General features: G+C 41.5%; 3 protein-coding genes across 6 annotated transcripts; 1 reads left to right on the forward strand and 2 right to left on the reverse strand.

Annotated features, from left to right (window-relative positions):
* Positions 1-1,210: 1,210 nt before the first annotated feature.
* On the reverse strand, positions 1,211-76,060 carry dlc1 (DLC1 Rho GTPase activating protein). Of its 4 annotated transcripts, XM_076091232.1 has the most exons (17): positions 74,105-76,060; positions 69,497-69,631; positions 69,083-69,196; positions 56,619-56,652; positions 18,096-18,167; positions 16,281-16,362; positions 15,050-15,113; positions 11,360-13,020; positions 10,340-10,519; positions 8,436-8,595; positions 7,187-7,394; positions 6,399-6,615; positions 5,811-5,925; positions 4,533-4,748; positions 3,399-3,616; positions 3,107-3,280; positions 1,211-2,989 (listed from the first exon to the last, which is right to left on the reverse strand). In XM_076091232.1, the coding sequence occupies exons 1-17, from the start codon at positions 76,058-76,060 to the stop codon at positions 2,890-2,892; spliced, it is 5,706 nt and encodes a 1,901-aa protein (XP_075947347.1). In that variant the 3' UTR covers positions 1,211-2,889. The 4 variants fall into 4 exon arrangements, with proteins under 4 accessions (XP_075947347.1, XP_075947350.1, XP_075947349.1 ...); XM_076091235.1 differs by lacking the exons at positions 56,619-56,652; positions 69,083-69,196; positions 69,497-69,631; positions 74,105-76,060 and adding an exon at positions 24,653-24,973 and having other exon boundaries at positions 1,213-2,989; XM_076091234.1 differs by lacking the exons at positions 56,619-56,652; positions 69,083-69,196; positions 69,497-69,631; positions 74,105-76,060 and adding an exon at positions 24,653-24,973 and having other exon boundaries at positions 1,213-2,989; positions 16,281-16,377.
* A 10,749-nt stretch (positions 76,061-86,809) lies between these two features.
* Positions 86,810-94,855, forward strand: slc44a1a (solute carrier family 44 member 1a). The gene is made up of 16 exons (XM_076091237.1): positions 86,810-87,047; positions 87,315-87,401; positions 87,887-88,029; positions 89,068-89,204; positions 89,406-89,499; positions 89,788-89,957; positions 90,470-90,559; positions 90,691-90,833; positions 91,021-91,207; positions 92,078-92,246; positions 92,404-92,560; positions 92,685-92,768; positions 92,874-93,011; positions 93,126-93,362; positions 93,999-94,073; positions 94,330-94,855. Exons 1-16 carry the CDS (start codon positions 87,024-87,026, stop codon positions 94,351-94,353), a joined length of 1,959 nt encoding a protein of 652 aa, XP_075947352.1. The 5' UTR covers positions 86,810-87,023; the 3' UTR covers positions 94,354-94,855.
* A 4,012-nt stretch (positions 94,856-98,867) lies between these two features.
* Positions 98,868-114,129, reverse strand: spock3 (SPARC (osteonectin), cwcv and kazal like domains proteoglycan 3). The gene is made up of 11 exons (XM_076091238.1): positions 113,977-114,129; positions 113,692-113,814; positions 106,695-106,734; positions 104,755-104,863; positions 103,937-104,045; positions 103,696-103,804; positions 103,308-103,421; positions 102,969-103,190; positions 101,996-102,058; positions 101,764-101,901; positions 98,868-101,108 (listed from the first exon to the last, which is right to left on the reverse strand). Exons 2-11 carry the CDS (start codon positions 113,812-113,814, stop codon positions 100,951-100,953), a joined length of 1,185 nt encoding a protein of 394 aa, XP_075947353.1. The 5' UTR covers positions 113,977-114,129; the 3' UTR covers positions 98,868-100,950.
* Between the last annotated feature and the right edge of the window lie 3,554 nt (positions 114,130-117,683).

Consider the following 117,683-nt stretch of genomic DNA (forward strand, 5'->3'; position numbering starts at 1 on the left):
AGAATATTGTCCTAACCTTGCAGTTGGTTGAAGCCGGCTGTCAGCTTTCATTCTCACAGCGTCCTTTACATATTTTCAAACACACTAGCTGTGCTGATAATCTCTGGTTCAGGAGGAAAAACGAGTGGGAGATCCTAAAAACAATATGTAAAATAAGTTTTCAAAAATCACACCTGGTATGGATCCAGCACTAACCTTCACACTGTTATGTTGCTAAATGAGTACAGCATTTTTGATAAATGCATGACAAACTGGAAGAAGAAACACACACACACACACACACACACACACACACACACACACACACACACACACACAGAAGCATGCACTTGCACGTTTGTATTCATTTATCAATGTGGGAAACCTTCTGCGTCTGATTATTAAATAACTGGGCAGAAATGCAGCCCTGGGGCTGACTCTTGGTCAGCCTTATCTTGCCCTGCATAATCTCTCAGAGGTGTTTGTGTTCCCAGCAAAATACATACACATGTGCATGCAGGAACATACCAGCATTCGTAGTGAGTGTGCGCAGACACTAACAGAAGAAGAGATAGAAAAAGAGAGAGAGATAAACAGATTTAGCCTGTAAAGGTTTATTTTTCATCTGCTGTTCAAACTTAAATAAACATAAATCTGTTGCAGGCACATTTCAAGTTCAAAGACAAGAAGATGTACACATCTGTGGTTTCATGTGTGAGCCTTGTTAGGCTTTGGTTAATCTCTAGTTCCCGAGTACATGAAGGGTTCACGGTCCACAGAAAAAGAGTATTGAGATCATAAAAACGTTCATACAGTATTTGCATGGAAAAGATGTTTTTTTGCGCCTACATGTGGCTACTTCTCATTTTGTCAAGTGATTAGAAACATAAAGCGGTACATTAGCCTCCACTCTGATCCGTTGGACCTCTTCTTTGCTGCAGGACTGTGCCCTTCATTGTTGAGTCTGCCGGGTCCAGACCAGGCCAGCTGTGGTACAACAGACTCTATTGTCTTCTGTTATATGAAACTGTTGTGTGTAAGAAACAAGACAACAAGTGAGATCACCATCTACGAAGCCAGTTGGTACCCCCCATGCACGCATCAATCCTGGATTTACTGGTGTGGAATGAAGGTTCGACTCGGAAAGAGGTGGATATGATGGTGAGGAAAAAAAAGAAGTTTGTCTGGATCTGAGAATGTGTTAGCACGCAGAAATATCTGCAGTGTAAACAAATGACAAATGAATCATTTCTTATTTTAATACATTTAATAGTGCATTTTGATTAACCTGTACAGAAATAATATTAATAAAAAAGATAAAACATTTTTTCATTTCTGTAACACAAAGCTTAACATTTACAATAAATGATACAAAACAAACATATATCTGAGGTATAAATATATTTGTTTTAAATTAACTAATTGTCATGCGTTATTATTTGGCAGAGACACAGTTAAAGGTACGAACATTTACGATATGAACAATGGCTTAGCGAATTAATCATACAACTCAACACGAAATATGCGCGCCCTCAGATTGAAGCACGAGTGTTATGAATGAAGAAGGTTATGAGGACCTAAATCTCTTACTTCTTTTTAAACACTGACACAACACTACAGAGAAAGAAGCTTACACAAAATCGTTTTCCTTCACACAAACATTCAATCTGCCCGCTATTTTACAGTAAAACCTGTAAAATCTCCACCTTTATAAAAGGACCATTTTTCCTCTGTTTACTTCTCATCTTTATAAGCCAAGCCGGAGGTTTCTGTTGCAAGTGAGAACAGTGCATTGTTTTGTTTCTGTTCTCATGTAAATCCAAATTATTGTGAAATCACAATTTTTCTGATGTCCGCCTTTAAACAATACAAAAGTGAATTGACTGTGGTCTTCACAACACTAACTCTGAACCTTGTAATAATGAGGAAAAGCTCAATATCGGAAAGCTACTTTTTTTTTTTTGCTATTTCAAATTTGGTCCATTAATGTAGATCTGTTGGTATTACATTTCTAGCTCGGTTTTCCTTATGAGCTCTGACTGTCTCCCGGCTTTTTGCACTATGCCTGGTTGCTAGCATAGTAACACTCGGGGCATGCCCTTGTATCCTCAAGAACAAAATGAGGAGACATCTATTCGTATGTTAGTAAATGAGGCTGTTTCTTTAATCAGTCCCTCTCTTTTTGGTGTGCCAGCCACCGATTCTCATCCGTCTTTGCCTTCCTCTCCTGAAACACTTAAACCCTGCTATCAGCCACCTGCCATCTCACTATATCCCACCTATTGTCTCTATACTCACTCTGCATATTACCAGCAAATTCATTCTTTCTTCACCCATGGATTCATCAATCAACTGACCATAATATTGTCTACCTTTCCTCCTGTGCCATGCTGTAACAGAAAAAAGGGACAGAGGTAACACAAGACAGACACATACCACTACTGTGAACAGAATACTGTATGTACACACTATGCTGCCACTGGAAAACCAGTACGAGGAATATGTATCTATTAACCGTTTGTTACTTTGAACACTCATGCACACATACACACACACACATACACCCTTGCTTCTCAGAAGCTATAGCACCCTTTGGATCACATCCTGTATCAGTGACATCATGTCTTTTGGCCCAGATAAGTGTTTGTGTGTCACAAGTCCTCTAGGCAACACACTGAGCGTCCAAACAGAACAGTTTTAAACGATAACAACAGTCTGTTCTAACAAAATCAAAGCAAAAAAATCCTTCAATCCAGGATCCAGGATTTGTCCTTAAAATTTGACCGTTAAGAAGCTTGGACCCCATCTTGCTCTCTGGTGGAATGAGTCATCTTGAGTCCTCTGTAGGATCCAAATTACGTTTCAAAGGCGCCGTTGAGTCCGTTGTTATCCAAATTGCACACTGCTTATTCATTTGTCCACGGGCACGGTGAATGAGTCACGTATCCGCGCCACCTCAGCAGCGCACAAGTGTCCATATAGTTTATTGTACCACTCTGGGAAACGACCCCTGAGAAAAAACACAGAAAAAGATTGTTAGCACCAACTGAAAAACATTGAATGACCAAAAAACTAGGACTAAATCTAATCCACAAATTGTCCTTGCTCCTGTCAGTCATTCACTCACCTGCAGTCGTTCCTGGAAATATGTGTGAGTCTGGATTTGTTGGTTCCACAGGGCTCGATGAAGTAGCGAGAGGTGAGGACATTGGTCCGAACGCCTACAACACGAGCTCCTTCATGGTCCACAGATGTACACACCAGTGCACACGCTCCCTTCGGCAGGTCTGTTACCCATGTTCTGAAAGGGAGAGTAATGAGAGGTTTGGATTAAAAACAACAACATCAAACAAGATGAAGACAAATGAGAGAAGTGAGACAGATAGGGAGGAAGAGGAGGACAATGGGCTAATGTCTACCTGAGCACCAGGTGGTCTCTAGTGGGATGTGGAGCCATGGTATTCCTGACATACTGGTAGACCTCTGTCCTCTCATCCAGAGTCTCCACCACCCGGCTTTCGAGCAGGTCCTCATCCCAGTAGCCCTGCTCCCGCAGCACTCGTGTGAGAACCTCCTCAGGACTCGCAGGCACCTCCACGGTCACCTTCCACAGCCGCAGTGGAAAGCAATCATGCACCTGGAGAAACGCGTGCAAAGACCCAACAACTTAACAAGCGTTCTTTTTTTAAAGACAATTATTCTGCTGCATTTGATGTCTTTATTTGATAGGCGAGAGCAGAGAGATGACAGGAAATGAGGGGAGAGAGAAATTGGAAAATGACACAAACTGGGGTTGGATGTCTGAAGGTAACAATTAAGTTCACATGGATAATTGAATGGTACGATAAACTGTTATCAAAATCTGTAACAGCGTGAGATGTTAAATACTTGAAATCACTTTATTTTTTTATATAAACTTCAAGTGTCTTACGCAACTGTTTGGAAGCTTTCTTTAAAATATCTAATCTTATCAGTCATGTTTACAGAAATTGGAATTGGTATTCCAGCCATCACTTTACGCACAACAGTCAGGCTGTGTTTCAAAGCCTCCTAATGCCCGTTAGCCAAGTCAGCTGCTTCGTTCTGCTATCAGATGATAAAGAACACTCTGCCCCTTGTGACTCTCGAACTGGAGAAACGATAACCTCATTCAGGGCCCTTGCACACTAGACACCGGAAATGTAAGCTTGAGATAATGCCGAGGTTGTGTATGTTTGTGTGTCTCTGTCAAGCTGATGTCATTCTGGGATAGAGTCCAACACTGTGATGGGAATGAGAAGCTCAGGGCCAGGCCGGGCCAGTTTCACACGGATGTGTTTTTTATACAGGAAACACTAACTGTTGGTTTTCCACTCGATATTTAGAGAAGCAGAAGAAAGGGAAAGTCAGAAACAAAGAGGAAAGGAGAAGACAGGAAACACAGATAGCTGTTCTCTCTCATCAAATAATCTTGCACGAATCCTTCTATTTTCATCCTCAAACAAACTAAAAAGACGTGTGAAAAAAGACTAAAATGAACTATAGAGAGTTGATGAATATACAAGTGGGCTTACCTTCCTACAGGCAAGTTCAGCGTGCTCAGGTGTGGAGCAGCTGTCGTAACCTTTAAACTTGTCCTTGGCGTCTTTGAGGAGGGCGTCTAGGCTGTCCTGCAGGTAGGCACTGCAACCTCCCTGCCTGGCCTCCTCACCTGCGAGGTCCTCCAAGCGTCGCGGCAGCAACGCTTGCTCCACATAGGAGTTCCTGCAGGGATTCATCTCCTCTGGGATCTGTGTGAAAGGAGGAGAAGGAGTACTATGAGAGCCAGGCCTTACCTTCCCATTGGTTTCTGAAAGGCCGTGTGCCGCTAGGGTGCAATGACGGTTAAATGTGCTTGATTTGACAATTTGATTTGTTTTTTTTTCAACAACGGAGTAGATGAGATTCAATTTTAAGACTTTTCAAGAGTATTTGTATATGTCTTAAAACATGTCTGGAGGGGATCTTTAAGTTATAAATGTCCTATGATGAGAGTAATCAGCAACTAAGACTCTACTTAATGTTGTGTTTTGTCCAAGTATCTCCACCCTGATTGCATCATTTCCCCCTTAATTAATGGGAAACTGTATGAAGGATGGAAACACATCACATCCTATTTTCATATCCTAGTTGGCCTTGCTCAATTTCATTTGTTTTCTCTCTCTCTGTCTGTTTGTGTGCGTCATCTTTCAGGTTTGATTTAATACTGACGATATTGAAGTCTAAGAAAAGGATTTTCATAAGATAAGAAAAGGTTTGTTGAAATGGAACGCAAATTACAGTCAAATTCTTTCATAGGTCATCCTGTTATGAACCATCACTGTCAAGTACAGATCTAATTAAAAGAAAATAATTTGGGAGGTAATCAAGTTCATTTGTTGTGTGATGTGACCATAACAGGAAGCCCGGAGGCAATCTAATTAAACTAATACTAATGACCCACCATATGCTGCCTCTTAGCATTTACTGTAGCATGTCAGAGAAGACTGCACTGGGCAGAGCAAACGGTTAAGGCTGAATGGGATTAAAATTGGATTAGTAATAGTGTAGTTTACTGATTATTTCCTGTTTATCCATTCAAGTGTTCTCCTTGTGGACACACAGAACCAAACTGAATGGGGTGGATTCATTTGTTTGTGGTCATTGCCACTATTCTGCAATTTAAATCCTTTCACAAATGCTTGAATTTGGTTTAACTTGACAGAGACATGAAGTTAAGTCCAGTTCGGCAAAACAGAGGCATTTAAAACAGAATGATGGCCGGCACATTCACTTTATGTAACATAATAATATAATAACACACTACTACTGACCCGGAAGAGTTTGCTGCACTCCTGGATCATGTGTGCCAGGCCGTGAGTGGCAGCCAGGTTCTCATTCAGGTCTCTCTGGTCCGGCTTTCCCAGTGTCTGCTTCCTGTTCATCACCCTTTGACCAAGGAAGAGAGGAAAAGAGGACGACGAGATTAGTAACAGCATCTATCATCGTGATAGTGGGCGTAAGAGAGGGCAGAGAATGCGGCAGGGGTTGAGGTTGAAAAAAAAAAAAAGAACACGTTTTGGAGGTTACATCTGATGAACCCTCTTCTAGCTAAACGTGGAACAAAGTACGTGTTTTTTAAAATTAGGTACAGATGTTTATGTAACCTTGCTATTTCTTCTGTCTCTCTCCCCTACTCCCCTTTCAAACTTAACTATCTCCCCTTCTCTTTTCTACCCCACAGTATCTTGCTCTTTTGTTTCTTTTGATCGACCCTTTCCTGTTTTCAGAATGTACAGCATATTACATGTTATATAATCTGCGAATACAATAACTGCGTCAGTGATGGCCGTCAAAATAAAGGTTTCCTATACAATTAAAATGAGCTAATTACAGTGGTGTGGGGGCACACACACACACACCTTGGCGAGGAGCTCTCCTTGCGGCGCAGGGTGTTGAGGTGGAAGAGGGACGGGGCCAGACAAACAGCCAGGTTGGTGGGAGTCATCTGGTTCTCAGACACGCTGGCCGTCACGTCGCTCAGCAGACACAGCAGCGTCCGCAGCGCCTCGCGGTTCTCATCGGGCAGCAGCAGCACGGCAGCACGCGCTGCCTGCAGACGCAGCTCTTTAGGCATGTCTGGAGAGGAAGAGGGAGGATATCATGGCTCGTTTTTTTACATTATCACGACTAATAACCACCATCATGATTCACGATGTCATATTTTTTTGTGTCCGGTGGGTAACTTGGGAAGGAGTTTGGGTTTGCCTGCCAGGATTGAGCTATAATGGGATCTGTGTAGGCCTGAGTGTGTTATATAAGCCCACATGTGTGTGTACTCTATATGCTTCATACTTCATCCACTGGACTGTTTTTTCCCCCTTGTATAAACGTTCTTAACGCAGCTATGACAATCATAGAACTTGAGGGGATGTCATGTAACAGTGACACAGAGAAGGATGAACCAATCCCATATATCACCTCATTCCACAGGTATTTCCTGCACTCATCTTGTTTGTTTTCTTTTTACAGTTTCACAATTTCTTGCTCCCTGGCAGGCAAGCATCTTCATCTCTAAAACAATACCATCTTGTGAATTCCAGCATGCAATCTGCTCACAGATGTGTGTGGCTGTGTATATGAAGTAAAGGCATGTAATGTCTTGACAAGATCTTGTTTATACTTCGACTAAACGCGTCTGTTTTCTTACACTGATAAATCTGGAGGAAGGTCTCAGACAGCTTGCTAGTGAGCAGGGGTTCTGGTAAATCTCTGAAGTACTGCTTCAGCATGTCTGCAACGTCATATGCCGATTGGCCCTCGTAGTTGACGCCTCCCCCATCCACGCCGCTGGCCTCATTCATCTGACGAAGAGCTTGGATACGAGATTTAACGCCTGATTTCCTGAAAAGTCCCACCTGAACAAAAAGTGGGGGACAAAGGGAGAAAGAGTTACACCATGCATACATACATAGAAACCTGAGAAGTCAGCTTTGAACTGTTATTCCCTTATTAGCCTCAGTATGAGACCATGAGTACAGTGTTTGTTCCTATCATTAAGGCGTATCAAAAATGATTGATGTGCCCGAAGCACATACGAAGCTGCAGGCTGTTATCATTGAAAAATAATATTCTTGACTTATCCCCAAATCCAGAGCTTACAGCCGATACGGTTACATCACAGCAGATCCTGTTGACTGTATTTAAAAGAAGCTCCCATGAAACCCAGTTGGCATTTTTGTGCTGAATGTTGTGTAGGACTTCATCAGTGGCCTTTTAAGGCTGCATGAAATGGCAATGTTCGGGAGTGGAACAGAAAAAGGCCGTCGGCTGGTTCAGCCTGAATATTTTCCATGAGTTTCACCATTTCCAATCAGAGGCGCCTTGTCCTGCTTTGAAAAGAACTCCACTCTGTTTTCTGTTTTGCCCTTTGTTATTAGCTATTTTCTCCTCACTCCCTCTTTCTTTCCTTTATGAATGTACATGTACACGCAGACACACACACACACACACACACTCACACACACACACACACACGCTGAGATAAACGTCATTGGATTAAACAGACAGACACAGGTTACTTAAAAGCTGCACACTTTGACTCTCTCCAGACCTCCACGCCACGAGAAAGAAACTAGTTACACACACTGATTAAGTGTGTATCAGCCTTTTTCCGATTCACTACTCCATCTTACGTAACATCCGGTGAAAAAAATCATGGATGCATTTTGGACTGATTGGAGATGTCCTGAAATTAAAATATATTGTAACTTCAACACCTTCAAGAAAAAGCTGTTTCTTTCTCTAAGCTGTCTAAACTGAAAATAGCACTTAAAGCTAAATAACAGACCGGCAAGGAACTTTGACATTATATGTACACTGCAATTACAGTATATGCACAAGCTCATATACATCTGTCCATACACAGTATGTGTGTTTATTTATTTACTTAATGTTACCTGGTCAAGGCACTGGTTGCGTAAATAGCGCATGGCCTGCTGAATTCCCTGAGGGAGGGGCTGGCCTGTTCGCTGGACGATGACTTGTAGTGGCACACCGAACACATTCCTGTCTTTGTAGTCCCGAACCTTGATGCGCTTCATAAACTTTGGCACAGCCCTGCAACATACACACACAAGAAAAGAAAGCTCATCAATATCTGCTACATATTTAATATTGACATGACTTCAGCAATGCAGCTGTAAAAGGATTTCTCAATGTCAGGACATGCATTCATTTTTACTAGGTCTTAGATGGAGAACCTACTTTGTAATTAACACATCTTAAAAAAAACCTGCAAGACTGAAAAACATCACGACAGAATAAGCTTGGCTACTAAAATATGTGTGTGTTTTATGTGTATGCAATGAGGAAACCAAGCGGCTGTAGCAACCTGTCTGCAGGTTTATGAGAGGGGTGGATAAACAGGGTGAGGAGAGAATAGAGAGGGGAGTAGGATGTACAGACGGGTGTCAAAAGGGGAGGATCCCACCGTTTTAGACATCCCCACAAAGTGGCTGTCTCACTGTTTGTTACTGTGTGTGTGTGTGTGTGTGTGTGTGTGTGTGTGTGTGTGTGTGTGTGTGTGTGTGTGTGTGTGTGTGTGGAGCAAGTGAACACTAAGTCTATAACCACAAACCCCAGAGTTGAAACATGCAACTCCGACCGTTTCACAAGAATGCACCCACAGATGTATGGCTGCGTGTCCAACTGCATGGGTATGAGTGTGTTTAGTAGAGAGACACTAGCGTGACTCAGGACAAGCTCGTCTTTGTAAAAGCAGCCACTCACAAGACTCAGAACCACAGTTTGGGGAAAAATGGAAAAGGAGCACATTATGATCCCGGCACGGAATTCTGAATATGTGTGGGCCTTCAGCGGGCAACAAGTGGCCTCTGTCTTCCAGTGAGCCCCAACTTGTCATAAGACTTCTATTCCTGTCCAAGGAAGGCCTCGGGTAGAAGAAACCCAGAAAGTGGAAAAACACAAGTAAATCATGCGATTGTTCACTTTCCTCATTGGACCTTTGAAAGTAAAGTAAAGTAATTCTCGTTAATTGCTAATGTGTGTGTGTTTCTCAACAACATCATTTCACAATCTCCTGTATCATGTGTTTTGACTGGAAAAAATGTCCAGTAATGTATATTCTGGTCAACAAAGTCACGTCTTTGTATATTGCACTTCTTTTCATTCAGGGCGTCCCTATGAAATTACCTATCGAATTGACTTTCCCCCAGTATTTGGCTTCAGAAATAATGAACAAAAACGCAGACATACAGATGGAAAGAGAAGGTAAAAGTAAAATCAAGGAACTGTCAAATCTGTAAAGCAGATACATTAACAGGGAGGATATTAGGTGCCACTGGATAATCAAGAGCAGCATATAAAGTGACCTCAGACCAACGTCTACAAGTGATAGAGAAGGTAGTTGAGGAGGAATAAGTGTCAAGGATATAGCTTTCCAGCCTCCAGCTCCTGTAACACCAAGCGTGCAAACTGCCATGATTGCCCCGTTGAGAAAAAGACAATGTACGCCCCTTCCCAGCAATTACGGGCCTGGGAAAAGAATGTGAAACCCAACCTCTGTGGACAGCCGTCGCCACACTATACAACAACCTGCAGATAGAAGGGACTGGGAGACGGGTGGGACGGAGGGCTAGCAGTTGGATGGATGGATGGATGGATGGCTGAATGGATAAATTTGTGGGCATCACTTACAAAGAACAATTAGCCTGACTCAGAAGGAAAAACAAGCTTTAAAATATCAGTGTGTATGTTGAACAATCACAATATGAAATTGCCTTCTGCTCCATACTCCCTGTGTCCCTTAAACAAGCATTTAATTTCCCCCCAGTCTACTCACCAGCTGAAGCCATGTTTGTTTGTAGGGGTGTGTCTCTCCAGCAGAGCAGTGAGCTGCAGCAGGGAGAGCTTCTGGAGCAGATTCATCTGTAGCACAGACTGGCAGCTAATCTGGAGCTGGGCTGAGGCCAAGCTGGGCCGATGGGAGTTCTGGAAGCTCGGCCAGCGGAGTTTCTGTGGTCTGGAGTAGGTACAAGGAAAGAGAAGGAGAGAGCACAAATTGAGATGCGATTGAAAAAAGAGCACTTTAACTCTCGGGATATGCGTCATGCTTTTGTGTACACATAAACTGAGAAAATGTCACAAAGCCACACACAGTCTTGGTGGTTTTATGTGCCAAGTGATCAGTTCAGGGATTACAGGGATTTATGTACACATCAATCAAGAAACTGTCTTAAAGACTAAAAACTCGTACGCCCCCCAAATGTAATTCGGCCTGTGGATTCCTGAAGGGACAGCAGCAGTCCCCATGGAGACCAAACAGCATTCCAGAGTATCCAGCAGCATTACGTAAGGAGAGAAGTCTCAGCGTGTCCCCCTGTTTCTCCATTGCTGTCACTTTCTATGGAAAACTCTTTTTTGTTGGAGCCTCGTGTTAGTCTTTCTATCGTTTTGTTTTGTTGTCCTTGAGCTTTCCAGCATTTAAGCTCCTGTAAAGCATGTTTGACAGGAGCTTTACACAAGACTAAAAGCTTGAGCCTGTTTGTTGGAATTATAGTTGTCTCTGGGACGATCAGTTCACCCAAACAGCAACGAGTAGAATAGAAATACATATAAAAGTAGGTTTTCATTGCAACAGAACAAATAGTCAAATTGAAAAGAAGAGAGTAAATATTGTAATGCTGTGAGCACCATAAGCTAATTTGATTCACCTCCTCTATATTGGGATCGAGGCAGAAAGCTCAGAGAGTGATATCTCAAAAGTGGTATGAGATTTTTACATTTTTTTACTTGAGTGAACTGACCCTTTAATGTTTATACTGTGTCAGAAAGAAGACAGCATTACTGCAGCTTTACTAACCTGCTGGTTCTAGTTAGAGATGCCCCGACACCAGAATCTCTTCTCTCTCTCATCCCTTCCTCTCCCTCTCCCAGCGGGTTTCCTGTGCTGTCTTGGTCACTTCCATTCTCTGTCTCCTCCAGCCGGTTCTGCAGAGGAGAGGACGGGCACGGGGAGGCTGAGTCCAGTGCTGAATCTGAGTCTCCTTCCTCCTCTTCGTCCTCCTCCTCTTCCTCCTCTTCGCCGGCCACAGCCCCTGACCAAGCATTAACAAACTGAAAACCGCTGACTTGTTGCAGCACTTGCCCCAGTTTACGATCATCCCCCTCTTCCTCCTCCTCTCTCTCAGTGTAGGGGACGTTGTCATAAAAGCTGAGCCGACTGTCGACGGAGCCAGAAGAGCAATGATGCTGGCGTCTACCTTGCCGCCCCCTGAGGGTCACTGAGTGCCTGTTATCATTCCCATTGTTATTGCGTGAACTCCCGTCCTGCAGGGCTTTTGGGAAGGTTCCAGGCTTGTGACCTTCTGGTAAGAAGAAGAAGATCATGCCGTCCTCTCCCTCCTCTTCTTCTTCCGCTTGTCTGCTGTTGTCTCGAACACTGCAGTTGTTCCTGTGGTTCTGCTCATCAACTGTCATCCCTTTACTAGCTTGGCAGGGGAGGGTGGGTGGGGCAGATTTGGGTGGGGGTGTCGGCTGTCGATCTGAAGCTTGTTGGGGAATGCTGAAAGGATCAAAACCCTCCAAATACATTCCTCCCCTCTTACTAGAGCCTGCCACTATGCTGTGGCTGCGAGCGCGAGTCACTGGGCTCGGTGTGCTCACTGCACTTCCACTGCTAGCTTCTGACTGGCTGCTCCCAGTACTTCCAGTGCTGCCGTTGCTGGTCTGAGTGGAGTAGGACACAGAGCGATTCCGGTTAAGTGTCATTGTCTGAGTGGGATTGCAGTGGTGATTGATGTTCTGGTTGAGGTTGATACTGGAGATGTCCACACAGTTGAGCCTCTGCAGCTTGTCATCATCCAGACCCTCTTTGATGACAGGGCCACTGATTTCTATCTTCCCTCCACTGGCACACCCCTTCTTCTTTCTCTTGGAGGAGGTGCCGCTGCGCAGCCGTAGACTCTCCATCCTCTTGAGGAAGCTCTTAGCTCTTGAGCGTGTGCTTTTGCCGCTGCCACCTCCTCTGTCCAGACTTCCTCCCAGCCCTCCCATCCCTGTTTTCATATCAAAGGTGAACTGTTCGAGTGTCTCCAGGGGCGATGGAGGCATCCCATCAGACAGAGAGTCCTCATTAACGCATCCCGACCCACCTGTGCCCGAGGACGAACACATGCTAGCTACAGAGCTGGCACGAGTGGCACCGGCGGGTACAGCTTCATTTGTCAGAGCAGCGCCATGGCTCTTCTCTTCTCTTCTCCCTCTACTCCCGCTGCTGTGGATGGAGCCCACTTCAGGCTGCTCACTGAGGTCGGTCAGCACACTCTCTGAACTATTGCCTTCACACAGGGCGAGCTTGCCTTTCTGGGATACGTGGTCCTTGGGGAATGGGGGTGGGGCAGTATCTGTGGGCAGTGTGGAAAAAACCTCCAGCTCCTCCATACGGGACCAGCGCTTGCTGTCCCTCTGGAAGGTCCAGCGACCACTGATGGCACAAGGCTCGTCCTCATCGGAGTCCTCGCTCTGTATTAAGGAGAAGGAGGGATAAGGGATAGGGAGAAAGAAATAGCAAGAAGAGGAGGAAAATAGAGAGGGAGGGAGAGGAGCCGTTAAGAGGACATTATGTACAGCTACGTTTTCCATTTCTTTTCGAACATTCCTCACCTTGGTCCAGGAAACGTTTTGGAGTCATGGAATTTATTTTATAATTGTTGCACTTGCACATTGCCTTGTGTGCATTCACGTTCTGATCCCATTTATCTATCTATCTTATTGTGAACTATATGAAATGCACTGATATATGAAATGCATTGGTCAGCCAGTAAACGGGATTTGGTCACTTCCTTTGGACAATATATATTGAGTTGCATAGAGTGTACCTTTTCTATAAAATGCCCACACCTCCCCCAGCTTGGTTAATCTATCTCAGGGCCTGGAGGGAGTTCAGGAAATTCCATCATGACCCCCATAGCTCACAATGCAGCCGACCAGACTGGAGTCGTTCCCCCCTACAGTCTTTATCTCCTCTGTCTGTGCATATGCACAGACAGCATCACTGATACGCTGCTACTGTCAATCCTTATTCTTTCTCCATGACAGAGAATCCACCCTCTTTCAAACACACACCATCGTACACTCAAACTAAGCTGGGAGTTTCCAAAGGAGACATCTTCACAGTTCCCAATCACAGTAAAACCAAACCACACGTCACAATTTGACCTCCTTCTCCTTACCTTTCTAAAGCCATATCTACAATCTGAACAACAACACAAAAAAGGTTCTAAGAGTAATTGAGTTGAAAGGTTTTTAAGCAAAAATGAAAAACCCCTTTACAAAGATGTCAGGAAATTAGCAGTTTAGCATAAAATATTCCAGTTAAAAAATTGTAAAGTGCACAATATCCATGTTCCACTAGTTGAGTGCCAGTGTTCCATTTTCACTGCTAACTTCCAGAAATCATTAATTATATGTTTTTCATTAGACGTTTTTATTAAAGTTAATGATTTATCGAGGACAATAGAGACTTTCATGACATTTTCATTCCATTGTGGCTTTCTTTCTCAAGTTATGTTAGTTGGAATGTGAGATTACTACATAGATTGCGGTGATTGGCCAATAGTGCGTCGACCATTTATCAACATTCTGGAGATATCTTATCCTCAAACCACCAAAGCGTTCATTGCAACGGTTGGTGCTTTGAACATCACAAGGAATCTGCAGGAATCTGAAAACTATTTATTATTACAATTCAACTGATAGAAAGAACAAAACCAGAAAGGACGACAAACAGAGATGGAGATTTAAGAGAGAGGGAATGTTTGGACACGAGGAGATCAGTGCATTCCTAAGCTGTCTAGGGGGGGGGAGGGGGGGGGGACACCTCTACTCTTGTTGACTACTGAAATGAAAGGTGACACAGAAAGGGCCATCCTAATGAATACCACCACACACAGAACAAGGATGTTACTATGTACCATCCTTGTTGTTGTTTGGGAATTCAGGTTGATTTGTATAAAAAGGAGCAGTGTAAAGTGTAAGTCAGTCTAGACTGTTTCCTCGAAAGCGAAATCTAAGAATGTGGTGTTTGAGGGAGTTAAATGGATCTTAAAAGCTACTTGAAAACATAACATATTGCGCTTATTGAAAGACCCTTAAGAGTGGGATCACAGACAAGAGATGTATTCTAGTTTGTTCTGCAAGGGTGCCACAAAAGCAGCATACAAACTCCTTTTATGGTGAGCCAGAAGTACGAGGAAGTGTTTGAGGAAGAAGGGGAGCATGCCTTGAGTAGGGGAGGTTCAGGTGAATTCGACCCCTTCATTTAGACATTAAAGCCATCCTCCTTCCCCCGAGGGTCCTCACAGCCCACTTGATATAGAAATAAACCCAACAGGTGCCTTCTCATTAAACAAGACGAGAGAAAAACACAGCTTCACCCTGAGGCCAAGAGTGAACTGATGGTTGAGGTGAGGGAATGCAGTTGTGGTTGAGGAGACTTGCAAAGGGGCTTTTCAGAAATGAGTGGAGTTAATGTGTGTGCATATTCACTTACTCTTTTTCTTTGCGGTGAGATCTCCAGTCTCATTAGAGCACACTTGTTGAGGGTGTTCAGTCTCCTGCAAAAACACACACACACACACATGCAACATTGGCTACATTTAAAATTGGCTTTAAAATGTTCTAGCTGTTGGATTTTTCATAAAACACAAACCTCTCACCAACAAGAGGATGTGTGATGGAAGAACTGATGAAACACAATGAAAAACAAAAGAGGGGAAGAGAAAGACAGATGGGGATTTTGGGTGCACCCAGGCTGGCTAATGAGCTGCTGAAGGATAATCTCCACATGAGCGGGAAGAGAAAGAGAGCGAGACAGAAAAGTAGAGAGCAAAGAGAAAGAAATCTGCTAGAGTGGTGACGAAAACTTGGGGAGGGGACAGAAAGCTTATCCCCCTAGCCACCTGGAGAAGAGGAGCGAGAGGGTGGTGGTGGGTTCCACCCTCTAGAGAGCTCTTAGAGCAGATCATGTAACAATGGAGAGATGAAGGTATGGGAACTGGGGGATAGTTGGGGTTGTGGGGAGGGGGTGAAAGGCTGCCAAGAGAGGAGACATTGAGAGGATAGCTTCCAGATGCACCACACCTGCTGTGGTTTATTACTTAGAGTCGGAATTTGATGAAGGAGTTGACTCCGTTAAAGAGCTATTAACTTCCTCCTCATATGCTAATTAATATCGCAGGGGCACCAACTAGAATGCAAACCCAGTATTCTCCAAGGATACTCAGTCATTTAGCCCTTTCTCACACACACTAAGATGTCTGAAACTTCATACAAACAAAGCTTTGAAAGCATTTACCCCCCAGTTGTGGGTAGCAAATGAAGCAGATTGTCATATGTTTCTTACAGCATGAAAAGACTGAATGTAGAGAGCATTGCGTGACCGTAGCATCTAGAGATATGCGCTTGCCAGGACGATACAAAAAGACTGAGGGAAATAAACACGGTCGGAGAAAAAAGATAACAACGTGAGAATGAGATCTGGACATAGAAACCTAAATGGAGGGAGGAAAATGTGCAGTGCATGGCTCCAAAGTGCTTATCATGTCATTCTTTCATCTCATCTGCAACTTTCCAAAGCATGCCTCCTTTTGAAGTCATGCCCCCATGGTTTAATTTGGGGGGAAAACAAGAGCTTGAAGAAGAGGAAGAATAAGAAGAGTGGCGCATAACATCAAAAGAAAGAGAAAAGATGCCTGGAAGGTTCAGTATGACTTGTATCTCACCTGCAGAGAGCCTCAATAGCGTCCCGGTCGAGGAAGTCATGGTCTCTGGTGACTGAAGAGATGTCGATGGGAAACTGGGCATCTAAACAGAGAGGGTCTGATTAGTGTGGGCATCTTCCTGCCGCTGATTGGATCAATGAGTTCACATAAAGCTAAAGATACAACCCCTGGCGTCAAAAAACACCCACCCACTCAAACACCCACCAGGGCCTTCCGTCCCACCTTCTACCCCCATACAGCCTTGATGAAAAGCAAAAAAGAGGAAGTAGCGTCTTAGCCGACCAAACAAACACAGCTGCAGCTTTCAGACCCGACAGGCAGGGGGGATGTGGAGCACAGAGGGAGAGAACAGGGGATTGATTGAAGAATGACAATAGGTACTCCACTGCTGCTCAGAGGTCCCGCTTCCTTTTCTCCTTCTCCCTCTTCCTCCCAAGTCTACCTCATTAACAGGATCACTTACACACTGAGTCACAGCATTAGTAATGGTTAACAGTTAAGGCGTGCCTTAAATCATAAAGAATATTTCAGCAGTCTGGCACAAGGATGGATGGACGGATTTTGAGACATTGTCTGGAATGCCTAGACCCAACCCTAAGTGGGAATCTTGCATCTAAACCCCCGGGCCGATGATGATAAGAAAATGCTGTTCAAGGGAGGCCAGCACCTTTAGCCTACTGTACTGACTAAGGCCTATCAGTCTGCTTATCTTTAGTGGGGCAATAGTCCTGACAGCACAGACAATTGAGATTTTCCCACGGATACAAGGGAAGGAAAAATGTGTCATGCATTGGCACAAATTCCTACGGGTGTTGAGACGGCCGCAAGCGTAAATTCTGCACAGTGTGGTTTGCACTTTTGTGTTGCTCTTCGTCTATGTATAAAAACAGTCTCATCACCTGTGCAGAAACACAACAAGCCTTCCGTTCAAATAGGAAACATTTCACGGTTAAGTGGCAACAAGCAATGATCCGTTGACAATGGGACCTTGGTCCTGCTGTCATCGTCCTGTAGTTACATAAGGGCAGCTGGTATGTCCACGGCCATGATATAGTTGGAGTTGCTATATGGAGTGTAAAGAATGTTTGATGTATTTCAGTGAGTGTGTATTTAAAACTCAAGGGTCAGGCAAAGCATTCTTTCTCAACCACACGTCATTGTATGAATAACTTTCGAGGGTATAGAAAACATGTTTTTGGTTCATTTTTACAAGGTAAGAAAGATCTTTGGTCCTCAAATGTAGATTACATCATAGTTAATGTTTAGAATATAGTGTGCTGTGGTTCCTGCATAAGAACAGCAAAGCACTGGTGCTAAAGAAAAACACCCCATATTCCTCAGGAATGCTGTGCTGTGTGAGGTATGTATGCATGCACAGGCGCAAGTTGGTGTTTTGTGTGCTTGACATGGAGACGTCTTCTATATGAGCTAAAAACCACGAGTTGAACTTTACCAAAGAGGTTTGTGCTCACAACTTAGAAGTATGACTACTACTCTTATTTACGTGAAAAAAATGAAAAAGGTTCAACATTCATGTGATCTTTATTTAATCAAAATTCAAGAAAATATGTTTTATCAACTACCTGTAGATCTGCCTCACTGATTTCAACTAAGATTTTTTCAGCCTGCATTGCTGTGGTAAAACAACAGTCTTTCAGAAAACTCACATGTCACCAAAGTAACATAATTTAGACAATCTGTCTGATTATGCCACGATTCCCAGCATAACTGTGGATTCTTCATCTCAGCACCAGCACGTATCTTCATTATTGCCACATGGGGTGACAGTGGGCGGTGTCTCTGAGAGCTCCTTACCTTCATAAAGCTGGGCATACTGTGGGAACCCTGCTGCTCGGAGCCAGGTACAGGCCTCTTTGGCTTCGATCTCTGCAGACGAGAAAGAAGTGGAAGAAAACAAAAGCATGTTAGGTGTTGTGGGAGACACTTCAATTCACCTAAACAGAAAATATACTCAATGTTATTAATGAAATCCTCTGATGCATTTATCATTGCTAAATGTCAAAACTCTGGAACTGAGCATGCCAACATGTTAGCAGCTTACCAAGTGTGAACCCATTGACCTTATTAGCTATCTCACACTCGGTCACTCTCTCGCACATGCTTCTAAGGCTTGAGCTCAAAGCATCATTCGTGCAAATTGTGTTAACCCCCTCACACGCCAAGTGTGTGCCACTTCAGCTCCTTATCCGGGTAAAGCAGTGGTATTTGCTGTTCACACAGAGATCTTCAACAGACAACGTCTTTTAGGATTCTTTCCCAATATGACAAATGCTTTTGTTTGTTTTCTGGGTTTGATTTTACATACAACATCTTTTTAATGCAGTGCTGCCCTTCAGCTTCTGTAACCTCATGATGCCAATGAGGAAAATTTCAAGAACCTTTGTTGATTAAGATGTATGCAGGAGAGGTTTTACATACATATCAGATGCATGTTTCTCAAGTGTCCATCGATGCCATTACTAAAGTCGAACATGTTCACAACGCTTCTCCAACACTGCCAGACACACTCTTCCATAACTCCCTTTAAACACAAGGTGTAACATTTGGGCTTGATGTGCTAAATACCAACTGAATGTTGAGGTCCACTGTGTTAGATGAGCCATGGGGATGTCCCCCACTTATCTGTGAAAGCCCTTTAGTTGACGTATGCCAAATGGCTGGCCAAACTCCAGCCTCCTCAATAGCTCCATCACCCCCACAGCCAGCAGTTTGTAGAAGAAAGACAGACAGAAACATGTCTCCAGGCCTTAAGGATCTGGCTTTACAATGTCCTCTTTAGTGGAATGACAGCAAGTACAAATGTAGCACAACCTTGAGAAAAACCTGTAAACAAAACCAGCGGAACAAAGGCAGGAAAAGACACGGGTAAACCATGGATGAAAGTGATAACATAGGGAATGACTGCAAAACATGAAAGCTAAATACTTATTAATCCGGTTACAAATGAGAGAAGTGTGTGTGAAGTCTGACATTCAGGCAGGATAATTCATTTCTCATTCTACAATCCTTGCATTTAAACATTATAGTGATGTCCTTTACACTTGAAGAAGGGGTAATATACTTAGATGAGCGTGACTGAGCTAAAAGTAACCACCAGTAGAAAGATGCAGAGCAGTTTATTTTATCTTTGAAACACCAGCAGTTCCACCTCATTTCAAGGCTAAATTACACTAAAACATGAACAGGAGCATAAAAGGAGAACAGATTGTGTAAAGGTTTTTCAGTATTAGTTAGAGAACTACAGAGATAATACAAAGATACGTATATGTGTAATAAATAATGTCACTCAAGTGAGACATTGACACGTGGGAATTAACTCGATGTGGACAAAAGAACGGCAGCCATAAAGTACTGTCAGACAGACAGACAGACAGGTCAGACGAAGACTGTTGCGGCAAAGGGTCTGGTCTCAACCATATACGATCATTTACATACCAACAACAAGCCTAGACGGCAGACAAACCCACTAACAAGGTGTGACACGGCCAAAACAGGGTCTCCCCTCTGCCACTGCAGGGGCCAACACTCCTGAAGCAACCACTGTGACACCGGCATGCACCCCAGTGTCAATTAACACATTAACAACCATGTTTTAACACTAATTTATTTGACAAATGAGCTCTAATTTTCCTTGTGGATGTGAAATTCTCCAAAGCTGTGTGTTTGGTGCCTCGTATTTTTGGAGTGTAGTGAACCCAGAAGAGCGCAGAAACCAAGGGGTAATTATACCAACATTCTTGAAAGCAAGCACTGCACAGAGCCAGATAGTCTTCTGTTTGCTTGTGCATCTATATGTGTGTGACTGTGTGCACATGCAAGCCTGTGTGTGTTTGCAAAGACAGACCTCATGTTTAAAGACAAACCTCTCAAAAGACAGTAAAGCTATTGAAATGCAAATCAGACATACAAACACGTGGTTAGCTTTCCACCCCCAACCCCAAATAAGAAGGCTATGGGATCCATTAAGTATCTTTGGGGAGAAGCTATCCAGTGACACACCCCATTGGGCTAGAATGTGTGTCAAATCTACTTTACAGTGACATAATGTGGACTTAGTTTTGCCTTGGAAACTAAATAAAGACAACCGTATTCACCGCGCGGATGGATAAAACTGAATAATATTTGTCACTGCACCGCATTGTGTCTCCATTCATTCACGGAGTGAAGTAAGAATATTTTTCTATCTTTTGTTTGGCTGCAGGAAGTGGACAGGGGCATGGGGCATCTGGCACAAACAACCTAACAATAGAGCCGCACACACATACAGTCTTGTGTATATGGATTTAAAAAAAAAACAAAATCTTGGATCAACAAAGCCATGAAAGAGTTTTACAAGAATGTCCAAGGCTCATAAAAATGTCACCTTACAACACCAACCCTACTCTTTTACATTCCTCTTTGATTCCACAACTTGAGTTTAACGGGTGTGTTTTATTTTTTTTTCTTCTCTCACTGTCCTTCCCAATTCCCTAGCCCTTGCCGGGGAACTACCTCACTTCCTCTTCCTGCTTCCTTACAGGAAGAGAGCCGCGCGGCGCTGCAGTGGCTGCCGACCACCCGGCTGTAAGGCCCTGCCTTGGTTTGTTCCTGGCCAGATAATAGGCGGGGAGGCAGCCAAGACAAACACTTGCTCCGGGGATTGTGTGTGCTTACCAAACGTCCTCATGGCTAACGACAGCTACAAAGCCACACTGGACAAATGTGTGTCTTACAGTAAGCACTTAACATCACACATCACTGAGTTATCCTCAAATAGAAGACCGAAGTACACTACCTTGATAATGATGGGGATATTTGGGCCAAGTGGGCTGAAGTACAACAGATTACAAATGTGAAAGGAGTCAGACCAGCGTCAAAATTTAGAAGCCATACGGTTCCGAAAAAGCAGTGCTGCTGGCTGGCTGAGGGCTACCAAACGGAATTTCGTAATATCACTACAATGACAATAAAAATCTCTTTATCTTTATCTTATCTTTATAATCTATATCTTTGCAAACTAATTATGCTATGCAGTGTAATTTCTAGAGCAGCACATTCATGAAACATTTCTTTGCATGTTTAGATATACTTTTCCCCCCCATGTAGTAACAGCTGTATGGGATTAAAGTTAGTGCAGATAAAAGTAGTTATTCCCCAATACATGTGGCAGTCCGTGAGAACTTTGAGCCTTTTGTCATTCTGACTCCAGTGACTTCAGGCTATAGGAGCTATAGGAGCAACATAAGGTATCAGCAACATGCCACTTCCTGACTGCAAAAGTTAACCTTCTTCGAAACCAAATCTTTCTCCTGTTTGGTCATCTAATCACCATCTCTAGTTGCGGCTTGGTTGGCTTGCAGACAGACAGACAAACAAACCAAACAGCTGGATTGGTTAATATGTGAATCACAGACCAGAACTTTTGGGGCTGCTGAGGGAGGCCACACAGGATGTCTGAAACATGTCCGTCAGGTGGGACAGAGAGACAGATGGATATGTGGCTTGAACTAAACTGGTCTCATATGAACAAGTTACATGGAATAATTGTTACAATCTCTCATAATTTGGACACATTTTAACTCTGTGGACTTAAATGCAGATGAATCCCCTCAGTTGGGGTGAAAAAGAGCCACGCACAAGTTCTGGCTGCTGTGATTGAGTGAAAACAACACAGTGAGACACACTCCTTCTCAGTGGGAAACAAAGAGCGATTATCAGCAGATAACATGAAATGGATAAGAGCGAAACCCATGCAAATAGAGATTTCATATGGGTCACAAGTGGCTTTTCTTCTGGTATTTGACCAAGGCCGGACTGATGAGCTGCCAGTCGGGGTTAAGCTTCACTCACTGCCAAGCTGTATCTACTTCTAAAATTATCCATCATCGTCTTTGCTTTCCTTTCTCCCTGCTCGCACCCTCATCTCCTCTGCACTCCCTGCTTATTTCAATTCTGCTCGCCACTTCTCTTCTCTCCTTTCCTGTTGCAGGAAATTCTCACAATTGGCGGCCAAAGTTTCCCTCCATTGCAGGAGGCAGTGGGGTCTTGTTTGGCCGAGCCTGAACTCTCAGCTCCAGTGGGACTTTGTCAGTAGCTAGCAAGCAAAGGATGCTGCTCCCCACCTCAAAGGCTATGCTACTGAAATGTCAAACTGGAGGTCAAGAGTCTGAATACAGTTATCACTGCTGGGGCTTTGAAGTTGGCAGATTAAGAAGAATCCACGACTAACAACTGTTGAGAATTGAGGTGGCTTATCTGGAATTACCCGATCATCGCTGGGTCTCAAAGGGCCGACTGTAAACCAAACCAAAAGGCAGGCAGAGGGTTCTTATCAACTCCAGGTCTGTGTGGCTCATTTCTGAGGGAGCTGCAAAGTGGGTCTAGACAGGTGATGTGATAAACTAGGCTAGACTCTTTGGCTCAACTGTAATCTACAACAAGCAAAGCCAGGAGCCTGGATGCTGCCAATGTTTGTCTTTTACCTCAACAGGGACAAGGATGTGTCCATGAACTTGAAGAACATCTTTCTGATTGATTCATGATCTCACACTTTGTCGGACTATTTCGTGTACGATCGCAATGTCCTTAACAGCTTGAATTTGTATAATAGCACAAGGACAACTGGAGACAACAGCTTTTTATAACGTGACCAATGTAAAATCCCTCCAGTACTGGAATGCAAAGATGGGCAATAACAGATTTTCTTTCTGATGGGTATCATGTTTTGTGATTCCACGGTTGAGACAGCTGGTGTTCGCTGAGAAGGTCTGGGCTGTTAGCTAAGTGAGACGATGCCAGGACTATCGCCATCTGGCTGGCCTCAAGCTATGTCCCGCTGACACACACACACACACACACACACACACACACACACACACACACACACACACACACACACACACACACACAAAAGAATAATGAGGTTACCACCAATAGTCCATTCCAGTTACGGGGACAGGCACGGATGCATGGACACATATGCATGCAAACACACAGCTGGCCCAGATGGATCATCGCAGAGCTAACCCCACAGTCCGCTGTGCACCCCGATGACAGATTTATGCTCACACAGAGGGCCCTAGCTGTGGATCAGATGACCAGCCTCAAAACATTTCCACAACCAGATGACAGCCTACCTGCCTTCCCCCCGTTGATGGCTATCCATTCACAATCAGATCCCAGGACAGCCTGGTACCCTCAGCAGACGGACGGTTACAGCAGAAATGAACATATGTGTCTTCTCACAGGACACGAAGAAACAGTGCGCCAGCTGGATGTAAATCTTTCAGATAAGGCCCCAGCTCACTTCCTGTTTCACATAGAGTGCAGTGAAGTGTGTTTCCTTCGTTTGCTCTCCCCCAACAAAACCTACCAAAACTATCGACTTAACCCATAGTCCCATCCCTGATTGACAGAAATAAACAGATATGAAAAAAGTGGCTCCTATTTCTGTAACTGGAGTACTCCATCTGTTGCATCTATAAGTATTGTGTCAGTGTTATACAGTCTCTACATTAGCAGTTCCTGAAGGTAGTGTTCATCCACCTCTCATCATCATGGCTGGGTGTATGAGTGTCTTTGAGCACGTTCCTAAGTTAATGGTTATATGGCTCAACTGTGCTCATATCTGTTCCAGGCCTCAGAAAGTTGATAAGGAGCCATGTGTTGGAACACAGTTAAAAACAACTGAGAGGAAGCGCCAAAGCCCACAAATCAAGTCAATCATGCCAGCACAGGGCCGAAAACGGGATTTTACACAACACATCCACCTCAGATGTGTCTATTAGCAAAAGGTCGGCAGTCAGGCAAAAGGCACGGGCAGACACCAACTGGAGGCACTGACATGGCAGAAGTGTCGCGGACTGGTACCATCACTTTTGATAATCTTTAGAGACACATTCCAGTTCACAACCCTGTTTGCCCACACGGATCAAGGTTTCATTGCGTCAAACCGACCAGTTGTCCCCTGCGCTGTGTGCGTAAGAAGGGAAATATTTTCGACAAATATTTTTTCTTAAAGAAAGGAACCTCTCAGGGTCGTGGGTTGCACTGGAAAAGATGTAGTGAGGACATTGGAGACGCGGAGTTATGCGCAAAGCGGGGAGATTTCTTATCTGACAGCCCGCAGCGCTGCGCCGTAAAGACGACTTACATACTGTTTTACTTGAGGATTAAATTCAAGCAAACCTTCAGTGGCTTGAACACTAAAAGTAACTAAAAATAAGCAAACTGTAGACTCATGATTACCAAAACCAGTGCGCTATAGTCTACATATCCTGGATAAAACAGGAACCCGTTTGAATGTGGCTTTGACTTTAAATAGAAAACAATAACAAATAATTAATTTCAGGTAAATCATGGAATTGACTTACGTGTTAGTATCATTTTGTAATGTCTAGGTCGCGACCAGCTTTCAGCGTAAAACCGAACTCCCGGCTGCGCCCCGACAGGCTCCGACTGTCCACAGTCAGCTCTGCTCCACTGTTAGGACGAAGCCCGCATGATAGATCCAGCGCAAAGCCAACTCAAACTATACAGTCGGGTGCAAATGTCCTCTGACTGCGGGACAGTAAATCCATGGTTGTAATTTGATTTGGCTGCAATATACACAGACTTCCACAATTCTTCCAAAACCTTCCAACACGGCGAGTCCCTGAATGAAGCTGTCCCCGTCCGGAATGTGAATGGAGAGTAGTGTGATTCAAGCTTTGGGAATGGGCAACTCCGCCGTGGCTCCACCCCCACCCGCTCCCCGCGGCTGTCCACCTGATAAGGAGCTGGAGACACACGGATCCACTCGGGACAACCCCAGCAGATCATCATGTGTAGGGGAATTAGTTTATAGCGATGACAATATCATGTCATAACAGTGTGACAAAGCGCACTTTATCATGACACCATGTCGTCTCTTTTGGCCTGCACTTCATCCATTAGCTTCTGTCGATCTTCTTCTCATTATTTTGTATGTTACTAATCTAATGAACTGATTTGACTAGTTCTTAAATAAATATGCCAACCAAACGTTACCCATCTTAAATCGAAAGTGCTCCACAGGACTCCCCTCTTTCAGCTTCTGTCTCGACTGAGCCTCAACCACCTCCCCTAATAGGCAGCAATTGACACGGAGGTTGGTGCCCAGTTTGCATTTCATTAGAAAGTACTGGAGACAACTGAGAGACGCTCTTTTGTGACGCAAGATTAAGTCTGAAAAGCGCAAGTGTCCCAGTGAAAAGGGAACTGTTGCAGGTATGGTAATGCCCGTGGTCCTGCCCCTCTCCATGGAAGCGCCGGACGCACGCACACCACGCACAGGTTGACTAAACAATAGCAACACATTCAGTCCTGGCTCCAGGTTTTAGGAGGCCTTGATGATGTAAACTCTGATAGCACTACACTTGATAAGCATTTACAAAGGAAGTCGATACAATCACTATAATTAGTATATATTATAAGTCTAAATTTGCCCTGAGTACATGGCTAGTTTATATAAACTGTTTTTCTATCTGAAATTTTTTTTTTTCGCACCAGAATAAAAATCGTGGTTTTAAGCAACTGTATAATTTGCAATCCATGCCTCATTTGGAAAAGTGTCAAAACCTTGCAGATTTTTTTTCCAGATTTAAATGTGGTGTGCCTATACGTGTGGATAACATATTACTCATTTATAATTGGTCTATTTGAAACAGCCAGTCCAGTTTTCCTGTGTCCCCCTCTCCTCTATCCTCAGGAACCATTCACCACAGTTTTCCAAGAACTCAACGACGTCAGCGTTTGAAATCAGTCAACTCTGTGTTATTGCCATGGTAACACCCAGGCTCTGAGGTGGTTCAAAAAGGGAAAGCCAGACGTGTCACCATGTTGCAGGGAAATGCATGTAATCTAACGCTTGGGCTGTGAGGGGGGAGAGGATGATGCAGAAAATCCTGGCTAACTGTGAAGTCTGTTGTTGGCTGGCGCACCGGTCCCAGCTGACTGAGGAGTCACAAGTGATTCACCCAAAAGAGATCCTTCCAGCTAGTGAGCAAAATCACAAGTCTTTATAGCATAGGCTTTTATAAAAATGTCCCCCCTGGTGGGAATCATTTGAAATGTTTGCCCAGAGGCCCCAACTGTAAAAGCTAGTTCAATACAATGGGGTTTCATATGCTTTATATCTGTCATTGGTGTTGACAGTCCTTTTTATTCAGCACCACACCTCACAAATTCCAAGTAAGTCTATTTGGATTTCTGTTATTGGAATAACAATGCTTCATGGTGATTTCAGCATTTTGTCAACTCCATATTTGAAGGGAAAAAATGGGTTGATTTTGCACGATTTGCAGTTATTATTTCTACACACACAGCATTGGGGTCCATGGGAACCCAAACAGAAGTTAAGCCAATGTCAACCGAACACAAGGGTTAACACAAGCAGCTTCACAAAAACGTATGGCAGTCTAAAAAATAACTTTTCTGATTAAAATGAGGAAACATGAAAGAGAAAGTAAACAATACAATGAATCTGAAAATTCAATATCAACTTTCGATACTCGACAGTTGATCATGTCAAGTATTAAAGATGTGATACCGTGGACACATTGGCCAGTACTCAAAATGTATTGAGGTTCACTTCCCATCAGTATATCCATCTAAAGCATAAGCATTATGTTATATATCAAATAATACGTCAATGGAAAACGTGATCTTAGAGCTCATAAACTGAGGGGGTTTATCCTAAATCTGTAACCTGAAGAGAGGGAGAAAGATAATTATGGTCTGTTAGTGTGTGTGAGAAACAGAGAGAGGGATAGGGGAAGGATAGGGAGTGAGAGAGAAAGCAAAGAGAGGAAGGAGAGATGAAGAGAGATTACCAAACAAGGCCAAATCCCTGAGTCACAAAACCCGACCACCCAGAGGCTCACACCGAAAACCCCAACCCAAAGCTACCCTCGACTGAGATGGGTCAAAAAAACAGAGGGTTTGAGAGGGTTTGCTCGCTCAAGTTGTTTTGTGGTGATAAATACACAATAATGCCAGCGATTGTTGTGTGTGGCAAAGTGTGAGAGATCAGACAAGTAGACTGCCGCTGCTGCCAGTTGCTCTGGGGCAAATAAGTGCGTCTCTTTAGTGTCTACAATTTTCATTCATCAAAGCTCGTCAGAGTCAGGCCCTTGTTTGGCTTATGATTCAGATACAGATCAAATACACAAGGGCATAATGAGGGCTTTGGACAAAAGAGCGGAAATGAGGAGATGCATCAGTGTTACAGCAGGCAGACACAAGGGATTAAGTCTGCATTAAACGCAACTTTTCCCTGTAAAGAGAATAAAAACAGTGGATTATCTCAAGATTCATATTACATTACATTTTAATCATGTCTCAAATTGTTTGACTTTTGCTTTGAAACAAAAAAAACGAAACGAAAAAATTTGATTTCACTAAAATTGACCTTGTATAGCCCATCAACTTGTTGCTGCTGGGTTGTTGGGTGAAGCTACTGTTTTGGGTTGTAAACATTACAGTGTCACCTCTGACCCTGAGACGCACAGGGAGGGGCTGGAAGAGGAAAATAGAGGACGTGAGCATGAAAACAAAAATCTAAGACTTAAATGAGACAGAGACATAGCAGTAACATTTAAAAAAAGACAAAGAAACAGAAAAGTGTTAGAAAGATGAAAGATCCCCCCGCCCGCCTTACGAAGAGCCCTCCACTGGGCTTGCCTTGGGGTTTACGCTCCCCTGTTCTACCATTCCCAAAGCCAAACAGCGGGGCCAGGTGAGGGTCAGCGGATCGACGTGTCAGTCCAACACACTCAAACACCCAAGGCCGTGTCAACAAAGACTCACAAAAGAGATAACCAAATTATGGGTCTGCAAAGGTCATAGCGGCCATCCTGAAATAGGGATGGCCATGTTAGGTGTGTGTGTGTGTGTAAGCGTTTGAATGGCTATAATCTCATTTTCTTTTTGGGGTTGAGAATTTCAGATAACAAGGCCATACAGATGCTTTCCATAACAGATAAAGTGATCAAAAACAGGGAAGAAAGAGGCATTTAGTATGTGTTTATTACAATGCTACTCTATCAATTTAATGTGTGAGTAATTGTGTTTTATTCAGAGGCAAGGTACTGCTACAGTCCCTGAAATTTGGATTGAAATGCCAACACTGACAGGCGTGTGTCCTCTGCCTTTCACTGATGCCGTTTGAGATAATAATTGACTGTCTCTGTGTGTGCGTGTGAGAGAGAGAGATAGAGAGAGAGAGAGAGAGAGAGAGAGAGAGAGAGAGAGAGAGAGAGAGAGAGAGACAGAGGAGGGAGGGTAATCTTTTCACAACAGCAATCTCCAGAAATAGCTCATCCATGGTCTTGGGGATCAGCCCAATAAGACACTGATTAGAGAGAGAGAGAGAGAGAGAGAGAGAGAGAGAGAGAGAGAGAGAGAGAGAGAGAGAGAGAGAGAGAGAGAGAGAGAGAGAGAGAGAGAGCATATGCTTCCATACACACAATGGCAAAGAGGAAGTGCAGGGAGACAGAGGCTTGGACCAGCACACACACAAACACACACACAAACAAAGGAAGTGTGAAGCAGACATGGGACCAAATGCCTCGCCGACACCCACTCCGGGCTTTGATGGACTGACCACGATCACAATAGAGGCAGGAGGCTGACACACACACTTACAGCAACAATGGACCGGTGTTATACACTATGTTTTTTTCATCCAGGTGGTGGGGTTAAAAAAGAAGAAAAAAAACATTTAACTTTTACTTGTCGACCCCAGCAGTACAAGTTTATTTAGATTATGGTAGAAAACATGAACCATTGCTGAATATTTGCAATATGCAGGGAAAAAAGGGGCTTTTAGGTTCTAGGTTCTTCTGTGTGTCTGCACAAGATTTCACGATTTAAACAAAGTCAACTGTATCTAGTTTCACATTCAGTGAAGCTAAACTAGGTGCTAGGTTTAAGGAATAGTTATAAAACACCAAAGAACATCATTAAAAGTATCAGTCTTTATGTCTGAAAGAGAAATTATGAGAATACAAATACAGACGCAATGCAGACAAGTGCACACTGGCAAGTTGGTCTTTTACTACATGATCAGAGTGCCAAATGCAAAATATATTCCTGCGTGTCCAGTTCTCTAGCTTAAGGTTTCTCCTGAACGTTTATTGTTCCATGTTTATTTTGATCCCGATTAGCTGTTACCTTGGCAACTAATAATCTTCCTCAAATCCAGTTTAGAGGTCTTTACAGGTCCATTCAGTACCTTGTATCTAAACCTAAATCCAGGACCTGCAGCAGACCAGATCCAATCTACAGTCAGTCTAATAGAGTTGAGTAGTGTGCAATTGCATTCCCACAGGTCTTGGGCCTGTTTGTCAATATGTATGACACCGCATGGATCCCAGTGTAATCGCTATCAGCTCTGATCATGTGGTGCGTGATAATCTTTATTAAAGGAGAAAATCTGTTTTTTAAGGTCAGTGAGAACTGTAAAGACGATGACATATTCTCTTTGAATGCGGCTGCTCATGAATTGGTGGCAAATCATGCTGGTGCCAGTCCACTATTAGGGTCTGGTAGGGTTGAATATGTTTTTGATTATGACCAATTATTCTGGAGTTTACTCCGATCAGTCTCCTCAGTTGTCCTGTCTGAGGCACCGGTCTGAGCTTTAAGTCAGCTGGAGTGTGGAGATTCATCTCTACACGGATCAGGTTTGACTGTATACCATTGCATTTCGGATACACAATAAAACACATATGAAACAGCAAGTTCACATATAGTTGTAAACTAGAACTTTTAACAGCTCTAACAATGGGAAAACTAATTAGTGGCCAGAATCTGCAATAAATGTGCATTTATTTTACACAGACTGTAAATCCTCGAGCCTGACTGAGATATTAAAAGAGTTCAATCACTGTTTCCTTGTAAAGCACTACCATATGTGGCTTCTGCTCAACCTTGGCTTTCATTCAATGGCAGGGAGAATTATTGGCTAACACTAAAATATGTAAAGGCTAAAGCAAACACTGTGTAAGTTAACATACACACGCACACACACACACACACACACACACACACACACATATGTGTGCAAGGACAGGCACTTTTAGTGACTCTACGCTACACATTGACTGGGGTATTCTGTACCTGATATAATGTACGTCAACCACAAACAGTTTGTTGCATACAGAGTAAAAAGAGAACATTACAATGATACTCACTGTTCATTTTAACATCAGTGAGCAAACAGGAAGCCGAGAGCCCTCTATGCCACTATCTATATACATAAAATATCTAGTGGTAGACATAACATAGTTGATTACATTAATATTGTATATTAGAATAGCTATGTTTGTTCTTTTATATTTAAAGTTTGTCAAAATAGGCTTTTATAAAACAAAGCCACTCGTATCTTGAAGACATTGTTCACAAAGTAAGCTCTGGATCTCCAGGAAATCCACTGATCAGCAGCTCTCTCATGTCCTGATCGAGATAAAGAAGCACGGAAAAAGAACACACGGCTCCAAATTATTGCTCATATTTTTCTTATTAGTCATGCATGGGGAAAGCAGATTAGTGATGCTTTGCTTTTGGGGGAGAGAGGGATGGCAGAGCAAGAGCAGAACCAGAGGGCAATTGTTGGAAAAAGACAGAGAAGTATGAGGGAAAGAAAAAGTTGATGTTTAAAGTCACAATCAAGGGATACACACAGTAAATGTCCAATAAAGCTGATGAGATGGCATTGCAGGAAATTGCACAAAGATTGAGAGGCCACACAACTAACAATAGAAGCTGATATTTACCATTCAGTGTGTTACACGTAACTTGTCAGGTAAGTAGAAAACTTTATTCCAACTGGTGCTGTAACTAATGATTATTTAGATTTTTTATTAATTTGTTGATTATTTTCTTGATTAATCGATTAGCTGTTTGGTCTATAAAATGTCGAAAAAGGTCCAACAGTGTTGTCCCAAAGCCCGAGATGACGTCCTCAAATGTCTTATTTTGTCCTCAACTCAAAGATATTCAGTTTACTGTCACAGAGGGCTAAAGAAACCAGAAAATATTCACATTTTAGACGCTGGAATCAAAGAATTACTCAAACCAATTATCAAAATAGTTGCCTATTAATGTGATAGTTGCCAATTAATCAATTCATCGCTGCAGCTCTAATTCCAACTCAAGCATTTTTTAACAACTGCAGTGTTTTTTTCTGCAAATGCTGGCTGATCATTTCCATTAACCCCACTGCTCAGACTCCAAAACAACATTTTATGGTGAAGTGCAGTTGTTACTGGCCTAAAGTGAATGAACCAAGCTGGTTTGATTTATTCTCTACAAGCTTTAACACTGGAGCAATCCCATTTCAACACATAAAGAGTTACTGTGTGTGTGACCACATTTTCTAAGAATTACAAGAGGTACTTGGGGAGTGGTTAATGATGCCAACCATATGGCTGTGAAATGAGCACAGAGCAACATTTGAAACTGTGTTGGAAATTTACAGAATTCCTGTTCTAAACCAAGTGAGGTTAAATAATCACTGTTTGGAATACCTTTGTGCTCCACAGTTTCCAATTTTCCAGACACATTGGTTCATCAACTACATTAAATTACTCAAACAAGATCTTTTTTTGTTGCTCCTGTATGACTTTAAATTATCATTTAAATAAGACTAAATTGTTCCTTGTAAAATATGGTTGTAGTTGTTATGCCCACCAAACCTCCACAGACCAAAGTGCTGATGGCCACAACATATCCCAATGGGCTCCAAGTGCAGATTTTGCCTGATTAAAGTGACACCAGGTTTAAAACAGTCATTCTTGGACAAAAATGTAATGACAGTGGTCCTTAAGATGGTTTTAACTGTTGATATCATCTGACATCATGATGCATTGTTCAATGTTATATACGTATAATACTTCACCCCCAAAATAACCATTTGTATATCAATTACTCACCCTTTGTAACCATGATTTCTTGAAGAAAACTTTCTTTTTCTCTCATGCCTCCAAGGTGAACAAAGAATAAAAAAAATTAGAAAAGTCTTGATGAATTGAAGTAAATGGAGGCCGAGTTTAACAACAGCAAAACTATATCAAAACATCCGTTTACAAAATCTCATACAGTCGTGTAGTACAATCCAAGTCAGATTTATTCAATCGTACGCTCAGTACTTCCCCAAACACATGTATTTACATTAAAACAGGCTTAAACAGGCAGGTGGCTGCGCAAGTGTGAAATTGTTTATGCAGAAGTGTTTTAAATAAGTAAGTAAGATTTTATGATACAGTTTTGACGTTATTAAAAGCGCCCCCCCATTTATTCAAATTCATCAAGTCATTTGTCCGTTATTGGTTTCTTCGTTCACAGGGAGGCATGAGAGAAAAACATCAAGAAATCATGGTAACACGGGTTGAGTAATTGATATAAAAATGGTCATTTTGGAAGGTGAAGTATTCTTCCAAGACAGACTTGGCATACAGCTGGAAGAGTTGGCATTGGTGTCAAACTCATGCCAGCTTCCTTTCAGCAGTAATGCATCATGGGGCCCTGGGTGCTAGATTTAAGTTGCAATGAGATGACGAGCCCTGGAGCAATATTGTGGAAGGTTAACCACGTATGCATGAGTTACAAGGTGGGAGTGGCTGGGTCAGGGTGAAATAATTGAAGCACGAGTATATTTGTGGTTGCATGTCTGTTTTGTATCCGTTTGTGTGAGGGGTATCTTGCTATCTTAGAAATATATGCCTGTGTGTTCTGCATATGCACGTCCATACTGAGGTGTCCAATAACTTTGTTGACAATAGAAAGTGTAGAATTATCTCTCCTTTTCTATTTTCTTTCCTGTTTTTGACTTTTGTCATGGAGTCCTAGACATGTGGAATGAAGACCAAATTCCAAAGTACCATATGTCCGTTCTTCCTCTTTGCAGAATCAGCCAGAGTAAGGCAGGAAGCTTTAGTCTTCCCTGCCCTGACCCATGACACCCTTTGAACCCTGACCTCTAGCGAGCCACGTGACAAACCATGCAGACATCTAGACTGTCATGACAAACACAAACCAGGTTCAGTTGGGAGATTATCACTGATCCAGACGCTCCTTTGCAATAGTGCATTGAGCAGGTTTGAATTTGTGATTTCTTCCAGCTCCTGTGTCTCCTGTCGTTTTTTCAGAAGATAAGATAAGAGATAGTGCTACTGCAGATCAAAGAGAGATGAGATAGAGAAAAGATAAACCATGTATGGAAACCAAAAATATGACAAGAGCATAAAATCAATTGCATATTGACAAAAACACCTAGTGCTGGTGTACTTCCAATGATTGCTGGTCTCCTCTTCCTATAAGTAAAACACTTGTCTGCAAGCACTTTTCCGTCCTCCAGCTCAGGGCCAACAAATTGCAGTCGGAAGACAGACATCAGACAGTGGACATTCCTCATGTGACAACCTTGACCTACTTAACTAGAGATTGATGTGACACTCAAAAGACAAATGCCTCGCATATGCAGGAATTAAGATGATTCAGGGAAAGGTAGTTCTTTGTGTGTGTGTCTGAGCTGACCTATATATGTAAATGCGTTTAATTGCATGCTTGACACATGTTTAAGGCAGCTGACCAACAAGGAAGGTTTTTGATATGATTATGAAGGGCTTTACTTCAGTTGGAAAATGTAAATGTTTATCTTTATGCATAGCTGACCCAAATCCACTGCGCAGGAATCTAAGGAATCTGGTGTATTTAGCCAAATAAAAATAAACAGAAGGAAGTTCAGTGTATGTATTTAGCTGTGAAAGGAGAAGGCAGCATCCCTGTAGGTATGCAGTGGACAGAAACTTGTTATGAATGGGCTGTGACTCGTTGATGATAACTAGTACTCAGGGTCAAGCACTTTAATGGCCAGACAAAATGACTCTGTTTGAGGTATTTATTAGTTATGTGAATTTTTATTCAATTTCAGTTTTATTCCTTAGGTTTCCTTCGTAGCATCAATAGTAATTGTATATAACCTTAAATGTCTGCATCTAATTTACTCCTGTCGCTTAAACACACTTTAACACTTTTGGGACGAGCCCTGATGCCCTGATCCCTCATTCACCCACTCTTTCACCAATGTCCTACACATAGACACAGTTCGTTTATTTACTTTTGGAGCTAATGGACAGCACTGATGTGTTTGAGGGTGGAGACTTTGGGTAACGAACAGGAGCCGCAGTCAGTACTGTGACTCCCCCCCCCCCCCCTCATCCCTCCTCTCCTCATCGGCCCCTGGGGGATGATAGCTCAACTCCTGAGAAACGAGGGGGACTAATACTGTCCAGCTGCAGGTTGGCAGCAGTGACAGAACCTCCATATGCCCAACAGATTGGATTCTGGCTCTCATGCTGACCCTTCTCTTTTTACCCAGTCTTCCCAACTTCCCAAGACCGAAGGAATAGGAGTGGATAGGAAACTTAAAACAGGAGAAACATGAGCATAAATGCAGGAAAACACTATGGGTAACGTTACTATCAAGGTTGTATGGTCCAAATCAACATACATGATAATACAATATTATGTTAGGTAGTAGATATGATGAACAGCAATAGACCAGACCACTATCACGTTAAAGTGCCCTAGTTGTCACGATCAGGCTTTGCCCTGTGTGTTCTGTGTCTTTGTTTCTTTCTGTAGCTCCTCACTCACCTAATCAGTTCATTCAGTGCACATGCCAGTCACACTCACCTCATCAGCTCATTACTCTCACCTGTTCACTCTGCCTAGTCACTATTTAAACCCCTGTCTTTCACTCACTCACTGCCAGATCATTTTGTTTGTTTCCTACCTACCCGCCCGTTTTGCTCATCCTGTTCCCGGTTTCCCAGTCTGTCTGCCCTGCCTTGTCCTGCCGGATTTTCCCCCTCGTCTTTTGTCTTGTCCTTGGATTACCTGTTTTTGTTTGTGAGCTATTAAAGACCTTTTTTCCCCTACTCTGACTGTCTGCGCTTGAGTCCTCATCATGCCCCGTGACACTAGTAGCAGATGTGATATTTTGAGGCATTTGAGGGATCAGTGTTGGCAGTCAGACATTTGTGTCTACAGACAACAAGGCATCATTTATTCTCAAGTCTTTAGTCAACAAGACTTAAAGACTCTACGTCTAGTCTAGCAGCTCTGTGAGGTTGTAATTAGGCACAATGATGCTTTGAGCTAAATGCTAACATCATCATGCTAACAGTATGCTCACAATAACAATGTTGACATTGACATTGACATTGATATAATGAATCAGATATACATTTTACAATGTTAATCATATATTTTCAGTGTGTTGGCGTGTTAACACTTCCTACCTGGCACTAAACACTTAGTACAACTGAGGTTAATGGGAATGTCTTCAGTATAGCAGGTATTTTGTAACAATCCAAGTAGATGTTGAAATATTTTAGAGGATAAGTTGTACACAAATTCATAGCCATCCATCCAATTAATATTGAGATATTTCAGTCTGGACCAAAGTGCTGGATGAACCTACTGACCAACATTGCCATACTAGGAGCTACACCGCTAGCGTGGCTAAAAATTAGTTTGAATTATATAAACGTTGGACTGAAGTAAGTAGGAAAAGCTGACACTCCTTCATTTAAATTGCAAAAATGTCACATTCATATCAAAATCACATAATGCTATTGTGAGTTAACTTTTTTATTTTAATTTTTTACAAACAATGATTTCTTTTCTCAGAGTCCTTCTTATACTTGTGTTGTGACGGTATGACCACCATGAGATCAAACCATATCATTCTCTGAAGAAAGAAAATGTTTCAGGCCTTAAGAACCATAAAAAACAAGACAAAACCTCCCTTTGCTTCCTGGATTTTAGTACTAATGGCTACAAGGCAATGGGGCAAGCACGGGAAAAGCAATTAAAGAGAAGAAGCTGCTGGGTTACTGTGGACTGTGTCCTGGCTTTATTCACCCGCAGGTTATGAACTCGACCCTCAGAACTGTCGTGCTCATGAGACTTCAGACAGCCAGAATTGTTAGCTCACATTTCAGTACGTGCATATTGGTAAGAGCCACTCAAGTGGTTCACATGACAGCTATATTGACCGTGATGAAATACAGGCAAAGAGAAAAAAACAACATGTTTACCATTGATTCATTTTCAAATGAAAGCTATTTTTAAAAGGGACAGACACACATGAATCTCTGTTAGAAAAAACTGGAGGTTGGACGTCACCTTAGGCAAAATCAAACAAACCTTCATTTTCATAACATTCCCAAAATGCCTTGTTCAGAACATTACGAAACTGCTGCTTTGTTTTAAAACCGGTGACTGAAAAATATTGTTAGCAGATGGCAACTTTGTGGCCTGTCAGGGTATTTAGTCTAAGAAATGCTGAACAAGTTCACTGACCCTCACCTCAACCACACACACATAAAGACATTAAGTTGTCAAAGTGCCACTTATCCAACATGCTAATGCTAAGCGCTCCAGTGCTTGTATTATTACCAGCTGGAGGGTGTTAAAGTGGAGGTTGGCCTGGACACGGAGGGTGACAACACTCAGCCAGTGGCCTTGTGTTCATCCATTCATGGTGGCAAAGGGGTTACGATCCCTAAGTGACTACAAGGTGAAAGGTCACAGGCAACACCCCTCGATCAGAGGGAGAAAGGGACATTAAGTGGGCGCTCAGTCTAAAGAGAGAGTATGTTTAAGCTCCTTGGAGGTCTCAGTGGTGATGAGCAGGGAACAACACACAAAAGGAAGTTTGGGCATGTCAGCACCAGACCAGCATCTCATCTTATGACTCTATGAAATAGTAAATACACATCTCAAATTGCTCAAAAGTTGTGAACAGATTTTATGAAGTTGATATAGCACTGGATGAACTTCATGCCATGTGATCGAAGTCATTGATCAAAATGTTGACCTGACACAAACTTTTCCTTTGAGAAAAGGCTTTCAAAAGGCTCAGCAGGGGCCTGGAGCCAGCCATAACTCCTTCATCTGAAGCTCACCAGAACAGTAGAAGCATTTTTCTTGGTGGTGATCACAGCTTCAGACCTCTAACCAAATTCTTATTTACTGATGATCAGACTATCCTCAGAATGGCTCACATTTCGGTAACTATGTCATTTAATTGACAATGACGATTTCGTCAAAGTACCACAATTATATTTTGAGAAAAAAGCCGCAAACCAAAACCATAACATTTACAACATTCTATATCAGATCTAACAAATGCCTGGAGGACAGTGTAGGTTAAGGGGGTCACTCTGGAAATGGTCCACTTAGCAGTGCTGCTTTTGTCTGTGACATAGTCTCAACTGTCAGAGATCTTCAAGTACACCCTAACACAATGACAAATGTAGAATGGAAAGTAGAAAGAGATGGAAAAAGTCAACCTCCTCATAAATAAAAATACCAGTCACTTTCCAGTATGGAGAAAATAAGAGCCCTGTCAGACATGAGGTGGAGGTGGTATGTTAGCTAAATGCCATTGTGGAAATCCATCTGTTATCACTTCCCTTCCCAATTGGCACATCTGCTTACTCTTCATATCTCACCTTACTTCAGTCCCTTTTCCATTTTGATACAGCCAGTGTTTATCATAGTTAGCCAGGCTATCATAGTTAGCCAGGCTAGTGGCAAAGCTCTATGGATCACAACTACAGTCTGTCCCCTAGTTGTCCAATGCTTGATCTAGACCAAATATCTCAACAACTATTGAGATACACACACACAAACACACACACACACACACACACACACCCTCCTGGATGCCTATGGTATCGTGATTATGTTATTTTAACCCCAAAAGACACTCAACAATTAAGAAAAACTTCAGATTACACCAAATACAGAAAGAAAGTATGTTCTGAGTTTTCTTTTATCAGTTTCTGACTCTGGAAAAGGAGAAAGAACTCCCCAAAACTACTGTGTCTCTTTTTGCCTCTTCCCGGTGATCAGTGCATATGGGTGATGCCCTCTATGTGCGTTAGCATGTTGGATGTGAGTTTAAGATCAGCGTCATTCCCATGAATTATTAGTCAGTGAACAGCCAAAGCAGAAGACTCCATCATGACTCATTGCTACAAAACTGTAAGAAAGTGCCCCCCAATCAACGGCATTGGAAGGGTCAAAAATACCAACAAGAACAACAGGATTAGCTGAAAATCCCCTGCAGATTGACTGAGTAAATTAAAGATAGCTCACCCACTGAGACCTGCTAGAGCCACAAAAAGCAGCAGACACACAGGAAATGAAGGCCCACTGGAGAGTAAACAAACAACATACCATGCGATCAGGCACCCCAAGAGGCAGTTAAGTCACCAGAGATGAGACCATTTTAATGGGACACTAAAACATGTAGTAAGAACCCATCTGGAAGAGATTCTTCTGGAATGTACCTGATTCACAACTAATGACCAGTGAAGAGTTGTCACGCCATCATCTTCCTCTCACATCACAAGTCTTCAACCCCTCATCTTCCGTCATACCTCACAGGTGAGGATAGATGGATGTGCATGGAGGATGGTCACACACTCATAGGGTTTTACATTGTCGTTAATTCCTCATCTTGGAATTCCAAGTGTATATTCGCCATATTCCATTTTTTGTTCTTAGCATTTTCAGTTAAGGTCCGGATACACATGAATGCATGCCGATTGTGTGCACACAATTTTTTATCAGAACACCAAATCTTTTTTGAGGCAAATCCTTCGCTGTTTTTTGTAATTTCCATGTTTTTTCCCTCCCTCCCTATATCTCATATTTGTTCAGACTCAAGCAATTGTCAAACAACAAAGAGCTACACACCATCAAACCATCATCTGTCTAAACTAACAATATGCTGGTGACGAAATCCCTGTATTTGTAGAGTAAAGACACAATTGTACTTTTACATCCTTTTATTGTGAAAAAGCACTTATTGTTTGTAGATGTTTCTAAATCATGCATGAGCAGTTGATCCTTTTGACACAGCACCACCAATCAGTAGTACTGATTAAAGCTGGGAAGGCCAACCACACACAGTGACTCGAGGATATAAAGTCTCTGCCAACAAAGCAGCTCTGCTCACTACAGCCCTGACACCATGTCTGCTGACGGAGGTGTAGGAGTGGATGGCCCTGAAAGACTGCGGTGTGAAATCAGACATTCTCGAGGGCCGAGGCAGGAGCGAATTCCACAATGTGTGCAAATATTTGTGCACACTACTTTTGGAATTCAACGCCTTGCCAAGTCAGGAGTTCTGTGAGTGTCGGCTCTACGAGGACCTGCTCCTGATCTCTGTACAATGTCAATGGGCACTTGAAATAGCAGTGTCGTTGTTCCTGCTCAGTTATATCTGGATGATTCTGTGAGGGAAGGGAAGTTCTGTGCTGAATAACCCCATTACCTTCCAGCTGCAGAGTAAAAGCATGGGCAGCAAATGGATCAATGAGAAGTCAAGAGCGTGCATCAAGTGGGCTACTTGTGGTCTTGCTGAAAAGTGGTAGACGTCCCACTTGAGCAATGATAGGGCAAAGACACTCAGAAATCAAAGAATAGGCTGATTAGGATTGTGCTCACGAATCATCTGCAGCTACATGCACATAACGCTGAAGGCTCAGATCTGGCTTTTCTATGCTCTCTCTATAACCAGTAAAGTAAAAAATACATCAAAATAATTATGAAGAAAAGCAAATTATCGTTATTTGCTGTGTCATGCCAAAAGATGGATGACATGGCAATTATATAGCAAGCTCCTGAGCTGCTCACTGGATCTAACATCTCTTCAAGGTTCAGACTTTTACTAAAGACAGAACAAATCAGAGATTGTAGGATGATCGATAAAACAGAGAGGGGTCTCATGATTAGAGAGTCAAAAGATGCATTCAGTGAGTTCATGAAAGAGGAAGTGAGAAAATACTGAAGGAGAGGGAGCGTGGTAGAGCAAGCAAAGTAAACAAGTTTGGCGTGAGCTTGCTGGAGTCACTGGGTTTAGCAAAACATTCCAAAGTCTTCGAAACAAGCAGCCTTGTGAGTGCACAGGGGCAGAAACAAGAGGGCTTTAAATCACTGAACAGGAACAGTGTTGGAGGACTCTAATTCAATCATAAATATCTTGAGTGTGAGTACCAGTCACCTATATGACAGCAGAACAGTCAGTCAGAATAAGCTCGCCAAATTGAATAAACTGGAAAATTACAATATGGTTCACTAACACAAACTTACTGGAGCAGAAATGATACACGGTCTATATCCATACTGTGGTTTCTGCAATAAATGATATAGACACAAAACAATAATGTGATAATTTATTACACTGATAAATTTGACCTTACAAACAATGAGATGTATTATGTTTATCATTCATCAAAAGGTCATCCAGCCTTATTTGTCATGTTGATATAGGCTGTGGTTAATGTAACATCTAATTACATTTCTGCTGAAGATGAAACAGACTAAAGCTCATCTAAATCACTCATCCACTGGCTGAGCTAAACTTCATTCTCACAAACTGTGAGTCTTCACATGTTGGCGTTACAAAATAAAACAAAACAAATTATGGCATTCTGGTGAAAACATATTTGCTGAAGTATAAACCAGTTTAAAAAAAGATGAATTCAACAATAAAAGTGCCGAACATGTTTTGACAAACACAACGCTCAAAAGACTGCTCACAATACTTTTCATCTATACTGACCCAAATCGCATGTTACTAAAAAGACAGAAGAAAGATTTGGAGTGCAAAAATCTCAAGAAATAGCTGATGTATTTATGGGATTAAGATATTCATTGTTTTTTTCAACCCTTAGGGATTAAATTGATAGAAGAGATATCCGCACACCTAGATCCATGCAGAGTACACAGTTTGAACTCTTTGATACTTCCAGCACCTTAGACAAGATCAAGCCAGGCGGAGCAGTGGTTATCCTGCACAAAGCCCTAGGGATTACAAACATGCATAACATACTAAACCTTGTGGAATTTATTTTTATTCAATAACAAATAATTATGCAAACACCTACTGTAGAATTGTAATCCTTAAAACTGAATGCCTTGCAGCCGGGCCCTGCCGGAGGGAAGTTTCATAATGCGCGGAGACATCTGCCTCAGAGCAGCAACGTTTAAGGTTACGGTCAAAATCAAGATCTACAGTGAACTGGAAAATAGAAATGAGTTCCAGAGACGGTGAAAGACGTCTATTTAAAAGAGAATGCTTCTCGATATACACCCTTAAAACTTTACACCCAAAAGAAGAATACAACTCAGTGGTCTTTCTGTAATTCAATGTTTTGTCTTCTGTAAATAAAGTGACTTATGGTCATTGAGTGCGACCCTCTTCTGTCATCTTAAGTCAACATAATGAGGATAACCAACAATTCTTCGGAGCACTTTGGGAACTCCGTGTGAAAGTTAAAAAGTAAAGTAAAGTAAAAAATGAGAGATTTCAAACATACATATTGGAAAAACTATGTACTACATTTAGTCTACAATGTATAATAAACACATATATAATAGATACAAGCTCAGGAAAAAAAAGTTATTTGGTGGACCTTGAGTTGGGATTGTTTTGTCAAAGAATTAACTTCAACTGTAAACCAAATGGACGGATGAACATGATGAACCCGTTCTGCTCTTGCATGTCAAGAGATGACAACAGAGTGGCCAAAAAACGGCTATTAGAAAGAATGCAAGTTTAAGGCACTTTCACATTGGCTTCCCTTTTGAGACCTGGAGGATGCCTGTGCTGAACTCGAGGCTTCAAAACCATAGTCCACAAACCAATGGTGACGTCACGGTGACTACATCCACTACTAACATACAGTCTATGGCTGGTACAGTCATTTAAAATACTTGGCCCAAGGTCAAGAATTAACTTCCATGCTTTATAGAGTGCCTTTGATTTTTTTGTAAATATACGCTATGTATTCATAAGGTCTTGAACTTCTTCCTTCCTGAGGGAACCACAAGACAAACCTTTGACTGACATGTTTTTGAAGTCAAGTGCTGGATAAAAAATGCAAAGCAAATATAAAAGCATACAGAGATAGGAAAAGACAGATGATGAGGTAGTCAATGAAAACACAGAATGTCCCTGGCACATCGCCAATAGTCATGTCTAGTCGAGCTTGACTGTAATCTTAGTGCACACATACATGCGTACACAGTATAAGAGTATGTGCATGCTTTTCGGTATGCTCTGAATCATTCACACTCACACTCACACACATCCACAAACACTTTTCACGACTCTTTAAGTAGCTAAAGTGTAGCACGCTTCACTCGTGAGATGCACATCGGCTTGAATAAAATCTCAGGCAAAAACAAAGATGACAGGAAACAGTGTTCTTGGCCTACTTTTTCACATCCTCGTGGCTGGGATGGGATGCTAGCACAGAAATAGAGAGTGGAGCAGTTCATCTCCCTTGATAAAATAATAAGGAGGTGCTATTTATAGACACACAAATAGAGCAGCTTGACGTTGAGGCATTCAGAAGGCACACTGAAACGTGAGCTGGCAACAAGAGAATTGGTGACAAGCTGTTCTACAGAACGAGTGACTTAAGATGGTCAAATTCGGCCAATGGAAGGACCACATTATTAAAATATCCTAAACAGATCTGATGGGGAAAATTAAAGACGCCTCGAAAAGATTCAATGATTTCTGGAGTGTTGTGGTCTCACCTTCTCACTTTGACATCATGATGTAGATGTTTTTAAGGGACATCGATGTGCTGTGAGAACTTAGAACGATCTAACCAGGATTAAAAAATATGTTGGGAGCAAAAACCACAAACACTAAATTGTTGCAAACGCCACAAATGTCTAATGCCACAACCCAACAAACAGCTCATTAGCAAAGCAAGCCAGCCATGGCGGTTTAAAGTGGAGGTAACACAAAAAGAGCCGAGTCTTATACTATGTAGTTTGATCCCAAAAGTTTAAATGATTGTTCACGTTAAATATGCAGAACTAATTCAACCAAAGATGTAAACATTTCATATTTGTGTTGATCTGCAGTTGCTCCTCATGTTTTCCAGCTAAATCCCTGATTAAACTTTAATAGCTTGCTTCATTCTTGGGGTGAAAGTATCTTGTTGAAGCTAATTTGTTACATGGTTGCTTGTTGCGTTTTCATTCAAAGAGATCTCCACTGATGTCACAGTGGTGCGCCCGTTCTGGCTTCCTCTTTGGCCATCCTTGAGGCGTGAAATGGCCCCACTGGGTCCCTGTAGAGTCCTGTAGGGCCACAATAGGCCCAAGACATCTGTGTGGTTTAACAGAAGGCAGGGCTTGAGTAGACCGGAACATGTCTATGGACCTCCCACCGGTCTACACTTAAACCCCACTACAAAAGCCTGGTTGCCACTTAACAATAACACAGTCATGCACAAGTGGGGACACACTCGCACTCAAACACTGGCACCTAAGTAAGTGCCAAAAAAAAAGCAAATATATTTTCGTAAATCAATGCAGAGACCTGTTTCTTTAGTTATTGTACTTAAAGGGTAACCGTTGTTTTTCAACCTGTGCCTAACTGACACAATTTCAGAAAATTGTCTATTATTGAGGAAGAATGCTGTAGACGGCAGCCACTAATGGGATGCTAAGTAATCCTACGGGGGCCAGCTGGCACCGTCATTTACGTTCACAAAAAGCGCTTGTTTTGGAAAAAAGGGTCCAGGTTGAAAAAAAAAACAAAGTTACAATTTAAGTGTGTTTGGGAAAAGAGTATTTTATGACCTTTTTTAAGCTGCAGTAAAGGTTTGATAGTGATGTCTTACCATATGCTGAAAAACCTTGACCAAACCAGTCCATGAACTTATCTATATTCTGGGTACAGAAGGCTCTATGGATGTCAGGTGGTTGTGGGTCATTTCCGTCCAAACCACTTTGGCCTAATTCCATCTGGTATAAGGCAGGTTTTTGTCTACATGTGCTTGTGTTGTCATTTTGTGCTTTAAAAGGTACCGACCTGTGTTTGCCAAGCTGAATGGAGTGGCATAGCTGGGGGTGTGGTAATGCAGATATGGTAGTGAAGTGCCATTTCAGTTTTAATTGTGAGTCCACTAAGACTTAGCACATATGTCTTCAACTTTCTTACAAATTGCTCAACAAGTACGCATTTTTGTTTTGCGCTTTTGCAACAAATACCTGCAAAAACTTCATAAGTGCATTGAGAAACTCATGTTGCTGAATTTCACAAACAACCAAGGCAGACAATGCCTTGTTTCCTGTCAGTAGAGGCCAACCAGACTTACAGCCCTTTATAGAACTGTTAGGATGTCTGCAGGTACAGAAAGTGAACTGCTTGAGGTTTGTGCCCACTGCTCAGGTTCACAAAAAAATTGCATAAAGTTTAGTTTTTCTAAATATTAGGTGATGGGAGTCGGGACAAAAGTGATTTTATTAACAGCTGATATCAAGCGAAAATCCTCTTATCAATGTTAATGGAAGACTCAGTAACTGAATGCATGTAATAGACTTGCATTTCTAAAGCGCCTTTTTGGTCTTCCGACCAAAGTGCTGTACACTACATGTTATCATTCACCCATTCACACACACACACATTTAAACACAGATGGCAGAGGTGATGCAGCAGCTGTATGCATGTTCCCACTCATCTGACATTCCTCAAGAGCAAAACAGCAAGACAGAGTAAAGCACAAATCCTTAAGCCAATGAACATTTCCTTATTTTATGTAACTACGGCTTTTGTCATTGAATGAGACTGTGGAAACAAAAAGAATACATTCATGTGTGTCTTCATTGAGCAAAAGCTTACACAATCTTTTGCAATATCTAGATATTTGCTGAAACCTTTTTAAGCCAAAATGAAATTAACCAACCTAATAGGCCTATTACTTCCATTCACATGACCTTGGAAAATGGATTGATTGACAAATCTCTGGGTGTTATGCAATGGCATTAGCCAGTAGCATTATGGTAAACTAATTAGGCCTCTCAGGTAACAGGGAGCAGGAATAACTTTCACCTTGATGCAATTCATCATTACCGGTACATCACACTAAAATCCTTCAGAAGTGGCCCTCCATTATACATGACATTTAGAGAGACTGTTACACAATATCCTGGTCACGTAAAACCTTTTAGTGCAAGGGCCGGATGGTGAGCACAAACGTACGTGTCAACTGGGAAAAGTGACAAGGAAGATAAAAAACAATTCATGTTCTGAGTGTTGAAATAAGGAATTAAGCATTAAACTTCTTAGTGCTGTGACTCTGACTGTTCATTGGTGTTTTCCTACAGATTATCCTTTTCGGTTAACTATTGCTGACCCTTTTGCATTCATTAAAAACCTAATCATCTTATATCATGGAAATGAGTACCTGCCTGAAGAGTGTCATTCATTTCAGGGTTTGGGGTCTTATAATTGATTCTTTGTTCAATCTTTGTCATTTTGGATTACTCTGCTAATCTGTGCAACTACAATCTACAGCTCAGTTCAAACGTCCTAATCTGAAATCTATTCGACAGAGAACGTTGAGTCCTTAATGACTGGACTCTGGGAAATGTTTTGCAGGCAGGTATGATGACAGATTCGTTTGTTGTCCTCTTTCTGTCTAGCTATCTGCCCTGATTCCAGATGCCCTCTGACCTACCAAAAAGGCATGCCACTCATTCCAGACTCTGTCCGCTTCTTCTTAGTCTTCACTGAGTCAAAATGTCCATACCTCCTAAATTAATAGGCAATTGTATTCATCATTTTTAAGGTCGTGAAACATTGAATCTAGAAGCATGAGATGAATCACCGAACAAGACAAGTCTAAAGGTTTTACTGTTTGCAGCAAGAGAGAAACTTTTTCTTTGGTAAACTGGAATCCTCAGAGCTGTCAATCATGAGCAGATGAAAAGGCTGGAAGTCCACACTTCTGTGCAGTCTCAATGGTGCAGTATCTGTTACTGTCTTGTTGGCATTTCATACCTTTGGCCTAAAGGAAGGGATCAGAAAAAGATGGCCGCTCGAAGCTTCGGCCCCTTAAAAGTTCCATTCATACACCTTCACTGCCTCAAGAAGATCGGTCTTAAAAATAGGGAAGGGGGGGGGGGGGGTAATTATAGGGGGTTCTGGAGGACAACAACCTGACAAAGCAGTGATCTTTTTGATGACGTCTCCAATAGAAAGTGTGCACAAAGACTGTGAGTGATAGCTGGGTTTTCTCAGTGGATACTCAGAGTTTTCCCCTCCAGCTGTAAACATGCTTAAATATGTCATGTGATCATAGGGATGACATGGGTGGGAAATGTCAACAAGGCTATTGGGTTTCAGGATGCGTGATGCTGCACAGAGCTGACATACAGTCCTTGAGAGCCTGCCCTGAGTGTTATTAGCTAATGCATATGCGTCATCATATTATGAGGCAAATAAAGTGAACGTCATGTGCTATAGTAAATAGAACATTAAATCCTAGTTGGTTTTTGCAAGGCAGCTTAAGACCACTTCACCACCAGAAAGCTCTGGAATAGTTTGCATCGGGTCCCAAACTACTACTACTATATCAAATATGTCAAAAATTGATTGGTGTGTTCTCAAATGGCACAGAATATTGTTACGGCCATATATGAAATACAGTATAAAACATTATGTAGTCAAGATCATTTGTTCAAAATATATAATTTAATATATATTATATATTAAATATAATATACACTAGAAGCTTTTTCATGATTTAGTTTAATTAACGGTTAATGGCATGTGGACACAAACACGCTGACTAAGAACACCTACAGCTCACTGCGTTCCTGCCCTTTATGGCCAGTAACACACATGCATGAATTCACACACAGTCATAATGGTTTACAGATGCATTTCCTGTTAAAGCCACAACATTCTTCCTACATTGTGAAGAAAGAGATCAAATGAAAAGAGGTGAAATTAGTGACAGGAGAGCTGTAATTAGATCCTGTTTTAATTATTTGACACACTTTTCTTTCCTTTTTCATGTGACAGTGGGCTATGTAGCAACAGCCTGAAACATCCTGTTAGATATTTATCACCTGGTGCTCTCTACTTCAATAGAGAGCTCAGGCCACAGGGCACTGACCTCTGGGCTCTGTGGGAAAACTCGCTTACCTCTTTTGAAAAGAAGCACACCAACACCTGTCCTGAGTTTAAAATCGCAGATATTTTAAACATGATGCGGCCCAATGTCATGTCACTCGTCACCCTTAAAGATGATCACACCTCTCTTAAAAACACTTTGAAGCATCCTGAACCTGAAGATGATATTAGGCTTCTGAGGCCAACAGTCCTCAAGGGCAGCTCGGTTAGTCAATTTTCTTTGCTGCTGCTCTTATGTGATAGAGGCCTATCTGTATTATTTAAAAGCCAGCTTGCTAGGGAGTTGGAAGTCTATTCTAATGCACTCAGTCCTGCATGTGCGTACAAGCAGCTCATCAGTTATAAATGGGCAAAACCCAGTTTTCAAGCCACTGTGGTGGATGCAGGTAAGAGTCCGACACAGAAATGTATCCACGTACATGCACCGACTCAAAAACACTTGCTGTCACATAAAGCACAAGAAACACCTAAATGTGACACAAACCTGAAAATGATCATCTTAAAAATACCACAAGAAACATCTGAACTAGTCAGAGTCTGTTTCTCTGAGCTGCAGCATCCCCACACATCCAAGAGATGCTGTCCATTGATCTGTTAATCTGAAAAACGGTTCACTTTGCAGAAGCCTAGCAGCCTATCCCGTCTTTTCTCTGAGATAATGACAATGCACCCTTTCCCCACCCTGTTGTGTATCTTGTTAAAGAATGAGAAACTGTATGTTCTGGAACAAATCATATGCATATGCACGCAATCACATACAAAACAGAGGCAAATAAACACGTGCATGTCAGTCGCTGCCTTCGTCTCTCACCTGCTTGTCGACTCTCTCGAGCGGGCTTGCTCAGCCTATCGAGGGCTTTGGAGGTAGAGGACCTGATGTGGTCACTGAAGGACCTCTGCAGCAGCTGCAGCCTCATAGAGCGAGACATGCCGTTTAGCATCCACCGAAATGTATCTAAGTCAGACCTTGTTCCTACACCTATTCCTGTCACTGATCAGATGGATTGAGCTTTTGTGCCATCTTAATCCCACCTCTTTCCACTGATCTTATTTATCTATGTTTCAGCATTCAATCGTGACTGGTTTCTCCGTCCAACTGGCTCTGTTCTGTCCTCTGTACTGGTCTGGGTTCTGCCTCCTTCTCTCTCCCACTCTGTTCTGTTCTAGTCTGAACTGTACACTCCCGTCTGCTGCAGTGAGCATCAGTGCAGTTACTGCTGGGACACATCCAGCCAGTGCTGCAATGTTCTCATATTCTATTCTACCAGTGTGTGTGTGTGTGTGTGTGTGTGTGTGTGTGTGTGTATATATGTGTGTAAGTGTGAGTAAGTGCTTTCCGACACAAGCTCCAGCACTCTATGTGGATATCTGAGTGATTTAGAGTCACGACAGCCATCTTCATATCCCCTCCCTATCTTTTTTTGTCTCCACATCTTTTTTTTTTACCTCTCTTCTCTGTCACCTTCCTTCTCTCATCCACTCTGTTTACACCCGCGCTACCCTGTCTAGACACAGAGAGCATCAATGCCAGTTATATAACCAATTGCCCAGGCAGCCTGCTTGTTATGAAGATCCACCTGTCCTTGTTCACAAACAGCTAAAGACATCAAAAAACTGAAACCAAAAGACAGAAAGTGAGATGATGAAGGGGTCACTCAGACAAAGGATACAGATATGTCAAGAGTGGAAAAATGCTGGGGTTTAAAAAATTGTGCTCTTGCTGGTTTCTGCTGCACATCAGGAACCTCTCAGTTACTGCCCACAGTCAGTAATTACTCTCCTGAGCCATGGGAAATGGTCTAACACATGACATGACTTGACTGTAAATACATTGTGGTAGAAATAGGGTATGCAGTGCACACATACAAACACACACTCACAAACACAAGTACATTCGATATTGAGAAACAGATATGTACTGCAAACCTTATGTAACAAACTTAAGGTACTGAAATGGACAAAAACACTTAGACTGCTGCTGAGTTGATCGGATAATGCTGATTTAGCTTCTATTAGCCAAGTGCAACTCTCTGGGGTCTGTGGAGAAGCTCAGTCATTGGCTACGTACCGGCTGAAAAACAGCAACTTCAGGATCTGCTGTATGGCTGATGGGGCTTTTTACACTGTGGCTTTTTAGAAGATTCATTAATTTGCTCTTGAAAACGGAAATACATATTACATTAGTATTATTCTTCATACAATTTAATACAATCATTACATCATTAATGTGTTTATATGGCAAGTTGAGTGTATGAGTTCATATGTGTGTGTTGTTCTGAGTACTATGAGCTACTCTTCCGATAACCCTCCATTACATTCCACACTAAGCTCACACTTGGGAAAGTCAGCCAATCGTGCTGATTGCTCCAGCAAGTGAAGGTAATGTACCCAGCATTGGCTTATTGCAGCCCGCTGATAGCATTGTGCTCATCGCGGCCAATTGACTTCATGGTCTTCCGAGGTTTGCCGAGACTGATAAGGCTTAGATTCCCGCATCTGTGCTTTTTCACAGCCGTTTAGCCTGCACTTCTGCAATTTTGGAATGACCTTGTTAACAATGTTGTAAATTAGGATTAGGATGGGATACAGAAAAAACAAACATCCTATAAAAGTATCACTACTTTAGTATCCTCGCTCACACACCTAACGACTAACATGAATCACATTACAATCTGGGTTAGTAGTCGTATCACAACAGCATATCGGCGTACTTTCCCTCTCTGTCTCTCTGGTATACCTGTGATAAGGGGGCAATACACAGACAGTAACCTGGATATGAGGGAAAATGTCCTGAAGGGTGGAGTTCTCATACCTCAGGAAGCAAAATCTTGCCAAATGCCCCCTCTGTCAAACATGTGTGCAGCATGCCAGGAGTGTGTACCTACATCTAACTCCATAGAACAGAGGCAAGAGAGGGTTACCTGCCAACATTCTGGCCTAGAAATGAATACAGGGGAGGTGAAACACGAGGGTGGGGGGGGGGGGGGATTTCTGGGTGGACTTCAAACAGTGTATATAAACAGTATGTGAGAGCCTATTATCAAAATGTCTGTGAAAAACAATGCACCATGCTCTTTACGGCATGGCCAAAAATGTATGCTGAAGCACGTATGTGTGGGTGTGCCTGAGTGTGACTGTAATTGTGTGTGAGTCCCTTTGATGTGACCATCTGCTTGAGGTGTTACTCTGCTATCAAACATACACTCCCTCACCCTTACTGTCTGCCCTTCTTTTAAAGACTCTGTTCTGACTATCTGATACCTTTGCACCTTGTGTATGTGTGTGCACCAGTTAATTCAAGAACTAAAAAGAATGCTTCCAGTAAGATATCAGACAAACAGACACCTCAAGATCAAATCAAAACACAAATATCCCAACATTTAGTGTATCCAAACAATTCACATCTCCTGCGTGTTCACTAGACAATCTCTCACCCAAACGAGGCGAATAAACCAGCCAGGGAGTGACAGAGCCTGCTGAGCCAAGACTGCTTCATTAGCCTGGGGACAGTGTGGGCATCTCCCAACATCCACTCTGGGAGATTTAAGCTTTCTTCATACTCGTACTTGGCACCGTAGCACAAGCTTCCACGGACGGTGCACAAGCTCCGAGCATGAACGGAGGCGTTTATGGGCATATCTATGGGTTACACTTTGTTGTATTTTTGATTGCTCACAGTTCAGAGAATAATGCAGTGCATAGAGTATAGACTGTAGGTGTAACCGGCAAAACACCATAAACCGACCTCCGCAATGCCGAGGAGGGATTTTAATTTTCTGTAAAGTCATATCTCACAGTCATGGACTACTGTATTGCCTTTGTGCAAGCCCTGTAAAGAAACAAGTTAAGTATTAAATGCATTATAAAGAAACAAAGGTTTAATATCCTGTAAACAATTTGATTTGGCTGTTATCAGTGAACTATTTGTGACAGTCACGTGATCGCGTGCAACATGTACAAAAATTCAGAAGTGCATAACCAAGCGTCGCAACAACTTGCACCACACGCCGGCTGAAAAATAAAGCTGAGGTAAGAATGACTCAAGCCCTCTTAAGACTTCTTTCTTTGGAATAGGGGATACTTTTGTTGTAACTGGGAGGTCAGCAAGCTAACTTCCTGTTGTAAATTCCCCTTCATGCAGTGGTTTCCCGTTCAGTGCACCATAGCTAGAGAGATGGATTCCCAAAGAAAGAAGTCTCAAAACTCACAAAGGAGATAAGAGGGTTCTGAGCTTTCACTCAAGAAAATCGGTGATACGACGGAGATGAGACATACGTTTTGTTTTTTTCAAAATTATTCTTTTCCAGTCTGAGGAAATGTATCTTTTGAGCAAGAGAGACACATATTGTCAAGATATGTTAACATTAAGTCTGAATGCACAGAGGCCCACAACAAAACAATGTCTAAAACATCAAACTTTTTCCCAACTTTTTGAAACTTCAAAATATCAAGTATACACCAACCATAAATACATAGAATGATTTGCTTCCAAGGGGAACAGTTCAATTACACCTGTACATGTATTCACAGCTGAGTTGGAAGTGTGAAATATAAAAGGAATGAACTCCAACATGTTACAGTACTGTACCAGTCTCTACACAGGAAGTGTGTCAAATGGGAGGGGAAAGGAGCGGCTGATTGGGGGGAGGTGTTGAGGCTGGCGTAGACTGACGGGGAGGCCAGGAATGTGACCTTGCACAAGCACAGCAGCTCCTGTACCGTGTATGGAGGGCAAAAAGTGGGCTAAGACAACAATCAAAGAGCAGGACCAAGTAACAAAAAAAAAGGAGAAAGTTGGACGGGTCAGAAAAGAGGAAAGCAAGTCATTCAGTATGAACGCTGAAATTGATTTCACTGTGACGTTATCTGAATTAAGTAGGAATTGGTGTTGAAATTAGTTGAGGACTGTTCGAGTCATAAAGGTCAATCACAAGATCTGTGGATGAAAAGGCATCATGTATTGAAAGGACTTTGTTAGTTGTTTACCCTGGTAACCAAGTTAGTCAATTATAGCAGATATTCCTCACAATCACATCTCTGTATCAGTTTTTATTAATCTTTTCATATTAAATATTGAATGGATAAAAATACTTTCTTTTAGACAAAAGTCAGATGAGAAGATTATTACCGCTCTCATCTATGCCACATAACTATGAAGCTAGAGCAAATAGATGGTTGTCTTAGCTTAGCATAAGGACTGGAAGCAAGGGGAAACAGCTAGCTTGACTAGCACCATATCTTCTACATTTCTTTTTGTTTACGGATTTAACATTAAAGATGTGTTCATTAGGTCAAATGAACAGGTGCTGGTAGGTATTTCTTCTTTGCTTTTGACAGAGCAGGCTAGTCGTTTACCCGTTTCCAGTTTTTATGCTACGCTAAGCTAATCAAATGCTGGCTCTACCTCCATTGTTAGTGATATTCAACTCCTCATCAAGCTCTCAATAAAAATAAAAAAAAAGAATATGAATATGAGTATTTCCCAAAATGAACTTTAATAAAAGTGAAGTGACTTCTAAAGAAACTATTTACTTTAGGTACACAGAATGGTGTTGTTTTTATATTCTTGAAAGGTGAGCAACAGTCAAGCTGATGCACCAACAGAGGGGACTTTTCAAAGTGCGTAATAATATGATGATAAATACTGGAATCCTCACAGGTCAACACTCAGGCAAAGGCGTCATTTTGTGTATTGGAACAATAAAAACACAGCTGCATTTAGAATCAACTTTAAATACCAGTAACATGTATTTGTCACTGGATTTCCAAGAAGGGAAGGATGGTGACTAGAATGGAAACGAGGGATGAAAAGAGAGAAGGAAACCAAAAGGAGAGGCAGACAGACAGACAGAAATGATGACGCAAATTATTCACAGGAACCACCAACTCCCGAGTGTCCTTCCCTAAAGAACTCCACTGAGGGTGCTAAACCACTTCCTCTTTCCTTAGTTATCCTTTCCTACACCTACAACCAAGGCAAGTGCTGACTATGAGGCTATGAGTCCAGGTCAAAGGTTATGCTTAACGCTGCTGCTGGTTGGAAGCTCATCATCGTGTTCTGTTGATGTATTCCCACTGGTTTATATTTAGATCAGGAAGGCAAAGCACGGTGCCTCTAACCTCCGCAGCTATAATCAAGGAGAACAAATATAAACTGTTCTAGTGGCGATCTCCCTCCAGCCAGCTGCCACCTCATTTAGGCTTTTGTTGTGAAATGAGTAGGAATTGTATCAATAACTCATCATTTCTACTCCACCCATCAGCTGTTCATTGTCCATTGCGGTGCTTTCAACGGTGACCGTCAGGAATAGAAACTGACGGCTCAAAACGACGTGTCGCGCTGTGCAGTGTTGCATTGTTTGTGGCCAGTTAGGACACGTGCCATGGACATAATGCGCAAAATTTTAATAGTTCGAAACGATATGTTTTTTTTAAAAGGGAATATTTAAATGTCATTTTGGCCAATTTTGACAGCCCTACTATATACCTTCAAGGTTTTTTTCCTGTTTGCATTTCCATCGCTAATAGGAACGCTGAAGTGACGTAAGCCAGCCGGCGTCGCTCGCACAAATATCTAGCTGGAAGGACAACAAGCAGCGAGTTTGCTGCATTCGCTACAAGCACTTTTAGCTTTTTTTGCAATATCAGAATAAATAAGCAACTCGGTTATATGCCACAAACATAAAAAAAAAAGAAGCCAAATAGCCATCTGGAAAGTACCTGCTGCAACTTTAGCTTGAATGGCCCTCTTCGGCTTAGTGGATGTGCTTTGTGCTACACTGAATGTTTGTTTTTACATTTGTTTAGTGTTGTTTGTTGCAGACGACAAGAGCACTGTGAAATAAACTCAACCAATACTAAATAGATAGTAGGTCTAAAGTCAACCCTGTATTTTATCCACCACATAGGAGATGATTTCAATATGATATTAATCCCTTTCCTCTCTTGCCTCTTAATCTGTCCTTCTCTGTCCTTCACTGATACAAGGTAAACCTGTTAACTTCCTGGATCAGAGGATGTGAGGTCACAGAGCTAAGCAAGCTGCCTCTGAAGATAAGCACTGGATGAATTGAAGTCCTGTGCTTTCTGTAAAACACAAATTACCTCTATATAAATCAGCCTAGATACTACTAAAGTATATGTGCATACTAAAGAGACACAGAACTGAATAATGAATGTATTATGTTGTCTTCTTTGTCTTTCTCAAACCTTTTTTGGTTAGTTCCCACTTTTGCCTGATGGATTTCTCCATTGTCCATCTGTTTCCTCAATATGAACAGCCATGAGTTTGCCACAATAGACTCGAGGAGGGAGATATTGAGATGCCTAGCTAGCGAAAAATGTATAAAATATCAAATGTAAAAAAAAAAGACAATACCATTCATCATTTAACACTACTATACAAAAAAAACCTTCAGTAAGTCATATGATGAAAGTTTAGATAAAACGATTAGAATAGGGTTCACCCCAAAATCTATTCATTGTGATGCTTTAACATAGTGGTAACCAAGAGGCAGACAGCACTAAGTAGATTTCTTTCGGGCTTTGGCGTCATGCAAACACTTTGCATGACGGTCCTAATCATCTCCAGATGGTAGGTAGTATGGTATAAGTTATGTCATTGCCATTCCAGTGCAGTTGCACTCTGCATGCCCCGTGGAGCACAAGGCTCAGACTATACAGCATCACAGGAGCCCCATAAAAAACACATCTAAACAACAGGTTGTCAGTTGTAACATGCACATCCTCTTTGTACACAGGAAAGCCGTGACACTGACCGCTCACCAAGGTACACCCTGCGCCGCAGGGAGGTCATCAACTGAGCCATTACAAAGCCTGAGCTGTGGAAACTTCTTGTTGATCACTGGTGTGCTGCTGTTGTCACAGAGATAGTAAAATTAACCATGAATGAGGTTTCTTTCATGGCAGTGCAGCAGAAGCCTTGAGGGCATGGTGTGTGATGTAACACTGTCACAAATGTGTCATTCCCAGGGGCTTAAATGGTGGCGATACAGAGGGGGCTTTGAAGTGTCACAATGAACACTGGCCTTTGTGCTCCATCAAGTCCCCCAAAACTTCGCCAATTCCAAAATCGTAGCCCCACCCCCCTCCAGCGTCCTGGGTTCCATCACACGGAACCAGAGATGGAGGTTACATAACTTGCCTATAGGAAGTCAGACTGATTTAAATTAAGAAAAATTACCAAAGACATTTGACCCTTTTGAAGTTGGCACTGTGCGATTTTGCAAGCTTAAGCCTCCTTGTAAAAAAGTTTAGAGTGGGCCTTTTCGCCAAAATGTAGTGCTCACATATGCACACACACACACACACACACACACACACACAAGAACAAACATACTGACAGCTTCTGCACATTTCCCATGAAAGGTTTTCAGCAAAGGGCCGGTAATTAGAGTGAGAGACAGAACGAGAGTGAGTGAGGACTCCCAGCAAGCTTTGAGACAGCGGGGGGGGGGGGGATATGAAAGCCTCGTACCCACGTCCAGCCACCTCTCTGGTATTGTTTACCAGTGGACTGACAACACAGGGGGGTGTTTAATGAACACCTCTCCCCTGCCGGCTGTCTGAAAGTAGGTCTGTCCATCCAAAGTTTCCTGATGACCCTGTGCATTACCGGCAGACTGCTGACACAGAGGTCGGAGCCAGGATGGCTTTTCATCAGGAAGAAGTCAGATGAGGATTGATAATTGTAGGCCAACAAATACTACACAAGTCCAGTCACAAAATAAGCATGTTTGCAAGGGTGTGTATTTGGATGGATTTACATATTTTTGCTGTCTATTCTTAGTTGCTTTCTATACCAGAATATCTTTTTGATCACAGAAACATCTTATCAGGAAGGAAAGTATGACATGAGGGCAAAAGGGAAATAAATACAGGTCTAAAGTTCTTGGCATCGTTCACGACATCCAGTCTGGCTCTTATCTTAGAAAGGCGACTGGCTTGATGATTTTGTAGATGAGTTGACAATCTTATCTACATTCACATCCAGTGTCTCATAGAGAAACAGAGCCTGTCCTCCTCCACTCAATCCCTCCCTCCTTCCTCTTGTGAACACCGGACGAGATTATCAATCAGAAAGTGTGCCTTAGAATCTCTTCACATGACGCCAGACCAGACCTGGACCGGATCAAACACTTTTTCCAAATACGTGACAAAATAGTGAAAAAGAAATCTAACAAAACACAACCTATTATTTTGAGTTTCAAGGTCTGTGAGTTAACTGAACACATGAGAATGAAATAAAAAAAACAGCGAGGACTCACCGGCTTTTTGTGTCTCAGGAACGGTAGAGGTGCTCTGGGAAAGAGAGTAGAAAAAAGATTATAGTTCAAAAGTAGCTGCATCATTCTTCAAACTCAGTCAGTAAAATCCCTTGATCTGCCGCCATTTAACAATGTGTTTTGTGACACAAATGAATGAAAAGCATAGTGAAGCATAGGAAAACATCAAATAATAGTATTCATGCAGTGCTATGATGCTGTGTTAGCTATAATTATTTTGCATGTTCTCCCTCCCAATCGATGGATATCTTCTGATCTATTTGTCTTGTCTGTGTGTATTTCGAGTCTAATTGTGTATATTAATCCTTGACGATTATTGCACGACGATAATAAAACTATTTTAAGAATATTGTTTTCAATCAAAAGGAGTGTGCAGCTACAGTATTATGGTGCTACACACACCAAAATGACAAATACAAATTGGCCACATACACAAACACACCAAGGACAAACTCTGAATGCATAGTTTAACAAAGTGCAAACTTAGTAATAAATGGTCACAGCCGACAACAAACCCACCCGAGACTTGTGAACTAATGTAACATCATTAAAAGTCAGAGCACAGAGTGCACTCTCCTCTGATTCAATGTTGATCCAACCCATATGTAGGTAGTCTGGAGAGACATTACTGATAAAATTGCAACACATTTTGTAGCCAAAGTAGATTCTCATCATTCACGTAATATTTCCTTCTTTGATGTTCTTGTGGGTTTTAAAAAATGCAACTGATTTGAAACAAGGTTTCTGGTAAAAAATAGAGCATTTAATCAAGCAGTCATTTCTTTGGAAAAGTGTGTGTGTGTGTGTGTGTGTGTGTGTGTGTGTGTGTGTGTGTGTGTGCGCGCGTGTGTGTGTGTAGGACAGCAGTCAATTGGAATGCGGAGGTCTTTCTTGCCTCTGACTTTTGACCTCAGGTTCCTTGGCTGACCTCCACACCCTGACCTGTTTTAATCCACACTCCACTGGAACAGATCAGACAGGAAAAGGAGGATAGGGCACATACTCAATACAATTCATCCACTTTGTCCAAATAACCTTTGGTGTGCAAGATGTGTAAATATCAAATTTTTCTCCTGATATTTCTATTCAGATAAATGCCTCTTCCTTTGTGATTATTTCTTTCTCTTTAGGCCTAATTAAAGTGATTTAGCTGTGTCCTGCTGTGACTACTTTAAAGCCTGTTTACCCTTTAGCACCTACTTACACAACAGATTGAGAACAGCCAAAGCCACACTGATTATCATCTTAAAGGAACAGTTTAACATTTTGGAAAATATGCCAAAGGTAACCTCTGTTATAAGGTTACAAAATACACCTACCAGCAACTCTAAAGCTCACAAATTATTTATTATGACTATGATTATTAAATTATTCTTTAATTGCACTGGATATGGGATATGTGCCCGATTTATCGACTGGGAGAAGTAATTACTGGAGTCTCCTCTGGTTGCCTGACAACCTCACAGTGACGAAAGATCTCAGTGAGATCTCCCGACCAAGAAATAGTCCGACAGCTGGTAACGGCGCCATCTGTCTATCCGTCAGCGGAAGGTGTGCTTATGATCAATACTATAATTTTAACAGTTACAGTAAGTGTATTTTTCACAATCTTCCCCCAAAAAAGTCCACTGTGACTACACACTAAACTTTAGAAATCTGATTAACGTGAAGTTCTGTAGCTTTTGGGAATTGCTCCTGTGATTCACCGTCTGTGGCTGATAAACATACGAATTTAAGATTAGAGTGTTAGTTTCATTATTATTCATTCTGACTTCACACAATCAGACTGTAGAGTTATAATAGGAGAAAGAAACTGAATCATTCTGAAACATGTGACTATAGGCCATTCCCCTTACAAATATCAAGAGAGCTATTATATTTATTGATGCACCACCACAGACGTGACACAGTCTGGTGATAATACAATGCCCGCTCTCACACGTCTTTTTGCTGACATGTTGGCCGATTAACTCGGGATAAAGTGTTGTCTTGGTCCCAATCTGTCTCACTCAGATTTTGCAGAAGCCAGTGGGTGAGCTGTCGGCGCATACAAACTTGATCTAAAATCACTAGTGTGTATGTCTGCCGAGTTGTGTCTGTATGTGTGTGCGTGCGTATACAAGTGTGTGAACATGTATTTGTGCACAATGTGTGGGCAAAAACAGCATTTAATCACTTTATGGGTCAAGTTTCAGAGACAGAGTGGGTACAATTGTGGACAAATAGCTTTACAATTTATTGCGGATTAATGACCTAAAAAGAAACCGGGGAGAAGCCACAGCCAAAGCCTCCTATACTCACTCCTCTGTCATTAAATCACCAGCACAAACAGAACAACAACAGGGAGGTGAAATCAGAGATAGATTTATATTCAGTGCTGTTTCAGCTGTTGGACTTCGGAGTTAGCTCTGCTCTTTCAGCTACAGAAGTGTCCTCGCTGCATTCCCTTGTGTGCAGAACACTGTAGATAGTGTCAACCTGTTTAGTTTTTGCCTATTTATCTATTGGATATAAACTGCCTCCGTTGGCAAACAGGTTAGATAAAGTGCATTTCCCCTACTTTCTTTTCTTTTCTAACCTTGTGTATTTTTCTCAATGCCACATGCACCCTCTTGCCGCTGTAAATACTCATTTGCTCACCAAATGTGTCTTAATCCGCTGATGAAAATAGTCCATTAAAATGCCATTTTCCATTCTGTATGAGTAACATTTGCTGAAAACTGCCCAGCTTTTTTAAGAAGTTATTGAGTCTTTTCTAAAAGTTAAACTAAATATTTTTGACCTGTTTTTAAGACTAACATTTTAAGTGGGAATGAATGGGCTTTGGGTTGAGTTGTGGCGGGGTTGGTAAGTATCAAGACAGATGGAGAAACACTGTTTGATTCAGACTGTATGGGGATTAGATGCATACAATAATAGAGAATAGCAACAGCCTTATCCTTCAATTCAACTGTTACATTTAGAAAACAGTTACAACTCATGTGTTGATTTATTCGAAAGGTTTACCATGGTATATTGTAGCACAGTGTTGTTAAAATGAGAAAACAAAATCAATAACTTTCTGTATATTTAATAATTAGCTACAACTTGCAGAACAAATGGCCTTAAATAATTGAATCAATATGGGAGGTCTGTGTGGCTTCTCTGCTTAGCACTAACAAGACATTTCAGTTCACCAGTGTGCGCCCTTCCTATTGTGTAAACACCACACCACGGGTTCCTGTCAATGACCCATGAAGTCACTTACACACAGTGTAAATCTCACCTTCACACAATGCTATGTTTTCCCTCATAATAGCAATTACAGTTGAATAAAGGTGAGTGAGAGACCACCGAGCCTAACAAGAATGTGAATGAATGGGTACCAGCAAGTGTCAGTGTTTTCATAGTACCACGGTTGCATATTTTCCCCATGTTTGCCTGCGTTCCCCCCTGGCATGCCACGGTGCAGGTTGTCCGGGCTGTGTCAGGTGTCCACTGGGGAGCTGTAGGCTGCAGAGCACACAAGCGTCAGCTGCCTCATTTACTGCCACTAATTTACTGGAAGTGGGTTGTGTGGGGGGCACAGGGAGTATGGTATGTGTTTGCTTTACACGTCTGTCGGTGTGTGTGTGTGTGTGTGTGTGTGTGTAGTGGCTTGCAAGCATGTGTGCCTGCATGATTAACCACGGTAGGGTCATTATAGTCATTACTGTAGCAGGAAGCAAGCAAGTTTTACAACAAATCATTTTAGTTTTAGTAATGATTTTACAATTACCAACAGAATAAGTTAGCTAGTTAGTTGTTTCAGAAATCTTGAAAGAAAAACGTTGACTGTGTTGAAACTAATAAGTAGAGCTGGGAATTTATTAGGTTTTTTATTTACTGATGTTTAACAGTCTAAACACAAGTAGCGACACAAAAAAACAATACTTTGATTTACAACATTTTGAATAAAACCAGTTAACATCCAGTTTTCCCTTTTTTAATGTAAGGTTGTTAAAACCATCTCTGTCTGACAGCATCAAATATATTGTATATCATGTTGTTCCATTTCTTTGTTGAAGCCACATGATGTCTACACTGGCTAACATGTTCAAAACCAAGACTCCTTGTTGCCGTTGACAACAAATCAAATATAAATGGTCTTGCTCCTCATTTTAGACACATTTTCCCAAAATTCAGGGATCCCCTCTGGAATTTGAAATAATGTTCTGAGGGTTTGAACAAAGTTTGACCGCACAGCATGATTTTGTCCTCGCTCATTCACTGAAGTTTTAAATCAGGAAGTATTTGATCAAAGAATAAATAAAGAAGAGTAAAGCTGACCAAATATTTAGAGTCAGCTTTTGGTACTTGACAAATGTTGATATTCACTAATATTTCGGTTGGTACCAAATAAAAAGCTTTGAGGTCAGTTACAGACCCATTGTGTACAGCTGAGTTCACATGCTTTTCTGTGTGAGTGAGTTAGTCAGAGATGTTAAGCAAACCATTGGCATGTGGCTCTTGCACAACAAATCCAAGCAGTCCACCATGCCTCTCTCAACCCAACAGCCACCCTCTCATCCCCAGCCCCCCTCCTGCACTGCAAACTGCAGTATGTGTGGTGTGTGTGTGTGTGTGTGTGTGTGTGTGTGTGTGTGTGTGTGTGTGTGTGTGTGTGACCACCCATGGTCTGTGCTGGCTAAGGATTAGGGGGCTCAGGCTAACCCAAACCTTTTTCTCCACCACTTAACGCAAATGGCTAAATTGGTGCAGATGGCTTATGGTCAGGTAAGCTAGCGGCTCCGGCACTGAGTATATAAGGTAACTGTGTGTGATAGAGGGAACAGAGACATTATGTGTGTGTGTGTGTGTGTGTGTGTGTCTGTGAGTGCATGCACACGTCTGTCGAGGACCATGGGAGATGTTATCTGAGGCTCATTGGCTGGTTTTTGAGTGGCGTGAATGTGCTCTTTCTGCCCTGCACTTATGAAAGAATATATTCTCCATGCTCCGTCAACCGCCGAGTGCACGTGTGCTGGGAAACGTGGGAAACAATTCCATTTTTGCCTTCTACTTGAGGAAAAGACAAATGCCCCAAACCCACTCCACATACTTTCTCCCCCGCGTCCCCTTTCCACATTAAATAGTTTCCATATGTCACACTTGAAGTGTGTCAACAGGAAGTGATGCGATGAGTTGGTGTAATGATGCGTTGGAACGTTTCCCGCAGAATATGTATATTAGCGTCCAGATGTTGGATTTAGCTATTTCAAAAGAAAACAACTCCAGATGAAATCTGGTGGCATTTGAAAAGCATTTCAGTAACGTCTACTGACTTGTATGACGCTAAAAGCCCAGGTGAAATCACTTTCAGTCTTTAGTTGGACTTGGTACTTAGGAAGTTAATGATTTTACCATACACACTGTGTACTCAATCACACACACACACACACACACACACACACACACACACACACACACACACACACACACACACACACACACACACACACACACACACACACACACACACACACACACACACACACAAACTCAGACCGCCAGCTGAGGCCTCGTTCTCTCACTCAACCTTAAGTCGTGAGACATGTTCTGTGTGGGGTGATGATGGTTGAAAGACAATGAGAAAAGTGGATCTGCGCGCACACACACAGACAGATACATACACACATTTGCCTTTGTTTACAAGAGTAAACCAAAGCAACAGGCTTCTGGTTTCAGGCAGTGTCTGGTGGGATTTGGTGCTGGGCCCCTGGAGCATAAACTGTGGACTGTTGACTGGCCCTTGGAATCCATCACCGGACAACAGAATAACACTTAATTAGTCTAAGCATAAGACTCTTCCTCCAAAACAGCAAACAGGTCATCACCAAACTTCTTGTCCATTACATTACATTACATTTACATTACATTACAAGCAGACGCTTTTATCCAAAGCGACTTATAATTCAGATTCTATCACACCGTAGGCACAGCTACGGGAGCAATTTTAGGGGTTAAGTGTCTCGCTCAAAACTGTTCATCTTTATTATATATAACTTCAGGTGCAACTTCAATAAACATGAGCTGTATCTGCATGTGTGTATGCAGACCATAACTCTTTTTTTCAAGACAAAGTCCTAAATGAGATTATATGTAGCCATTAAAAATTGGGTGGTATTTTGAAGGTATATTTGTGAATCATGCATGAAAATGCTTCACCTGCAATTAATTTATAAAAAAAAATCACTTTATGATTTCAATGGAAATCATAAAGTGATCTGAAAGGTCGATATAGTAAAAAAAATGTTCAATTTATTGACATGATATAACACCGAACATGTTGCAAAGTACAGTATAAGTCACTATAAGGTCAAACTCTTCAAAGGGTCTTCTGATTTATTATAGGCAAAAAACGAACGAAGCCATTGTCAACATCTAGGAAGGGCTTTGTCCCAGGGAGTGTCCCACTCGAACACATTGAAAACCTACCAACATCACTGCATTATTCTACTCCTGTTTTATTACATTGATTATGAGACTAGATGTGTCACCTGTTCCCGCTCACCATGTTGAATTTGGGGCTTAAGGAGTTAAAAGGGATAAGTCTTATGATCCCAACTGCACCAACAATGCTAGCCCGTGGATTAGTCGCTTTTATTTTTGGGAGAAAGCAGAGAGTGGGTTAACAACACAGAGGGATTAGACTGTCCTCTGTAGAAGACTCTGGTGGCCCCATAGTAGTTTGATGGCAGACATCCAGCTTATTGACTTACCAGAAGGACCAGCGGGCGAGACTTTGCTGGGTCACAGAAAGTTTTGTGACATTTACTAAAGAATGCACACTCTTGACTGTCTGCTGCAGAGGGCACTGCATTCAGCTGGTCAGCAAAGATGATTAATTGGACAAAACCCTGCAGGTGTTTATTGGCTGACGTAATATTACTTCAAGGTAAACATGAATGAAAACACATCTTCAAAACAAAAATGTGAACACATGTTCAAAAGAATGTTACAAATAAAAGCCTCAATCATAAGCCTGAATCAGTGTTGCCTAAATCACACCTGGTTTTACAATGAATTTCTGTGTACATGTTTCAGCATCTTTGGATGTGTGTGTGCCTCTGCGAGTGCAGTTTGTTTGAGCGCTGTGTGATTTATGGCGGTTCATTATCAGCGGGCTGCAGGGGTGTTTCCAGATGCCTGCATTATCCAGCCATCCTTAACATTTACTGTCAACAAGTACATCATCCTGCTACTATTCCCTGCACATTTACTGTCTCCTTTATGTAATAGATGTAGGTTACGCTCCATTGACTCAGTGCGTGCCTTTGTTAGCAACAAACACAGCAAAGTGATGTTTTCATGGTGGATGAAAAACTATGATTCGTTTAAGTTTTAAAAATGTACCACAAAACACATGAAGCCAATGAATGTGGTAACTGGTGATTAAGCATATGTGATTTAGGCGATTTGGGAGTATGTTGTCATAAAAACAAACAGAGAGAGTGGTCATTCCACAAAGATACTAAAAAAGAAAACGTTCTGCATTTTGTGAAACAATTAAGGATATCATAGCTCAAAGCCATTTTGAGAAAATGTTCAGTATGCAAATTGAGGCTGATACACGTGGACAAATTTAATGACGCCAAAAAAACGAGAACTCTATTCATTATATTGTTGTCTATAATGTTCTTGGAGTGCTTTATGCAATACTGTAGCCTTGAATCGACAGGAAAAACAAGATGTTCTTGTGGGGGTTATGGAGAAGTTCACTTTCCACATCCTGTTCCAAACACAAGCCTTTTCTTTTTTCTTTCCCTCTTTTTGTTAAACCACAGCAGGTCTATGTCTGTCTCCTTCTTACAGCTGTGCTCAGCAGAGGGGACAATGACAGCACACAAAGCGACAAGCGTGGCCATGACCGGAGCCACCACTGGCACCCCTTGTTAGACTGAATGGCGGTTGGTTTCATAGTTAACTGACTCATTATGGCCTACTACAGTCTTTATGCCAAATACGTGGGTGGAATGTAGGCAAACATAATTATCACTGCTGCACATGGTGTGGACTATTGACTGAGGACTGCAATAAGAGAGAGAGTGGGCGCAAATGTAGAGATAAATAAAAGGCAGTGAGAGTAGCAAAATATTGAGTCTGTGTTGTGTGGGACGAGAGAAGGTGTGGTTTGGATAAAGGATGTTTGGGGACTATGAGGCTGCCAAACCGGAACATGGAGGAAGCACAGAGCAGAGATCTGCTAGTGACCTTAGCACGCAAACCACAGCACTTCTATTGTCCACCGAACTACAGACAGATAAAAAGCTATATACATACATAACCAACTGATAGGGAATAAAGTTATTCCGTCACTCTGAAATAAAAATATCTCTCAATCAATCATGTCCTCAAAAAAAAAACCTTGAGTCCAGAAACAACAATTCCAGAGATAGGAAATCTGGTACTCTCAGATCTCTCTGTCAATTAGTGGCAAAACCACCTAAGGAGATGACAAAAGTCGTGGAGATAGACTACAGATCCAAACAAAGGGTCAAAGGTTGCCCTGTTATGGAATGTATACCAAAGACGATGAGGGCTGGGTTAGGGCAGCGCCTTCGCTGTCACCATACAGTGTATGCATGAAATATAAAACACCCCTGTGATGATTTTAACAGACAGCCATGGTCTGTGCCTTCTTCAGTAGCTGAGGTCTGCAGGGGATTCTGAGTATGTCTCGCTGGTGGGAACGCTCCACGCTGAGGGTGACTGATATGTTGTTTCCGACTGCAACATTCAGAGGAAGGTGGTCAGGGGTCAGCAGCCTCCGCCCGCCTCTGTGGTTTGGCACATCCTCTACAGCCACAGAGCTCTAAAAATAGAGTCACATAACAAATGGCTCTCACGCCACGCATAACTTAAGTTTGTTACGACAGATTGCACATATAAATCCAAATTAATGACCGCTAATGGTGCTATACATTATTTGTCTTTACACACTTATTCATTACTGATGATTAGTTGGTCCAAAATAAACAATAATCGTCATAATAATAGTCATTTTAAATAATCATTGGTTTTAGATTCTTGTGTGAATATTTTCTACTTTCCTTGGTTTTATGTGTTTGTAAACTGACTCTTAGTTGGACAAAACAAGACAATTGACGACCTCATCTGGAGCTTTAGCAATCTTCTCTATTTTTTTGACATTTCATAGACCAATTAAAAATAATAAAGTAATCAGCAGATTTACCAATAATGAAAATTATCAATAGTTGCAGCCCTAAATATAAGATAGAGCCAAATCAATCGTAAAGCACAGTCTGTAAAGCACATTAAAGCCACCTGTTGCAACACAACAATGCGCGTCAAATACCAATTGCAGGACACCTGCTACACTAAGCAAGTAATAGAAACATGCCAACAAAAACACTCAGGGGCAAAGAATAGCAGTGCAACCATGAGAAAAAAACACCTGCTGTGGCACAACATCCGTTAGATATTAGCCCCACATTCGATGCAAGAATAACAGCCACCTGCTGAAGGCTAACAATAGCCATCAGCTACGTTAGCTAAGGAGCCAAGAATCTATTCACTTGAACCCAGTGCTTTATCCACAACAGAATGACAATGTACATGCCAAGTGAATGTCCACTCATCACCAAAGTACACAGCCACATACCACCACCTCACATTTATCAGTGTTGCATAAAAGCCAGAATAGCAGGACCATGTGCTCGGTACAATCACACCAAAGTGATACACTGAGTTCCAGGAGGTGTCAGGGGGACAGGAAGAACACAAATACCAGTTACCTCTTGCATAATCCAACGGAAGATGGAGGGAATGCAAATGCACAATAATAAACACTTAACGAATCACACTGCCTCTACAAACATACATAACAAAATACACAGACACACCAGCCACTCCTCTGCACAGACACTGATGGCCATGATGGTGGTTCAAAGCCTTGTGAACTGCTAGCATGGCTTGGCGAGGCTAATACTAAAAGTACTAATATCAAAAGCTTTCTTAAACCAAAGTATTTGCTTTGGTCCAGAGGAAAGAATTACTAGGTTTACTTTTCACTGGAAAAGGGAAGGGAAGGTCCTGGCCCAGGATCAATTGATAGCGTAATTAAGTGACTGTACACACCTCCTGAAAAAAGTTAATTCAGTCTTTAGTTGCTCTTTAACACAAACAAAGACACACACCGAAACTCCTTTGATCTCGCTGTCAGTTGGTCTTACATGAGCTTCCTGCCAGAATTTCAAATTTTAACCTTTCACCGACCTTCTGCCTGGAGACATTCATCTTGATACTTTATATACAGTATCAAAGTTGTGTTGTAATAGGTCGACGTACTACTCCCTTTATTTTGACTTCTTGGATCTCTGCTAATATATCACAGGTGTGTAGAGTAGCAATTTCTGTGTTGACTTTAAAACGGGTTGCGCTTACCGTTGCCTTGCCAAAAAGATATATGTTGTTTGCTGTCCTGTGTTAACTTGCAAATACTTTCTTGTTGGGATTGATGTCAAGACACGTTCAAGGCAACACATAAAATGCAAATTCAAATGCTATGTAGCAGAGTCAGTGATTTATCATCTGGCATTTTTTTAAAGTTTCATATGTTTTCATAGGCCTGGATTTTTTTTTTTTTTTTTTGAGCATACAGTATACAGCACAAAGTTGGTTTCAGTGTAGGATTTATTTGCTTAGAAGCATGTATTCACTGTGTAGTGAACAAGTAAGAAGAGTAAAAGGGACTTGTAATGTTAAGCCTTTCTCAACAGTGTCAGAGAGGTATTGATTAAACCATATCAAAAGTGTGGATGATGAAGTTTGAGGTGGTGTATTTGTTGTATTGTGAGCAGCTCTGGTTATTCAGTCCACCCATGTATAATATATAAAAGTGGCCAGAGAATGGTCAACACGTGGAGAAAGGATGAGATTATTTCCATTATAACATTAGATGACACTCATATAAAAGGGAAACAAATGTTACTGAAACTTTTACAGTAAAATAATGACTCTACATACTATCATCCCTATTAAAACTGAGTTGTATTTGTATATAACAACAGATGATAATTATTCTGTGCTTGAAAAATATATTACATTATGTATTTCTTCTTGTAAAACACAACTATAATGTCTGGTTGAATTAAAACCTCAATGATGGTTCTTCCTCACATCTGCCTTGTGTTTACATCATTTAAAGGATTTGTATTGTCTAGCTTAAAAGATTAAGTTGCCGTCCCAACACTTAAGTTTGAAAGGCCCTTCAACTATTAACCACTGAGAATCCCCTTCATGAAGTCATCATCTCTTTGGCCTCCATCAATCACCCCGCAGGGCCTCCACTGTAAAAAAGCGTCCTATTAGGCGCAGTGAAAGCACTGTTTACCCAAGCTTAGTAAATTACCTTGGGTTACTGCAGGAATGGAGGTTGTGGAAACAGTTGGCAGCAGACATTACACATCATAGAGCATGTTGCTCTGTATCCCTTAAAGTAACCGTCATGCACACACGAGGGAAATCTTGCGTTCCTTTAAGACAGCATAAGAGTTGTGACGCGCAACAAGACAAAGCAATGTCAATAAGGAACCGCGAAAGATAATTCAAGAATGCGAGACGTCCTTTGCACCTTGTGATAAAATGTCTCAAAGCAGTTATAATCTTTTTTTAAATATATTTCCAGTGCTCAGTCCCCTGGCTACCGGCCTTGTTCACTTTGCCCTGACAGCATTTGCAAAGCAAGGCTGACAAAGTCATTAAATGAGCAAGCAAGAGGTTTGAAGACGCCTGTCTCACTTGAAGCGTGTCCCTCCTCGTTCCCCCCCTGCCCTGGCTTTTCACCCCCAGACCCCCCTTCTGACCCCTTTGTTGGGGAAAAGGGGTCTGGATCTATGGAACCAGCTAATTATAGCGTTTTAACGTCTGCTTGGCTAAGCCCTAAGTGCTGGGGGGCATTCCTACAACTGGGGGATTCACTAGGAGTGTGTGTGTGTGTGTGTGTGTGTGTGTGTGTGTGTGTGTGCCCTGTGTTTGCCGTTTTAATTTAAACTTTTGTACCACTATGTCCCAAGAAGAAAAGTTTGTTTAATTTGAGACATAAAAGTTGTTTAACAGTAGCTCTGCATCAACTAAAAAACTATGCACATGAGAGACACCAGAAACTAAAACAGCCACAACAATGGACAAGTGATGTTTCGCAGTTTTGAAATCTTGAAAAACTGCAAAAACAACAACATTCATACTTTAAACAAGCCGACGCACAAACCTGGCCAGCATTTTAAATAAAATGCAAAAATGTAAAGGGAGGAAAGCCAAGAAGAAAATAAAGAACATTGGTGATGCATGATAGTGATATATGTTGTGTGTGTGTGTGTGTGTGTGTGTGTGTGTGTGTGTGTGTATAATCTCTAAGCAATCTACTGATTATGGTTTAGATGTATGATATCGAGCTCCTGACTTACCCCACTCTTAGGTTTTGCTCCAAGGGCTGATGTAGGGCCTGAGGTGGAGGCAGCAGGAACATGTGGATGAGGAGGATTTTGTGATGCTGCTGGTAAAGATCCTAAATCTAGCTCCTGCACAGGTAAAAGACAAAGATGACAATGTAGGCATTATATTGTTATGCAAGGATGATCTAGTTGTATCACTACAAAGTTCATCAGCAGATGAATGATACCGTGTTTATAGACATTGCTATGCCTCATAATGGCCACTAAGGGACAGATAGGATTATTCTAGGCAAGGAAGAAATGAAAGAACGAATGAAGGTAATTTCTGGATCCATTGGGTACAATATTTTCATATAAAGAAAAGCATTTTTCCAAATGAAGTAGAAACTGCAGCCAAATCCAGCAGGATAACATGCATGTGCGTACCAGGAGTGGTCGTCGATGAAGGGTCGGCGTGCCGTCCATGGAGGAGGTGGCAATGAGAGCATTCTCAATTTCCTGGTCCAACTGGTCCAACTTCATCAGCAGCAAAACCATCGAGTCCAGACGAGCATGCTCATGCTGAATAAACAGACAAATCAGAGAAAAAATTAAATATTACCATTGCAACCAGCTGATACATGTAGGAGAGACACTGAAGCCCAAATTGCTCCCCATAGATGGGCCAACTCCCTGTGCGGCAGCTCTGCCCTCATCAGTGTGTGAGTGGGTGAATGAGAGGCAAATGTGTCTGTTGTGGTAGAAAAGCACCATATATACAGTATGCAGTTTATTTACCATATGCCTCCAAGGATGGAGAAGTTGACAGAAGAGTGCCACTGCAATTACAAAAGCCAATGGTAATGCATTGTAAAGTTGGAAGCATGGAGATGGAGATGAGATGTTTTTGAAATGCACAGGACGACATTTGTTTTCCTGCCTACTGAACTTGTTAAGTGTGGGGATGGCTTACTCAGCTTTCCAGCTTCTTACTTGACCTGAACAAAGGACTAAATGAGCGAAGTATTAACAATATACAACAGTTTGATTCAATATAGAAAGACATAAAACAGATGCAGACTAGTTGGCTTGAAAGACATTAGAATAAGCTAAAATAAAGTTTAAAGATAAAATATAGTTGTTGGATTTTTTTTTTCATTTAAGGCCTACCTTGATCTGCAATATATCATCATATTAAAAATACTAATATAAATATATTTTCATAATATTTCCAAACAATTAATCTCAAACTAACTCAGTTCTTTGGCCTGTAGCCCTTCATGCCAAAATACTGCAAACTATGCTCATCCATCTTTCCCTGCTTCTTACTTCTCTTTCCTCTTCCTTTTCAACTGCTGCAGATAACTCGAATCCTCTTTCACCCTCTGCTCTTCTGTCTCCTTCTCCGTTCTGCACATAAAATAGTCCTGGATGTCTCCTGTGCTTTTTCCACACCCCCTGTGCATTTAATATAGATCTCTTTTGTATCATCTCTGGTCCATTTTTAATCATATAACTTTAAGACCTAAAACATTTTCCCTTTAGTCCTCTCATCTGCAGCGCTTAACTATCCGTTCTCACGCTGTGATAACAAGCCTCACACTGACCTCAGGTGGTGTCTCGTCAGTAAGACAAGCTAAATAACATGCAATCCATACCACCTTCACACTCCACCCACCACTCCGTCCTTGTTCGCTATGCCTTAATCCTGTTTTGTTTGATGCTAAATAAACCCTTGTCTGAAGTTCAAACATTTCTGGACTTCTTAACACAGCATAGCTTTTCATTTCCTTCCGCCCGTCTTTTATACCGGCTCCGGGTGTGGCTCTCTGTCTGAGCTTCTCTCCCGAGAAGAACCCCAAGAAATTACATCACACGGCTAGCTCATTAGTCCCTACAAACCTCATCGCAATCTCCACTAACAGACCCTGTTAAACACTTTATGAGGGTGACCTCATGGGACACACAGCCACTATGATTGTATGTTGCAAAGGTATGGAGGCGAGTTACCGTGTGAAGGTGTGCCTGGATTTCATGCGTGTCTGTTCTTAGGTGTGATCAATTAGAGAGAAATCTTATCGTTATTAAGTACTAAACATATCCTGTGAGGTGGCTAGATCTTGTTTTAGTTAAGTTTACAATGGCTGTGTTCAGATGACAACATTCATATGAGCTGTGACTAATGCTAATGTGTGCGAGGTTGACAGGTTTATGGATCCTATAGAATCTGCATCACGGTAAACAAGCTCCAGCTCTGCCTGGCTCCCTGCTCCGCACCCCAAATAACATCTTATGACTTGCGCTTACATTTATTTTCCAGTTAGTGCCCAACTAGCCTGTCAAAAGCCGTTGTTATTGGATTTGCCGAGAGAGCAAATAGACATTGAGGGCCATGTGTGTCATGGAAATGTGTCTCGCATTGATGCATTCATTGGCATTCCCAGCTAGTGGCAGTGCACATCGCTACGTTCTGTGTCCTTGGCAAAGTTTCACAATGAAACATTGTATCGTGGTAACACAATGACATCTTTACGAGACCTTACTGAATGAACAAAAGCATTTGGCTCGAGATGGCAATAACAACCACAAAACAGCAGAGTAAAAAACAAGTGCAGTGCGATGTCAGGCGCCTCAGAGAGGCAACGTTTTTTCGGGGGCATTCTGGTGGTTTGGGTGTTCTCAGAAGGTTGCTTTTCTCTCTTTCCAATCTTTTGAGGTTTCTGTTACATTCCTCTCGACTTCCTGTTTTTTGAGATGGGAGACAGTTCCCACACTGTTTGAACTCTTAGACCCCTCCTTCCCCTTTCCTTGCTCTCTTTTTCAAACCCCCTCTTCTACCCTGTGGCCCTCATCCCATTTGTCAAACCTGTCCATTAAACTCAAGGGTCAATTTCTCTGCTGAGCTAAACATAGTGTGCACATGATGATACATACACTGTTTCATGTATGCATCTCATTCATAAACATTATAAGCATGAGCAGTTGATTGTCTCTTTTTCTGCCTTTCAGTCCTCATTCATCAGAGAGAGCACTGAGATGATGATGTTGCCAAGAGGTCTGCTGTCAGATAAACGACAGTTGAGCCAGTTTGGCCCTGGGGTCAAGATAAAGCCCTGTTGCTAAAACAAATAAACACAGTAACAAAGCCCAATATCAGGTTAATCCGAAGCTATTATACAAACCAGATGGCTTCAATTTACAAACTGAATGTGCAACAACAACATGGTTCACTGGGGACATAATCATTTGTTAGTACAATATCTTGTCAGAGATAATTCCAGGTTGCTGTTGCCATTGTCCACTAACAGATAATAACATCAGTTCTGTAATTTCCTTTATGAGCTTCTTCTCCTTTTTTCTTTATGCAAAATACAGTCTGTTACCTCCCTTGGAGATGATAATGCTAATTTGTGCAACTTTATTTCTTTCCTGTGCTCATGACCTTCCCAAAAGCACATTTTCTTAGTAAACTGGCTTCATACAGTATGTAAATACACCCCGTGGTGAAAACCCTGTGGATGAATTGCCTTGGTGCCCTACGATTTAATGGCTGAACTCTACTTGATTTTCTCGGATATTAAATCCAAAAGTTGAAAGCCATTCTAAGATTAAAATTGGAGCCAGTGGTGATAAATGCGGCACTGGTTTTCTATGTCCTTGCACTGGACTGTCATCTCTGGTTTTTGGCAGCTGATGGGAGTGACTTCACCACTGGTCATGACTAAGAGGGCCTCCAAATATTTTTTTGCACACATGGATAGAATTTGTGTTGAAATAATGCAGACAAAAATATCTGTGATTACCCAATTCAACTCGATTCAGTATATGAAAAAGACTAACTGGTCTTCACTCAGCATCATAGCTCATGTCACGTTTTTAATTTAAGGTCGAAAAACATTTTTGTTATGTACTTTGTAAAGGGGGCTGTAGAAGTGTGTATAAGCAACAACATGACATCCCACATTATCTGTGCGGATACATACAGAGCCACTACTTTGAAAGTATATTGCAGTAAGTTCAAAACCATGGGAATCAAAACATCCCACACCCCACACACTGACCAACAAGCCACTATTAACTGCCACGTTGCACGCTTCAGTATAACACAATGTTCTTGATATCCTATCACAACAAGTCCTAAACCTCAGAAAACAACAGATAGTCTTGATACACAATGAAAAAACACTTAACACTTAAAAATGTCCTTATAATGGCCTCACAACTACACTACAGTGTTTTATAAACCGTTAAATAAATGTTTTTGTAACGTTTCAAAATGCTAAATGTATAAGCAGTACACTAAACCTGTACAAAACTACAACCTTGAATACAACCCATGCATGGGATTTTCATATGTTCACAAGCGGGCGATCGTCTTCAGCTAGAACCTATCACAAGAATCTGACTTTCCACAATATGGTGCTTGTCTAAACAACATGCCTGCTTAATGCGCTCTGCATTGTAAATAATGGATTTCTTGTTGTCATTACAAAAAGGCAAACACTGCAACTACTCATTGCTTTGTTCCAATCAGCCCAACTCCATGAACTGCTTATTCTAGGTTTTTGACACTGAACTGTACCCACAAGCACACCCGCTAGCAGTGTGTCAAGAGTCTGTAAAGAGAACAACATACAGTATTTTTTGGAGAGTGCAGTTTAAGCCTTCTACTTGAGCCTCCAGCTCCTTCTGTGTTCATGGTCTCCATGCCCTTATAGGACCTTGTTTTGCAATGAGCCGTTGAGAAAGAGTAAAACATTTCACAGATCCCCCTGTGTCCCCCCCCCCCCCCCCCCCCCCACTCACTGATCTGTAAGCATGTAAGAGTGAAGTCATTGTTTTCCGAGACGATTGCCAGAGTGTGGGACAAAAATCATTTGTAGTCCACGAATGCCCAGTAAGTGTCAGTTCATTTAATAAAAAAAAGGAACTTAATTTCGAGGTGTTAAAGTGCCAGAATCGCAATTATTACGCAGAAACAAAAGACAAGATGTATTTAAATATCAATTGTGATCCACTGCATCTCTTCTACATCGATATCAAATATAGCCTTACCTTTCTCATTCGCACTTGGACCACGCTGTCCTCTTTTGGATCTCCAGGTTCATTTGTTCCTTCTAAAACCGGACTGGTAAGTTGTTTGTCACTGTAAATAGCGGTGTGTGCGGCCTCTTCTGGCTCCTCCATTCTAGAGACTGTGGCTCCTGGCCTCTGGTGTTCCCTCTGACCATCTGCCACCTCAGGGGCAGGTGACTCACTGAGGTAACAACCAAGGGCTTGGTTGCCATGGAGTCCCTCCGGTGAGAGCTCTTCGTTGACCTCTGCAGGGCATGGTGGCAGGTTTTCAGTGTGCTGTTCAGAGCCTGCATGTTTAACATCCATATGGGACTGCTGGACATGTCGATTTTGGTTGAAATCTGAGGCAATGTTCTTTTGAGGATCCAGTACAGGGGTGTCATCTGGCTCAACGTGGCACACTTCTGGGATAGTATCCAGTTTTGAACAGCTATTTTCCAACTGCAGGGCTATGGTTTCATCGTCACAACAAGCCAACTCTTTGGACACTGAGCCGACATCAGTGTTTTCCATCGGTTGACTAACGGAGGTCGTCGTTTCCACATACCGGTCTGCACACTGAGTAATGTTTGTCTGTGTGTAGTTTTCTTCTGAATATCCAGTATCCAGTTCTTCAGATGACACGTTGCTGTTAGCTGTCATAGAGCAACACTGACCATTGAAAGATATATCAGATGATGTGATTGGCTCATACCTGACCTCTGCTGCTGCTTTCTCGCTGCTTTCTGCTTGTGCACTTTCCTCTCCCTGAGGCCCGTTCATCGCTGTCATTTCAACATTACGCAGTTCCAACAATGTCTGGTGGGATATTTCACAACCATGAGCCTGATCCAAAACACCAGTACAGTCGTGACGATCCTGCACTAGTCCTTGTGTGTCTCTTGAGTGAAGTCCTGTATTTTCATTTAGAGTTTCTGGGTCATTTAATCCATCCAGCTTGACAGCCGCCTCTGCGCTCCGGTTTTCAGTTACTCCTTTGTCACATACTTCCTCTACCACTAAAGTCACAACTGGTTCCACAGTTGTGTTAGCCTGTGACATCACATCACCACTCTCCATCATATTAACTGAACTGTGAAGCACACCAACAGGTAAGGTTACACTTGCATCAGCATGGCCAAAAGTGGAAATCTTCTCTTCCTCTACATCTGGAAGGTCAGTTTGAGGTTCCAGTTCAGCAGCAGAGAACTGGTTTAGTGCGGCCTCAGAGATTTCAGGAGGTCTGCTGTAACCCTCTGTATGGCTCTCCTTTGTTTCCTGATGATTTGGAAGTTTGCCAAGCGGTTCACCAGCAGATCTAGACAGTAGAGGCCCATTGTTTGAAGAGATAAAGATGCATTGTTGCCCTTCACGTGAGATATGTGGACTTTTAAAGACATTATCGTCATTGCAGATGTTGTGACTCTGACTACTCTCTGTGCCATTTTCACCACTGATAGTGTTCTTAGTGTGACTGCTGCTACCAGTTGCACAAGAAATATTTTCCCTGGACGTCACACTCTCTGAGTCACATTGAAATTCTCCAGACTTCCCAATGTTTGCGATATGGAGATGCTCTGATTCAGAGGCCCTTTGGGGAATATCAACGTCCACCAGCTCACCAGGGCCATGAACTGACTCCTCCTGCAAATCCATTGGAACTTTTACATCACTGTCCATCAGCTTCAACTGTTCTGATGCAGTATTATCATACACAACAGAGGCTGGCCCCTTAAGTGTCTGAGCCAGGTCCTGTGTGGGCAGTTGGTGGCAGCCCTCTGGCATGGAGGCACACCTCGTCCGTCGACCTTGTTTGGAAGACCCTGCTCCCATCCAAGGCCCATCGCTGTCCACCCCATGGCGGCAGACCAGGTCCAGATCATCATAGCTGTACTGTAATCCAGAAGCATGAGTCACCTGCTCCTCCCAACTTCTTTTCCGTATGGCTACTGGCATGGTGGACAGCCAGTGCTATCCCATAGAGCTGCTTTTGACAGCAGGCAGAAATGAAGAACCAGATATTCTGCAATCAAGAAGAGAAATGGGGATTAGAAACAGCCAGTGTTCGCAAATTATGAGTTGAGAGAACCTGAATGTGCAGATGACAATATGGTAAATAACATTTCACTCTTAAAGTAAACAGCTTGGGAATAGTGAGTGAAAGTTCAAGAAGGGCGTAATTATAACGCTTTCACAATGCCCTGGAAAGTATACACTCTGCTGGATCTGTATAAAACAACCGGATTCCCAGTTATGCTAATCTAACGTGGGATTATCTTTTCAAGCAGAGCTGTTCCGAATTTCACATCACAGCACGCCAACTACATTGCATGTTCTTGAACTTGAACCGTTTACTTTGCCTGAAGTGTCAAGAAGCTTCCAGGAATAAAGCCAACAAAGCCGCCTGAAACATCATGATAATTATAAAGAATTATGTAGACCTCTCTTGTTTACTTTTGAACATCTTTAGATTCATGAGATCATATTTACATGGCAATTTCAATCGACATTCTTTAGGCAATAGTGGTCTGAAGAATTCTTGGTGTTGGTTAACTGTCATTCTGTACACACTAAAATGAGAATGATGTAACTAAAGGGAGTTAAAGTGCAAAAGACAGTCAGTGTCCCTGAACAGCTGGGTGTCCACAAGCCAACATTATCATAGCGCATACTGTGGGTTCTATACATGAATCAAACCGTGCTCTGTACTGTGCCCAGTTTTTTTCCCCCTGTCGTTATAGGTCAGAATGTACAGAAGTAAAGGAACACAGGGAACAAGCAGGATGTACTCAATTCAAGCTGAACATCTGCTAAAAAAACATCATGATAGAAGAATAAAGAGTATTGTACAGTAAGAGACTACAAATATACTTTCAATACAATTTTTCTATCATTGTTCACATTAAAGAGTCAATTTTTCCAACACATCTATTAGCAGTAAAAGTATGATCAAAATTTGCGACAGGCGTTTTTTCTCCACTTTTTCACCTTTTGTTTCCTCAGGACAAGAACCGGATGGTACCAACTGCCATCTTCACCTTCTGGCATGAACCTGCTCCTGGTTATAAATTAAGTAAAGAGGGGTTACAAAAAGTGCCCCAAAGCAGTTGCTCCTTCTATTTGCCCAACAAACCGACAGCAACGCTGACACTTCAATACAATTCCTTTATGCTGGAGTAAGAATGTTTAGTTCTTGTAAATTCTCCAGTGATGACACAGTGTTTTACGATATAATCCGGTAGCTGTATATTCAGTAATTAAACACCGGGTGATAATCCAACAAATATGTTATAGATCCAGAAATTGCTTTGAGTGCAGTTATCCAGTGTGCAAGTTGCCTTTTCATTCATCTGCTGAAAGCAATGCGTAGTTGTTTGGGAAATATGAATCCATCTCTTTTCAAGTGACTTGACATCCGTGAAAGTCTGTAAGCAATCCTTAGTCTTCGTTCCTGCAAGCCATTTTCTGGACTCCAGTCAGGATCTTCGCCGTAAAACTGTCGGAAGAAAGCCGGGGAGCAGTGAAAAGTCCAAAGACAACTTCCATCTTGATCACATTAGGGTTTTTGCTGACGCTGAATTGCCAAAGAGTCGGGGTGGTGTAAGAGGGGCTGGGTTTTCTTTCCCCCACTCCACCCCTGCTCTCCTCCGTTCTATCCCTTTTCTCATCAGGTTCCCTCCCCGCTGGTTTTGACAGAGAGTCTGAGTCACATCCTTGGAGCCCCATCCCCCGTCTCACAACTCTCACAGCACACTGTATGCATTTATTCTCTCCACCCTCCTCTAATGTACTTTTAGTCCTCACTATTTTAGAAACTTCCTCTCCGCTTCTTCTCTCAGAACTTCTCTTTCCTTTTCTCAGTGGACTTTTCTTGTTCTGCCTTAGCTTGCAATTTCACTAAGTTGGGCAAGGTTCCCACCAGTTGGTTTAGATTAGTAACAGGACAGGCTGCCTCGTAAGACCTTTGGCTGCGGGCCAAGAGAGATTGCTCTAATGTTTTGGCAGTTATTTCTGGGGCCGTTTTGTTTAAATTTGTCATCTTGTAACTCTACAAGCATTCTTAACCAAACTAATGAAAGATGTACATACTGATATGCTTTCAGAATGCATTTTTCCAAATCTGTAAGAATATATAATATAAATTGCTTTTTAAAAAAGTTGAATGACTATGTTGAGAGTTTTGAAGGTGCTGTCAACCTGATATCTTTGTTTTATAGTAAACCGTAGGAAAGAAACAACTTAAGGACACAATGCCAGTCATTTATGTCTTAATATAGTCATTTGTCAGAGGCACTCGGCAGGAAAAAAAAGACAAAGCTAGGGATATTTAAACTTGATGTCACTGAGACAATTTAAGAAAAATGTTAATTTTATCTATAAGTTTGATTAAGACAGGGGTTGTGAAGCAAAACACTTCCATTTGCAGAGCACATCTCCAGTCAAAAACATCTGGCGCCCCAAACCCTCCTGATTTACATAAAATGTATGCTATATGAATTCATAACATTCTAACAACAGCATCTCCAGCAGTTGCACAAAAGAAGCAATGCGTCAAAGCAACAAGGACAATGCAAGAACATGAAGGAAGCCCCCTCCAACTATCTGCAACCCCGCCGTCTAACCTCTGGGTCGTCCAGATGTGAGGTGAGGCTCTGGTCTGGTTCTTAGTCTTTTCTTAGGGGCCTCGCTGGGAAATTGTACACTGCCGTCAATGTTGGCTCTCCAGGGACACAGATGGTCGTACTCAAGGGGAAAGGATCCAAGTTCGACAAGACTCCTCTGTAGCATTTCACATGATGCGCTCTGTGGTTACGCCCAGTGCAGTGTAACGAAATGCAGATCTTTTCGGTCACAGTAGCTTCCATGTGGATGAGGCTGGTGATTGAAGTGCAGAGGCCGACACAGAGCATGACTCAGGCTATCCACTCATTACCTCCTGTGGACATCCCACACGGGCCTATAATTTAAGAATGCTAGGCCTCCCCCTCACAGTCCTACCATCCTGCACAGCCACAGGGCAACTGGTCTACGTCACAATCTGATCCATCAGTGACACAGGGCAAACACATGTTCAATCAACAACATGTGTGAGACTAGATGCCCATCAGCAACGGCTCTGTACAGTATGCTTGTGTGCGAGCTGCTCGAGTAATGAAGCATTAGAATTGGAAAATGAAAACAAAATGTAGCTGGAACAAGTCTTAAGTCTACAGTCATGCTAGCGCTCTGTGAGGTTTGTAAGATAAAATGCTTACTGTGGTCACTATCTAAGTTAAGTGTGGTAAACATTTACTATGATTTCACAAAACATTGAGATAATATGAACTGAAACATTTTCTTCTTCTTTTTGTCAGTGCACGTGTGCGCAGTCTTTATTGGAATCTGTGTAGAAGACTATGCACTGTATATGAGGGTTATTTCAGAATGTTTATTTGCCCTTTCAGAGTCATCGTCGCTACAAGCCAGACTAAGTCTGAGTCCCACATCACAGAGGACGAGCATGAACATTCACACAGGCATGCAGCATCACCGCTCACAAGTTTAGAGCGGTCACATACATGGTTGAGAAAGACCTATTCATGATTCACCCTATAATCCCCCACTGTTCGACCCCTCGGCTTCTTAAGTGGAGCATTGAGGGTCCAAAGGAAACAGCCTCACATTCCTCACTGATATAGTTTATTATTGGAAAAATAAGCCAGTCTAAATCATGGGCATTGAAGAACACTGAGTGTTTGCCCATGTAGGAAAATGTAGGTGACGCTTGTAGAAAAAAATTCCCGCCCCTTCAATAACTGAGTCATATTGAGCCCTGGCATATACAAAGACCGCTTTGAGGAGATTTTATTTCACCCATTTTAAGGCTTCTTTAAATAACCATTTTCTACTGTACTTGCCCAGTAGTTATGCAAAGTTGTAAAAACGGATCTTGGGGTCATTTACACTAAAAAGAAAATTGAACAAAATGCCAGAATCTCATCTGAAGATCGAAAAATAACATCAACAAACCACACCAAGATCCTTGCAATCCCTTCCTGTCACTTGCTATGCCCTGTGGTTAACAACTCCTTCTCTAAACCTACAGGCATGCCGCTTTATGGGCCATGGGTTTGGCGATCGCAATATTCTTGAATGAAACATCCCAAAGCAGATTACGTGCACTTAGAAAGACCGTTGAGGGCTCCGTTGCTGTCTAAATTAAAAAATGGCCTTTAATCTTCTGGGTCTAAATGCAACAAGTCGTCGTGGGAGAAACTGAGGGGGCCTTGGCCACTGATCGTGGGTTTTAGTGTGACTGTTACCGTGGGAACAGGAAGTACAAGTTATTGAGGATACAGACCATAACAATCTCCAGGCTAAAATAATCTATCTAATCTTCTTGTGAGAGGAGTCTCTCTGTGTGTGTGTGTGTGTGTGTGTGTGTGTGTGTGTGTGTGTGTGTGTGTGTGTAAGAGACAAGAGAGAACGTTATGTGCTGGATGTGTGTGTGTGTGTGTGTTTGTTGTAAAATACTATGTTGTTTAGTTTGTCAAACAAAACGATACAGACTTGTGTCATCTGGGCGTTCAACTGAAAAACAGTCTCACACTGAGGACGTCCCATTAGTGTCCCATGACTGTAGACTTCACATCAGGTAAATACCAAACCACCAGCATCATTTACTGGGGAGGAACATCATTGTCTGCCAATTATTGTGCCAACATCATATTGTACAAAACACACAACACCACACGCACAAGTTCCTGTTAATACTCAGGTGATTGGAATTTCCAATATTTGTGTTGCTGCTTGTAAACATGATTTTCCATTTATAAATATTTGGTATAAGTCCTTATCCTGCTTTTAAGACGCCTGGAAACAACATAACTATTATGTATAGCCGTATTAGAAAATACAGTGTTTCTCAATACATGGATTTATTTGTGGCGGCCTGCCACAATATCCACATTGACCACCACATAATGATATATATATGTATTTCTTTTTTACTTTTTAAAATGGGTAAAATCATATTTCATTGTCGCATTGATGAACTCGGCCCCTCCTTGCCTCGCTCTCACAGACAACAGACCCGACTGTGAATAGCGCCTCCTCTCCTTGACGGGGACACTCTGAATCAAAACATGATCATGCGTCAGGATTGCTCTTGGCTTTTCCCTGCAGAGAAGACGGCCGGCCAAATTCCTGAATAGATTAAATCCAGAGTTGCACAAATCTGTCCAAAATGGTACAATCTTTCCAAAATTATAATACAATTGCAGTCGAGTACTTTATGGTATTAATGAAAAATTATTTAAGAACATAACACCCCTCAGCTGCCACCACGAATATAATCTAATTCTGTGGGGAACACTGAATAAGATACTATTATACATGTAAACATCATTCCAAACAAGACCTTGACAACGACACATAATGGGGACTTGAATATCCCCGAAAAACCCCCTTCTGAAATAGAGTGACTCTATAAATGTGACTTCATCCTGAACAAAATCTCCAACCAAGAAAGCTACCACAGTGTTTTAAGAACTCCCTCTTGCTCCCTTTAGCTGTCGGTTCCTTCTTCATTCATGGTATCTTTGAGTTTTGTGTCTGTATCTCATGTGTATATTGTGTAGTCTGTCCTCTTCGCACGTTATCATGGTAGAGAGGAGGTTGTGTGGCCCAGGTCATAGGTTTACAATCTACCCACCTAATGAAGTTGTTCCGTTTCACCATACTGTAGTTTTACTTGTGTTATTTCTGTCCAGTTTGTACGCAAAGCATCTATGACAAGAGGAATCCCTCCTGTGTTGCTCTTCCATTTTGTTTCCACATTAAAATGGATTTTTGGGGGGAGTTGTTCTTTATCTGAACCAAAGGTCTAAGGGTAGAGGGTGCCATATGCTGTGCAGATTGCAAAGCCCTTTGAGGCAAAATTTGTGAGTTGTAATTTTGAGCTGTATAAAGAAAAATTGACTTGACTCTCCAAAGACATCCTATTGGTTACATTTACATACCGAAAGAAGATATGTGAGTGATGGACACACATTGTGCAAGTAAATGCAGCCTGCAGTGCTCAAACAACCTCCCTGCATCTCAAACAGACAGCTCCATATGGAACAAGGCAGGGCTAGTTGGCGACAACAGCTGGATTTCATCTGTACAGCTGACTCAAACAAATGCCCAATAACCTTATCGCCACCTGCACCTGGGCACATTCTCACACGTCTGTAGCCTTAAAATGTGTGCAGGAATGCACACAGCCATACACGTAACCCTCACGTGTACGTTAGCGTTAAATGTGGTGTTTCACAGGCTAATATCTTACATAAATCTAATATGCTTCAGATGGTTTACCCAGCAGATGTTAAACTTTGCTTTTGTACTTTTCTTATTTACATTTGTTTTAAATGACTCATTTTGGAAGATGCACTGTTATTAACAAATGTCAAGTGCTTCACAAAGACTATTGTGAAACAGAAAAGTGAGGAATTTATCACCACTCTTTCTATCCCTTTTTGCAACAACAAAAGAAAGGTAGGTGCAATGTAGACCTTTTGGAAATTCATCACATCTTCCAAAGCTTCGAATTTTCTAACAGCTTGAATATTGAAAGCATCTGAGGACAGAAACATATAATATTTATGTTCTTGTCTTGTTGGTTATGAGGAATGATTCTTCAGCTTGGACCAGACATTGGGAGGGCCAGTATAGTGACGTACTACACCCCCCCCACACACACACACACACACACACACACACACACAGGATTCTGCTGAACATATGCTGTGCTGGCATCGACTCACTTTCAGTAGAGATCCAGGAAAACGTGTTGTCCTTGGACACCGTTGCCACAGCAGCATCAGCAGGAAATACTTGAGATGAAGAGTCAGGAGATGAGGGGCCAGGAGGAGGATGAGGAGAGAGACCTTGGAGCACTTATGTTTGTTCTCCATGTTAGTTTGCATCTTGGTTCCAAATGTAACCGCCCAACATCTGCCCTTGTTCACCCACATACGTTCACGTAGCGCTCATCATATGTTCTGGTCCAGCAAGTTCTCTTCCTTATTTTCGCTTTTAATCCGTACTGACACAATAACAGCTATTATCAGGTATGAGGAAAACGTGCATTTGTATCAGTCTGGCATTCAGTTTATAAAAAGGGATTATTTATATGGCCTAAGGCTGCAGAAATGTTGCAGTTGTCAGGGACACAACTATACCTACATAGAGTGAAAAGTGGACAAGATTGCCACAGTTAAATATTTACCTTCCCTTCTGGTCTTCTACGTAATGCGGTAGAAACGTTTACAGTGCAATTAGAGCAAAAGGACAATAATAGGATCTTCTTCTTGAGGACACTGTTTGACATCCCAGCCCACTCAGGAAGTGTACAGCTCAGGGAATCTTCACTGAGGAGAAGAAACCTCTTGGAAAAACAGCAGACAGGGGGCAATGCCTTCTTGAAATTGATGCTACAAAAAACATCAGACTCGGGACATTCAGAAGCCACAAATGGCTACATCATTTAAACAGCATGTCCAACCAACTTCAAGCACAGTGCAAAGAACACAAATCAAGTGTATCAGAGGGAAAAAAAGCTGCTGTTCCTGAGACAGAAATAATGATGCGCTAAGGTGTGTTTATGAATATAAAGAGATGCTGAAAGAGACGGGATGCAACTCAGTGTCCAGATCACTTACCTTTGCCTGGACTTGTGAACATGTGTGGCTCTGGAAAGCTCCCACATGCAGTGAGACTACACAGCAAGGGAGGAGACCATCCGTCAGCTTGAGTGCCTGCAGCAGTCTCTTTGTCAGCAGGCATCCTCACCATAGATTGTAGATCCCCAGTGAAGTGGACCCGAGCAACGATGAAGTCCTGTAGTCCCCCAACAGCGAGGCTACCTGTGGCGTCTGCAACAATTAGCATTTGATGGTAGAAAATGGGCTTTAATAACATGACACCGACTGCTGGGGGCGACACAACGTCATATTTATCAATATGGGGACACATACAAGATAAGAAACCATCTGGTATTATGGATATTATAAGTTCAGATTTGTAGAAGGAGCTAGGTTATTTTTGGGACATTTTTTATCTAATTCAACTCATACAGGCAAAAGTGGCTTTAAATGTGTGGTTAGGGTTAGTGCCACTCTGTCCAGGCTCTCTAAACCTTTCAAAGTCAAGTGTAGATTTTCTAAAAGGAGAAGCAGACGTATCACACATGATAAAATAAGAATTAGTTGCGGTAACCAACTGTTACAAAAAGTCTCATGATCTGAGCAAAGGCAGTCTGAATCTGAAGCTCATTATATTCATTAACGTGACTCACCTTTTGCAGGTGAAATGGCAGCCGTAGAGGTTGCACACATCATTTTTTTGTCAATTCAGGTTTAGTCGTCCCAATCATTTAATTGTTTACCATTACGAGAGACAAGCTTGGCCACACTATGAATTATGTTCGTCCTCAAATCTTCGCAGTAAGCCTGCATTACTTCATTATTCCAGCAAGCTGCGCCAAATTTTACATCTGTGTCATATTGAGGCGACACCTGAGCCGTTTAATGAGAGTCACGTCATCTCCATTCACTCCATGGACTCATGGAGCCTGTCAATAGTTCCGGGAAGTTAGCAGCGTATACTAGCAGCGCCATAGGGCACATCCCAAGTCTCTTATTTGATATTTCCTCGTTTCCTCTCTCCTCATATGTTTGTCAATATCACCATTACAGCCACTCTAATATAATTACATCAAAACACATGAAATAAAGCCATTAAATGAATAGAACAGTGAGTGTAAAACATAAAAAATAGCAAATCTCAATCTATTTGCACATCATTATTTATACATTTTTATAATTTATAACACTTAAAGTTAAGTGTTACCGATTCATATAGTCCAATGAAGGAACAGTGTGTAACATTTAGCGGGATGCATTGGCAGAAATAGAATAATATATTTCTGAGTATATTCATATACTTTTCGTTGGTGTTTAATAATGACCTGAAACTAAGAATTGTTATGTTTTTGTTAGCTTAGAAAAAGCCATTTCTATCTACAGAGTGAGTCCACGTCCATGGAGTCCACCATGTTGCAAGGCCTTGTTAAATGTTTTGGTGTAATCTATCATCATGCTGAGTTTATCTTGTCGGCCTTCTCTGTGTTGGGCTGAGCTCCTCCAACACACACAAGTAGTACAAACACACTGAACTAAGTCAGCACAGAGCAGAGCAAGAGAGGCTGCGGTGGAGACACTGAAGTGAACCAGGTGAAGTGAAGATTATTCGTGTTGATGACGACTTCGCTCGTTACTGTCAGTAAAAAGCATTTTTATTTTTTACAAACAAGGTAAAACAAAAGCTGTCTGTGAGTAATTCTGTGCGGGCTGAGACAAAGCAGCCAGGAGGACAGAGGACAGGAGGACAGGAGGAATGACATACTATCTGATGTCTGTGTTCTTTATTTTGTTTATTGTCATTTATAAACTTAACTCAAGAATGTTAGTTATTTATTTATTGACATTTGTTTCCAGTGAGATATTAACAACTTTACATAGTAACTTTGCTGTTGTTGATCTAGAATCAATATTTAGTTATTATAATTATAATAATCTGCAACCTCACCACTAAATGCCACTAAATGCCCCTCGGTTCCTCTGAACAATGGAACTTTAGCTTAATATGTCAACAAGGCGCTAGCTATCAACCTTACTAATCCTTAAATATTAGCAAATTTTACTTTTAAAAAACACAAAATTCATGTTTCAAATATGTGTATGTTGCTGCTCTATATTATTATTATAATAAATGGATTAATTTATTAACTACTAATTTGCAAAATTCTGCAATTCTGTTTCTCTGTTTGTACCGATTTCAACAATTATCTACGCATTCAAATTGCCCGCAAATAACTTCCTAGAATTATCTGAAGTCTACTTGATTCACGTGACAATCAAGCATTTTGAACAGCCGATGACGCGACTCTCTCTTTATACGGCTCTGGGCTTCATGTCTCAAGTCAACAGACAGCTATGCTGCATTCACTGCACCTTGTAACCTTCTAAATCCTGCAGGGACTTTACTTTTGAGGGGACAACATTAATATAACAACAATAATAATAATAATGACTAAGATAACAATAATAATAATGATAATAATAACATTAATGGCTGGCAATATTTCAATTGCTTTACATGTTCTTAATCTTTACAAGCTAACCAAATTTGTGTAGGCAGTCGTGTGTAGGCCTAAGCTTAAACACTATTTACAGTGTATATCTAGCTTATTAGAGCTACTTATTGCATTAGAATAATACAAATATTAAAGCATTTGCTGTAACCCTTCACATTGCATAATGATGTATACAGTTTCGTAATATGTTTTGATTAATAGTATCCTGAGTTGCTTTTTTGTTTTATTTATCATACAAATGCCAATCTTATGCATATAAATAGCTATTTATGAGGCAACTGAGGAGATCTCCCGTTTTCCGCGAATCCAATTCGCAATTACTGAGATATTCTTTCAACAAAGCTCATATTTCTTTGTGGTGTGGTTGTCAATGTTTCACAGAGCTACTCAAGTGGCAAACAAAAACAAAAAAAAGCATATGAAAGCATTGATGACAACAATAGCTGCTAATTGTTTAAGCTCGGATATTATGGTAATTCTTAAATTATGATTGGGATATTTCTGATAGCCCGTGAAGGCAGCACAATACATTTGACTTCTTCCGCGTTTACCTGCAGAGGGAGTCTCCCAAATGGGCGTTTATTGTTGAATTGAACAGGTCGCAAACAGAGCTGTGTCCTTAGGTAGAAAGGGAAAAGGAAAAGGAGAAAGAAAAGGGAAATGAGCTAAAAAAGTTGAACCGAATAAAAGGCACTTTTAAAGTTTTGTTTTCGTTAAAGTTAGCTGAAGTTGTTCACAATGGGATGTTGCAACAGCACCGAGGTAAGTTGGCTACAATACAATAGTTATGCCTGCTGCACAACTTGAAACACTGTAACGCTGTTAGCAGAAAGACTTTTGAGTCAACGTGTAGCGACAGCGTCACTTCTTCAGCAGTGGCGGCAGCAGCTTGTTTTTTTACAGCAACAACTCAGTGATTTGTCTGCTGATGTTGGAAGAGCAGCGAAAGCGAAGCTACTGCACCACAGCAGTCTCAACCAAACGGGATTATCTGTCACATTTCACTGTGTATCATTTATGCCTTGGCAGAGCAAACGGGACTGGAAACCGCTGGAAGAGCACAGCTGCACGGACGTCCCATGGCTCATCGTATTCACCTTGTTTTGTATCGGGATGGTACGTTTTCAGTTTGAATGTGCGTTTACACGGAGATGCAATCTTAAATGTGACCACCCAGCTAAAGCTAATTCAATACAACAGGTTGTGCAATAAGTATTTTTATCCACGAGGGTAAACATGTCGATTATTTTGTTTTAAAACTTTTTAGATGGGTGTTTATTTAACTGCTTGGTCATTTTGGAGACTGTAGTTTGTGTAGCTGTTGTATTGCATTGTAGAAGTACTTTGTAATAATTTGTCAACCCTATTTGTTTCAGTTAGGGTGATTATTGTACATTTGCAATGCAGTTCAACATCTCCAACAAATGCTTACGTCTTCCAAAAAGTTGAATCAACACCTCTCTAAAACAGTCACAACAACAACACAACATTATAACTACATATGGACTGCATTCGTTTTAGTTACTGTGGGTCTACTATTTTTATTTTGCGTCATCCGGCCGATGGTTAACATTGTCTTTTCTAATCTGTGTCGTCTGCAGGTGTGCATTTGTGCCTTTCCCATCGCCACAGGAGCTGCCTCCAGGCTTATCTCTGGATATGACAGTTACGGCAACACCTGTGGCAAGAATAACACCAAGATCGAGGGAGTACCTCTCAGTGGCCGGGACATGAGGGAAAACAAGTTAGTCCGATTGGTTACGGATGACTTAACATGTGACCTAGATGTTTATCTACATCCGATTTCTATTTTTCTTTTATTGAAGATGCATCAAATCCCTGCTGTGCTGTCCCTTCAGTATTTTCCTTTTGCTCCGTGTTCTGGATTAGATCGCCTACAGCAACAGAACATTTACTTCTAGATTCAGTGCTTTAAAGTTGAGACTCTGTAGTTGAGTGTTGGTGGCACAGAAGAAGGCGTCAGCATTACTTGTTTACATGCAAGGGTTGCATCATGTAATCCTAATCTAATTTGCCACAAACAACCGCTTACTGCATTTGTGAAGACTTCAGTTTACTTCCCACTTAGGCTTACATAGTTGATACCATTGAGCTGTCCCAGACCATAACCGAAAAAAAGGTAGAAAAAAAAAGAAGGGAAAAGCAATAGATAATGGAACAGGATTCTCCTGAAAATGACATATTCCCAATCCTCTGTCCAGGTCAGTGTGATGTTTGGTCTGTGTGAGCAACTTCATCTGTCAGAAGGTTAATGTATATTAAAATCAGGAACAGCGAGTTACACTGACTCATGGTTGCGTTGTGATAAAATGGGTTTAGGTTCCTCACATATCTGAATGAAAATCATAGTTTAATCATTTCTCAACCAGTAAAACTGGTTTAATGTGGTATTTTTCATCACCCCGATAGAATTGTCACAAATTGTCCTCTTGTCATAATTCATGTGAAAATGTCTTTGATTGTATTCCCACTTTTGGGCTGTAGCTCTCCGTCAGCATGCAGCCTGTAGGCCCAGTCTTACTGGAACAATGGGTCATGCTTTATTGATGGGCTGATTGCCCATGGAGGCTTTGAATACAAGGCGTTTCTGCTACAAAGACAGATCTGTGCGGCAGGGTAGCAAATGTCACCATCTTTCATTCTCTGCCCAGACAACAGTCCCCACTGGCATAGTAAACACCAAATGTACTGATATGTTTCTTCAAGGGACAATGTAACCACTTAATTAATCAGATTATTCATTTTTTCTTCTTCCCACCAGGTATGTTTTCTTTCTAGACCCATGCAACCTTGACTTAATAAACAGGAAGATCAAGTCCATCGCCCTGTGCGTCTCCAAATGTCCTGCTGCTGAACTGAAGACGCTCAGTGATTTGAAGCAGTTTGCTCTGAATAACGGTGAGAAAAGTGAAATATGATTTTGAGTAAAGGTATTAAGTGAGAGTTTTAATTCACTGATGTTTACATGCATTTATTAGAAATGTGATGGGCTGTGTATATATATATATATATATATATATATATATTGCGTACCATTATAATTCCTTGCAGACACGTTTTGAATATTCAAATCTTATTTTTGGGTTTTTCTGTTGACAGGATCTCATCTCTGCTCCTATGATATTACTCCTCCAAGATACACAAGCCATTCAGACAGATCCACGAAATGTCCCAAACTCCCTGTTCCTCCGAGGTAATCCAGTGCATCCTTTTAGGTTTTAGTTAAGCGACTTGACGAGAGGGTAGGGGGATGGGAAGAGAGAATACAGAAAGTCTACCATTCATTCAGTCATTATATATTTGTTGATTTATGTATTTCAGTGGTTAATTCACACCACTATGCACTGTAGCCTTACATGTACACATTCCAGGACCAAAAAGGACCAAATAAATAGATAGATATAGTCTGTATTCCACTGCTTCAAGGTGTATTCATAAGAAACAGTTGAACCCATGTTCTTCTTCTTTGTCTTGTTTGTAGTAAGTCTGTCCCACTGTTGCACCGCTGTGTTCCTGTGGATATCGGCTGCTATGCTGAGTTCGCCCAGGCCTTCATTACATTCGTCGGTGACAACAGTGTGCTGCGCCGGGTCATCGCCGGGGTGATGGCCAGCAAGGAGATCATAATGGGCCTTTGTTTGCTGGCTTTTGGTATAACACATCTGGAATTATTTTAGACATATAATGAATGGTTTTTAATCCAATGACAAATTACTGTTATTTCTTATTCTTTTTTTTTTTTTTTCTGCTGCTCCCACTGCTCAACCGTTTATTGCTCATGAGGATTCAAGTAGGAAGGCCACTTTCGGAAGCGAAGCTATTTTTGTCATAAAAACAACAGGAAACGTCTGAGTGGTTACATCCATTGTATCCGCTGACGTTCAGCCCACGGGGCAGCATTCGGTTGAGGTCTGCTCGAACTCCTCCCATTGGTGCAGCGAAAAGACAGAAGTCATCATCAAGTTTATCTCTTTTCATCTCAATTATTTGATCCGTCTGGTTTTGGTTGTGTTGAATGTCGACGCTGCACCATTCGTAACGTTCGTGTTTCCACACGTGTCTCATTCATTTACAAACCCATGGCTTCATTGTATCGCGTAGATAAACATTGTTGATCGAAGTGTTTTATGCACTTATATGATGCACTCTGTTCTTTTTCTCAGTTCTGTCCCTGATCATGATGGTTGTCATTCGTTACATCTCCAAAGTGCTGGTGTGGATTATAACGGTCCTGGTAGTCATCGGCTCTATAGGTAACCTTCAGATGCAGCGCACATGTTCTAGCACCTACACACCCCTTAACTACATTATGTTGATGCGAGACAGCAGCACAGGATGTTTTTGTATTCAGGTTATACTTGAACTCTGCTCTGATCTGTTGCAGGCGGGACGGGCGTCCTCTGGTGGCTCTATGCGGACCACAGGAAAGCCCTTGATAACAATACCTTATCGGTGTTTGGGAAAGAAGTGGCCTCAGACAACGTTAAGGCCCTGCTTGTGTATGCAATTGTTGCTACCATTTTCACGGTATGTTCTTGAGTGTACAGGCAATGCATGCATTTCTGATACAGCTTCCTATATCACAAGTAAACACCGCCTGTTGAATACGGTTAAATGTATGTGCTTCTTCCTGACAGGAAAGGTAATTGAATTGAATTCCTAAACTCTACAGCTCGGTTCACTAGATCACTCGTCTTTGTGTGTCACCCTCCAGGTGGTTCTCCTGCTTGTGATGTTCTTCATGAGGAAGCGCGTGGCTCTCACCATCTCCCTGTTCCACGTGGCTGGTAAAGTGTTCATTCACCTTCCCCTGCTGGCCCTGCAGCCCTTCTGGACCTTCCTCTGCCTCATGCTCTTCTGGATCTACTGGATCACTGTGCTCCTCTCTCTCGGGACTTCAGGTGAGGACCGAGGCTGCTGGGGAGGAGCTCCAATACTAGTCGTTAATTTATGTGGATGTGTCAGAAAACGGCATTCACCATTCAGAAACGCTACGTCTGTGTATACATGCTTCAGAATAGCTTTTATTGTCAATGCGGCACACAGACATGTTTCTAGCATCAGATGTGACGGTGGGACCGTTTCCCAAACAAGTCGAATATTAAGTTTGGTGCTTGTGACATTTTGTCTTGGTTTTCGTGGCATGAATAAACTCCCACATTTGGAATCTTGTGCTAGTCTCCTGATGTGGGAGGATGGAGCAGAAGAACAACGTCTCCCTTCATCTCCCACTCCTCTTTTTCTACTGTTGATTTTTAATTCAGAAAAGTCGTATTCAAAACCGAAGGCCAGCACAAATACAGTCGGAACGTCACGTTTTCTTACTTTATGTTTACTATGTTTCTGTGTATTTGGTAAGTATTCAAAAAAAGTAATATTATAGATATCATTGATTCAATTCCAACAGCAGTGAAATCTCTTCACAATGCATTAGCATTAACATGTATTGTATAGTGAAGCTTTCCATGCATGTCTTTGCGAAATATTAGTTGCTGTGCCATGAGGAGATGTTGCAATGTAATTATTTAAAAAAACATCCATAGAGTACAAACACTCTATATGGTAATTTGGGAATTGTGTTCAACGTCAGTCATACATTACAAGTCGAGGTCAGACAGGTACAATTTGTCGCACTTGTTTCCGGGGAGGATGCTCAAAGATATCAAGGAGATATAGAGGCGTGACCAGTGGATGCAAACATTTTAGCCCTTGTGTAAAAACGACTCTGACTGAGCAGTAAAACACAAACTCGCACTCGTATTCCTTCACAGGGACACCGGTAAAAAACAACTCTACGGGTGTTGTTGAATACCAAATGCAGGGGCCTCTCCAGTACTTGGTGTGGTATCACGCTGTGGGTCTCATCTGGATCAATGAGTTTATACTCGCCTTCCAGCAGATGACTATCGCCGGAGCTGTGGTTACCTACTACTTCACAAGGTGCGAACAGGATGTGAACAGGATGTCATTTGTATTTTACCACATGGAAGACGTAATGTTGTCTTTGCTGTCATGTTTATTTTAGGCTGTATAATTACACATATGGCTTCTCTCTCTCTCTATCTATCTATCGATCTATCGATCTGATTAACTTAAGGAATAAGTCCCAGTTGCCAGCAACTCCCATCCTCTCCTCCATGGCACGTACCATCCGCTACCATCTTGGCACTCTGGCCAAAGGCTCCTTCATCATCACGCTTGTTAAGATCCCTCGTCTCATCCTGACGTATATCCACAGCCAGCTCAAAGGAAAGGTGAGCGCAGGAATTAGGCAGAATGCTACAAACTCAAAAAACAACTTCCACGATGGCCTCATGAAAGTTGTCCGTACTTTTAATACATACATTTTAATCAAGTTTGTTCTTCATTTGTTCATAGGAAAACGCTTGTGCTCGTTGCATGCTGAAAGCTTGCGTCTGCTGTCTGTGGTGTCTTGAGAAGTGCCTTGCGTACTTAAATCAAGTAAGTATTTTCGGATTGGTGGAGGAAGGAAATCTAGTGTACTGCACATTGAAAATAAGGTCTTCAAGTATTTACAGTGTACATGTCCGTATCGCATCATTACAGAATGCTTACACGGCGACAGCCATCAACAGCACCAGTTTCTGCACCTCCGCCCGTGACGCTCTCCTGATCCTGGTGGAGAATGCCCTCCGAGTGGCCGCCATCAACACCGTGGGCGACTTTGTCCTCTTCTTGGGAAAGGTACCGCACAGAGACGCATTCTGCGGCGTTGTCCACTAAAAGAAATGTATTATGCGAGATACTCCCTCAAAACCAAATCGATGTTTTTAACTCGTCTTATATTTGCTCTCTCAGGTGCTTGTAGTCTCCTGTACGGCTTTCGCCGGCGTCCTGGCTCTGAACTACCAGAGGGAGTACACTGTGTGGGTCCTGCCTCTCCTCATTGTCTGTCTGTTTGCCTTCCTGGTGGCTCACTGCTTCCTTTCGGTCTTTGAGAATGTGGTCGACGTTCTCTTCCTCTGCTTCGCTGTGGACACAAAGTACAATGATGGCAGCCCTGGACACGAGTACTACATGGACAAGGCCTTAATGGTGAGAGAATAGTGCGTAAAGGGGATTCAGCGGCTGACAACTAATGAAGAAACACATTATATACAGTATAGTGTATTGCTTCAGAGGGCATTTTTCTTCCCCAGTGAGTTTAAGAAGCATATAGACCATAATATTCTCTGATCTAATAACTCTGGGATTGGGAACCTTGTAGCCTTGTATGGCGATTTTATGTGCGCTGACTGTGCTCGGAGAGCGATTTACTACGAGTTTGTCCAGTTAAGAGGATTGACAAATCTGAGTTGGAACTTGTTGGAGCTTGTATCAACAAACCTCACAGAAAAAGTTCTTGCATGAGACCCAGTGTTTTGAGTGTTTTGAATGTTTTTTTTATTGATTTATCTCGACCCAGATGTTAGTTTGTTATGCAGTCCTTTCACCTGCTTCAGGCACCATGATCATTTATGTTCTATGACAAACCGTCCATATTTCTAATCCAGAACTCCCAGTGAATCATTCATAACTCATAGAAAAAAGGGTATTTCTGGTTTATTAACTCGAATGCTTTCTGATTCTCTACCGTAACACTTTTATTCTTAACAATGAACGATCACCATGTTCTTTTATATAAAGTGTGAGTTGAATAACTGTTCTATAACTCTGTGTTTCCCTCCCCAGGAATATGTTGAGAACAGTAAGAAAATGGGCTGGTACAAGCCTGGTGATGGCGATGGACGGGAGATGAAGTCCATGGTGAGTCTTTGTTGTCTTTTCAACAGTATTGATGTATTGAAGCTGTTTTAGTTCAGCTAGAAAGCAAATACAGAATATTCTTGAAAATGTGAAATGTTAAAAGAAATACACAGTTAACTGGGTTAATGTCCCATTCAGAGCAGGTAAATAACATCAAGTTGCGTGTGATTCTAATGCTATGCGTTTTGTGGTTCTGAAAGTGAGTGAATATAATTTATATATATATATATATATTTTTTTTTTTTATTTCTTGCAGGCACGTGGAGGGACTTCTGCTTGACCGAGTGCCGGAAAGACGCCATAACCACTAAAAAGACATCCTCAGAGCTTTCTAGCATTTCACTCCAGGGACATCGTTAAGATAACAATGCTTTTTATACTGACGCTACACAGAGTCTCAACAAGAGATGCATTGGGTTGTATTTCATGTTGATCTTTTTGAGTAAGAGCGATTGTAAATTTCAAGTTTGACACTAATAGCTGTAATGCGGCAAACGCTTATTTGGGTGTGTTTTGTTGCTAATGAGATGGGTTTGCTTTGTTTTGTCTTTTTCCCATATTACTGAGTTTTCTCTTTTTATTCCAGTTTAAATAATATGAACGATTTGACATGGTTTAACATGTTTGGCTATCTTTGTTACATAGTTAGTGTTAGCTATAGTTTGAATGGTTCCGTGTACATTTTTGAAATGAATGGCTAACAGTGTTTTGTCAAAGGCTGTTGAAGTTGTTCTATTACTTTTCAAATTTTATACTTAAATACATTAAAACAGAAAGTTGTATGTTTGGTCTTTGGTCCACGTCTATGAAACCCTCCATATGTCACATAGAGTGTCTCCTTTAGCCACAGGTCTATTGAGATAACGGTGCATGTATGGGCAATACTTATACTGTGGATCACCCACTTCTAGTCAGCAGGGGGCAGCTAGTGAATTGAAACATACGAATATTTAGTTTAAGATTTACAGTTTTTGGCAATTGTGAAACCACTATTTCTAAAAATAACGACTTCTGTCGAAACCCTACACATACAACATAAACAAAATATCAAAATGATATAAAGCCTCTAAAAATATATATTTTTGCATCACAACTTTATACACAAATGCCAAAAAATTGGTGGAATGGACATAGTTTACTGTATTGTACTATAAACAAAATACATAATACAATTAGTCTCTCTCTCTCTCTCTCTATATATATATCTATATCTATATATATATATATATATCTATATATATATATATATATATATATCTATATCTATATCTATATCTATATATATCTATATCTATATCTATATATATATCTATATCTATATCTATATCTATATATATATATATATATATATATATATATATATATATATATAGCTATATATATAGCTATATATATATATATATATATATAGCTCTGATCTAATTGGTTGCAGGTGTTTTCACAGGTGCATTCTTGGTGCAGGTGATTGATAATTGAGAGTGGTATTTCATGTCAGTGGTTAAAAAAAACACAACTGCTTTTATTTTTGAATGTCTCATGTAGATAACGTACAGTTTGTAGAATATCAAACTAAAGCAGACAGTGTGCTAATGGTTCATCATACCTGATCAATAGGCTACATGAGTTAGTGGTCCTTATTCTTGTGACACAAGTACCAGTTCATCACAGACAACAAACGTCCCCTTGAGAAAGACTGTTATACAATGAAGCTGTGGGGTCGGACATTAACCAGCTGAGGGCAGCAAATCCTGTTAAATGAATGATATCTCCATTGTGAAGCCATTTAAATGTCGTGCCCTTCAAAAAATAATGAGAACAAAATGACATTTCAACCTCATACCAGAAATAACAAGTTTAAAATTCTCTGAATCCACTTAAGGAAAATAAATGATGTTGTCATTTTGATTCCACGTCACTTTTTGGAAGTTGTTCTACTTCTCATGACCTAATTCCAATTTGATTTAAAAAAGATGAAACCTAAATAAAGTAGTTGGTAACCTCTGGGACACTGGGGTGAAGATGTGTGAAACTGAGTTTATATATCTAGATGAAATGTATTTGTATTGTTACAACTGAACCAAATGGCCTCCAAATATAATCTGCAGTTAATAGCTGTATTGTTGCAGGTATCTCAAACATATATTTTCCAACATATTTTAAATGTTAGCTCAGTGTACAAAGGCAGAAAGACATTTAAAAAAATGTAACCTATTGTCAAATATCAGAATATTTAGTTTTTTTTCCTACAAGTTGATCATTAAAGTTAAAATACCATGTTTATGATCAGCATAGAGGTAGACTGGCCTGGCACAAATCTGATTCCCCATGAGTGTATCCACAATCTACAAGATGTATCGATCAGTGCCTCATCCCCTCCCGTTTCTTTCCAATCTAGCATTGACCAGGCAAGAATCAAGCCACTAAGCAGTTAGAGGTTATTGATGTGAAAGCTCTCGCTGCACACTGCTGTCTGCCCTCATAAAATGCAGGATTCCAGAGGAAAACAGCTCTGGCTGGTAGTGAGTCACACCTAAGTGATTTCTGCAGTACTTACAGAACTAACCATTCCTGGAAGCCCTTTGTCATTGGATAGAAAGACAGGAAAACACATTCTGCTGGAGGCCGCCTCAGCATGCAGCAGCCAGTTCTGACTCCCTGAATGGGATTGTTTTTGTTTTTATTTTACTGTAATTCTTTCACTAGAATAATTATCATTCTGATCTTGCTGGTTTGTATCATGAGCAGGCAGGCCTGGACACGTGTGTGAGTAAATGGCTGGAGTTTATCGACCCAACTCAACCACTGTTTGCTTCTTATGAAAACCACGTCCTCAAAAGCTTCTTTTTCATATATTTTGAAATAGAACTAGATCAGTGTCTTTAAAGTATACTGCATTTTGGACACTGGGAGGTTTTCAAAGTATATGTTTTTATTTGCCCTATATTGTAAAATATCTGCAGGTATATTCATTGTAGCTTTTCAGAATAAAGATTAAATTAATCTCAAACACCTGCTTTTTCTTAGCACGTTTTCCACATTTTAAAATCTCTATTTCAACATATTCTAAAGTATATGTGCATTTTATTTATTTACTTTGCATGACAGATACTGTATGTAATCCTATAGTGTTCTCAGCACAGTGTATGAAATAATAATTTTCTTCTTGAAAGTTGCGCTAATGCTGCGATTCAACTGGTAAATAGTTTACAACCATTAACCTGCCCCATCCTATATGGTCTATTGTATGCGCTGAGTCAGGCTCTGTAACATGAGCCTGCTAAGTGTACGTGTGTGTCTGTGTCAGAGAGTGTATTGACCAAACAGTGACTTCACCATTAAGGTGAGCCATACTGCTTCCTCAGCAGCTTAGCAATGGAAGCTCAGCTCAGGCCTTTTCAGTGGTGCTTACATTTAGTACACAAACAAGACTTCATTGATGAAAAGAGCTCACAATGCTGCTGTAGACATGCAAACAGAGAGTAAACCTCTTTAGAGATGTAGGATCGAGTGACATAATAATAAGGGGGAAAAGAACAAGCCCATAAATGTCATCTTTGATTCAGTTTAGTTCCGTTTTTAAACTGACGCTAAGGTTCCTCAGATCATTCTTGAGCAGAAACTCTTTAAGTGCTCAGGAAATGGAAACATTGACATTTCAGTGACAACTGTGCAAACCCCTTCTGCTGATGAAGAACATGCGACTCTATAAAAGCTCAAAACTAGCCACTAAATGGACCTTGTCGTTAGATTGTTTCACATTGAACTGACGTGTTTCTACTGCCGCTTTATACACATCAATATATTACCCCTAATAACACAGATATAGTGGGTGATCACACCTCATACAGCAACAATACCTCATCACGCACCAGAGTGTGGAAGTGTAAAAGAACCTGCGTCACAGGTTATTGCTTATCCAAGAAACCTGATTTCCAAACATCATAAGTGCTTCCTGCTATTTGAGGCTTTTCCCATCAGCGCTCAGTCGTACCGTCTCCCTACACACTGGCAAATTACTTTTTATTGTTGGACGGCTTCCAACAACAGCCTCCACTGTGTGGAAATCAGCCACAGAGATGGTATCTCTCCACATTTCTATGGTCAGCACATAAAGAAATAGGAAAAGGGTGTGAAATGAACACTGGATATTTACCCAGTGGCTTCCTGCGTCCTGCTTACACTGGGCCGTATAAAAACAATTGTAGTTCTCACAGCAAACAAAAAAAAGGAAACTAACTTTTCCAGGCCAATGAATGTGTCTTTTTCCTGCATTGATTCCCTCAGTGTTTGTGTTTTCGCTCTACATGCTTGTATGTGCATGCATTTATGGTGCGGGTGTGACGGTGGCTTATGAAATATTCACCTGTTCTTCACATACATAATGCAGTAATGTTTCTGCACACGGAACTCATTTGCCTACAAACAGAGTTTGTCACTCCTGACTTTCAGCTTTCTCTTTTGTTTTTTTATTCGGTAATATAATTACAAATGTAATGTTATTACTTTCAACTTCCCTTTATGGCAGGTGTTGTGTCATTTCATTACACCTCTAAACAACAGCTTTGTACCCTTAAATGGTGGGGAACCTTGTGGTACTTGTGTTTGCTCAGTTCCCATAGCCTCATATAATTAAGCATGCATACTCAACCTTTATAGCAACTTGCATGTCATTTCTAGCAGATAAATGCAGAAATGAAACAATAAACATGGAACAGAGACTTTGTAAACACAGAAACAAGAGTTTGCTGCATGTATTCATGTCTGTCCTCCAAGTAGCACTCAGTCAAGCAAAGATTGGTCAATATAGCTTTTATTTCAGCAAATCATACATACACTGTAAAAAAATGCATCTGTATCATAACCTTGAAACACACCAGAGCTGTGATGACAGTGTGTGATTGGTTGAGAGTGGCTACAGTGTCTGAGGTCATCAAAAATGATTTGCATGTCATCACACTCACGAAACAGCACACTTTAAGACTGAAACACTTTCCAGTTCCTAAAGTGAATTGAAATTCCAAGTTAAAAGGAATGAAGGGAGCAAAAAACAAAACTATTGGACAGTTAGATGGCACTTTTCAGGTCTTAACATGGAATTTCAACAGATGTTTGATTCAAAATGAAGCCCGGAGGCAGATTAATAATTGAAAATTAACGTAGGAGCTAATCTAATCCCAGGTCTGCATAAACGGTCACAGGACCTGTCAAGAATACACAAATCTGGGATCAGTTTCAGTTCTCAACCCTGACAGATATACACTATAAGTAGTTAGAGCAGATCAGGTACAAATCAAGCTTTTAAAACAAAGTAAGAGCAAAACACTGTAAGATAATCATCTTTCTTTCATATAAAGCTCTCTAAACCAAAGCTTCCTCTAGCCAGTGTACTAATATAAAAAAAATCCAAATCCAGCAGAATCTAAGTGTTCTTTATGCCTTAACTGTTAAGTTTATCTGTGCTTCTCTACACTCTAGCTATCCTATGGAACAAATCAAAAGATCTGAAATATGGCCTATGTTACACCATCGCAAGAGAGACCCAAAACACAAGCCATATCAAAACCCAAATAGTATCAGGGCTGGACAGTTAAGCCCAGCGAGCTTCTGTCAGTCCATTAAGCATGTTTCTCCCACTATCCCCACCATCTGTCCTTATCGGTAGAAGGCACACCTTAGCCTTTATCCCCTGCCAGACATTTGTCAACAGGTCTGCGCGGCTCTGTGGTTTTATTACCTTGCAAGAGAGTTATTCTGTTAAACAGTGTGCTCAAATAACGTAACATTTAAAACATCAACTCCACTTCTGAGCTGTGATGAGGTTTCGTTTTAGCTCACTGACGTATTAAAGGACAGTAAACATTTTTTTTTTTAAATCACACAGAGTTGTGTCTCAAGCAGTTTATTTAACTATGCAAGTGCAGTTTCATCTGTACACGCTTGAGGGGCATTTTCTCCCTCAAACTCCATTATGTTTTGAGTCCCACAAAGGTTTAGCCTCTGGTTCTACAGACTGAAACAACATCACGCAGTATTAGACATGCTACGACAAATCTGTTTCATCATCTGTATTCCCCCAACAATGGATTAGAAAAATAGATAACAATAACATTTTCTCCCCCTACCACCACCGGGCCAAGCAGTAATTTGTCTTTCCTTGTTGCTGAGCCTTGGAGATGATTTGACTTGATTTGTGTCTCTGTGAAAACAGCTAGCATGTCGGTTCTGATTGTTATCCAACTCACGCTGTGGTTGTTGTTGTTTTTTTGCCTTAATTCTCCTAATGAAGCATGTCTAACTCTTATCTTGTTTTTCCACACAGTTACAGTCACGATTACAAATCAAGATCAAAAGAAACCTAAAGAGTGCAATATTCTCTTATCTACATCATCAACATCCCACCTATACACAGGAACATTTGATAAGGAGTAAAAGGGTTGGGAGGAAGAGGATGATGGAACGAAGAAGGGGAAATCTCTTTAACATTGCGCCTCAGGCATCAACAGACTTAGGCATCAGAGTGCTGCACAAGGACAGGACACACTATAAGACATGGACTGTCCAAAGAAGGGAGAGGTCTTTGCACGTATGCCCAAATCCAAAACACTGGATTGGTTGTGGATTAGTCCTGGTCATGTTCTCTGGTTGGCTGACACGCAAGTGCCATTAACCAATCATATTTTATACTTAGAGAGGAGGAGAAATCATAAACGTTTGCCAGGAATTGGGTTTTTTTTTTTTTTAACTTATGAACAAACAATACACAGAGAGTAGTCCATAGGCTGTTAGTACGATTAAGTATCTGCCTGGGGAGTCACCTAGAAACGTGCAGTTTGACCAAACAAACAGTTTTCTTTTTTTTCTTTTCTTTTTTTTGAAATTACGACAGATACTCGTCGTTGTCGTCGTCATCATCCTCGTCTTCGTCGTCCTCGTCGTCCATCCCGGCCTGGTCGTTGAGAACAAAGGAATCTTCATCATCATCGGTGAACAGCGAGTCTCCGCTGCCAAGGTCTCCAGAAGACTCCAGAATCACGCCTAGAGAAATGTACCAAATCTTACGATTAAAGGAGTTGTTTTGGCGAAATAAGTGGTAGATGGTTGTAACAGAAGATTGACACCACTTGCATGTCTGCGCAGTCAATATTAGCCAGTTACTTTAGCTTAACGTAAGGCAACCTAGCCTGGCAATCTCATGGACAAGGACAACGCTCCAGGAAGTTACCCAGCCAAGAAGTACATGAACGCAGTTAAACCAGAACTTGTGATTTTTACACACATTTTTTCTTTGGAAGAAAACAAGAAATGTGTCAGTTTGTGAGCTTTAGAGGTGTTGGTAGGTGGATTTTGTTACTTTTGCAGAGAGCCAGGCTTCCTGCTTCCAGTCATTTTGCTCAGATTAACTAACTTTATCTTAAATTGAACGGACAGATATCAGAGTGGTAATCTTGTCATTTAACTCTTAGCAAGCAAGCAAAAATGCCTAATATCTCAAGCCTGTCAATCTATTCCTACAACAGCTTTATGTTTATACAAATACATTGTGGCTACTGACAGATTTCATGCAATACAAAAAAGGGAAATTAAGTGTTGCCACACATCTATGAATTATTCCCTCCATGATGCCTCGACTGCAAATAACACGGCATCTCTTTGTTTTCTTACACTGAAACGTGACACACTATTTGCCTACCGCAGTTTGCAGGGCCATGGGTGCGGGAGCTGGCCACCTCGTTGCCATAGTGATCTACACACCAGCACTGCCCGCTGCTGCTGTGACACTGGTGGGACCTGTAGTAACCTTCCTCATCACAGGATGGCAGGTACTGACCTACAAGCCAAAACACACAGACACACACAATGAATCAGGGTAACACACTGTTTTTGTGTGTATTTGAGTGTGTGTGTGTGCGTGTGGGTCTCACCAAGCAGTTTCTTCCCCGCTTGCTTTTTGTTGATACTGGACAGCTCTGCTTTACAAGGGGAATCTGAAAGGGAGAGACACAGGAGGCTGGTAACAAACTGCAGAAGTCTGCTTTTCTAGGGATGCATCTGTTTGAGTGAACTTTGCTTCCTTTGTGTACTTTTTGCTTTCGTGGAGATGTTTGTTATCCAGCTGTCTTTGCTTTTACAAGTGCAGCCCCGTTGACTCATCTGTACAGTTTAAATATAATCAAAAACAACACATTTGTCCTTTCTCGAATCCAATAGCATTCTAATGCAGTGTTTTTCATTTCCTTGTATCATCCAGAGTACAATAATGTATTCTGTACATATCAAAGAAGACTATGCCATTCTGATGGAATGGAAGGTGTCTGATATTTCTCCGATAGTAGTTAAGTTAGTTTAGAAATTAGTGAAAATGTCCGGTTTACTACAACTTTGGATCTTGTTTTTATAGCTTTGAGCATCATTTCTATTAGTTATCAGAGCAATGTGCAATGAACCAAAGTAACTGCTGAGCTTGGGAAGCAACAACAAAGGATGAAGGGGCAATGGACACGAGTGACAAGGCGATCGAACAGGTTCAAAAAAGCCACCACTATATTTCGATTTCAAAGTGCATGTTGTTAATAATCCCTTATTGCATAGACAAACTGTGTATGAGCACAACTACAATAACAATAGTAGGTCAAAGTTAAACCTAAAAGTCGTTCTATTGTGATGGATATTTACAACAAACAGTACAATTGTGAGTAGCAATTTACTTGCTGTAGGATTGTTGCATGTTTCTTATAATATAGGAAAACTATGAAAATAAGACCCAATTGTTGCATGAAATCAGAGCTTCGCTTCTAATGTCACAAGATACAGAGGCCGAAGAGGAATAACTTATCCAGGTGTGAATGCATTTTAGGTGTTTTAGGTGTTGCATGTCAGTGCATGGAGATAACGTACCTGTGTACCTCTGGAAGCATGTGCACCACTCAGAGCTGGTTATAACTTTGTCCGTATGTGTATCGCAGGATTTGAAGAACGTGTCAGAGCACGGCTCGTTCCTGTCCAGGTAGAGGCTCTTGATCTCCGATTGATCCAGCTGGAAATCAAAGTTTGTGTCCAGTCGGGAGAACATCCAGCCCAGAGGGTCCTTACAAATAGGGGACGCCCCAACCTCGAACTCTGTGAGGAAAAAGGTTAAAAATGAGAGAGAGGCAGCCAGGTATACAGTGTACCAATGAATGAAGAAATGTTGCGTATCTTCTGGTTTCTCTGCTTTGTTTACACCACACGACTCACTGTTTTTCTCTGGCTTCTGGATCTTGACTCTCTTGTGGTTGCCATTCTCATGCAGCACCCTGAACCAGTCTCTCAGACGATTCACTACCTCCTTCAGGTCCGACTCACTGCACACTAAAAAAGGTCAACACTAATGATTAATGGTGATAAAGAGACGCTTTACTGTCCCCTTAGTGAGTCCCTTATGGAAGTGGGAAGTCAGGGTCAGCTGGAGCACAGCTTCCCTGAAACTTGTCACTTCATCAGGGCAGAAGGGTTTAGCTTGTCAAGAAGGGGCTATAAAAGGGCTTGGACGCCATGGAAGACTTTTTAATTGAGGAGAATTTACTGTTTCTCCTGCAAAGCATCCCAGCTTACGGTGTGCAGCCATGTGTGCAGAACTGTTTACCTTTCTTCTCTGCAGAGCTCTGCTCAGGCTGGGAGGGGCAAGGACACATGCCAGAACACTTCACAGCAATCTTCTTTCCTGTGATGCATGCCTGGTAGTCTAACTTGCACTGAGCGGGCGCGACAGAGACAGATGGGACGAGACAGAAGAGGAAGTAAGATCAGGTGTGTCATCAAGAGGAAATGAAAATAAATATGTGCTCATATGTCTCTTATGGGAGATACATTGTGTGTGCGGTTACCTTGGTGGAGTAGGAGTGGCCGTCAGTTCCACAAACAGGGGAGGGGTGAACCACAGGGCAAGGTTTGCACGTCGACCCTGGACTCTGGTACAAACTGGCATCTTTAAAACTAGAGAGGAGATTCAAAATACTTACACACACAAGCACAAAACAATCTGACCGTCTGCGTATGAAAAATATTTCAAATGATGTATCATTGCCCTGTTTATATTCCCTGCTTTATCCAAAACGAATGTTTTCTGAGCATTTTGCATCCATGGTGTATTTTATTGTTCTTACATCAATTTCAGAAGCGAGACAAGGATTCGGATTATTTTCTCATTTGCCGGCACTGTGCAGTGGTAATTGTGTTTCTGCTAAGAATGGGAAATGAGGTCAGTGTGGCGTTACTGTCCTCTGTCCAGTCTGCAGTGTCCCAGACAGACACACACACGTACAAAGTCCATTCATATCACTTGGCAGGACTTTGTGTCCGCTGTAAAGCAGTGCCAGTGCTGGGGTAATTGGACTAAACAGTAATGTCGCACAACAGTCACAAGAGAGCCGGGCAACCAGTGGGCAGGCTGCACAAATAGAAAGCCAGCCATCCCCTCTGGTGTTGTTGCTTATTAATGCCGCGTAAACAAGTGAGCAGAAAAAAAAAACGATTGAAGAGAAAAGAGATGACAAGTAATAAAGAGATTTGATTTCCTCCTAATCCACTGTCGTGTTTCATCTCCAGCACATCTGAATGCAAATTTAAAGGACATCTCTGAGACTTCGGCCTGTTTAAAAGAGCAAGTGTGTGAGTGAGAGAGTGTATGTGTGTGTGTTCTTACCTAACTCTCCTCTGGCTGACACAAGTGGCAGTTTTATAATCCTCGGCCACACACACCTTGTGGCGACTGCACTTGATCCTAAGACAGGGGTCTTTGGCTGGATCCAGGCCTAGAAAACACAAAACAGAGAAATGGAATGAGAACTCTTTTCAGTGTTATATGTGTATCGTCTATGTGTCTGCAACCCAAACACAGCCTCTCCACAGAAAGTGCTTTCTAGAAAGACTAAGCTCATGAGCATAAACAGAGAAAACATCCCAAGGATACATTTCCCTTTTGTTCTCTGAAATCCTAGATCAATGATTCCTGGCTAAACCATGTACTTCCTTTTCATTTTTACAGATTCATGCTGTGAGGACAGGTGTAAACGATCTGTGTGTGGGATAATTCTAGCCTCTTCACTTACTGGCAATGTCTCTCTCACGCTGAACTGAAAGCCATAATACCACAAAGTATTCTTACGACTAAAAACAGATGGAACTGGTAATAGGCTACTTCTGACCTTACAACAGCCTGCACTGAGCGTCAGTCCTGTGTGCTCCTTCTGAGATCCTAAAACTGATCTGGTATCAGATCTCACAGCTGAGTGCCATATCTGGCTTTGAGAGCTGATTTTAGATCTGAGTCTGACACTGATAAAGAGTAAAGAGTAAGACAAGCTTGCTGTTTCTGACCGCTTGTCAGCCTTCAGCTGACCACTATGGCGCAGGATCTAAGGCCCTCTGCTGATCTCAGAACAGTTTGTTAATGACCTCTGCTCTAAAGAACCTTACTGTAATCCCTGGTCAGCTTTAGCAGCTTATCCTGCCTCCATCCTCTAACGCATCATCTAATGCTTTTGTTTCCTTGACATGTCTGTGTGTGTCTGTGGATGTGTGTGTGTGTGGATGTGTGTGTGTGTGTGTGTGTGTGTTTAGGGGTACAGTGATAAGTGAGAGTGAATGTGTTCATGTCCTGATGTGCCTGGGTGTATGAGTTTATGGCCATCAGTAACTCAATGGGAAATGAGATAATCAAAGAACAGAAATTCATCCTTTTTCACTGTAGCTATAAATGTAGAGGTTGTTGAAAAATTGGGGATAGATTAGAGATAGCACACAGTCATATACGAACACCAATTAGATTATTAGGTAAATTAGAATTAGCATTATTAAAAAGTACATGAGATGTTCTTTACACACACAGGGCCAATTGGTCGCTGCAAAAGTTTCCAGCTCGAAAATGTATTTTATTTTAGGGTCTAAATCAACAGGAACAGATGCAATTCAACTAAGAAACATGATGGTTTAAGATGAATCGAATACATCTGAAATGTTGTGAGGATAGTTACCTCCACTAAGGTTTTGTTGTTGCTCTTAATTATTTGTCTATCTGTTAGTTAGAAAGATATTTTAAAAATACCAAACACATAAAAAAAAAGAAATTAAATTAGGCCATGTTCCAAGTGATTTGTTTTTGGAGGGAAGAGCGTGACCATGTGGCCAGTGACTCAATTACTCAATAATATCTTTTACCATTGCATTTTTCTAATTTAGTCTTCATGTTACATATTTGGGTGATAGATACTGCCATACGTCTTGAGTACATACTGACTTTGAGCAATCCTGCAACATTTGATGGCATTTTACCAATGGGTGGCGTTACAGTAACATAATACAGCTAAGTAGCCATAACCTAATGACAATAAGTGGGACTCACTTGTATTTCTACTTTATATATTCCTTCTTAATTTTATGTGGGCCTTCTCCACAAATACATCAAGATACACATCCATATGCAGATTTAATATTTTAATGTAATGCTTTTTTATCAAGAAAATTCCCAATTTAAAGATATTTTTTTTTGCTGTGGAAGAGGTATCAGTTGTTTTTGTCCTTTCTAGTGTTTTTTTGTTTTATCTCAAAGCCAACAGCACAACCACTCGCGGCTCTCACACCCACCTTGATCGAAGGGCTTGGATGGAGTCCATGTTCCAGGCTCCTGCAAAAGGATAAAACAACAAATACAATAATACAAATATTGTTCAAATGACATCTGGAATGAATTTTACATGACAAATACCAGACTATTAAGCAGTCATACAAACCTCCACTTCCTTAAGGAGAAAGCATTACAGAGAGAGAGAGAGAGAGAGAGAATAAGGAATTCATTTTGATTAGGTTTGTCTTTTTGAGTGAAAACTTTGCATAATGAAATCAACTGATGGAAATCTAGGAAACACACACCAACACACCATCATGTACAAACACGGAGCATGCATTTATTTAACATAGAAAGTGTCCCGAATGTGTGCATGAGCTGCTTATAATGACCTTAACATCGGCTCATGGAATTTTGTTTGTTTACCATTTTGTGGCACTACTATAGAGAGAGGATGTCACACCAAACAGGCCGAACAGTTTAAAGATGTGAAAGGAATATAAACGTCTTAAAGTGTTTGGTTTAGGTCATGAAAATGAAAATTGGTTTGAAAATGAACTGTTTTTAACAACCTTCCTCGATTGAATCAAATGGCTCAAACTGTTTCTGGATGTGTTTCAGCAGCCTGAATAAGGATTGCATGGAGGTGTGTGATTCGCCTGCTTTTAATAGGACAAGTAGGAGACACACCCTGGGGTGCTGGCTCATGATGCAAATGTGAAGGAGCTTAAGAAATAGTGAGCTGTGCGCCGTTTGACTCCGTCCGAGTTCAGAGAACTCATTACGCTCAGTTCCTTCTCTGGGGCATTCTTTCAAACCCAACACTGCACTTCTCTCTCATTCTGTCACAATGATTACCTGTTCTGCACACACATGTGTGTGTGTATATATGTGTGTGTGTGACTCATTCAAAACTACATGCCAGAACAAATATAGGAACGGAGGGAAATAGGGAAAACAATAACATCTTATCAGCGTAAATCCCACAGTGTGGCCGAGCGCAATACAGCTCCATATTGAACATTTGCACATTTCAATGTTGTGCAAATCTCCACCAATAGAACGTTTAAAATACAATTAAAGAGTGAAATTCTGACCTGTGACCTAAACAGCAGTGAGTAAGAGTTCTCTCCCAAAGCTCAATTTTTCTTTGGTGCACATTTCTATGGACACATCTACCTCTCACGTACAGAGCAGATTTACTGTACCATTGTTATATTTCCTACACTGAGCATTTACCAAGGAGATGGATGATAAGCGGGCTACAGAAACAATCATAAAGCTGTTATAAATGATGATGCTTGCTGAAGAATAATGAAGCTAAATGCTTTAGAAAAGGCCCTTCTTTCATTTTCGTAAATCAAAATTCATTGAAAAGACACTAATAAGGTAAGGTAAGGTACATCCATTAAACATTTACAGTGACAGCTGCAGTTGTGGTACTGAACCAAGTTCAAGGTTCAAGGCTATGCGGTTCTGTGCTACTTCCGATTGTCTTTGGTATAAATGGTTGATTTTAGATTTTAAGGCTTGACAAGTTAGCAATAATGTAAGAAAGATTCAATGCAGGCTGAAATGTGGTTGAATAGATTAACGTCCTACAGTACATCATTGCAGTTTTGCAAACAGTTTTTTTTAACAGGCTGAACATTTTGTTTTCAGGAAGCTTGAGTACATTTACACCTTAGACTTGTATGCCATGCTTGTTTTGTGAGATGCAGTTTCAGTGATGTTTCCTGTATTGTCACCCATGGCGGAAACAAGCTTTTTCCCCCGCAAATATTAACTGTTGTTGAACCCAAAGTAATATAATTCGATTTTATTTTAGCATGTCAGTGCAGTGGAATTGTGTATGTGTGTGCAGTGCATGTATGGTGCGAAAACTCTTATACTTCGACACTGTTTGCTACAAGACCTTAGTTATTTTTCAAAAAGCAGGACATAACCCTTCGGCAAGTCTCCTTCAGTATCACTTCCTTGTGCTGCAGGTGAACAGGGTCAACTCTTGCTTTTTCTCAGCTCTTTTTCATTTCTCCCGCTTGTCCTTCACTGCTGGCCCTTTGTGACCCTCTGCATCGTCACCGCAGACTCTTCATTACTCATTCACTTCTCCCTCATCTTCCACTTCTAAAAAGGTCCATGCTACGTGAAGAGAAAATTCAATAGTGGCTACAGTGGTCTGTTTCTTATGTTTAGAATTACGCACAGTAGCCTACTTGAACATCAAAATATGAAGAAAACCCACATACTGACAGGTTAGCAAACATTAAGCCAAGTAGAGAGGTACTTTTGTTTATGTTCCCCTCTAGCACTGCAGACCATTGCGATTGAATAATGAGAACATTGCATTATGGGGGCCAAGCCCTCTAGACCAGTCAAGACAACAAAAGTGCTTGCGGTCTGATTCCTTAATGGAATCAACAGAAGCATGCAAGGGAACACACGCGTAAATACACAAAAACACACAAACACACACACATATGCACGTCCAGACGCACGCATAAGCGAATAAACGTATCACCACAGCACTGACTGTAGTGCCAGAATCTGTCAGCACTGCAAAACATCAAATAACTGGATGAATGCCCTTCACTGTGCAAGCAACCAACCACCCACTTTCCAAAAAACACAGAAAACCCAAAATTCAACAATAGAACTAATGGCCTCCTGAGTGTACGCTAAAAATAGCCACTTTTCAATTTATCTCTCTATCTCTCCATTTATCTTTCCACCTCTTTTCCTCTCTCTCCCTTGCAGTTATAACAGTCTCTCTCTCCTCATGTGCACAAACACACATAGACACAATAGTGTGTTTGTTCTGTTGGCTAACACCCTAGTTTGCTTGTGTGCATTCTGATACTGTTATAGAAACAAGTCTATAGATAATAATACTTTTCTTACCTTTACTTAAGATTTTCACACATCATTGCTACTAATTGCGTCCTAATGACTTCCTTACCTTCACTGTCTCGTTGCTGCCTACCTCTAACATCCAACAGGAGAAATATGTGCATGTTTTCACTCTACTGGCTCTGCATGTCTTGCTCAAGCTTGTCGCATGCACACACAAAGACACACTGAGGTGCTTTGAAGTGGAAAAGGCCTGAAGCTCTGTACCTTCCCTACATCATTCACCCTCCGCAACACAAACAACACATGACAGACACGCACAGTAAAAACACACCGAGAGAGAGAGAGAGAAAGAGAAAGGAGGAGAGGAGAGGATGGAAAGGTGTAATCTGCTCTAATGAGGCTGGTCAAAACAATTTACTCCTGCACTGCACAATTAAGCATCATGCTCTTCATCACACACCCTTCATTGTGTATTTCCTTACATCGTTAAACATATCTTCCTCCTCAGCTTATCCTTTTTACTCTGTGGCAGTGCTGTAAGTAAGCCAAGGCCCAAAAAAAGGGAACAGGATGTCTGAAGAACTTGAGATGGCACAAGTGCAGCAAAGAGAGCCCCAGGCCTCTCCAGACATCTTAAAAGGACGTACAGTAAATCAGTGGCCGAGTTCCTATCTAGTGCAGGAGACCCACTTATGGCTCTCGCTGAAAGATGAAAGTGAAAGTACATGCCTAACATGTAAAATTTAAATCACAGCAAAGCAAAGTTTGGCATGGAGTACCAGTATAACATTTGCATTTCTGAGAGAAAGGCAAAGCGTATGACAACTGTGCTTATGTGATAGTAGGGTTAAGATGGTACGGACAGCTTTGAGTGCAAGTAAAGAGTTTCATCCCAAACTACCGTCATGATAATTATTTACACTATAGATTAGTCTTGAGGTCAGTCAGCAACAGGATTTGGGTAACCAGCTGTTTTGTAAAGTTATTTTTGAGCTAGCCTACTAGTGATTTACTAAATTGTGTTGCACCATTCAAATGTTAGGAATACCTTAGCGAGAAGAAACTGTTATAAATATGCTGCTAAGAAGCATTTGTAGCGCTGTCCAATCAAAAACAATTAGCAATGTAAACAGGATGTATCTAGGGCAAGTTGTGACATGCCTTCCAAAAATCTGTCTTTGTAAAGTAGAGTGCGACAGGTTTAATGAATTTGTGTTGGACAACACCAGAAGTTAGCATGGCACTGGTTCCCTCGACAAAAAGACAAGGGGATTTTTCCATTGGATTTTGAATTATTGCAAAAAATAAGCTCTTAGACAAACAGACATTTTGATGAACACCACTTTTATGATTTTGATTTATGAAGTGCAAATGCAATCGTCAGAAGTAAAAAGCCGATGCTAGGCTATAAACAAACTACAAAGGCTGAGTAGTCGGCGTGATGTCGTTTCATTAGCCACTTGTTCACGGGCGCCTTTTTTAAGACACTTAAATGCTTCAAAATTCATGTATTTTATTTAGAAACTTTAAAATCTCTTAAGCTTGCGTTAACCACAAAGCATATTTCAGGCATCTTACCAAAAACCCATTCCAAAAACCCATTGACGATCAGGACGAGGGAACCAAAAGTGCAAATATGCGGACTGATTTCCGTGTTTCAAGGCTCATTCCTGCATCACTCTATGTCGGGATGACTTTTTTTAGACACACATGAATAAATATGTTTCCGGGTTAGTCATATTTATACAATTAACAGTCAGAAGGACATATTAGATAAAGCTAAGCTAACTGAAATGATTTGATGATTTTAGTTATTGGCATAAACCTAGCATGGATAAATATTTATTGAAATTTTTTATATGAACTAGATGCTGTGGTGCAACCTGTTAGTTTTGTGGTGCGTAAATCCCCGCTTAGGAAACTGTGACTTTAAAACTAAGCTACGTTTGCACGTACAAAGAGCAGCAGCAAACAGCTCCAATTATTTAAAAAATCATGTTTTTAGGGTGTAATCAAGCATGTCAATCCATCCACACCTTGAAAATACATTCATATATAGACCATTATCTCTGAAGTACAATTAACATGAGCTATATGTTCACTATATGTACCATAGGCCCAAAAGTATAATTACATAAGATAATCAAAAATAAATGTTTTGATGGGCCCATATCTGTACAGGATGTATGACCTGTGTACCACTGGAAACATAGTGGTGATACAAGTTTAATCAGTAACAAACATACAAAGAGAAAGGTAAATAAGCTTGCCAAGACTAACTGTCACTTCTTCTTAGTTATTTCGTTGAAAACTTTTGTATCAGTATTGATAAAGTCCTGAATGCAAAATCACACAGTGACACATAAGTCAATCTAGGACATATCACTGAACAGGAAATAACAGGCTTGCACATATATACAGAGCACATAATGCTTTTGTGCACCATTTCTATCTCTAATGCCTGAAGCCTCAAGGTTAAAACACAGTTGAGAATGCACAGAGAGCCTTCCACCGCCATACACTTCCTTTCTATCTATGTCTTTTTCGTTCCATTTGGAATAGGTAAGGTTAATTATCCTTGCAATGTCATTGGGGGTATTTATAGACCTTTGTTTGAATTAACACAATCACTAAGCTCTCTCTCTCTCTCTCTCTCTCTCTCTCTCTCTCAACTCTGTCTCTAAGAGTTCCAATCATCTTACATAGCACAGCACATGGCCAAGCACATTTCCTCTCTAGCATTCGGTCCCGACGCCTTATTTGCATAATCTAAATCCTGCTCAACAGTTGGACATGCGGTGAGTTACATGAGTCCACCTGAGCCGCTGGGTTCACACGCTTTCAATAAGTGTGATAGGTGCAAAATGAAAGATAGAAAAAGCCTGTAACAAGGTACATATAAAACATGCACCTGCCCTTTTCTTTGGAAATGAAAGAGAATGTTGCTCCTGCTTGGTTTTATCCATCTGATAAGGAATGTTTCAAGGGCTTCAATTCAGGAAAACATCATGCATGCATGTGTGCAGCATGGTAAAGCTAGTGTGCATGAAAAGTGCATTTTTCTCTGGTGCATTATGTAAACCCTCTTGTTTTTGCATAGCTCCTGAGCAAAAGCTTGTTTCTTATAATGTATGTGTGTGTGCACAAATGTTTCATTCTGTTTGTGTATGTGTGTGTGTGTGTGCACGTGTGTCTGCTTGAGTGAGTGAGTGCAAGTACGAGCATGTACAAATCACTGCTACCCATTTACTGTAATCTGTAGTTAGAGGCAAGATATCCTTCTGACAACTACAATCCACCTGAAACCTGTGATACATTGTCATACGGAATGACTTAAACAGTCCTTTTACATTGAATTCTGTAATTTGTGATATCCATTCCCATATAAAAGTAGAGATGTCCAGTCTATTATCTGTGATCTACAGCTAAAAACATAGTTTGATATGAAGCCTACATTTGTGTTTCAATTATTATTTGCAGCAACCTGGACAAAATTGGTTCTTAGACCAGTGAAAGCTGGCTTCACTCTGACATATTTGAATGAGTCTAAGGACAGGCATCGATATTTTTCATTATAGATATTTTCAAACTGTCAAAAAACTGCACTTTCTTCCTGTAACATATATGGCATGAACAAAACCGGAGCTATATTTCAAACAATGTACAATAAGGTATTGTTATAGGCAAGGTGTCATCCGGCAGCACACGTTGTTGTTTAGGATCCTTGGAAGGGACCGAGTCTGGTTTGTTGCCACAACCTTGTGGCAGGTGTCTATTACTCTAAACAAAAAGCACATCCATGCCTCACTGCTGCGGACCCCCCTCCCTAAACCTGCCCATAATTAGGCCCCTTTCTGGGACTCAGTGGATCCCCTTGGACAGCTAGGCTATGTATGTGTGTTTCAGAGGCCTTGGCTATCTCGGGGACTGCTATCGCGAAAAACACGCTCACAGGAGAGGACCTTCCCAGTACCGTTACTGTATTTACTGTCTCGGTGGCGCGGGTGACGGACGTGGGTTTAGACACAACGAGAAAAACGAGGAGCGCATGATCACAAACCAATGAGGGAGAAAAGGGGGGGGGGGGGGGGGGGGGGGGGTCGGGTGAGTGTAGATGATTAGATGATGAGCAGAAACGGAGTTAACAATATAAGCCAGACTTACATCTCTGAATTTATCCCATCTCCCAGCGAGCCACTTATCATCCAAAAAATTGGCGCTGTCGGAGCGGGCGGAGACGTGTCCGAAGGCGACGGCACACAGACACAGCACGGCGACGCTCAGCATCTGCGGACACACAACAACAGCACGGAGGGAGGACATCAGATCAGGCTGGAGGACGCCACGATCGCGTTGAAAACAGAGGCAGCTCAATCTACATCACATCAACGGTGAACGCTGGTCGTCAACACTAGATGTAATGATGCGGAGGTGTTTTGTTTCTCCTACCTTGTCGCATCAGCTGCTATCCAGACTGTATGTGCTCGCTGCCGTTTTCTGTCACTAGTAATAACAGCTCGCTCGCTCGCTCTCTCTCTCTCTCTCTCTCTCTCTCTCTCTCTCTCTCTCTCTCTCTCTCTCTCTCTCTCTCTCTCTCTCTCTCTCTCTCTCTCTCTCTCTCTCTCTCTCTCTCTCTCTCTCTCTCTCTCTCTCTCTCTCTCTCTCTCTCTCTCTCTCTCTCTCTCTCTCTCTCTCTCTCTCTCCGCACCGGCTGACTGTGCGCAGCAGAAAACGGGAACGCGCTTGGCACCGTGCGCGCGGGCCCTGCGCTCTGTCGCTCTTTTCTTTCTTCTCTTCCTCTCGTCAGTGCGGAGGAAACAGTCATGATGGCTCACTGTGGGCTGTTATCAGGCCGCCGCAAAAGTGTCTTCCACTGATTACCTTTTGTGCAAAACACGTTGGGCAATGCTATGATAAAGTGTAATTGGTTGATATCAGGGCATAGAGATAGAGTTTGAATAGAGTTTTAAGCCATAATGTAAGATCACTGACAACGCTGTTAATAATACAAATAAAAAGATTGGAGTTTCTTTGTATGTCTGTTTGCTTGTGTGTCTGTACTTGTCCCATGTTTCTGCTCACATGAGAGGCGCACAGGCTTGTTCATACAATAGTGACTCCTGAAGTTCCACTCACATTCCTGGCAGAGGATAAATTGATGCTACAAGATAACACAGCCTCCATAAGAAATGCATGTAAATGGTCCTCTCTGTATGGTCTGTGGAGGCGAGTGGAACCGCCCTCTGTCAGTGCAGTAGTCCTTTAGGACAAAGCCCATAAGACATTCTCCCTCACAGTGGTTATGTGTGATTGAAGGTGTTTCAAGGAGGGGGGGGGGGGGGGCATTTGTAGTTAGTGCACATGTTTCAGGCTATCACCTAACACATTCTACAACAGGATACCACAGCAACTGCCACAGCTTTGTCACAATGGCATACAGACAAACAGATGGGTGACAAATGAAAGGGGAAAAAACAACAACTTAGTGAGGTGTTGAGCCACCACCAGCCACCAGAACAGCTTCAAAGTGTCTGAACTCTGCTGGAGGAATATTCATCTAAAAGATAATCCCTCATGTTGTTAGAGCTTTGTCTAACATGTCACGTCAATATCTTCCATAGATGTTCAACTACACTGAAATACAGTTACTGTAAAGGGCCACAGCATATGATTCACACTGAACAAGTGAACAAGATAAAGAGGTGGACAGAGAAGAGAACGATTTGGGAATAAAAGAGCAAAAACCTTGCAAACATGGAGAGGGCGAGCAAGTTAGAGAGTATTGATGTTATTTCCAGGCTCTTTACAGAGAAGCCTCATGGTCAGGTGGGTCAAGGCATTATTTTGCACAGTTGCTGTAGAAACCAACCTTGACCTCAGCTTCACATCCTTATCTTCATAAGAGGCTGTGGAAAAAGTGTGTGTGGGCATGTGGAAAAGATGACAGGGTGCAGCTATTTGAAAGTCAAATTAGAGCTATGAAGCATGCATGACTGGATCAGAGAGACACACGAGAGTGTATCGTTGGGCGTGCGCCACTGAGATGCTAAATGGTCATCTGCATGAGCACACACGTGTACAGGCAGGGGAAAAAAAAATGTTTTGATGCGAGTTCTGTGTTTACTCCAAGAGGAAGTGAGCAACATATAAACAGGAAACTGGTGTAGAGATGCTATTGTGGTTGGAGGCGCCTCGTCTTTGAAGCACGCTTTGTTCTCTTGGATCAACACAAGGTGATCTACTTTTGGTTATGACAAGATAGTTGTGACGATGGCGGTGTGCAGGACTGTGGATGACACGGCCATTCTTTATGGCTTACTGTTAGCTTGTGACATTTGCGCAGATGGAAGCAGTAAAAGAGGTGTTTTGCGTATGTGTGTGTGTGTGTGTGTGTGTCTTCCAGCCCAGGGGTTCATACATTATTCAGTCTCAGACATTAAAGATGTAGATGTGGTCAGAGACATATGCAGGAGAGACGCACAGAGCGCTCACACTGACACACACACACACACACACACACACACACACACACACACAAACACAGACTTCTTTTCCAGCCTAAGAAACTCTTTATAGATTTTTCATTCCACTGTCATTTGATTTTTTTTTTTTCTCCTGTGAGTCACTTTGCGATCACACAATGTTGACTCGATCTCTACACGAGAGAACAGTTGAGAAAGTAGAGGTGTAGAAAGGAAGGAGTTGAAGAAAAATAGGACAAAAAGTGTGTACGCCTATGTGTGTGTATTTGGACAGGATAGACATGGAACGTGTCTCAAGGAGCTGAGATTTCACAGCCCAGTGACTCTGTTGCTGTGCACCTGATCACTGAGACGGCGGGAGGGAGGAAATGAGAGGAAAGAGGGAGGTGAGCTGAGGGGGTGTGGGGTCGAAGGGAGTTGAAAATCCATCGAGCAAGAATTAGGGTGCGTAATTTAAAAAAAGCTGCACAGAAAATCCCATCATCGCAGTTTACTATGAGAGTGCCACTCTGTACACAATACAATAGGATATATATATATATATATATATATATATATAGCCAAACAGATTTGGACACCCAAACATGACACTGTTATGTGATTGCTGAACATCTGATTCCAACTTTACGGCACTATAACAGCCCCCACTCTTCTGATGTTTTCCACATGTGTTTAGAACCTGGCGGCACATATTTGCTCCCAGTCTCCCACGAGAGCATTAGTGAGGTTGGACATTGATGTTGGGCCACGAGGCCTCGCATAAGGTCGATATTCGAGTTCATCCCAATAAGGTGGTTTTGGGGGTTGAGTTCAGGGCTCTGTGAAGCCCAATCACATTTTTTTAACACGATTTCTTTATGAACATCACTTTGTGCATGGGGGGCATTGTCATGTGGGAACAGTAAAAGGCCCAAAATGTTGCTACTAATTGGAAAGCTGTCGAACATATTATAGGCACTTTTCAAAAGGCAATAGCTTCCACAAATAAGCCCAGGTTGAACTGCTAATACTAACAACGGCTCTGTTCCATTAAGTGTCCCAAGAGGCCTCTCCTGTGAGCCAGCATGTTCAATACCAAACACTTGAACTGGCTTTCATCAACGTTATAATCAATGTTATAATGAATAACCAGTTCTGTCAGAATGTCTGCCATGAAAAATATCTACTGAAGATGCTCAATGCAATTCCACCGTTAGTTGTACATGTTCTTTTCCTACTGTGACGCGGGAAAATCATCTGTGAAAAATGGGCCCTCTGTATGTTGTTAGCAGTAAGATTTTCCTTAATTGGAGCTTAGGGGCCTTGTTCATGTATGTGAACAGCGGCTTCCGTTTGGCCTTGTAGAATATGTCTCTCTCTCTCTCTCTCGTTCAATGCAGCTACATTTAATATATTTTAATGGTATGGGTGTCAATCAAACTTTGTATTGCGAGCGTTAAATTACAATGTTAGAAATAATAGAGTTTTATAATAATAATCTCCCGCCTCCTTAGTCAGTTTCCATCATGATGTGTGAAGAAAGGTACTGAACTAGAGAAAGACTCAGGTGTGTCTAAATCTTTAATTGGATTTTCTTATAATCTTCTGTTCTTCAGTAAAACGAAAAGTTTGGCTTGTGAGAAGATCTTCTGAATTTTTTCTTGATATGTAGATGTATGCGAGTGCATTTGTTTT

The sequence above is a fragment of the Anarhichas minor genome, unplaced genomic scaffold, assembly GCF_050575085.1.
Source record: "Anarhichas minor isolate MPS153535 unplaced genomic scaffold, ASM5057508v1 ptg000014l, whole genome shotgun sequence".
In the NCBI taxonomy this organism is placed as follows: domain Eukaryota; kingdom Metazoa; phylum Chordata; class Actinopteri; order Perciformes; family Anarhichadidae; genus Anarhichas; species Anarhichas minor.

What these genes read in the sequence shown, in the direction of transcription:
- dlc1 (XM_076091232.1), bottom strand. Translation starts at nt 76,060, where the DNA reads ATGCCAGTAGCCATACGGAAAAGAAGTTGGGAGGAGCAGGTGACTCAT. An exon ending in TTCATCGACGACCACTCCTG is followed by an intron (nt 69,197 to 69,496) that starts GTACGCACATGC and finishes TTACCTGTGCAG; the next exon opens with GAGCTAGATTTAGGATCTTT. An exon ending in AGTGCAGCAAACTCTTCCGG is followed by an intron (nt 4,749 to 5,810) that starts GTCAGTAGTAGT and finishes CCTTTCACACAG; the next exon opens with ATCCCAGAGGAGATGAATCC.
- slc44a1a (XM_076091237.1), top strand. Translation starts at nt 87,024, where the DNA reads ATGGGATGTTGCAACAGCACCGAG. An exon ending in CGGGACATGAGGGAAAACAA is followed by an intron (nt 88,030 to 89,067) that starts GTTAGTCCGATT and finishes TCTTCCCACCAG; the next exon opens with GTATGTTTTCTTTCTAGACC. An exon ending in GGTAGTCATCGGCTCTATAG is followed by an intron (nt 90,560 to 90,690) that starts GTAACCTTCAGA and finishes GATCTGTTGCAG; the next exon opens with GCGGGACGGGCGTCCTCTGG.
- spock3 (XM_076091238.1), bottom strand. Translation starts at nt 113,814, where the DNA reads ATGCTGAGCGTCGCCGTGCTGTGTCTGTGTGCCGTCGCCTTCGGACAC. An exon ending in GATGGGATAAATTCAGAGAT is followed by an intron (nt 106,735 to 113,691) that starts GTAAGTCTGGCT and finishes ATCCTTTTGCAG; the next exon opens with GAGCCTGGAACATGGACTCC. An exon ending in GAGCTCTGCAGAGAAGAAAG is followed by an intron (nt 103,422 to 103,695) that starts GTAAACAGTTCT and finishes GACCTTTTTTAG; the next exon opens with TGTGCAGTGAGTCGGACCTG.